We start from the raw sequence: 114,655 nt of genomic DNA on the forward strand, positions 1-114,655 counted from the left end.
TACGGCTAAAAAGGGTGGTCAGACAATTTCCGTTATTAGGTGTCATAGTTTTTTTTCTATTTTAAAAGGAAAGTTATCCATGCTGCTCTTTAAAAAAAAAGTATTTAACGACGTAAGAATTTCATTACAAAGGAGGGCACACAATATCCGACCGATTATTCAAAAATTCTAAAAAGTGCCGTCACATTTGCTTGCACTATGGCTTTTAATCATACAACCGCTACTATTTAATGCTCGCCAATAGCTCTCCTCTGCTCAGGTAAGACGTGCCTTGTTCTGGCACACGGCACTTGAGGAGAGACACAGGTCGGTTACTGCTTGGGATGATGCCGCGTCGGAAATGTGACACCAGCGATGGTCTGTCTGCAGCTGCCCCCTTGAATGTCAATTCGTGCAGCGGCACCACCTCCGGTATTTCTACCTTAGCATCTGACCCCCCCCCCCCCCCCCCCCTTTGCCTTTAAAGTTCTGGCATCTGACGTGACAACCCGCGTACACACACACACATGTACACCGCCCCCACACACACACAACAAAGATACCCGTCAAGCCTACATAGGCTATTGGGGCAAGTGGTCTAAGTGAGCACATATTAAGGGCTGGCACATGGTAGTGGTATAGCCAGCGCCACACCCATCCGTCTTCGTCTCCCCCGTCTTGGTGTTTACAAAACCGCACCAAGTACTCATTAAAGGCTGAGTTGACTTAGGGGAGGGCCAGGACGGGCTCTGGTATCACTTGCCATCGACGTTTTGTCATGCCTGGGAATTATATTCAGGCTTGCTGGGCCTGTTCGTATGAGCGCAGTTTGCTAATCACTGCCACAGACAAAGATCTCTCATATAGTCCAGACAGGCTGTTGGGGCAAGTGCTGCACGCGCGCACAGATCCCACTCAACAATGAAAGGGGTCTCCCATAGCATTGCGTTGTGAAGTTACCACAATTGGGCACTCATATAATAACAATAAACTCAGCAATGCTCGCCCCCCCCGTGCGCTTCGCAAGCACATTTTTTTTAAAAAGACAATTGACCTTGAACGAAGAAATCGCCAGTATAACGCAATGCAGCAACGCGTATTGGTGGTGTGCTGCCCACTTTAAAAAGCGACACGCTCTCTGGCTTTCAAAGAACAAAACCATCCTCCGTGCAGCAACAAAGGAGGAGCCCTCTCCCACCCCCCTTTAACTCCCCAACTCGAGCACGCCGCACATATGCAAGGGTATTGATGACCAAGGAGGGGCAATTGATCACTTCAAAACACAGTCGATATGCAACGGCGTAGATAACGCGCATATGTTAATTAGATTTTTTTTTCCTGTTTGTTAAACGCGACAACATTAAGAGGACTTTGAAACACCACTTCGGGCAGGCACGTGGCACGACCCCGATGCTAAATTTGAGCAAAATACCTGATATGAGGCCATATCCAGCCACCCACACTGCCCCCCCCCTCCCCACCGCCCCCCACTCACGCAACCACGCGCCCGCACCACAAGCATCCTGGACTCGCCCCCTACTGAGATCTATTATCTCCATACCCAGTGCTAATCCTTTGCTGATGAAGTCACATCCATTTGGATCATTATGATGGATAGCGGTTCCCTATATCAGCGCCTGGGCCTACACCCCAGACACCGATAAGTGCACAGACGGCTATATGTCTCTGTCTAGCTCTGTGCCACGTGGAACACACACACACACACTGTACACACGGACACGCGCACGCACGCGCGCACGCAGGCCCTTTATTTACGCTGCCCCGCTAGATGCTCCACTTTAAACGCTAAAATCACAAACAGTCTTGCACTTGCGCCGCACAATTCTGTTATAAGTTATGCGTGCTAAACAAAAAAAAAATGTGCATAGCCAAGCATTAAAACTGCCTCATATTTCAGAAAATGTTTGTTTATCCGAAGTAACTTTTCGTACTTTGAAGGCATGTTTCCGGTGAAAATTATAATAATTAGTGTGGCGTATTCTAAAGAAAAAAAAACGTTAAAAGCCAGCGGCAATTTCTCTTGAAAAAAATCACAACGCAACTACAGCCAATGTAAAGTAGTTCCCATTACTGTCATGGTGGTATTTGCCGTACCCTCCCTATGTACAGATGGCATAATTTTCTCACTGAAAACTCATATTTGACGTGCTTTCACAAAGACACACTAACCACCACACCTCTATCGAAAGTGACGACGCTGCAGCGCGGCCTAGGAGACGGATATCCAGGCCCATGTATGATTGTGGACCATTTTGAGTTTGCAATATGAATATGTGGATCGAGTCGGTGTGTCTAGGACACCACGTTACTGAGATGTTAACTACATCGCCATGTATACAGGAGGTCGTGGGTTCGATCCCGACCTGACGCCTGTATATTTGGAGCTGTCATGTTTCCCCCTGTGGGTTTTTTCTCCCACCCATTACTGTCGATCAGGTTCGCATTACAGGACACGGTGGTGAGACGTTGACTATCTCGCCAGGAGGTAGTGGGTTCGAGCCCGACCCTGACGCCTGGTGTATATTTGGAGTGTGGATGTTCTCCTTGTATATTTTTCTCCGGCTCCTCTGGGTTTCCCCTCCATATTTAGAAAGTATCTGGCTGCTATACATTTCCACATAATAAGCCACTTCGTCGAGCAATCACTTGTGGCGAGGTCGCTTCTGAAAAGAGCTTGAGCTGGTAAAATAAAAATAATAAATAGTATTAGTAGTGTCGATTTTATATTGCTATACAAATCACCTACCACGAGTATTAGTCATGTATGTAGTAGATACAGTCTGGTTTCCCAATATTCAGCTGTAAAATCGTTAACCTCAAAATTAATAACACAACTGTACATGTACAGAACTTTGTCAATCCACTGCTTGATGAAGACCCCCCCATGCCCATGCCATGTCAGTCATTATTAAACAAATTAGTTGACGATGCTGCCACTGCATCGGCAGTGGGGGCAGATGCACAAATAACAAAAAAAACTTACAATCGTCAATAAGACTGTGGCCTTTAATGAAAAAAAGCTATCATAGGCGACGTTTTGGGTAGTGGCCCACCTTTATAAAGTCAGGGTTCGTGTGGGTTGCTGAAGAGACGGTGTCGTTTGGTGAATAGTGAGCCAATATTAATCACCGCTGATGTTAACCATGGCCAGCAACAAAACTCAGGTCACCAAAATCTCGATTTGCATTTATTTTCTATGTTATACAACGTTCCATAAATTAGTTTGCTTCGTTTTTTTACGCGACTAATTGATTGTGATTAAATACCAATGTTCTGTGTTCATATTTTGTTTGTCGCGGTTGCACCCGACTTAAGAGCCGCATGGCTCACATGGCTATACCTAATAAATGAAACTTGAAAAACTTGAAACCAATTGTTAAATGTGTTTAAAAAAAAATCTCCAAGTGAGCAGCAGAATGCAATGCAGATAAATTCACTGTGGGGACTGTCGGTATATTCACCTCCTTCTGTGCACTGTGCCCTCTCCAAACCAGCAACCAGCACCGACCAGAGTATGGTCAAATACCCCCCTCCCCACACACACAACCCCTCTCATCCAGCAGGGGATTCACAAAGGAGCAGTGCAATGCGTCTACAATGCGGTGTAAAATCCACCGCGACGTGCATGGACGACACTGACTTCATTTTTGCTAAACGCAAGGCGCTGCAATTCAAATCTCAGTCATCTGGGATCCTCACCCCTCACCGTGGGCGTATATATTTGCAGTGCGTAAAACGCGCTGCGATGTAATGACGTTACAGCAGATTCCAGCCGTTTGACTTAAATAATGCATAGGACAACAAACAATAAAAGCACGGCAACAACAGCAACAGCAGCAGCAGCACACAAGCTACCATATTGCGTCCATTGGTTTTAGTTATAGGATTTGCGCGTGCCGTTACATTACGCGCCACCCGCTCTGCCAAGTGGCCAGCAGAGACTTCATAATCCTCCCAGTTTAATCTGCTCGGCCAAATAATACGGCCCGCAGGGATCTGATGTAGATGTCATTTACACGAGTCGCCAAAGGGGGGGTTACGAGGCGCCGGCAAAGTTCGGAAAGTTATAAAATAGAACCTTATAAAGAGCCCAATGCAATTCGGCGCGGAGCAAGAACGTGCATCCTCAAGATATTGGGGTTAGGGCGAGATCAGCCACAGCTGCTGCCTGTTTCATGCTTCATAATGTCACTCTTGCCGACCGGTATATTTTCACCCCTTCGGGGGAAAAGGCGTCCAGCCAAGAGATTGGGGGGGGGGGTTTGGTGGTTGAAGGGAGGTGGGAGGCGGCGATTTGCAGGCGGGAGAGGGGAGAGCGACAGACTGGGTTCATAGAGCAGGGTCACTGCGCGCTCATAATTATTAAACCCCAGAGACCTCCGCGGCCTTAACGCATTTCCATATTGTAAAGAGAAATTGATGTTAGCGGAATACAAAAGCGGCTGTAAAAAAGTGGTTACGCAATGGTTCACCAATTTACTGAATTGAGGCAACTTGAGCAACATACATTTATAGCGATATGCCCGCGATGCCTTGCACCGATGGGTCGTCGTCAACGGTTCCATGGAAATGTTTAGTGCCATGAATTTAAATAAACAATAACATTTGCGCTATACGTCGTGATGTAAATCACAGGCTTTAAAAAAATGATGTTCACGTACAATCTTATGCGCTTTTTTTATTTTATTGTTTTAGCAATACTGCAATAAAAATTGGAAATTTAATTTGAAAACCTAATCATGTGGAAGATTATTTTCGTGGTGAGTAGCAGCTATGCCACCTTCTTGAGTTTCAGTTATGTGTAAGAAGAATGGATGTCCATAATACAGTTTTTTTTTGGTCACATCGCATAGATATAAATGTGTCCTTAAACCTGCCACCACCCGATACGGCTAATTAGTAAGGTTTGTCACGTAAACAGAACATGGCAATTCATTACTAGTACAGCACACCGGTATGTTGGACAGGAAATCCACAACATTTACAATCTGAGTATGACGTTTCTCCAGTAATTACAACCAGCACCATCGGGCGGACAGCCAGATTTATATTTACGTGATCTAACCCAAAAAAAACATGTATTATGGATAGTGGTCGCGAAAGCCTATGTGTTAAAGAGTGGATGTGTTTGTTTTACAATACTCAAATTCTGTAACGTACCACGTGAATACGTGATATCATTTGGCTTCATATATTTACATTTTAAAAAGGTATTCATGGAGCCCATAGTTACGGCATGCCTATATGTGCACTTGAGCCATCAATATTATGGAGAATAAAATACAAATTTAACTGAAAGTAAAGTTTATATGCGGATGTAGTATTTGAACACTAAAGATATTTGTGCAAAATGTTAAACAGTGAGCGAATAAGACATCCAGCCATTGTTACATATGTCTAATTCTATGTAACAACGTTGCTGAATTTTTTGATTGGCGAGGCAAGTTGGAGGCTGTCCCTGGTGAGTGACTTTCCTTGAGTTGAATGGGGTTGACATGGTTTACACAGCAAGGAGCGAGTGCTTCCAAGTGGTCCAACTTACCCACTTAAACATTTACAGCCCATTGTCTCAATCCATTGCTGGGTGAGGGTCTCATCACGCCAAGTTGGTTGTGGGAGTTATTTGACCACGTCTGGTCTGTGCGGGTTAATGAAGGCGGGCAGAGGCATTGATGTTGGAACATAATACAGTGCAATGGATTTTTCTTGCACTGCCCTCTGCTGCCCCCCACGTAGATATGCAGCCCTATAACAACCTGTTTGGTTCTGCTTCTCATCCCACCCAAACAATGGTTGGGTTTAACACAGCTTACAGGCCAAAGATATGACAAAAAATTCGGTGCGTTCTGGGCATTTTTTTTTTTGCCAGAGGCCGGTGTCCTCCTCCTATACGTCACGAAGAACGCTCAGAGCTTTTCGCGGTGGCTTTCCAAGCAGCCTGGGTCAGCAGAGGGGCGGGCAAAGTGGGCACGGTCGGAATGGCCCGTGGCCTCTTTGCCGTCTCCTCCAAAACTCCCTTCTCCTCTGGTCGCAGTTTGTCACGCGGCTAATCATAGAGGAATCAGGCAAACGGCCGCCGAGGCACTAGCGCGGCCAGGACAGCATGGCTATTATCTGACGGGTGCGGGAACGGGATTAATATTTCATGAAATGACGCTTTTAAAGCAGGAGGAATGGAGGGGCGGGCGTAAAGGAGGGAAAGCACCACCGCTGGACCGCACCATGGCTCCCTGTTGAACACTTGAGGCTTTTTACGTTGGGCAGGCGTTCACAAATAAAACTCAGCCTGCCCGGGTTATCCTTTATTCTTAATTTGCAAATGAAGGTCCCGTAATCGGCGAGCTTGTGCGTCCAACGCATGCATTTTTGTTAGCAGCACATTACGCTGGAATCGTGCTTTAGCGTAATTACACACCAAGGGGCTTACAATGTTGCCCATTTCGCCTTGTTGATCACTGAAGAGGCGTGTGTGCGTGTGAATGGGATGAAAACTACTTGTCTGCTTGGCTACCTACATAGGGGAAGGCATTTTTTAAATATATATGAATTCAACTGGACCTCTCACTGAACGCAAATGGGTTAATAATGGGTAATGGGATAATATTTCTGCAAGAGCTGTTAGCGCCACATATAACACCGGGTGGGATGAAGGGTGGGGGGGTCTTTGGGACAGTTGGAAATGCAAAGAGCTCTTTAAAGGTGTAATTATCCCTATTATCACCCGCCGTCAATTTGGCAAAACAGTAGAGCCGGGCAATAAAAATGTGGTACGGAGCAATAAACTGCCTCTTTAAATTTATGTCCTTGGCATATTTACCGTCAATGCAAATTGCGGCCAGGACACATTTCTGAAAAGCCACGAATCTCCATGATAAATCTGACCATAAAGGGCCCGCTTATTAAAGGGCAAAACGGAGCCAGAAATGGCGCGAACTCTTTGAAGTTCGGAGGGGGTGAACGCAAGGCTGACCCCCATGATATACTGTTATTGCTTGCAATGCTGTCCTGCTCTAAATTCAAATAAAGGAGCACCTCTGTAGATGAAAGCAGAGACAGACAGGAAGGAATGAAAGGGAGCAATAAAAAGGAGCGTAATTTGTATCAGAAAGCTCATCGGCCGTAAAGTTCCACTGACCTGACCCCCCTCAAAGGGCGGCCAGTTATGATGTTGTATTTTTATATTATCATCATGCCAGAGCAGTGCATTTAAAAGGAGCCGCATGAGAGGTGGGAGCGTATATCCTTTGTGCCGTTATGGGTTTTTGTGTAACGTCTTATGCTTTGCTCACAATCAGTATACAGTACACTTCAGAAAGCCCGTAAAGTGTAAATCATAACACTACAGAATATTCCATTCATACAGTTTTGCTTTTCTCCCACTACAATCAGAAACCTTTATATATTCTAGACATTCAATACGTTTTCTCTATGTTTGTCAACACACATTTTAATTCAACAAGCAAGCCACATCTGCACTGCGTATTACAAAGGCAGTGTTGGATGGTAAGCAGTGCCATTATTCTGTGAATATAATGGGCTGGATGTGATCTAAACGGCCCAGGTGTGCCATGCATGCATCCAAATACGATGCAATTGAACGCAGCAGAAGCAGATTTACACCAAAAAAAATTATTACAATCGCACCGTTGGTTAGCTTGGTTTTACCAGCCCCGTTTAGATTTTTTTCCTTAAATGATTTTCTTACCGGTATAAAACAAATATAAAGCAACCCCACACGGCCTCCCAAGATACTAAAGTATGAAATGGGGGAACACTATTCAAAATTAACAACATTTGTTCCGATTGCAATGGGGACTGAAAAAATACACCCTGTAGACTGGTGTGTGTGTGTTTCTATACATAATTTAATAGCAAGCTTTCAGCACTTAATTGTATCAATTCATTTCCAACATAGCCTTTTATGCATTATTGCTAAATGTTAAACACCTCAAAGTGAGTTAAATTATCTATAGGATTGTTTTAAAAACTGATAAATAAGAATCAGGTGGGATTTTCACAAATGGTACAGAATGTCGAACACAAATTATTTATCAACCCAAAAAATTAAACACAGTCACGTTAACTTAGTTCAAGTAACAGCGGCAATCCTTTTGGGGCTGCGTAGGGAAATTAGACGCAGCTTCACGAAGGCTTCTTCCAATTTGTCCCTGTGTTTAGATTAAAACATGCTTGCAGCACCAGTAATGCAATAATCTCACTGGCTCTTCTGTGCTTCAGCGTGTCTGCTGGTAGCAGTCAAAAGCATATATGCATCCAGGGCAAATTCCTTGTTTTAATATAAAGAAATTTGCTTTCTTTCATTACATTTGAAGAAAAAGGGGGAAAAAAGTCTTACACTGCACCTTTCTGAGGCTGCAAATAAAAATGCGTCTCAAGGCAAAAAAAATGTGCCGCTCTCTCTCTGCTAAGAAAATGCTACACACATCAATCATCTTATCAGGAAGGAAAATTACTGAAATTTGCTCGCATTACACGTTGCTTAAAAAAGCCTTAAATAAGTTCCTTGAAAATATGTGGTGTTTAATTTTGTCTAGGATAGCGGCCATGCAAAAAATGTGATTAATTTTTGTACAACGATGTTATACTTCCCCATATGAAATGCCACACTGGGGATATGTAAAAGCAATTACGCCTTTAAAATTAAATTACCAATAATTTGCCTAAGCAGGGATGCTCATGTGATCTGTGTGCTCACAATTAGAGGAAACGGAATGAGTGCATAACTTATTTTTCTTTTTAATTAGGGATGATTTAGGTCGAGAGCCAGTGAGCTCGAGATTACGAGAAATTTGATTACTCTAATGAAATGTCATGTTTTACACCATGTCTTGCACATGTTTACATTCAAGGGTATAGGCAGGAGAGTTGGATTGGGAACAGGGGAGGGGGAGCTCAGCACTGTGAACTCCAGCCCCAGGTTCATAAGGTCCTTCACAACATCAGGCCCAGACCATCTGAACCCATGGGGCCCCCATCTATAACACATAGGCCCTCACGAGAAATCCCAATCTTGACAATGGCCCTACCTTGAATGTATTTGAACCCAGATTCACATAAAACAGTTCACGACATGGTCAAAAAACATTTGTGGATCATATATTTATTTATTCAATGCATAAATATTTGTTTAAAGTTCTTTGATTTTTACATTAAATAATACATTTACATCCCTTTACTAATCCACCGCTAAACGAAAGCCTTCCCAGTGTGTCTCAAACATGGGGGTTGTTTGCACATATTTTACCATGCTGGTCATATTGCATACAGTATATGCTTTTGTAAAATATAACAATATGAAATATAATTGTAGATATTTTACGATTAGCACGGTTGGCTACGTATGGTGCGGAAGACGTTCCAAATACAAACATACCAGGAAGCGGAGTGGTGTCAACTGCCTCAGCTATAAATTGCCAGCTAATATTAGCTGTGGTCGGGAATCTAACTGGTTAAGGGCTTGCCCCATAACGTGTCAGTCAAGGGTGCTGCTCAGTTCAAGTTGGCCAAACCTGGGAATTGAGCTCAGGTCACCAGGTTCTGAGTGCAGTGCGCAAACCACCGTGTCACCGCTTCACCAACAGTTTTTTGTTTTCCAATAAACTGGGGAAATTGTCTTGATGTGATATTCCTAATTAACTTATACATCGTTTTTTGGCTCTAGATTTTCAAAAATGCTTCAACAATATCCGCTACAAGCATCAGCCATTACTTTTTATGTACTCACATACCCACATCTACTTGCATGCATTCACCATAGCATTTGCGATGTGGCATTCTGGTAAAAAAAAATATTCAAAGCTACAAATTGAAACAATAAAACAAATCGGATGGAAATTTTAGATTTAATCAATACAATACAATACCGCACTTTGCATACTTCCCATAATTACAACAATCTTTCAATCGGAAAAGTCCAAGGGCATTAAAAACTTAAAGAAAAATTACTGCAAAGTAATGCGTTTTTCTTTCAGTCAAAAACCTAGGCACTGAAAAGCAAACGCAGCAATCACGTTATGGCCAGGTCATCCCATAATGGTTATACTCATAAAAACCGCTATAAAATGTATTAACAGCACATAACCGCTTTCCACCAAGAGAGGCCTGTATTAGCCTTGAAGTGAATAGTACGCTACAAAACGGGCTGATCAATTTATGGGCTGCTATTAGTGTGAGAGAGCACTCCTGAATATTTTATAAAATGGCTGTAACAATCAATAAAACTGTTTTCGCGGGTGCTTTGTGAGTTTAAGCGCTACAAGAGCACAGAGTCATAGAGCCGATGAAAAGCCATTGGGACAAGCTTCCTTGTCAATGCATGGTTTACATCTTGCTAACTCGCGGTAGCTGGGTATAAGCACTTCACAGACAACTTTAAGACGCGTGCACGTGACGTGAACATGCACATCGTGATATATTCGTTATCACGTCAGTTCATAGCAGTGTCTTTCATCGATTGAGATACATTTGAAACGAAAACCTAACACCGTTTCGACTTAATTTTTTAAATAACATTTCACGTAAACAGCATTTAAATTAGGGATTGTAAACTTAAAACAAGTATGATCTGTAGTATGAATGTGTACGCGTGCAAATTTATTTACAGGATAAATGCAAACGTTATGCACACGTGATGACAGTGATATGATCAGCATCATTTAGTAATTTTTACTTTTATTTATTAAAAAAAACCAATATTTTTTGTTCCAAAAGGTGCCACTTGGTGAAGAAAAAAACCTTTTCCTTCTCTTGTTTTCAAGGTTGCTGTAAACTCACAGCTGAATTTATCACAAGTGTTTAATTATAAGCTTCGACTCCAGGGCATAACGTTTTGATTTCAAGATTAATTTACGACATGTGTGAAATTATTCTTGAAATTGAACATTTGCACAGGCGCTGAAGTTAATGTCCAATCTACAAGTCTATAAGTTTATGGTAGGATTTTCTTTTTCAACTTCTCCAAGGTATGAATTAATATTAGCCTCTTTATGAGGTTACTTTAAAAGCAACTTTTTCAAAATCAGAAAATGCACTTATTTGGTGCCAAGTTTCTCTAAGGCAAATCCTGTGGTAGGTTGAATAAAAGGACTTCAGGCAACCTTTCTGTGAAGGGTAGCTTAATCACCTTTTTTTAATTCACTGCTTAATGAAGTCCTCACCGCATATTCGCTACGGTTCTGCAATGCCACAATCCCTATTGCTCCTGCACATGAACTGCTCTCATTGCTACATCTTTGCAGTGTTGCTCTATTTCCACCGTTGGCTGCTATTCTGTCACCAGTCTTGCCCATGTTATCATCTCTTCTTGCGATGTGTCCTGTCCAAGCTTGATTAAAGTACATCTTTTGCTCAATATTTTCCTATGCGTATCCAATACATGTCATAGCAAGTAAGATGCACGTAAATTATATTCTATAAAAAGCCAAATGAATATCAAGTATTGTATCATTATGCCTCGGGGTTGGAAGATTACAAAAATGCATTAATCCAGCGAAAATGTTTCAGGCATCAATCGGGATCTCGGGCAGAGCAGTGCAGCCTTGCATGTTGGAGAATGGCCCACAAAAGTGGATATCACAGAGTTACCTCCGAGATACCTTCAAATGACCTCTGGTCCACACAGTATAGGGCAACACTTTTTCATCTACTCTAACACAATCAGAATATGTATTTTAACTAGAGGAATCCGATGAGGTATTCAGATTTTTTTTTCCACAGATGTCCAGCAGTCAAATTAAGTGCAGCTTAAGAGGATGGGATTTTTTGTGTGCAGTCATTAGTGACCGGACTGAGACCATCATCGAACCACTGATGGACCCGGTTTTAATTAAATGCGGCTGAACCATATATTCGTAACCAGGCTATCAGCGGGACTATGACGAAGGTCCAAAAATGTGCCTTAAAGAGCCATTGCCCGAAACGTCGCCAATTTATGTACGATACATTTTAAGGCCACAGTGCCAAATACAATCGATTGCAGGAGAAGGAAGGGTGGGGAGAGGACGGCCACTGTTTCGTTGAACAAGTCTGCCTTGTTTAGCGTTATAAAGGAATGGTCATTGCCTAACGTTTGTTGATTTAGCTTCTGTGATTGGGGTACAGGCGTCGCCTACGAACACTTTGCACAGGGCCGCCGCGTGTGCGCGTTGCCATGGAGATGCGTCCGCGCGCGCCATGGCAACGGGCGGGCGGCAAGCGCGCGCACCGCGCATGCGCGGGAAGGTTCGCCCCCGCCCCCTCCCCTCACTCCAACCCCACCCCGCCCCCCCCCCCACGACCAACAAAGCACCGATTCGTTTTCCCACCGCGCATAAGCCGCGCCCGCAGCCTGATTGGTCGCGGGAGCTTCCTCGCGCCCGAATCACGTGCGCGCTTGGACCAATCGGGCGTGCCGAGCGCCGAGTACGCCCGCGCGTCCGGTCTAGGAAATCTAACCTCGAAGCCGCATTAAATCAAAACACAGCCGGTTTGGAGAGCGCTCATTTAAAGCGACGTTTATTTCTTAAATGTTATCGATCAGTTTCAATAACAACGATTAATTGTCGTGTATTTGTGTGTGTGCGTATTTAATAAACGCACGGAACAGCTGAGCGACAGCGATGCCGGTAAATGCTGCTTGCAATCGACATTGTTTAATGGTGACACTAGCGCGCAGTTTCGCGTAGGCCCTGTGCATTAACGCATTACAATACCTCGGTCGCGTGGTTTACTAACGTTCATGTCGTTACTGTTAATCATGCCTTCGTTGCGGTGCTGTGCGTTGCACGATTTAAGTCGGGCGCGCGCAGACGCGTGATTATTGGCACGTCATATGGATCGGTAGCGTGTTGGGGAGCGGTGGTGCAGCGGTTAGCGCGCTGCGTTACGAACCCGCCGCCCCGAGTTCGATTCCCGCCCACGGCTAACACCCAGTGACGACTTTGTAATCGGTCCTGGGCCTCCCCTTGATCGAATCGGCCTCAAATGAGTACCTGGTGCGGTGTGTAAACATCGTCACTGGGGGAGACAAAGGCGGCCGGGCGTGGTGCTGGTCACCCACCCCACCCCCCCTCCTCGTGTGCCGGCCTTCATAGGTGCTCGCTAACAGCACTTGCCCGAACAGTCTGTTAAGCTTACACGGGGGATCTTTGTCTTGTACTGAACAGTGTCGCGAGTGATTGTGATGTCCTTTATATATTGCGGTGTGTACGTACTGTAGGGCGTATACGATATGTGTTTTAGGATGTGTACTGTGCATAATCCATATTCATCGTAGTGTGCGCTTATATGTTATTCTTTGGTTCTTTCGGTAAAGTCACGTAGGTAAAAGATTAAATAAAAATAAGGAATTCTATTCCCGACCATTGCTAGCATCGGTGGCGAGTACAATTAAAACCCGTCTTGGGCCTCTAATAGGCGAACTCGTCCTTAAATTAGTCCCCGGTCGTGATTTAAACATCAGCACTGGCCTCGCCTCATGTGTCGCTTGGGCTCCAATAAATACGCGGTAACGCTCCAATAAGCCTGTTAAAAGACGTTCTGTACTTGTACATTGTAATGCGTTTTGTAATGTGTGCTTCATTTTCTGCACAGCTGTGTATGTGCTGTGCGCACCTTTTTTATTGTCTACTGTACTGTAGTCTCTACATATGCATTGTAGGGTGTAATGTCAGTGCTATGCATATTCAGTGTGGTATGCATTGTGCGCTGTACTGTTTACATTTAATTTGCATATCAATGTGTTCCGTATACATTGTGTATACTGTACACAATGATTACAGCCTTGTGTACCGCAGTGCTTTCTGCATAGGTATGTAGTAGTGGTAGTGTGTACTGCTAATATGGACCTGCCCTTCATGGGATTCAATTCAACAATTTATTCATGTTTGTTTGCCTCATTTGTATGCTCTGTAATCCCTTTCATTTCTACCATTAGGTTCAAGGGCAAAAACGCATAAACTTTGCATGAATTGAGAATAATGTACGCACGATTCCATGCATGTGTTGTGAATATTAGAGTTAATTAAACCCGTGGATACGCGTGCGGCACAGTGCTATATGATGTGATTTAAGCAGATGACAGCCCCTTACTGTTTTTTTTAATGTATAGTCATTTATTAGGATTTAATTGTACTTAATGGCAATAGTAGTCATCCTATGGAGATGTTTATATACTGACATCGGAATGTGGGCATTTCTGGCGCAGACTTAGGGCTGTCAGCCGATAGGAGCACTGACCCATGTTACCTTGAGCAGTGGATATACCGACCTGTCTATAGTACAACTAAAAGTGGTGGGTGCAAACCATTTATTATCAGGAGACGGACTCTTTGGTTGACTGGCAATTGGGGTCATAATGTCAGTTTTTGGGAAGAGGCATATCTTAATTTTCAACTTAAGTGCCACGCCTGCCTTATTTGAATCAATATTATCTCCGGGCTGTTATTTTTGTTGGCCCACGGACTCCAACATTTGGGCCAAGTCTCGGATGTTATACCCTTCAAGAACATAATTCGTGTTGACATACGTCACTTGGTTATGATTATCCGCATAAATTAGATTCATGTTTGCCATGTTGTAATGGTAAGCACATTGGAGTTGAGAGCTCACCTGTTCGATTCCACCTTCCTTTGAAACAAGCAATGGACCAGCTTATTAAACCCCCTTTGCTGTCAACCCAGCTCTATATTTGCTACACCACACGCAATCAGCAGGCCGCGTGTGGTGGGGCAAAGTGTGGGTGCTCCCACCTCTTCCAAGATGTTTCGCCAGCGTGGAAGAGTAGGCCAAATACTGTCTAGAAAGGCTTCTTTGAGCTCCATCTATTGGAGGCCTTTCCGCCAGCAATGGCGTGGGTAACCAATTGCAGAGCTGCACCTTTACTCTTTCCCTTTACATAGCACGTGTAATATAGTATATACCATATGTGTAAGTTGGGCATTGATTGTTGTCTGAGGGTTAATTCTTTGCCTCACAAAGGACTCTTTGCTCTGAGACCAAGATACATCAGAAAGGAAGCCTCCAACCCCCATTTCCTACAGTCTGTAAATTATTCACTTTTTAAAAATGGCATTCTTGTGTTTAACCAGTGCAGAGACCATGTTACATGCTCTTGTATACACCAAATGTAATGCAGTGGCCAAGGCTTGAGTCACCAAATGTAACGATGCATTGTTAACGCCGAGGAACTAGCCTGTGTTATCCATCTTTTATTGCACTCAACGTGCACAGCGAAAGGACCGTCAGTGTGGGCAAAATAATCCATAACAGTCCGAACATTAACAGAGTGCAATATGTTTGTCTAGCATGGCAAATTTTCAGTTTGGCATTCGGACAGACTTTAATTAGAACTTGTTTTATGTTTAATGTGAAATGCAAAACAGCTCTTTCTCCTTCTGCACTATTAAAATGCCATTTACAGTCCACGATAATTGCACTGCAACATCTAACAGAGCTAGCTTTTCCCTGTGTGCAAGGGTTCATTCACGCCATGTTTGGCCTACTGGCATTGTGGGTCAAGCACACGTACTATCAAAGGTATTTCATATGTGAAGGTGTCCTAATCAGAGGGGGGGGGGGTGAAACATCGCATGGCAAGACTACACCTTTACCACCAGAATATGGCAAATCAAAGCCAGTACTTTTTTTTATTTTTTGCATTTTGTTCTCGAAAATACATTTTAGAAAAACTATTATTTAAGTAATTGAATATGTAAATGTACAAACATAGTATATATCTTCGTTGGTGTTCTACCTTAGCAATAGGTCCTTGGCTGTCATCTTCTCCATCCTTTCAACTCCCAATCCTTGCTCTTCATTTCTTTCCTTACCATTCTGCCATAATATTCTTCATAAAACCATCTCCTCGTAATTATGTGTTCAATATCATACTTTCTCTTTCTAATGACGTCTGTCGTTCCTATTTGGTTAATGCCATTGAAGATTGCTTCACTGGTCGTCTTCTCCTATCCAGCTTACTTTCTGCATCCTCCGACCGTCTTGCTTCGTCCTTAGTGTCTACTTTCCTGCTCCATATAAAGCTACGCTCCACACAATTGTCTTCACTCTCTTTACCGTTTCACTCATTGTTCTTGTCGACAACTTTATTTTTTAATGCCGCTTTCACCACCAATTCTCGATCTAATTTTCCGCATCCCGCTACACACCGTCCATCTTTGGCGATCTGAGTGCCTAAGTACCTGGATGTCTTCACCTGTTCTACCAATTGACCATCATTCTGGATATTCAGCTATCCTCCACCTTCCCTTGATATTCCCATCACTTTAATCGTGTTTACATTTATCCTCATACCACTTATTTGGAATGTCGTGTAACCCATCCATGAGCCTTTGCAGTTCTTATTATCTGATTGCCCATCATCCCTTGATCAATAGAGAATTACAGTCCAACATTTTTTGTTGCATTGCCCTCAACTGACTACCACATAGTCCTGCAAGCACTATAGCAACCTGTGCGTGCAGCGTGGTCACCCATTCAAGCGCTGTCCAGGCGCAATTCCACTTAGCTGACGATATTTGATGAAAGATAGTGTATTCTGGGCGATTTGGTAATAGACTCTACAAGTAGTTAAAGGCCACAACAAACTACTCATGCTTGCCCACAGTCACTTTGCTCAACGGTGCTGCTTTTCCAACCTTTTTTCCCTTTGTAGTGCAACAGAAAGGATTGCACTTAACCTATCATAATTTTTATCCATGAAAAACAACAGATAAAAGTCCCACTACATCGACAATCGGTTTGCTTTTGCTTCCAGACATTTTTGCTTCGGAAGAGTCTTCATCTTTTTTTGCGGTGTGGCATGCACAGGCCAATAGGTCGGAAAAGTCGGACTCTGGAGGGGACAACGTGAAGGTGGTGGTGCGATGCCGCCCCATCAATGGCAAGGAGACTGGAGCGGGCCACCGCATGGCCGTCCTTGTGGACGAAATGCGAGGCCAGATCGCCGTGCAGAGACCCGACTGCAACGATGAGCCGCCCAAAACGTTCACCTTCGACACGGTGTTTGGGACCGAGAGCAAACAGGTGGACGTGTACAACCTCACGGCGAGGCCCATCGTCGACTCGGTGCTCGAGGGATACAATGGTGAGGGGATTGGAGTTTGGCAGGATGGTCCCAGGTGCTGAGCAATGAGCGGCAAATAAATATTTAAAATGGCGATCGCTCGTGCCTATTTCGGCTAAATTAAGACATTTCCTTCGCTTCGTGTTAAATTAAGTTGAAGATCTTTTATCCTGCCAAACAGCTAAATAGGGAAATGATTTGCAATCAGCGTTTATTGGCTTTCAAAGTGTATCCTGTTTGCGCTAAACTCTCTGGCTGGGTGTTGTTCATTACTTATGTTTACTTTTGTTTTATTTTTACTCACTAGCATTACATTTTGAATGCCGCTCTGCTTTTTTCACGTGGAGTTATTTTTTCCTGTATAAAATTACAACATTGACAGGTTTTTTTAAGACTTCCATTTTCCACCCCTGAGTAGTTTCCTTCAATGTCTACATTTTATTATCAACTATTCAATTTCAAGTTTTTTAATTTTGGTTGTGTACTTAAGCCAATCTAACCAGTTATTTTTTTACATTTCTCAAGGTACAATATTTGCCTACGGGCAGACGGGGACTGGTAAAACCTTCACCATGGAAGGCATTCGAGCTGTGCCAGAACTGAGAGGCATCATCCCAAACTCATTTGCACACATTTTCGGCCACATCGCCAAGGCGGAGGGGGATACCAGGTTTGTTTTCTGAGAGCTGTGTTCCAAAGCCTGCTGTGCAACAAACAAACAAAAAACGTGTGCTCGAGTTAACACGACACAATTTCAACGCCAATGAGTATGCAGTTTATATTTTCTGAAATGTTATCTCGTGAGTGTGTCATTCTGAATAATACCCTTATGCGGTGAATAATGAATCGGTTGAGATTTTCCATATTTTTAGAATGCTGCATATCTATCGTGGTGTCCTCAAAATAATGCATGGCCGTGACTGAAATGCTTGTTGACACATGAGACAATAGCCAGGCAAGATGATTTGCATTAACACTCTGTTGCTTGTAAGATGTTCCAAAAAGTGTGAATCTAGTTTAAGTGAGAAGCTGTAACAATTGAGAGCAAGTGCAAAGCTCCACACTATATTCGAAGTTTCAAGCAACTTGGAACATTTTTGGCTGTTAAGATGTTTATATTTTAGAGCATGTGGGTAACATATTGCTGGCATTGCTTGCTTAACAAAAGCATAAAGGCCCATTTTTGGGAAGGAGAGGGCACCGTGACATCATTTGACTCGATATCCCTTGCCAGGTAAAGTGTTAAAATAAGAAAAGCGCTACGGTTGCCAGGCTGCGTGAAAGCGAATCGCGGCATGGTTCCAGCACTGGGCCGAGGCAGCGGAGCAGCTCCCGTTGCGCAAAAAGGAAGGCGTGTGCTGCATGTGGCATAGAGCCAGAGCAATGCTTACCCTTCCCTAGGACAGATGCTAATGGCCAGAGCAATGCATCGCTGCATAAATGCGAGTGCGAATCTCAGAGGAGCTGATTATCACGTGAAAATGGAATAATTATAGGCCTGGCAGTCCTAGCGAGGGCTCTGTAGGCGCGCGCTCTTCCCTTTCAAGCTCGCGAGCGGTGCTGCGATTTTTCCCAGAGCCCGCCCGCCTGTCTGATTCGAGCCGGGAGATGTGCCTTTCATTGCTGAGTGATGATGTCAGGCGGCTTGACAGCGGCACAGGCCACCGTGTGGTTTGCTGTAATTGAGGAGCTTGTCTGCCCCTCTCTCGCAGGGGCCCCATGCACATGCTTTGAGTTCTAATGAGGCTTTTGACTGCCAGGCTCTGTCCGTGTTGTCACAAGATATGCTCAACTCGAGCCTCGTTCCTGGTGCACTAATTAATTTTGCACGTCACTTTTTGCAAGCAGAAGAGCAGCTTGTTCTCTTCAAAGTAGTTTTTCAAACAAACATTTCTGTAAACTTTGGCATTTTAGACAGTGTAAACCATGGACATTTTATGTTAAGATAACAGTTTAAGTCGGGGTCAGTTACATTTCAAGAGCTTTATATTTGCACCTTATCATCGCACGTAAGAAATGGAAGTGGTGTTGGGAGTGATAGCTATGATTAATTTTATCATGTAAATAATGTTAATTGGACAGATTACTCTAAACTTCTGTAAAGAATCGTTTTTACATTCAAAAACTTTACATCATGCTTAACGTTTCACCACATTGTGTAGCAAGTTGTGTTGCAGCACACGGGATTCATTTTAGCATTCACAACATTAAATTTGGTTCTTCTAGACTCACAGCATTATTTAACATAGACTGGCCTGCCTCAATTAGCCTGGAGAGGGAAACATTCGGTAGGCATGCATGCGGCAAGCCCGCTTCTGTGGATTGTTAGTGCTGTGCACCGCACATCAGATAGCCGCTGCATACACACACACACATCATCTGCATTGTCCTCGGTATGCAGCTTCACGGGCTAGTTTGCATGTCAGCACGCATGTGCATTGACAGAGACTTGACAGCTCGTAAGAGGGAGAGGGAGGCATAAGGGCCGCTCCCCTGACTATTGCATTTGTTTCATCTCGCCTGTCGACAGGTTTCTGGTGAGAGTCTCCTACCTGGAGATCTATAATGAGGAGGTGAAGGATCTACTGGGGAAAGACCAGACGCAAAGGCTGGAGGTGGGGCAGGGGGTGTTTTTTTGTGGTTTGGTGGGGGGGTGGGTTGTTTGGCTGCATGCTAACCCTTCCCATTCATTGCCTCACTCCCATTAGCAATAATACAACTAACCATGAGTGTTTTTTGAGGACAAGGAGGCGTCACAGTCTTATTGTACAGAACACTGTCCACTCTGTGCGTTACACTGTAATTGGTCATTGAGCTGGCATGAATTGGAAATAGCAGGTGTTTTCATCCGAGAAAATTTACACTGCGATTGCCTTCTCATTCATGCGCATTGCCACTGCTAAGCCCCCTTACACTTTCATTATAACAGTCGCCACGGTAATGCTGTACGCACATACAACCCTGTGACAGTCTTTTGGTAATGCATGCCTACAGATGTGTAACACTTGTAAGCGGAGGGGATTATTACATGAAGAAAAAACAGTAAATGTGCTTGAATGGATTTCCTCGCTTACAATATAACTGTTGCATAAAGGCCTGCAGACATTTATTGTTCTCCCTGTGGTTCGCGCTTTACGACTGATGAGCGGGTATAACACTTGCATTTCTGTTTCCACGGCAGATACACAATAGTATTCCTTTACAGTACAGTTATTTTACAAAGATTAAATGGGTTGTATTATGTATTTTACCTGCTATGGGAATGTAAAATAAATTACTTGATCAAAACCAAGGTGCGAAATAAAGGCATTTACATTATAAACAGCACTCACGATAAAAAATTGTGTAATCTTAAAAAAACGTACACATTTGGGGAACTCATAAAATAAACTAATTCGATAAATTTGTTGCTCAAGAATATTAAGTGAGGGGAATTTTTTTTAAATAATTCTAAAGGCAGTATACTCGACAATATTGCACACCATGGACATGTTTCTATGATACGGATTGTTTTTTATGGAAATTAAAATTATTGGTGAAGCCTACATAACAAGTGGTGAATTTTCCCATCACATAGTGGTCTGCATAGGAAGTGCCGATCTTTATTACTTGTATGGAACGAAGATGAAATGTTTCTTGTCTCCAGTTTAGAGGGCATATTACTAAGTGATGCACTAACAGTGAGGGTTTTTATTTAATTTAACAAGTTAATCTTGGCATTGTTGAACAAATTCAAATTTGACATCAAAAATATAATTTTACATACCTGTCATATGACACGTGCAGGAATTGAATTATGTAAAGTGTATATCATTGTATATTGATTGTTTTAAATGAATAAACATCAGTCATGATCTATTTACTTCTGGATGAAGGCCTTCCAATGTCATCTCCATCCCTCATGGTCTTGCAATGTAAATCTCTCTCGCTTCTGCGCACGTGCTGATATCATCGCTCCATGGCGGTCATCCTCTCGGGCATGTTTCCGGCTCTGGTTGCCACTGTCCCTAGTCAACCCATCGGCAATCATCACTTCCATAAATGTTTCTTGCCCAAAGCCCCACGTACTCGCGTTAGCAGTTGATATAACGTACGTAATTTGTGTATGCATTCTAAGCCATATGTTCCTCTTTCACCTCTCCGTGCTTTTTTATACTTTTCAGCTTTTGATCCATGTACTTTTCCAGTCTTGTTTCTGAATTCACGGCATGGAGGAAAAAATACAAAAGCACGCAAAAATGCTCTGGCGTCACCTCTTTCATAATTTGGATCCCAGTGGACTTTTGATAATTACCTTTTAATTTAAGATACCTTAAATGTATAGCTAATTAAAATTCCTTCATGGGCTACAGCTTATGAATTGAGAAATGTTTTAGCTTTGGCACCTTAAAGCAGGTCAGAATTGGAAAGGTGGATAACTGTATAAAGTATATACATCCTTGTCTGGTTATTGAAAATATATGATAGGTCTCAAGGTTACAATTCAACATGTTCGTAAGATTTTTCGATTTAAAGCTTTCGTGACTGCAGGGATTCATCTTCTTGGTTTTTTCGGTAAAGTCACGTAGAAGGGAAGTAATAAAATAATAAAAATAAAACATAATAAAATGAAACAATTCTCACGACGTTTCGGCCACAACGCAAGCAGCCGTCCTCAGGTGAAGAATGAGACACTTCAAGCTAGGAATTTACATATAAGCTGGGTTGGGGGTGGTAGAAGAGCGCCTTAACAAAAAAGAATGTGCATATCAAGATGAGTTTAGCATATACATGGGAAATGCCCCCCCGCCCCCTGCGCATTTCCCATGTATATGCTAAACTCATCTTGATATGCACATTCTTTTTGTTAAGGCGCTCTTCTACCACCCTCAACCCAGCTTATATGTAAGTTCCTAGCTTGAAGTGTCTCATTCTTCACCTGAGGACGGCTGCTTGCGTTGTGGCCGAAACGTCGTGAGAATTGTTTCATTTTATTATGTTTTATTTTTATTATTTTATTACTTCCCTTCTACGTGACTTTACCGAAAAAACCAAGAAGATGTTCGTAAGAATTAGAGAGACAGCATTGCAGTAGATATTCAATGTATTTGTTTAGTTTCTTACAATCAGAGTGAATTCTGGCTTAAGCTTTTCCACCGTTGGGATTCTTGTGGCAGGTGAAGGAACGTCCCGATGTGGGTGTATACGTTAAAGACCTGTCTGCGTTTGTGGTGAACAATGCCGATGACATGGACCGGATTATGACCTTGGGGCACAAAAACCGTAAGTGGAAGGGCATTTGCGCGGTCTGCTCATTAGAGGTTATTTCACAGTGATGGCTTTGGGCATTGCTTTTCTGAACGTCAGCCTGGTATATGAAGTGCTGTCTGCCTCAAACTTTATGTTAAGATGATGATCTATCCAGATGTGCCCTGCTACATGGAAGTAGCCTCATATTGCTGCAAGTCACTTTTTTTGACAGTAAAAGATTCATGAATTGTGTCCAGGCTAGTTTAAACTTTTTCTTTGTTTGAATGTTGTTTCTTGTACACACTCGATCAATAACATGTCAAGAATTTTTTTTGGTTATCGGGCTCGTGCCAAGCTGCCTAAGCTCGCAGAGGTGTGAGATTGTTTCAGCGTTGCCACAGTCGAGGCTGATCCCCGTACTGTCTTGCCACAGGTTCGGTGGGTTCCACCAACATGAACGAGCACAGCTCGCGTTCCCATGCCATCTTCACCATCACCATTGAGTGCAGCGAGAAGGGCGTCGATGGCAACATGCATGTTCGCATGGGAAAGCTTCACCTTGTTGACCTCGCGGTGAGTATAAGCCCCATGTACAAGTACCATTCTAAATTTAAGGCACATATAAATGTGTTTTTTATGTTGACACTTGCCAGTGAAAAATGTTTCAAATGGATACTCCTGTGTTTGCCATTATATTGCGGTCAATTTCAGTGTTTAAAATAATGTGAAGGAAGTGTAACTGCTTGCCTCGTCGGTGGTGTCCAGTCCAGATTAACCCTGGCCAAAGAACTTTGTTCATCTCACTTTTGGATTAAAGCCTCCCCACACCACATTGGATATGGGGGTTGTACATTGCGTATCAGGGCCCCTGACTTAGTTATCGCTCGTCACTGGCATTAGCCGTAGCCGGGAATTGAACTCTGGTGACTGGGTTTATAGTACAGTATTCAAAGTGCTGTACTGCTCTTATCCAACCAATATTTAGAATCGGTGTAAAATATTTCTGTGGGTAGACGGCAAGGTGGACAAGAGTGTTGCCTCATTTGAATCGGTGATATATGACTGTCAATAGACGGTCCATGATAATGTTCTCTGATAACCATAATTCACAGTACAGTAACATTCACCTTCATGCCCACGCCAGGGGTCTGAGCGTCAAACAAAGACTGGGGCCACCGGACAGCGTCTCAAGGAAGCCACCAAGATCAATCTGTCACTGTCTACCCTCGGGAACGTCATCTCCGCACTGGTCGATGGGAAGAGCACCCACGTACCCTACCGCAACTCCAAGCTCACTCGCCTTCTGCAGGACTCCCTGGGGGGCAACTCTAAGACAATGATGGTAATTGTTGTGACTTCACTAAGAACGGTTTGCATCCGGGATGCCACTAAAACCATTCACTCCGTCAGGATCATTGATCATTAATCCATACCCTATATTGCACATTGCTGTGGAACAGCTTGCGTACCACTTTGTGGGAAGTCGGCTGAGGTTATCGTATGAATATATTTGCCCCAGCCATAGAAATGTGGAACTTCTGCCAATTACTCAGTTCTATAAGAAGGAGAGTAGCACTGCACCATGTTCTTTACAGTGTCAAACCGCTGACCTTTTTACATGGCGGGATAGTTAAGTCAATTCTATCACATCGCAGCCAACTCGCTTCAATATCTGCCCCGTGTGAACATGTGTCATGCTGCACTTAAGACAACATGCACATCCATCTCTGGAAGGTGGACTATGTTTACTGCAATGGTTTTAAATGACTCTCCAAGTGGACTCAAAGGGGCCAAACTACTTCCCACTGCTCATAGTGCCACAATACATGAATACTCTATTACTTATTACTATTAAATAAACTTTTTTTTATGTTTTATAATTCTTAATACAATCTGTCATTTAACAATGTGATTTATAAGTTTTGAAATTGACCGAAAGAACCAAAGAGTATGGATTCCTGCAGTCACGAAAGCTTCAAATCAAGATTGTTGTTGTTGTTGTTTTTATTATTAATAGCTGTGTTTACATTATTCATAGTTTTAAAAAGTTGCGTTACGATGGAGACTGGATAATGGTAATATGGTTCAAGTGCATGATGCTCATGGCTTTGTTAGGATTTCATGTTGCAATTATCGCCTGGTGATGTGATCACAGGAGGTACGAGCAGTACACATAGGTCAGGGCTTCTCCTTTCATGCTAAATTCGATTTCCTCATGTGAATCTGAGATTGCAACCAAATAGTGAATTTGCTTGCCATGTAGAAGGCCATGAAAGATAGCCAGTAGAAAATGCAAGAATTGAAAATAATGCAACTTATTCACTTCTCCTGATGTATACAATTGGTGGTTTCTCTTTTTAAAACATATCTTTGAAGTTCGAAATTTGACTTCCGTGTTAAAAGGTGAACATTTAGCTGCGACTACATCCCTGCTTTTACGCAACATGGTCCATTTTTGGTATATTTTCATTTTTAATTATATTTTTTCAAAATAAATTTCAGTAACATGTATTGTCCAATCAAGTAACATGTGAAGAGCAAATAATTGCAAGCATTTACTAATCTGCTAAACTGATGACTCGCATTCAATTTTTAGTTTGATTTTCTTGTACTTTAAATAAATACTAAGTCCCTGCAGCATGTCCTGGCCATAGCTTCTGTGTCAGCCATATGCCTTGATCATTATACACTCAAACATTTTATAAAGTCTACTTAATTTTATGTTGATTTGGAATTAATGAATAGCTGAAATGAGGACCCTGGTTACAAAAAGATAAAAAAGATGCTAAGTGGGTATCCGCGGGTCTGTATTTTTATATATATATATAACGCTGTGGATTCTGGCTGACAAAAATAAATCACATGAGGGTTGGGTAACATCAAGCATACACACTTCGGGCAGCACCGACTGTGGTGCTCTCTGACCTCGTTTCTCAAGATTTCACACCTCAAAAAAATCCCGCCTTGACTCTGCCTCCCCCATTTTCCAGTGTAATTAGTTCTGTGGGGATTTCAGCCAGCAAATAAGCTTCATTATCACGCTGGCGGTGGGGGAGTGTGTATCGGGGGGTTGGGGGATGGAACGGAGGCGATGTGCAAAAAAAAACTTATTCAGGGGAAGGAAAAAAAGTACCTGGGTGGTGGAAAAAGCGTGCCTTTTCTCGTCAGTGCATTAAACATGACGATTTAAAATTTATCAGGATGCAGAGGCATGTCTCCCAGGTCCACTCTGCAACCCAGAGCCAAGTTCTGAACCTGTGATGTTCTGGCCTGTGATAGGCATCCGCAATGAATCTCTGGTCTGCCATCCCGGCTATACTGTTAACAAAAGTTGGTTCGAAACTTGCCATGCAAAAAGCTGTGTACTTAATCCCACATCATTTCACACCTGCTGTCTGTTTTCCCATTTAATTTCGTGTGCGCTATTGCCCTCCACACTTGCTCCTTTTAATTATAATGACTGACATTTGGACTTTAAAAAATAAACTACGTAATAAAAAAAAAATGTACAAAGCACAAACTTTATTAAATTACATGTTCATTTAGTTGCATCTTTAATTGCCTGACAACATAATTTCACAGTGAAATGCCATTTTGGACATCTGTATATTTTTTCGCTAAAATTGGCAGCTTGTTCTTTAGAATTTTGTAAATATGCAATATAACAAATGTAATAATGTTCATTAGGTTTGCAAATAACGCTTGTCAGTTAGTCTCGGTGGCCTTTAAGCAAATGCACCCTACGCTGGCCGAGCGCAAATAAAATAGAACACTTTGCCACGGCAAAACGATATAAGCCGCGCCGCATCTTCACGCTTAAAGCAACATCCGTGCCAATGCAAATTATTTTTGTGGGAAATTTAACGCGTCGTGCTCACACCAAACTCGGGGGGCATTCCCGCAGAAATACCAAAAGTGTTTTTGAATCTCATTTTGTCCACAGTGTGCAAACATTGGACCGGCAGACTACAACTACGACGAGACAATAAGCACACTGCGCTACGCCAACCGTGCCAAGAACATCAAGAACAAGGCACGCATCAATGAGGACCCCAAGGACGCACTGCTGCGCCAGTTCCAGAAGGAGATTGAGGATCTGAAGAAGAAGTTGGCGGAGGGTCAGTGCTGCCGAACCACGAGCACAATTCTAGTTTCCACCGCTGCCGCCTCTCTCGCGTTCTGACGACGATGTAGCTGTAGTCAAAGTGGTAAACGTGGTATCGCTGTTTAATTGTGTTATTAAATATATATCTTCATGGCTTTTAGGTGATTACTAATATTTTGTTACTGTACGAAGGGATACATGCTGGCATTTATCGTAAAAACTGAATTCGATTTTTGTGTATCTCTACCTGCAGTAAGGGAGATACTTACACAGCAGGAATGAAGGAATTATTTCAAAATATAATTCATCCTTGCCGGCTTTATTTTTACTTTAAGGTGCTATTTTTTAGTATGTTAGAACAACCGTAATTGTTTAAAAATGCCCAGCTACCCAATGTGTTGTGAATTTGTTGGTGGTACCGGATATATCCTTTTTAAGTATACTTTGTGGATACAAGCAGAACACTATGATGACAACATGACTTTAATGCATATATTACAGGGGAAAATCAACACAATGAGTGCATTGTGGGATTATTCTCACGTGTTGTGAAGTTCAGCTTTAATTAACTGCTCACTTTAACAATGCTAGTGGTCTTGTGTAACGAAATAAGAATGAAAATGTGTTCCATTTGTCTGAAATGTGGTTTATGCTCAAAATAGTTCATTGAAACTTTACAGCCCTTTGTCAATCTCGGATGGTTTGAGGTCTCCCCCTGCCTTTTGATCACGTGGGGTTTGTTTGACCGCACGTGACCACGCACAGCAGTGTGGGTTCATAAAGACGGGGGTCTGGACCGGTTGTGATATCACTCACCGCTGACGTAGGCATGATGGGAAATTGAACTCAAGTTGTCTGATTAAGTGAAGTGTGATAACAATGGTAGCACTCAAACTTCTGAGGGTAGAAATAATTTGAACCAATACTAAATGTAGGACTTGCTTTAACTCTAGATACAGTCACAGTAACGATAACATCAAAGTGCACAATTTATTGTAAATCGCACATGCAAGTGTATCTTTCATGTAACTACATGGTTAAAGCCTGCAGTGTGCTATTTTAAAATTCAAAACCTATCCTATAAAATCACATTTCTCACGAGCCCAGCAATATTTGAAAGCCAGCACAAAATAAAGTTTGATGACATTTAACTTTGAACTTTATTACGAAGTCTGCCTGACAATATTTTCCATAAGGGATCAACAGAGTAGATTATTTTTGAACAACATCTATTTTGCTAAAGGAAGTGCCTTACCGAGTTAATTAGTTGAAGGTTTCATTGGGCCAGTAACCGTGTCAAGTTACATAGTGTAATCGCAGTGATTAAACTACCAGTGTGAATATGATAAAAGGCAGGGCCTTTAGGAAAACGATAATTTGAATGATGCGCCCCTTGCCTCTGGCCAGGCTGTTTAAATTTACATGTAAATTGATTTTCTTGCAGCTGCTCGTAAGAGTTTGTATTTCTGACATAATTGCCCGCAAGGTGTTCTAACTTCCGAAAGTTCTTTTGAGAATAAGCCGCTAGTCTTCCACACACGTGCCCTTAATCTGCTTATCGTAAGTGGTCTTAATGAGCACTTTTTTACCCGATGTCTGTACATTTTTCACTCGAAGGATGTGTGTATTTAAGACATTTTAACAACAAAAATCTATTTTTCAAGATCAAATGCTTAAAATAGAGCATTGTCCCAATAGTTTGATTAGTAATCTTAAAGAACTGAAAAAAAACATGTATACGTCAATTGTCCTTTTATATAGATTATGTGATATCTAAAAAAAAACCTCTTTATTAAATTGCATTCAAATGCATTCAGATGCCAAACGATAGTTTTAGAAATGTAGCTCACGTGTTATTCATATAGAGTATCATTGCAATTCTTTTGTTTTCAAAATACACGACTGGCATGTATACAAGACATTTTATAAAACTTAGGCAGGGCTCATTGTCCAAAGCATACAGCTGTCTTCAGAGATGGTGCTTGCTTCATTTCCATATAAAAAGAATGTGTAATTACTTTTCTGCGGCAATTACGTTTCATAGGAAAGCGCAGCATGCAACACAAATAAGATATGAAGCTGCCTGCAAACCACACGTATTGTATTAAGCCGACCACCTTTTTCACTACCATGCTAATGTTAATATATTGCGCTTATATTATGATCGGCAATATTTTAGGGTAAAAGAGGTTTCAAACGTGTATATGCATTTCTAGATATTTGCCTTTTCATACTAATGGTATAATGTTCAGCCTTTTGTCAAACCCTGCCTGAATAAAGGCCTCCCCCACACTCTGTAAGTTAACAGGATCGTTTGGCCATTCTTCACCACACTTGTCAGTGCCTGTTGGTAAATGGATAGCTAAGACCAGTTTAGATGTTAGCCATGGCTGGGAATCGAACCACTGGGTTCACAGCGTGATGCGCAAACCGCTGTGCGAACACTGCCCAATATTTGCCTTTAGCTATTTTTACAAGCAGATTTATGAAAATATTGGCGTTAAGTCATTGAGTTAGGACTTAGAAAAACAATTGAAGATGCCTTCATACACAAGACCCATAGCACATGAGTTTTAACAAAAAAATCAATACCAAAAAACAAAGCAGAGATAAATACTAATGGGTGCCAATTAGTAAATGTAAATATATAGGCATCAACTGTACCAGATTTACAGCGGTGGTTATACATTTTTAGCCCTTTTGTCAATTTCTTACACTGTAATTTTTTTTTTTTATCCACAATTCACCATCCTGGTCATTGTGGGATTGTCGGGGTGGGGGTTCGTGGGGGGCACGGGGTTTGCGCGCCCAGGAGCAGTTCATATATCATGCACCACTAATTTTAGGGATGGCCGGTAACCAAACTCAAAATCGTCAGGTTCACGGCACGCCAACCACTTTTCCTCCACTTCAAGATACATTTGAGAGTAAAACTTTCATTTGTTGTACAGCTGCTTTTTTCCCGAGTAAAGAGGCTGCATCTCACTCCCTCTATTACCCCTGCTTTTCCATTGTCTTCTAAAGCTGAAAAGGCCTCTTCTTTCTGCTGCAGGAGAGGAGGTGTCGGGGTCAGAGTTCAGCGGATCAGATGACGATGAGAAAGAAGGAACGGAAGGGGGCGACGGCAACGAAAAGCGAAGGAAGAGACGAGGTAAAGCGTGACCCCTCCAACGATTCTGACTTTAGTCATGCCTTGGGACAACGGCAGCCATATCGGGGTGCTGTTTTAACAGCAGGGTTCTGGCGTGTTTTGTGTGTGTATATATTTGTAAGCTGCATTCCGAGTGGCAATCTTATCACAATATTGAGCAGCCTAGAAGTTCAGTCAACCAAGCCAGCAGGGACAAATTTCATTTTTTTACAGCGCAAGCATCTGCTGCGATGAATTCAGTATGTATCGTTTGCTAGTACTCTTGATGCAGAATGACACCCAGTATTGCTTGCCAGTATGTAAATGTTAGTTTAATTAGCCAACGTAAGAATCTCTATTAAGATCTCTTAATATTATGAGCCACACATTCATTACAAGACATGTACATACATGATTTTACATTACCTATATGCGGGCAAACACAACTTTGCTAAGTATACATATATAAGTACCTACGTGCATTTACATTAAAACTTATATTGTCATTTTATATAACAATCGTCCATTAAAAATTACCACTCAGAAAATCTAGATTGATAAAAAAATCACAGGTTCGGCGACTCAAAAAAAAACCCGGGTAATGTGATCAGATTAAATATTACGTTAAACTTTGGATCCTTTCCTTTCAGGGGTCTAATTCACCGTGTGCACCAAAGCAAATCTTTGGAGCACTCATTATTGAAATCCTCCTCTGGTGTAAATTGACGCCTGGCAGATACTCGATTGGATCAATCCCCTCGTTACGGCAGAGTCACTCGCAGCCTGTGGCTGTTATTGGGCTGGACTAAATTTGGTCCACTGATTAAATCTTGCCCCAGGCAAAGCTAGGAGGATGCTTGGGGCCAAGAAATCCTAATGTATTCTTGGCCACAAACCAATTTAGTCAAAGTTGAACCCAATGTGTAGAAGAGGGAATTTTTTCTCCCTCTACGCTTATCCACAAGCTTTATAAGTTTCGATTCAAAGCTAATGAAGCTTAAGAGAGTACTTACGGGCATATTTATCTGAAGATATCACCTACAAGTTAATAGCAATCTGTTGCGTGACTGGTATAATTGCAGTCTTTGAAGTGTATAAAAAATAAAAAATAAACTACATCAATTAGCTTATTACTGGATTTAGAAAGCATTTACCCTAATGTTCCTAAACCAAAGGTAGGTATTCCCTATTCCTTTTCTAACACTAATTAGTGTTCCAAAAATGTCACCGTTGGCACAATTCTGTTCAAATTTGCCCTCCTCTGTAGTGCTCTTTGTTTTTCGTCATGTTTACGCAAATCCGAGAAAGGGCTCGACAAGTAATTTTGTGGTTGCACATCAAAGCGCACGTCACCCGCTGCCCAAATGAGCACCAACTTTTAAGCAGGCGTCGCGGCGTGCCGTGCAAGCGCGCCGTCACCGCCGCATCATTAGCGTCCCTTTACGTGGCGGCAGTAACTACTTACTGTGCCTCCACCTGCCCTCGTGTGAACCCCCCTGGCGCATCTGAACCCCCCTCCTCTCTTCGCAGGCAGCACCAGCAGCAGTAGTAGTGACAGTTCCACCTGCTCTGTCAAAGAGAAACCCATGGACAAACCACACTCATGTGGCTGTGAGTGTGTCCCAATGTTGATTTCCCATGCCCTGCTCTCTCGCCGCCGCCTCTTGCTGTCCCTCCCATTTGCGCTGGTGACAAATTCTTAACAGTCTATCCTCAGGCCCTCTGTTCTCGGAATTGCGCTGTGACCATGGGCAGGTGCTTCAAAAATGCTCGGCTCTTCTGTCAAGCGGGAAGCACGCCTGCTTATCATTTGCATAGTATAGCATTGTTCACAAACAGAGTGGGAGAAATTACGAAGATTTTGACAGTCAGATGTCAAGACTGAATAATCACATAAAAGTTTCTTGAAGAATTATTTAAACAGATCATTAGGGCCAGTCTTCACATCTATAAAGTATTTTACCAGCTTGAAGCCATCTCATTTTTAATTCTTTCTTGTTAATTTTATGGTGCAATTGCAAATTCAGCAGCACTTTTCAGACACTGCAGTTTACGATAAGCCACATTCTCAAGTTGCAGCCATAATGCAATAACCGTCATCATTTATCTCACATCACAGCCAAGATTATTGCCAAGTTGTTTCTCATGCACAGTTAATCCTGATCAAGAGTAATGCCACTTTCTATTTGCGATTCTGGGGTCTTTATCAAAGCAAAGGCTGCATTTTAGCATGGGCTTCTATGGCAAGCTGTTGTATTTGCCTGAAGTTGAGATGCGCCTTATTTCCATATCAACCAAACTGCCGATGGCTAAAATATTTCATTTGCTGGCTGTCATCTTTCTGGCTGAAAAGGTGGGAGAATGTGGTGGGGGGGGGGGACTCTCCACGAACCTGTGTAATGTTATAGAAATGTGTTTAAATTTGTCATGTAAATATAAATAAGTACTCCTGCATCTGTAAATTTAAAAGATTGAACAAAACGTTTGCTTAGTTTCGCAACTGTGAAACTTTTACGTATTTTTTTTGACATTGAACACACTCTGTGCTGCTGATGCATCACATTGAGAAATAAATAAAAATAACGACAACAACACGTGCACTCAAAAACAGAAAAATCTCATTAAAAGTCTGTCATGGGATTGCTTTGTTTTAAAGCAGTGACTGCCCCGTGCAGCAAAGCCCCCTCACCCCCTCTGCCCATCATGCTCGCCCCCACGCACGCACGCGCACGCACACACGCGCTGGCGCATGCACGCGCGCACACGCTCACAGCCCCCACACGCGCACGGCTGTCTGCGGCTGACTGTGACGAGATGTGACTGGAGAGCGTAGGAGCTGCGCAGTGCTTTGTTCTTTCCACGCTTTTAAGAGAGGCACGGGGGAAGCAGCCTGCTTCCCGGTGGGAGCACCTCACGGCCAGAGGAGCTGCCCCCAAACCATCCTTCGCTTTCTTTTCCCTCCCCCCAGGTCCCCTTTCCTGTGTGCCTGGAAGGGATTTGTCCACTTAAGCTGTGCTTGCCATGCGCTAAAAAACAACCTCCCTCTAGCAGAAATGCACTTTTCGTTTATTTCCGGGCCCTCTCCACCCCGCCCAAAGTTTTAGCACTTTGACGCTTTAGCAAGTGGCCTGCTCTATATAAGTTAGTGTTGTCCTGAGCCACTTTTCGCTGGTTGCAATTCCCCTGGGATGATAGACCACAGTCAAATAGAATGCGCTTACAACGAATAATATTAACGCAATTCAGCATATTACTTTGTCGGGGGGAAAAAAGTACGAAACTGACATGTTGCATTATAAAACGCACTGAATATTTAATAAAGTAATAATTCAAATGTATATAACTTTATGGTTAATGCTCAGTAAAAATAAAAGCATAAGCACAAATATATAAAAGTGCGGGTCAAACTTAGTTTAATTCCAGCTCTTTTTATGGTCCTGGCATTGGAAACTCCGTAGCGTAATAATCATCATTGGTTGAACACATATTCCCAATGTCACCAAATTCACACAGGCAATAAAAATTTTCCAAGCACTATACCACCATAATGACGAGCTGGAACAGGATTAAAAATGAACATGTATTTACTTACCAAAAATATATGTGCTTAGTTTAAATAAAATGACAATTAAATGAGATTTCACTTTCAAAGAAATCGTGCTGTTTGAGAACATTGTAGGCCTGTAATTATTAACCATTGAAGTAACGTTTTAGCATAGTGGGTGAGGATAGGGGCGGTGTTACGTATGGTGCGAAAGATGTTCAACATACATACTGGACATCGATAAAAAAAGAGCTTCATAGCTCATCGGATTCCTGCAGGATAAATAGAGATTCTGATGATAGTTGAGCTTACGAAGGATATCCCATTTTAATGTTGGTTGTAAGGTAATACAAGAAAATGGGTGGAAATAAGCGAAAGTGCTTTCTTACAAGCAACTTAAAGTGCAGTGTGCTTCGAGAGCAGGTCACTACCATGCTGTTGCAAGCTCGTGTCCATCTCTTGCTGCGACTGACGAGAAACCCCCGATACTTCTCCAGCTGTTTTCTTTGCAGGCTGTTACATTCTTCAGATGCGTTTCCACAGGTGAACACGTTCATGCTAGCTGGGGGCCTTCAGCTGGCTTGAAACGATTTTTATTGGGGCAAAGCAGTGAAATGGTGGAAGGTAAAACTTTTGCTGTTTATTGTCTGCCTCCGATCTCTTTCACTGCATGGCCATGCCGTTGTCAGAACAAGCTAATGTACTCGTGCTGTCATTTTAGAGTAATGTTAGGCACTTAAAAAAAATAAAAACAAATGTAATCACTTTCTTTCCTTGCTCTTTTCACGCTGCCTTCCGGCTATAAAATTCTGTACAAGACCAAACAGGTTTGTGTTTCAACTTTCTCAGCGCCCAGCATATTAAATGGCTTTGTATATGCATCCTATCATGTCCATGTAAATGTAGAGCAGCTTTTTTCTAAACAATATAGTCAAAATCTAGTCATTAGCGCACATTTATCGCTTAAAACTTTTAATTGGCGAGTGTCTAAAGAGTTTGTACTTCTGAAGAACCGCTCCTATAACGATATATCTTTAGGATAAAAGAGCCATTCCAATTTGCCTCATTCCTTCCCACATCTCGATTTCTGAATGCATAAACTGTTTAAATCTTAACAATTTTTTTTTACCTTCAATGTTTTTTTTTAGTTTTTTGCACTGATACTGTTAGAACTAACAATTAGTCACATGATTTGAAGACAATAGTGAAGAGTTGGAAAAATGCATATCACTGAACTAGGTTCTGGTTGTATATGCTTACAATGAATTGAGATTTAAAAAAATGTAGAGTTTTGTGTTTTCAATGGATTTTCAAATTGTTTAGGAGCTAATTGATCACTTGTCTGCCTTCACTAGACAGTTAAGAAAAAACCATGTCAGCTATAATTGTTTCAGGTTGGACATTTTATCATTACATATTATTTTAAAGTGTGATATTCAGAAGTGTGGCACAAAACCCCACATGACTCTTATGTAATGAAAATAAATGTTAAACAGCCCAGTAGTATTATTACAAATGCTTAGCCAGTAGTTCCACAGTGCAGCAAATGACAAATCTACTCAATGAAAAAAGTAAGTCCATGAAAATTTCAGAGTGAAATACATTACTATAAAAATATAAATTTGTAGGCCTGTGGGCATTCTGGCCAAGTGCTACAATTAATGATTTTTTTTGGCAGTGTTTTATAACCACGTATAGAAAAAGGCACACTGGCAAATTGAATTGTCATTTGATAGTTGAGGACAGGCACTTACTGGCTCCTAGTGGCTTTTCCTAAGCACTGCTGTTGGAGTGCAAAATTACAAATCTTGAAACAGCCTGGGCACAATGCCCATCATCATAAGCCTTTATAAGTATTGCACTAATGTAGGTTGGTGAACAAAAAAAAAAATCTAAAATATTGACGAGCACTTTATGAAGTTTAGGACATTTTTCCTCAAGTAAAATCTTTGCCCAGTATGATTTTACTAAAAGCTGTTGTACATTTTTATTTAACACAAGGTATGCATAAATCAGGGAAATTCATTTGTACTTTCATTACTGTCAATCTTGGCACACACGCACACGCATGATTATGCTCAAATATACATATTTACCCTTTACAGGAATATATTGCTAGGTTGATATTTTCAAATTAGCACTGAATGGTATTCTTAGTTAAATGTTCTTTAAATGAACTGATTTATTAATTCTATGCCTTTACACTGCAAATAGCCTTCATGACATTAAGAAGAAATTATTTCCAGCCTACTCTCTAGGGCACACAATACCCATTGGGAGCAATTATTGCAGTTGGAATAAGGTATGCACCGAGGTTCTGCTGGGAAGCATTCTTTTATTAATTTAATTTTCATAACGTAAAAAAAGCGCAATTTGCCTTATTCTTCATCCTGCTTCAGCAATGCGATGTTGGCAGCAATAAGCCTTCCACCCACTTTTTGTCCATGGACAGCATGCAAAAATATTTTAAAAATTGTTTACACACATTATTATGTCCTCTGTGCATGTGCACGTGTGTGTGCATGTACTGACTAGGCAAAAAGAAGATTCCGGTTGAGAAGCTAGCAGAGATGCAAGCGAAGATTGAGGAGGAGAGGAAGGCTCTGGAGGCACAGCTGGACATGGAGGAAGAGGAGAGAGACAAGGCTCGAGCTGAGCTGGAGCGACGAGAGAACGACCTACTCAAGGCGCAGTAAGTCCTTCCGTTTCCACAATCATCGTGAATAATATTGATGCCGGGCAGAGCTACAGAACATATTCTTTTGCAGTGAAGGTGAATCGAAATGGTACTCTGGGAATTATCTTTGCAGAGAGAGAAAGCCGGCCTGACAATAGCTCATATAAATATGTCAACCACAAGGTGGCATCGTCTTCCAGTGCAAGCAATGGCGAGAACCAATACAGAATTGACCCATCTCACACAAATGCTAAAATAGTCTTCAGATATACTTTCAATTCAGTATTTTCGTGAAGCTTTGTTTAAAAAATTCTAAACACTAACGGGCACAATATGAATTTTTAAGAATTTTTTGCTGGCCCTCTTCGTGAATCAAGTTGTATGAAGAAAAAAAATCAATTTTAGAAAATACCCTGGAGCAGAAATGAGGCATCATCAAATTCCATCAAAAGTTCATCGCCTCCTGCTCACACAAAACAATACCATAATTTTTTTCTTTTTTCTTTTAAACCAAAAACAAAATTGGCACTGAACCCCTTAAGGAATCAACAGCGTACGAGACTCGACATAAAACTTTCTCAGAATAATAACAAGTCCACTATTCCTGCTGGGTGAATATAGCTGTGCTTGCTCACAAAGATTGTACGATTCTTCTTGGGATCTCTGGAGGGAACTTTAGGGCTTTCACACAGAAACACACGTCGAGAATCAAGGCATTTCCCATGGCAGAGTGCACGTACATTTTCTCACAGGAACATTCCCTTAAGAAAAGAGAGATGTCTTGTTTTATAAGCACAAAGGCAAGATTGTGGAAGTGTAAAGATCCATTCACAAGGTGCCACCATCGCAGGAGATTAGACATTTTCCCCATTTTTTCTTCTCATTTTAAACCTGTACATTTTTTTTCGCGTGATATCATGGAATTTATTGTTTTGTTTTTCTGTATGACCTGCATATCTATGGCCATAAGCCACACCCAAGTAATTTCCTATACGTTCGTGAATTCCGTTCGGTATATACACAGCTGGGGTTTCCCAAAGTATTACCATACCTCATTGTTTATTTATACATTAATGAATGCGTTAGGTTAAAAGATTGGCATACCTGATACAAACCTCTTGTTTGGTTTCCTGCCTTTCAAAACAGCTGAACAAATTGCATAAGAGTTTTTCATTTTGTTTACTTGCCTATTAAGTTGAAACATTTCATCCTACCTTTCCATTCCCATCTAGCACGTCTTCCAAACATATCAACCCCTGTTTATCATGAGGCCAACATTACTGTGACTTTTATTTTGGCATCATAAGAGTGTTTACATTGTCTTGAAGATCCAACAGTGGTGAGATCATTACTGATGATGACACTGTATAAACATAGGTTAAGCCAAAACTAGAACCATTGGGCCCTTTTTACTTATTGCTGTAATACCCTGACATCTACTTTGAGTTTTCGGGTTCATATATATACATATATATGAGGCTTATAATGCCTTTAGTGATGTCTCATTTTTGTACTCAAACAATAAACTGCTTTTACTTGAATTCTGCAAAATGCTCCATCTGAGACTCAAAGGAGCACATTTACAGCGTTCATTACATGTTTACGCTTTGAAAAGGTAACTCAAGTGTGCTTATGTACTGCATGATATGTTGACACATACATTGCTTAAGTTTAGGGGGAAAAACAAAAAAACACGCACACACCAGGTCTGTTACTGCATAAGGGTCGCAATGAGGGAAGGGAGATGTATTAATTTTACTAATCATGGTAGTGACACATTGGTCAAACATGGGGCTGCTGCTTTCCATCTGCCAGGGAATGCAAGGCATTTTATTTCCTGCAGAGAGGAGCCTTTTACTTGAGGCTGAGTAAGCACACAGAGGATGGCACACATGGGGGCCCTTTTTCCTGGCTCCATGGTGTGCATTAAATTTTTGGCGTAAACAGCTCGGGGTGTGAATACTAGGTTCCCATTTACGAGGGGAAACAAATATCATAACTTAATCAAATAAAATGCACACTTCATTAGGGATGACATATATAATTTTGGCACTGCATTTTCTCACATTTGTGTGAAAACTTTTCACCACACCAAGTGACAACTTGGAAATCATCAATCAGAATTAATGAAAATATATATGTGAAGATGAAAGGCCACATCAGTCCCTTTGAACAATCCTTTTGTGCAACCAATGCTCTACTCGGCATGTGGTAACTTTGATATTATCCCAGTAGAAATAAAAGCTTGTATACACAAAGCAGTCCAGAGACAAATCTCTGCAGCATTAAGAGTACCTCATCAAATCGAACGATACAGTATATCACATCAAGGTGTAAACAGGCTTGCGACCTTACTTTGAAAATATTACATTAAACATTTACTCCTTTAGTGAAAGTATTCACCCTCAATTGGTGTTCCTTTTGTGGACCTGCAATGTTTTAAGTTGTTCGACACCTAAAAGAGTTAGAAGATAATAAAACCAATGTTGCCTATTTTTCTTAACGTATAAGCAGTTATATTTTTTGGGTCTTTCGGTAATGTCACGTAGATAGGTTGAAAGAAAATAACAAAAAACTACGACGTTTCGATCACAACACAAGCGATCGTCATTCTCCGTTTCGATCACAACGTCGTAGTTTTTTGTTATTTTCTTTGAACCTATCTACGTGACTTTACCGAAAGACCCAAAGAATATAAATTCCTGCAGTCACGAAAGCTTTAAGTCAAGGTATAAGCAGTTGTCCAAAAACTATTAGACGAAAGCATCCCCACACTTTCCATCTGACGGTCCTGCAACATTACCATTCATCTCCTGCGCACGAGCTGAACTCACCCCCCTCTCTCTCTCTGCGGTAGTCATGTTATCGGGATTGTTCTCTCCATTGTCTGCCATCTGTACTCGACTATGCCGTTGGCTGTCATCCATTCTAGCAATACATCTTTGCTAAATACACTTTCTTATGTGATATGTTGATTACCTGCTCCTTTTGAAAGATAATTTTCTTCATTGTTCCAATCACAACATGTATGTTTATTTTTTGCATTGGGATTTGAATGACTTCCACAGTAATAAAATATCACTGTACTGGATTTTTGTTCAACATACATTTCCACCTGTGACATGTATTTGTTATGTTTAAGCCATTATCCCTACCTGCAAAAAACCTACCTGAACGTTTGTAGAGTTTAGTGATTCCTCAAAAAAACAATCAATTTCAATGAAGCAGGAATTCACATTCATGGTTCGTTGAAATTGAACCAGGAATTTTAAATAAATTCAATAGAAAATAATCTATTGCTCATGGTGTACAGTGCAGTCTCCAACCATTATTCACCCTATCTCTCTAGCCTCTGTTTATGTGCCATAAAGAAGGGCCCTTGCCCAAATGTCACCTATAATATATTTTTCCTTTTAAGGCCACTGTTATTGACGAATGTGTTGAGTTTTTTGTAATTCGCATAATGAGCTGCACTGAAACAGGAGTGGAATGCATCACCAAACCACAACTGCGACCCAACAGCTGTGCCAGCCTCTATATATCTCCAATGCACAAACAGTGAAGAGCTATACTTGGCTGTTCCAGGTGGCCACATGTCTAAATGGTGTAGGTCTTCAAACTGAAGTTGTGTGCACATACCCCAGCACCTCTGTTCTAATATGTCCACGCTTAAATATTCTCACTTGGACTATTTTCTTTAATCTTTCACGACAATTAATAGTTATAACTCAAGTGCTCACAATTATATAAAAACAAAAACACCAATTCAATGCAATATATATACGTAGAACAGGTTACATGTTGCATGCTTTGTTAAATGTAGCTAGCAATTAATGTATGATAAAATAAACAACATTTATATTTTTTAAAAATCTCCATAATACACATGAACCATTTGGGTTATACATATACAAATATTTCCTCCGTGCATATTGCAGGTTTTAATTAAAACATGTTATAAGCTGGTACGGTGCTGGGCAAGGGGAGGGATTGCAGTGAGGGGGGGGGGCAGAAGGCTGGAGGTCGTGAGCCATGAGATTAGGCTTCCATTAAGCCATCACGACGAACTGCCAATGTGGAAAGGCTGCAGAGTACACTCACGATGCTGTGTGTTTAGGCAGGAGCACCAGGCCCTGCAGGAGAAGCTGGCAGCCCTGGAGAAGAAGGTCATCGTGGGTGGAGTGGACCTGCTCGCCAAGGCAGAGGAGCAGGAGAGGCTCCTGGAGGAGTCCAACATGGAGCTGGAGGAACGGCGCAAGCGCGCAGAGAAACTTCGGCGAGAGCTCGAAGAAAAAGAGGCAAGGAGAACCCATTTGTGGGCAATTCCACGCATTCCTTGGGCCACTCTAAATTAAAGTCTTTTCATACTCTTAGTTTTTTCGGTAAAGTCACTTAGGTAAAAAATGAAATTTAAATTAATCAAAAATAAAATAATAAAAATCACGACGTTTCGGAGACAACACAAGTCTCCATCATTAGGTGGGACCGTCACAGCCAGATTTGCCGTATCAAATAAAATAATAAAAATCACGACGTTTCGGAGGCAACACAAGTCTCCGTCATCAGGTGGGACCGTCACAGCCAGATTTTCTATATCAAGTGAGCAAATCTGGCTGTGACGGTCCCACCTGATGACGGAGACTTGTGTTGCCTCCGAAACGTCGTGATTTTTATTATTTTATTTTTATTCATTTAAATTTAAATTTTTTACCCACGTGACTTTACCGAAAAAACTAAGAGTATGAATCCTTGCAGTCACGAAAGCTTCAAATCTAGAATTAAAGTATTTTCATTTTACCAGCGAAGGCCCACTGAGATATATAGCTCTTTTTCAGAAGCGACCTGGCCACATATGACAGCTCAACGAAGTGGCTTATCATGTGGACATTTATAGGAGCCAAATACTCTAAACGCATGTTGATTCTAAATGTGGAGGGAAAAACCGGTGGACCTGGGGAAAAATCCACGCCGCCACGGGGAGAACATGCAAACTTCAAATATACAGCTGTCGGATTCGGGATTGAACCCACGACCTCCTGTATACCAGGCAAGGGAGATAACATCTCACCACTGCAGCGCCCACTCCACTGCAAGGAGGCCATGTCTAATCTATATTGCCAGTATTTGGGCTTGTGCATTATCTGCCCTTGATGTACCAGGCTCATTAGTGGTTTGGGTGCCCCGGATTATACTTTTTCTTAACGAGACCCCATTATTTACATGAAAACCCATTTTTCCTATTTACAGCTTATAATGTTATTTATTATTCTTTCTACATGCTATTAAAGGTAATAAAACACACCACTGGAGCCACAGAAAATCACAAGCCAATTCGGGAATGCACAATGCACTTCTACAACTACTTACTCTACAGCACTAAACTGGGAACGGCATGGAGACCTAGTACAGAGTGAAGATGTAGCAAAATAACGCCGGTATATCCAGCCACACATTATTCCGAGGACACAGTGTGTGCTCTTGGCCAAGCAGTTGGTAGGGCTCAGGGTTTGTTTTGCCGAGCTTCAGAAGAAACTGGGACAAGGGCAGAGAGTGAACCATAACAGGCTGCGGACATCAGGTGTAGCCTATTACGTTAAGGTGAACGCAACAGTGTGCATTCATTGCTGAAGCGCTGCAGCTGGAGTTATTATTTTACTGCAGGAACCTATGTAAGTTACGGCACCTTTCCCTTGCGTGTCATGCTGGCCATTGCCTGCAGGGAAACTGAAGTTTAAATCTCAGCAGTGGCCAGATGTGCGCGCACTTAAGGGTGGATTTTGTGAAAGACTTTGCTTGCAGGCCTGGCTGTAATTTAGATGTTGTCTTTGCGTGCATATTCAGGGTTTACACCGACCTCCAATTCTGATTAAACTAATGGACCAGTTTAGTTTTCCATTCCCAGGCGAGGCCAATGCAATGATTGAGAATAAGACACCAATGCTTTAACCTTTCATTTAACGGTGCAGGACACACTTTTCATGCTGGAAAAAGCAGGCTAATTTGTCCTATGCAGAGTTTGGCATGAACCCCAATTGGTAGACAATCAAAACCTATCATGGAATGGTGAAGCAACATGAATGTGTATTTTTTTGTACACATTCAGTCGAATAAGGTCCTGTTATTTCGAAACTTGTGGAACAAAAACTGTCCGGAAAAAAAGAGACCTGAAAATCACAGCGGGGCGATGGCATTAATCTCAGTTCCTTAGATTAAAGTACAAACTATAAGCAATTTTTCTTATGAATCTTTAAACAAGTGCATTACGTATTTTTCCCCATTCATGGGATTGTTTAGCAATGACCGGTTCTGGATTATAACAAACCTCCCCAATTCCAGACCTCTGTAATATTAACACAATTTCACATTTACCTTGCAGCCACAAAAGGGGGTGGGGGTGGGAGGTGGTACGATTATGGGGGTGGGGGAGAAGAAGAGAAGTATTGGAATAAAACACTTGTCAAGAAATGATGACAACCAACTCTCCCTTTAATCCCCTGCCATTATCCAGGGCAGCCAAGTTAGCAGCGCATGCAGGAGAGTAGAGGTGGGGGGTTTTTTCCCCCTCTGGCTAATTAGTGTGCCGTCTGCTCCCACTTTGCAGCAAGAACGCCTCGATATAGAGGAAAAGTACAACAGCCTTCAAGAGGAAGCCGCTGGAAAGACCAAGAAGCTGAAGCGAGTGTGGACCATGCTGATGGCTGCCAAGTCTGAGGTATTGCAGAGATTTTCCAGATGCAGTCTTCTACACAGCACCGTATTCTTAGTGCTACCGTAGCATTGAGCTTTTGCAAAACACATAAGCTAATACGTTAAGCACAAACCCTGCTTTGGCCCCTGCAGTCCACACTACTTATAACATCAAACAGTTTTGATGAAATGCTAAATGCATTTCAGATACGTAGACAGATTAAAAATAATGTGTTCTAATTTTACGCACGCACTTGCACATACACAAAATAATGTAGCCCCAGCACAGAGATGCATATGCTGTCAGAGAAGTTAAGCATACCAGTACAGATGAACATAAAACATCATTGGATGTTTTTTATATATATATACATACACATAAATACGCCAGAGATCCCCAGTGTAGTAGCATACACAGGCTGTTTGAGTAATTTCTGTTAGCGAGCACCTATAAGGCTGGCATGCTGCCATGAGAGGCTGTTGTGGCCAAGACCACAACAGCCACCTTTGTTTCCCCAGTGCTGTTGTTTACACACCAGGTACTTATTTAATAGCCAGTTGACCTCGGGGAGGCCCAGTGTTGATTCAGATATTCGTCAACGATGTTGGCAATGAGTAGGAATCACTAGTGTGCTGGGTTTATAGCACAGTGCACTAACCACAATGCCACCAATACATATATACACACACACATTTTACACAACATTTCCTTATCCAGTTTAAAGCATAAAATGCTTGCAGGCTTGTCCGAAATATGATGCTGAAATCAACTGCAGTTCAGGGGACCCAATGCTCCAAGAGATAATTATGACTGAAAATAATTTTCCCTTGGACACGTGAACTAATCCCTGATTACCCTGCACACTAACAGCAGCCCCGCACAGATACACAAGTGGTACACTAAGGTAAACAACTTTAGTGCCTAGAACACTGTGCCAAAAAGCCAACTCCATGTTATGAACGTGGACTCAAAACATTTCCGAAAAGAGAACATCCTAAAATTGAGAACATCCTAATATTAGAAATGGTAGCAAGGGACGTTGTTAGGTCTTGTCAAAATAACGATTTATAATGTTTCCAGTTGACCGTGCAAAAAATCCGCATGTCTTCACGGTTCATGATGCAGTGGTCGTCTTATTTTTGTGTGTCCATGGCTCTGAACTTCATGACCTGCTTTGAGTTTGGCTTTTGTCCTGAAAAAAAAAGGCATCTTGAAGGTGATTTTCCTCGTTCAAGTTCATTTGTTTGACCAAGTGAGAACTCATTGGTGTGAGGAGTTCAAAATAAGTGCAGCATATTGGTGTTGACAGTAGGACACGAGAGCACGCTACCTTGATTCAAATAGGTTCCCGTGATATGGAATGTATTACAGGTAGGAACAACAGTTCCACACTGCCCACCAGGGATTATTTGTCTGTCGTGCATAGTCTCTCCCAAACATGTACGCTCCCGGATTGGTTGAAGTGCATCACGTGACCGCGAGCTTTCTGTCGTGCACGAATGCGCTGTCCAACCAAGTTCCTACCTGCCCACTCCGAAGGAACGTGTTTTCTAAGTGGACGTTGTCCCGAGCCGACCTTGGCGCAGTTATTCCTTACTCCCTCTCCCACACATGGTCTGGCATTCCTGCGGTCAAGAAATCATTGGTAGAAACGGGAGGGAGGAGTATAAGGGATGTTCATGGGCTTATTTTGTCCAGTGGGAAATTGAGGTCCACCCACGCCTGCCCTGTCAGAAGACATTTCTACACAGAGATAGGGTCAATGATTGAAGAGCCAACCAATGTTCGGGTCAAGGGTTGCATATACACACACCACTGCCAAAGTAGATAGGAGGCTTTAAAGCCAGCAAAAGATTAGTCGCATGTGCCATTACATTATCTTAGTTTTCCATGCGTCTGAGGACTCTTGTGACAGTTTGCCAGAGCACACCTCACCTTTGATAAGATAAGCTTTATTTAAACCAAGCTGTATACAAAGATGATCTGTTTATAAACAGTGAGTGCGCAGTGAATGATAAGTTATAATATAAAGAAAGCTGTTGTTTAAAAATGCAACAATATTATTAATTGATACAACCTAGGGGGCCGTTAAATAGTACTTAATATGGATAGTTAAATCAACACTGTTGTAGGCTAATAATGGGTGTTTATGTGGAGAAATGAAACTCGTTAATGCCCAGTTGATGAGTGGGATGTGGGGAGCATCCAGGACTGCTTTGGATATCACTTGCCACTGAGTTTGGCCAGGTCAGTGGGTAAGTCGCGCCAATGTGCACGGACGATGCATGGTCAGACAAACCCCACAACAGACACGGATTGTGGAGGCCTTCCACCGGCAGTTGATTGATAGAGGTTTGAGAAATAACAGCTAAGCTACCTTTAAAACTAACATGTATCAAAATTCGCATCATTAATCGGTTACAAAACTGCAATTACTTATTTGCCATCAGCATTTCTGGCAGTGTCGTTCAGATGTTGCATTGCCAAAGGGGTAGTAGTGCCAACTGAAACCACTCTTATAAAATAAAGGAACATGAACAAGCTAAGAATCAGAAGCATTTCAATGGTACTCGGCCAGTTTCGGCATTCTCCATGCAAAAATAATAACAGTACACTTGATTGGATTCCAGTGCATTTCAACCTTCCCCCCCCCCCCCCCCTTAATATTGTTGTAAGTATAACGTAGTAAAAAATGATTGTATAAATTCCCATAACACAAGTAAATATCACCCCCCACCCCCCCCCCCCAAAACATTCGGTTTAACTTAAAATCATCAACGAATAATAATTTTGGTCAATTTGGAAAAGTTAAACCAAACTTTAATGTGAATGTTATCATCCTTTAACTTTAGATAAATCATAATACATTAGCCCTAATTAGTTTTATATACCAATTTACCACACTGATCAAATTATGAATGCTTATAAAACCAAAATAAGCTTGCTTTGATTTGCAAAACATTGAAATATAGAATTGATTGTCTTCAGATAATTACCTGAAACTAGAAAGTTCAAAACACATTTATCACTGGTAAGGTGCAATGCACGGATTGTATCATTGTTCCGAGGAGTTTAAATTTACAAGCAGGACATGCATTCCACATTGACTTTATTCATGCCAATTGTGTGAAAACATTTTAAAAGGTTTGCTAATTATCTATTTGGCTTGCACTCTTAAAATACTATAGAATGAAAATGGTAAAATAAGACAAATTTCCATTTATCATGTGACTTTACTGGGATTTTTATTGCATAGCACATCAATGCAAACCTTTTGCAAACCTCGTCATAAACATCTAGGCCATTAAAAAGCTTTAAAACTGCTGCCAAGTAGCTATACTTTTGCATTTATTTGCCAAAGTTGTAAAATTGCCCTCAGTGCTGTAAAATAATTGGCAGTTGCCTACTTGATGAACGGCTCTCACATCCTTTGGTTGCGGAACACTGAACGGGAATTGAGACCAATGACGGAGGAACTGCCCACTGCTTGCTTCTCTAATCACTACAGGACATGTACATACTTCCCACCTTACACGCAGCATTATCTGTGGCCTGCGGCTTACACAGCACTCAACTAACCGGCATATGTACGAGGGGTGGGTGGGTGGTGCGGGGGGAGGAGTTTTTGTTGTTGTTTTGAACACTGTCCAAAAGATGCTTGGGCAAATGCATGAGCACGACCCGTTCTCCCAGAGTTCCTGAGAACATTACAGAAAACAGATGGGCGCCGGTAGTTCCTCGGTCTCACGGCCCCTTAGCTCCCTGCGGCTATAACCCCCCCCCCCGGTCCGGCCTCATGTTATTCTTTTTTGCAAACGTACACAAGTGAATTGCTTAGAAACCCTGGCCATGCACGTATTCCGCTTCCTTGCCATTGTTGTTCTTCCCCCCCGCACCTCCGATTAGCACGGTTGGCTACGTATGGTGCGAAAGAAGTTCAACATACATACATGCATGCTCCAATAATAAGCGCAGCTTGCATTTGAGCAACACGCGGAAGAACGCTGTTGTAGACATTTTCATCCGCAGAATGCTCGGAAACTCTGTGTTATTATTTGGGTGGGGTGTCGAGGTTGGAGAGGTTATCCAAATAGGTTTCTAAATGCCATTACTCTCAGAAAACTAATAGCAATAAATCACGACTTAAAAATGTTCAGTTATTAATTATGGTTTTCTCTGTTGTTATGCACACTGCCATAGTGTACTTTTTACACAAAGTAGTTTTTAGTCATGGATTTCAGGGCGAGTATGTTTTCCATTAGTTCTTACCACACTAAAGAGTGGGATGTGTCCTTTGGTATAGCGCTGAGGACACTCAGGATGTCTCCAGTCTGAAGGGGGTAAATGCACTCTGTTTTGTCAACTCATCAAATAAGGCTTTTTCTATCCAATTATTCTGCTAACAGGGCACCAGCTTGCTTCACAAGGGTTTGTGTTTTTTCGATTGCTGTTAGCTTTGGGTCTTGTACACTTGAGTCCCGAATCGCTTATCATCCCCCAGGAGGGTTTATCAGTTAACTTACGATGGAAATGTTTACAGTTCATTCCTCATCGTGCCGGACAAAAATTCCGCTTCCTTGCCCGTTCGTGCAAGCAGTTGAATTCCAAGGGGCTCGATTAATCTTGCACAAGTATCTCAGTTGTTAACAAATGTTTCGCTTATACTGTATACCCCTTTGCAAAATTGAAAAAAATGAAAAATGTGCATATTTTATGGCATTAACTGATTGAACCAATTTCTCAATTAAAATGAATTATATGGTTTCTTATTATTTTATCATAATGAGGGTCATGTAACGTAAATCATATAAATGTACACAAAGTCCTTGTACACCTCTTGATTCAGTTTCCACAATACTGTAACTGCACGCTGTTAATTGCTCAATTGGGACTAAACAGCAATCATCGCCCCCTACCGGCAGACTAATGCCGCAGGTCACTCTTGCAAATTAGACTATCGTGTTCTCTCGAATTCTCACCTGGCAAAACAAAATAAACCTAATTAGAGACAGTTGTGGGGGGGGCAGGGTGGGGGGAAGAAAATAAGCAATACAACTATCCCCAAAGCTTTGTTTTACAATTTCAAAGAGTTGTAGAATTTAGGGTTTTTTATTCTCTTTCATAGCCTAAAAAGTAAACATTGTTACGGAAATGTTTCACTGTAAAAAAAGAAACCATTGTGCCACACACGAGACGTTTTAGTTTTCAACTGCCAACAGATCTTGAAACATGGTAAGGACGTGGTTGTTTGAGAACGGGCTTCCCACTTTATTAGCCAACAACTGCAGGCATTTTCGGTCTACATAATAAGCAAACCATTTTCAGTATGCCTTGGAAAAACAAATTTACTTTATTACTGGCAAAATAACTTGGCAGTCTTTGGGCCCATTTGATTCATTACTGGAAAGGCCCCTTGGACAAAAAGTTCATTTTCGTTTTTACTATTTATTCACGTTGTGGAATAACGAGACGTGCTGTGCACTGTCAAACGGCTCTTTGAGATAATGAATACCCTCCCAGCACTTAACAACTGAGCAGCACACATCCAGATGAGAATATAACTGGGGAATAGCTATAAATTAGGGCCACTTTACCATCGACAAAGCAGCAAATTTCCAACCTTGAGAAATGTGATTCCTGAAAATGTTTGAAATATGGCCGATTTTTTCCTTCAATGGCACTTTTATGACCCCGGCAATAAAGACCAACATGACGGTGGAAAATAAATCCATAATTAAACATTAAGCATTGCTGTAGCTTTACACTTTCTGTCAAGAGAAAATAGGACAATAAAATTCATATGTGTGTATTGTAATTTATTCTTCAATATAAAATGCAGCAATATTAAAAAAAGGAGCAGTTTCTTTCACTTTCCTGTAATGCACACTACTTGGTTTTAATGTAATATACGATGCCAGTCACATGGGATCCATTTCACAGTTTGCAGGTTATTTACATTGGAACTAATCGCTTGTAGATATAACCACACAAATATTTACACCAGGTTTGTTAAGGTTTTGAAGATGTAACAATCGTATTAAAAAACATTGAAGGGCGTTTGAATTTCACGAACACTTTTTCAGGAGGATTAATTCATTCTATTTGATATATGGCCATGATTCACAGAGACATTTCTGACCGAATCAGGCAATCGCTATGTCTGGAAGACAAAGAGGCACGATGGTGATAAATGCAGCAATGATGCCTACAGCCCACAGAACATTTTCTCCCCTCCAGCTTAGCCTCCCTTGTCTAACCGAAAATGGACTTTGTAGTAATGCGTGCCAGAGAGAAATGTCCCCGTCACCACTTGAAGCCTCATTTTTACAAAAAGCGGGACTCTCTCCCTCGACGGTCTGTGGTTTGAGAGTGGTTCTACTTTAGTGTCCAAGTGAACTTGTTTACTCATCAGTCTCCCTGTCTCCGAGAAGCGAGTCACAAGTGTTTTGGGGGCGGTCTGGGGTCAAGAGGTTAGAGATTATCCATGCCGCAAACGCAGCAGAGACACACTCGTGCAGGCGCCACGTCCCGTTTGTTCTCTCCCGCACCGGGAGCCATTGCGCCAGATTTCAGATGAGCACACGCAGCAAGGCATGTGCTTGGCAGCACATGCCGCACATACACGAAGCCACTCTCCTTTTATGTGCTTATGGAGCTGTTTGGTTACAGCTTTTGTTGATCAATGAACATAATGTAATTTGATATTTTGTATCGAAGGATTAACAGTAAAAGAAGTGGCACAGGAAAATAACGTTTCATATCAGTACTGCACATTCTTTGTTGTTGCAAAAAGACGTTGAGGTTATTTGTTTTTTTGGGGAGGGTTTGCTTTTTGTACGTCGTAATCAAAAAGCTTTTGCCTGTCTTCATAATTGAAAATGACAAATTAGAAATAAAATATGAAATGCTGTAAAGATAAAACGAAACGAGCAAAGTCTACATGGACCCATTTTGGAGGACACCCAAAATTATTGATATTCTAATGCAGTCAAGAAGATTATCCGCACTCCCGGGAGAAACCTCATGTGAAATGCAGTCTGCTTGAAAGCTTTCATCCTCGTGGTCTCCAACCCCCCCCTTCCCCTTTTCCTCTCCCGGCCTCTCTGTAATTTCGCACGAGGGGCCGAATGGATCACGCGTTTGGCAATTGTGCCCCTGCAGACCACGATCTGATTCTTTCATGACTCTCCAGGGGGGAGGGAATGCTAACAAAATAAACTGTCAAAGAAATGTTTGCTGTTCTAGTTGCTGGTATCAGTAAGAACTATAGAAAATATTTTTTCATACGAGTCAGCCTTTGCATTTAGGGCACACCAATGTACACATGCGGGAAGGTAGACATCTTTTGCATTGGAGAAAAAGAAACGTTCCAAACATTTAAGGTAAATTGCGACCTTCCTTTATTTTATGTTGCCAGGTTAGCATTTTTTCCTACACTACAAAACATTTATTGTAGAGTCTATACCATTTCTCTCTGCAATATTGTTTTATTTTGCAGGATATTGATTTTTGTCATTAAAAAAAAAATCAAGAGACAGGCTTTTTTGGTCAGCCCAGCTCAGCAGTGCATACAGTGCCAGTAAAATACTTATTACAAGTTAAAAATATCAGTCCTTGGGAAACAGCAACCCCGCTGATGATGATCACACATGTTGCTTCATAAGGATAAATTCCCACACACTCTTGCGAGACACCATGAGTGGATAGCATTACTGCAGTTTCTTGGAGAAAATCCTTCGGGCTGAACAGGGTCCTTGGAGAGCTTCCCTTCCCATTCCCAGAAAAGAAAAAAAACCGAAATGGAAGAGATGTTATTTAAGTCTTTTTGAACAGCATGAGTAGTAACCTTTACGTCCATAATTCAACGAGGACTCGGGCGACACGCTGTTCAGTGCTCGGTTTTACACAGCAGCACTTAAAACGGCCCAGTGATGAAAACTGCACATGTGATATTTGTGTCAGATTTCATTACACAATCGTGGACATGGCACACTTCATTTAAAAGTACAAGTATGAAGTATATGTGTTACACGGCAGCATCTTGCTTCCAAAGAGAAGAATGCAAAGGAAATGGCATTTTGGTCTAAAAAGTATTTTATTACCTAACTTAACCAACATATGCCATTTAACACTCAGGCAAATTCATTACAGAAGGGGAAATGTTTTTTGTTTGTACATTTCTTAAATAGCCAGCCAATGATTTTCCAGAGTAATGTGGAAAAGGTGTGGCGCAGTAGTAATCATTTGTCTGTTTGTCCGTCAACTAATAAATTATAAGAGCCTTTCCGAAGGCCTGAAACAAAACGTTATAGAAAGTGAACCCCCCCCCCCCAGATTTGGGGGTAAAAAGTTGATCCAACAGGTTTACAAAAATTGTCGACCCCCTCCTCCCCCAGAAAAAATGTTCACTCCCTCCCCACCGAACTTTTTATATGCCGACATCTAAAAGGATATACATCCTTGTATACACGATGTATATGCCTACACATCCTATATATAATAGTCAATAGTATCTGCACACATTAGGGGGAAGAAGAGGACATCATTGGGGGCGCACGGAGAGGCACGAAGCGCCGAGAAGCCCTCTGTAGGAGCCAGCATTTTGGTGGACATCGAAATTCTGGTAAAACAAAAAGGTGGACAATGCAAGACATGACAATTAGGCGCTAAAAAAACATTATTAGAGCTTAAGTATGTGAAATATGGGTGTGTGGACTCATAATGTGTTGTCTGATTTTATTGCTGCTTAAACCAATCGGTTTACTCGTGGCCATGTTTGTGGTCATGTCGGCACCGAGTCACAGACCCTTAATAATAATAATAATAACACTTTTATTTTATATAACATCAGCCATGCTAATAGCATCCCACAATGCTGTGCATTAATTATATATGAGGACCAAATCCTATAGTACAGCCACTGCCAAGCAAATGAGAACCCTACTACCAAGCAAAATGAAAAATGAGTAAACAAATGAAATATCACCAAAACAAAAAGCACAAACAACAAAAAAGTAAATTCTAGATTTGAAGTTTTCGTGACTGCAAGGATTCATACTCTTTGGGTTTTTTCGGTAAAGTCACGTAGGTAAAAAATTAAATTAAATAAATTAAGACGTCTGAAGATGGAGGCTTTTGTTGCTTCTGAAACGTCGTTATTTAATTTAGTTGTTTTAATTAATTTTATTTAATTTTTTACCTACGTGACTTTACCAAAAAAAACAAAGAGTAACAAAAAAAGTTATCACAACAGAGCAATGTATCCATTAGGCAATGAGCAATAATTATGGAACTCGTGCAGAAGCTTTCCAATGCAATGTTTTGTATACATAAAAACTACCTAAATACAGCTCGTACGTAAATTAATGTGTGCGTAGTTGCATTCAGTGTGCTTATATGTACTAGCAATTATAAATAAATAAGTAAATGTACCTGTCAAATTGAATTCGGTGAACCTTTTCGATTTTTACATTGTCCCTTGAGCCCTGTTGGTGTTAATTTTTTCACATTTAACATCAACCAGAAAAATAAATAAAATGAATCCTTCAAACCTGTCAGAATATCTGTGCAGCCTTCCGCATCCACTGAACCTTAGCCTTCCACCAATGCTTCATGGTGATTCAAACACAAGTGATTCTTTAGTGTTATTAAAATTGCAAATATAACATTTTAAAGATTTAGTTAATCCTCATTACATTTTTATTCGATGTATTAGCTTGTAATTACATAAAGAGTATCAAATGTTTCTGTGATATTATGAATAATTTGCCAAACATTCCCATAACTGGAAAGGCTCTCTCTGGTTTTGAGAGGTTTTACCGTATTCACCATGAACGTGCTTTGTCTGCAGCACAGATTATATTTATCCGCCCACTGTTAGATCAAGGGTTCACTATATACACGACTACGATTGTTATTTTACCAGGTAAGGCCTACTGAGCTATCTGTCTTTTTAAAAAGCCACCTGGCCCATAAATGATATCTCAACAAAGTGGCTTATCATGTGCAAATGTATATAAGCCAAATGCTCTAAATGCATGTTTCTAAATGTGGAGGGAAAAACTAGAGGACCACCAGAAAAATCCACGCGACCACGGGGAGAACATGTGTCAGGATCGAACCCACGTTACCCTGTATACCAGGCGAGGTCGTTAACATCTCGCCACCCTGTCCTATAATGTGCAACTTTTCGACAGTAATAGGGGGGTGACCTTTTCCCGCAGATGGCAGACCTTCAGCAGGAGCACCAGCGCGAAACCGAGGGGCTCCTGGAGAACATCAGACAGCTGAGCCGTGAGCTGCGCCTGCACATGCTGATTATAGACAACTTCATCCCCCAAGAGTACCAGGTGATCCAGGCACCCATGCCGTGCACCGTTGACCCCCCTTTCATTCCCACAGTGCACGCATCTCTGCGAATGCTTCTCGGGTGGGGCCTTTGGGGCCATCATCGTGGCGTAGAGCAAACACCCAGTTGAATTAATACGGTAGTGCTCAGGTGACCTGGTGGATCAGAGGCCAGAACACTGAGCTGGCCCTGCTGAGATGCTGGGTTAGAATCTTGAGCAACTGCCTGTGATTAAAAATTATTCTCAAGTACAGTGAGGTGATGTTCGCAGCCTTACCATCAATGATTGCACAAAATCATCGCAGATTTGGTTTCTGCACACAGTTTGGCTAAATTCCAGCTCTGTGATTTGTAAAAAAAAAGTATATTGGCTATTTCTAGATTTGAAGCTTTCGTGACTGCAAGGAATCATATTCTTAGGTTTTTTCGGTAAAGTCACGTAGGTAAAACATCAAAATTAATGAAAATAAAATAAAACAAAAATCACGACGTTTCGGAGGCAACACAAGTCTCCGTCATCAGGTGGGACCGTCACAGTCGAATTAGCTGCATCAAGTGAGGCAATAATTCTTGAATCATTGCCTCCGAAACGTCGTGATTTTTGTTTTATTTTATTTTATTTTCATTAATTTTGATGTTTTACCTACGTGACTTTACCGAAAAAACCTAAGAATATGAATATATTGGCTATACTGTCTTGCGACGAATATCACTCTTGGAGGTAAAGATAAAAACAATGTTTATGTAAGGTTTGAGTGATGAAGGCGATTGCGGATTGTATATATATGAGAATCGTGACGTGGTTCCTGGATATGGCTTGACACAATCTGTTGATGGTGTCCTGGTGTCACCCAAAAAAAACCCTGTTGAAGAGGCAATCGGAAAGCCACATCCATTGTCTTGCCCGAGCTCTGGCTCAACCTTAGTGCGGAGTGGTTCGGTGAATATTTTGGAGCAGACGTGCATCAGATGAACCTGAGCTTAGGACCCGGATTTGGGTAGAGACCATTTTAAGAAGAGTTCAATTTACCTCCTGGATTTCACTGATGGACCGGCATTGCTTAAGCAGTAAGGTATTGATATTTCTTATTACAAGGGTATTTACAATACGGACAGTGTGGGCAGTGCCTGGTATTAGGGTAATATAGGTTATTGATCAATAAAAGGTAACATCCATCATCTCTGTCAGACATTAAACAATATAATGTGACCATAGGCACTGCCATGTTTTGTATTCAATTAATTTAACTGCCACGCTTCAGATTCTGGAATCAGCACCGGCAGGTATCACCGTTCCTGGTCTCATTAGTGTGGAATATCACATTTGCAGGTATCAGCAGTACTATTAAAGAGTCCATTGAATCTGCCTGGTACATGTCTTGCAGCAGAGCAATGCTGTTTGAAGGAAAGCAATGCCATTGTGATAAACGCAATGTTACATCAACAGATGATTAAATGGTTTACAGTGTATGTGCTATCTAAAATGTACGTTTGTTGCACCAATTATATTTAATGCCACGTTTTCTTGAAAATATGCAGTTAATTTCCAGTAACAGTTTAGCCCGTCATTATTGGTAGTTAGTGTTAAATTGTGCATGCATTTCTAAGAATTTGATTAATATGTTGAGCTGCAAAGTAAACCTTGATAACTAAATTATTATTCGCAATCAGAAATGCTTTGTTATTCTTATTGTAATACCCCCATACATCTTAAGCCACTCGGGCACCATACATAGTTGCGAATGTTTGGTTAAACAAGACTCCCGTTTTAACAGGAAATGATCGAAAACTACGTGCAGTGGAATGAAGATATCGGGGAATGGCAGCTGGTAAGGAAATTCCAAACAACCTGTGGGCATTTATCAGAACCGGAAATGTACAATTACATTCGTAACAATCTAAATTCTGTCCACATGGCAAAACATTTTTTCAATCAAGGTCAAATTCGAAACGTACTGACGTTTTACAAAATCAATACCGAAGCAATACTAATCTGTTCATCACATTTTACGCAAATGATTGCCGTTGATTATCTCACGGCACGCTGTGAAACGTTCCCATTTCTGTTTGCGTTACCTACTTTTCCCGAGATTAACCTTTTTGTTTTTCATTTTGGCAGAAATGTGTGGCTTACACCGGAAACAACATGCGTAAGCAAACGCCCGTCCCAGACAAGAAGGAGAAAAACGTAAGTCATAACCAACACTGCAGAGACTCGTAGAATTAGCACAAACAAGCTCCAAAATACAGCAAGGTCTATTCGGGCACACCTCATGACCTGCAGCTGTGCAGCTTGTTAGACTGACGATCCAATGGCTTTGTGTCAACAAGTTCCCAATTATACATTTCCCAAATTCTCCAGGACAAGGAGGTGTTACGCAAAGGGATGAAGGTCAAAAACGTGTGATCTTTCCACAGTCTGTAAACATTGAATGAGTAAGTCCATCTGAATTTGTGCCTTCTGAGTGTGGAAGGACAGTAGGGGGTCACACTGGCCCTTATATGGGAGCTTGTTGATGGTTCGGGGAGGCTGTCTCCCGATAAGCATTCCAGAGTCGAGGCCATTATCCTTGTATATATACGGACACCATGATATGGCAGCAGTAGAGTTACGGGCTGCCTTCACACATGGATGTGCATTTTAAACAGATACAATAACTTAAGCTGCTACTAAGACTAGAAACGAAACTATATTTATTTTATCAGGTCAGGCCAACTGAGCTATATTGCTCTTTTTCAGATGCGATCTGGCCAAAACCGGAGTACCCGCATAAAAATCCGCACGAACACGGGGAGAACATTCAAACTCCAAATATATAGGCAGCAGGATCAGGATCAGGATCGAACCCACGCCCTCCTGTATACCAGGCGAGGTGGCTAACATCTCGCCACCGTAGTTTCAGTCCTTCATTCTCTGCCCCATTTCTATCCATGGAACACGTCTCAAGCGTCCTTGGTGTTTCCTCCCTCTAATTATCCCACGCATATGACTCAAGAATAAAGAGTGACTCTTAATTTTTGGCATAGATCTGCAAAATATTAATTACTTATTTTGTCCCCCTCTAGCATCACGACTCTGTCCCACGCAGCTGTGCGAGAGTTTTTTTTCCACGTTCACAGACTTGCTCGCACAACAACAAAATGGGCAGACAATAAACATAATGCTGGCCTTGGTTTTCAAGTCTCTGGCAAGCTTTATAAACTAAAAATAATTAAAATAGGTCCCTGAAGAGTTTGTGCCCATTTGTGTAAAGTTAAAGGGCAGTTTAATACAAATGTTGGCAAAGCCTTTAAGCAAGCCGTTCCACTAAACATTGTTCATTCGATGCTTTTAAATTAGCCAACAATGGACCACATCTTGACAATGGACGAATCCTTTATTAAATGGCTTGTTCACTGTTAAGTTCCCCTTCTAAAATGAAGAGCAATCACAATTACTTATAATTAGAAAGATTGTTGCAGAACGTATTGCGAATGCTATCTGTGACTTTTAGGTGCCCAAGTCCGCTCTGCTGTTCTTGGCCTTGTAGCGTCCAAATGCAGACCAAAAATATGGTTTGATTAAATGATCTAAGTGAACGTTACACACACTCCCTGTATAGCCATTAAGCTCGGTTATATACCACATTGTAAAAGGCTTAACCCCCCCCCCCCCCAACATACAATGCTGTATTATAAATTTGTTTAAATGTACATTGACTGCATTCTCAACTCGTAATACCTCCAGCATGTGCAAATGGAATAATAACCTGGCATGCATTGTTGCCTTGTTAACCCCCTTCCTTCCCTTGCTTCGTTGGCAAGCCCTTTGAGGTGGACCTTTCGCACGTGTACTACGCCTACACCGAGGAGAGCCTCCATCGCTCGCTCATGAAGCTGGAGAGACCCAGGACCTCGCGCAGCGGCCCCAAATCACGGCCTAAAAGCGGCCGAAAGTAAGTGTGGTATCGGCCGCAGGGGATATGGTCGCTCCCGTTTCGTGGCTAAGACATATTTGTCCCCGTGCATGCTTCAGTGCAGATGGTCACTCCCCACCCCAAATTGGGAGCTGCCAATTCAAGTGGCTGGCTAAACTTGTTTTTTGCATCTTTAAAAAACACGATTGGCTCATCCGTGGTTTCAATAAAGACGGCAAGAGGTGGTGAGTTACGGCAATGATACGATTTTGTTTTAAATAAGGTTCCTCACTGATGGCTCATTCACCAACAAAAAGCCACCTCTTTGCGCAGTGATATTATTGTTTAGTCTGCCATTAAATACCTCTCAAAGGTAATAAAAGAATATGGAACACGTTCAACACTCCCACGAATTTAAACACAACCCGTGTGTGTGTATTAAACTTGTGTAAATATACAGTCTATTGAAGTTCTACATCAAACGTGCTTTGTACTGAACAATAAAGTGGGAGATGAGAAGCAGCCATGTATGAAGTACAGGCCATTTTTTTGTTTATTTTTTCAAAAATATACATATATATGTAAAGTCCACAAGGGCCAACATTAAACGCCGCATAGTCCAAGTAATCCGCAATTGTGAAATGAAACCTTATCTAGACGGTAGCGTGTTTCATTCTACCCCGACATGCAGAAGGATCTGGGGCGCTGCACACAGCGGTGCATTGTGCTCGGCGTTGTTTTAAGTCCCGTTCACGTTAACGCTTTGCGACTTCAGAAGCAATGGGCACGGCACCAGCAACAGGGTCCTCACTGTCTAGAATGAGGCACTGGCAAGGGACCCGTGTGCATTGCACACGGTGCGTGTGTGGACCGATTTATAGTAAAGCTCCAGGGGCAGCGAAAAAAACACTTGGAAATTATTAAAGTTGGACCTGAACAATGAGCCATTTCATGCGGCGTAACTTACCTTGCCCTTACCACTGCAGTCTGTTTGGAAGAAATTGCTTCATCGTGTTTTCAGCGAGTGATGGACAAAGCTGTAATTGATAGGAAAAAAACGTAACGTCAAAACACGGCTAGTTCACCTTCGTTCAGCACACCGTATATATATGTGTGGAAGCCACTTTTTATATTAGAGAAGTTGTTTATTTTGGAAACTTTGCTTTGATGGTGGATGTTTATGTAATGAGTATGAAATTGTAGGAGACTGACCTGCGGGTCACTTCCCAACATCTCCAATGATTAAGCATTAAACTTGATATTTCGATTTCAAGGTTGTTTGAATTGTTATTGAATTTTTTTTTTCAAGGCTAAAGCTCGTTAATGTAATTACGTATAAACTCAGAAACGTGATACGTTGTTTTCCAGGTAACCGTGTAAGAAGAACTGCAGTTGTTTTTGACAGGTCTACATAACCTGCTTTCCAACATTTCCATTGTTTTTACTCAGATTTTATAGTGGAGTGGAGCACTGGTGCACCGTGCTATGAACTCGGCAAACAGAATTAAATTCCCGGCCATGGATAATGTCAGTGCCGAGTAGCAACTGAACCATTCCTGGGCCTTCCCACTCTACTTTACAAACCCACTTAAGTATGGTGAAGTGTGATAAAAAAAAATCCCCATGGCAGACACGAGCATTGAGAGGTCTTCATCCAGTAGAGGATTGACAATGGGTGAAAATTACATTTTTAGATGCCTCATAGCAATTACCTTTGCAGTAACAGACTCCAAAATGCAGGATATTACATGATGTAATTAAGCTTGAGTCATTAAAAACGGTGGTTCTTAACTTGGGGTGCACGCACCCCCGGCGGGTGCGAGATGCCCTTTCTTGAAGTGCGAGACACATGGCCAGTTTTATTTAGAAGGTAAAATCATCAAAACACAAATTAAGAATGGGCACGTAAGTACAACAACTTCTTTGTTTCATCAAACCGATGTATTTATTAACATTATATTTTTTTACGATTGAGAACCAGGGGTGCAAGGCTGCAGTAAAGGTTAAGAACCACTGATCTAAAACTGCTAGAAATCCAGCACCTCAATGTTTAGCAAGTTTTAACAATTTGTGCGTTGTGGAGTTTAAAAAATAAATATAATTTGGTTTGCCAAAATAGATAATTAAACTATGTTGATATGACAACATCATCTTCCGCCATCATTAAGAGATTGCATTCATCGTTCATAAAAAAAACCTTTTCGCTTCCAGATGCCGTGAGATATGCCACCAATGCAGGGCATGTCAGTTGTGCGAACACGACACAGTGCAGTACGCCACGTTGGTCACTTGCTCGATGATTGTATTATTTCACACACGAGTTCACTTCTAGCCCAGTATTGCATAATATATGATTGCAATGTATTGAGAGACAAAGTAATAATGGCACTTCCTCACTTCATAAAACTATTATTTACATCACCATGTTCCAAGGCCACTCAAGTTTAAGGAACACTAAATTTTGATTTAAGGAATACGTTTTTTTTTCGTCTGGACCCTAGACAGCATCAAACTATTAACTCCAGGGATTCAAATGTGTTCTAAGCTGCACAGGCAAGGGTCTACGCTCTCTGACCACAATGCTCCAGTCTGGAAATTCTAAGAAGGGCCCATGGGAATTCCGATTGATGGTTAGCCGTGTCCTGCATTGAAGACTTACAGGATGCAATGCGTGCACACGTGTTTCAAACGAAACTTGTTGGAGCATCGGTAAACGATTATGGACCGGGCTTAAGCTTTGACTCCAATTTCTTTTGTTCGAGTCCGCGATGAATCAGCATCATAAACTTTGGCAGCGCTGAATTCACGTCTGTGTACAGTGTGCACCGCCCCGCCGAGGGAGCTAAAGCGAATTAAAGTGGTACGCGATGTAGCAATTCATGTCACATTTAACTGTCGGCTTCTTAATCCCAACAGCTGTTATCCCTCCCGCATGCGACCTATAGCCCAGGCAGCCCCTAACGGTGCCCAGGGATGCTGGCGCTGGAGCAGATTGGCAAAAATATATATATATACCGGTCACTGTCAGGACCGCAGCTGATTCCATCATCGTGCCAACAACATGCCACCTCCCGAAATACAATGTGTTTACATGACATCAGCAACAGTTGCCAACATCTGTCTTATTGGACATGTGCTGTTCGACAAGGCAGAAGGGGAGAGGTCATGAATCAGACATTAACTTGGTAAATGTTGCAGCCACCGACAATTGGACATCTCCTGATTTTATGTAGTCCCCGTGCTCGATTGTTAACTCGGCATGATGGAAGAGGTTTCTAGTAAAACTCGTGCAAGCTGCGTAATGGTGGCGCCATTGCACTAGGTGCATGATAGAGCATTAAGTGTATGCAAGACATACATCGTGAATGTTACAGGGTGGTGCAGTGGTTATTGCACTGTGCGACAAGCTCTGACTCGAGTTCAATCCCCAACCATGGCTGGCATCAGTGGTGAGTAATATCTGAACTGGTCTTGAACACTTTTTACATTTCACCAAACAGCACTGACCTGCTAGGTGAAGTTTGGTCAAATGCATCTCCATGGTGTGGGGAGGGGGGCCGTAATATAGCTGTAGTTTAACAAATTGCAGGAGGACTACTTTTATAACAAATTCATGTATCAGTCACATGCACATAAACAGCAGTTATCACAGCATTTAATGAATACATAACCAGCCTCGACTGGCGAACTAACTCCAGGGCTTGCCTATATCCCTGCATCTCACAACCTGCAGGGCTTCTTTGTACGAGACCAATGCTGCGTGAAATCTCCCTTCCCGTCTCCGAATTATTCATTCATTTCCTGCCGTCTCTTGGCTTTGGTCACAGTCTGTACACCGATCTCACCGCGACGTTAATCTCCACCCTTCCTCCTGTCCATTGAAACTCTGCAGAGTTCTGGTCAGACAAATAGAAAGCACCTATAATCACAGCCCCGGAACGGTAGCCCACGTGGGATGGCTCAACGCACACGTTGAATTGTGGTGACGGAAGGAATCCACGCATGCCCTGTTGTATGTGTGCATGTTGAACTTCTTTTGCACCGTATGTAGCCAACCGTGCTAATCGGAGGGGCAGGGGAAGGACAACTATACACAAAAAGCAGTTCTAAAGAAATGCGTTTTCAATCTAGATTTAAAAGTGCATAGCTCCAGTGGCTTCCTAATCCTGGAAGAGCGTTCCAGACGGCTGCAGATGCGCATCTGAAAGTGTGCGGTGCAGTGGTCGTCTTTGTTCGATGGCTAGGCCAAAAGCTGCTGTGAGGATGACTGAAGTTCGCGTGATGGTTCATGCTCCTTGACGCGAGACCAGTGAGGTATTGTAGTTCATTTGTGGCATCTTGTCATGTGTTGTGTGCGCGGTAGAAAAGCATGCCCGCGAAGATGACCACCAGTGCCGGTGCGATGATATCGGTTCATGTGCAGGAGTAAGGCATTCCAGGCCTCTAAAGGATGGTGATGAGAGTGGAGCGGCCTTCATCCAGCAGTGGATGGAAAATTATTAATGTGCATATTGTCCAGGTACACCGGACATGTTTCATATAGGAGATGAGCAAAGTGATCATCTCGTGTCGGAGGGAAATGGAATGCGACCTCGCAGGACTCAAGAATGGCGTCAGCGTGGGAATGTCCTCAGTGGATGGTGCAAAGGATGATGAATGTGCATACCACATATGTATATCGGTGGCAATTTGAATCGGTAAGATGGAGCGAAGAGGTCATCTTGCGTAAAGGAGAGGTGGCTTGTGGCATCACAGGACCACGATGGGAGGCCTTCGTCCAGCAGTGAATGCACAATGGATCACGACGGCTGATAAATGATTGAGATGACGAGATGATTGACGCGGTGTTTATTGTTAAAGTGCGGACGGATGAGGTCAACCATTATTTCAAAATGTAGAACAGAGGGCTCGTCCTTTGAGGTTCACCCATTGCGTGGGTAGAGTCAGTGTTAAAACAACAACAAAAAGTCTGCAAGGATGCACAATGTGCCCTGTAGGTGGGCGTTGTGCCTGATTTACGATAGGACGCAACACGCGATAAGCGAGTATTGTTCGCGTTCGACTTGGCGTCCACACCCGCGGCACACGTGCAGGGTGATGTGCACGTATGCCGGTGCGTGCGTGTGCAACAAATATTCCATGCAAGCGCCCTTATCTCATCTTCTTGGTTCTTTCGGTAAAGTCACGTAGAAGGGAAATAATAAAATAATAAAAATAAAACATAATAAAATAATTCTCACGACGTTTCGGCCACAACGCAAGCAGCCGTCCTCAGGTGAAGACCAGGTCTGTCGGGGAGACAGACAACGCAAGCAGCCGTCCTCAGGTGAAGACCAGGTCTGTCGGGGAGACAGACAGACCTGGCATTCACCTGAGGATGGCTGCTTGCGTTGTGGCCGAAACGTCGTGAGAATTATTTTATTATGTTTTATTTTTATTATTTTATTATTTCCCTTCTACGTGACTTTACCGAAAGAACCAAGAAGATGAATCCCTGCAGTCACGAAAGCTTTAAATCGAAATTTAACCGCCCTTATCTCGTGCGCTCGGCTCGTTTTGAAGGGGGGGGGGGGAGGAATCGTGGGGCTGAGTGGTGAAGGAGAGAGGCGTTTCCCACGCTCGCGGCCCAGACCCTTAAGTGCGTCAGCCACGCGTGGTCGCACTCCGACGGACAATGGGGGTCCCAGCGTGTACTCTGTGGGGGAGGACGTGGGACACAGGGGGGGACGTGGCGAGATGCACCGCGCCCTTGCATCACCGGCTCGTACGAAAAGCAGCTGCGCGCTACGCACTAGCAGTAGCGACCAACAATGACAGCGGATTTGCACCTCTGCCGCTCCCACGCAACCCTCGCAACATCCTCCACCCAATAATAGAGCTTTTTGGGTTAGATCGCGTAAATATATAAATGTGTCGTTAAAACCCGCCACCACCCGACACGGCCAACTAGTGAGGGTTGTCATGTAAACAGAACGTGGCCAATTCGTCACTAGTCCAGCACTAGTGTGTAGTTTATAGTGTATAGTGTCGTGTATAGTGTAGTGTATAGTAGTGTATAGTGTAGTGTATAGTATAGTATACTAGTACAGCAACACCGGTGTGTTGGAGAGCCAAGCCACAACATTTACAAACTGAGTACGACGTTTACACGATCTAACCCAAAAACCTCTTATGGATGATATTGGTCGCGAAAGCCGACGTGTTAATACTCCATCCCGCTACCCCCCCCCCCCCCCCGTGTCTTTTGTCTCATCTGCGACGCTGCGACCGATCTGCCTGCAGATTCCCTCTGACAACTTTGTCGAGTCTAAACAGTACGGGCGTCTTCCCACCGCGCGCCCTCATCGCCCTCACCGCCCGCTTCCATCGGCGCTGGCCGAATTTCAGCTTTTTTTGCCTCTCATCTGGGTACTTCTGAAGCCGTCCGCCGGCTCAACGATCTTCGCCCCCCTCCCGCCAAAAAAAAGAATTGCTGGCGTGTTCTTTGGACGATTGTGTCATCACTTATTCCACAGGTCTGCGCCGAGGCCGTCTGAAATCGGAAAAAAATAGCATCGCACGTTAATGAGTAGCCCGGCTACACGTTTTATAAAGACCTTCAGTTGGTTTGTATAGTAACTGTGTACACACCCTTTTATATTTTTAAACACGACTTATCAGCAATACTATTAAGCCCCTTCGATTGGAGCCGTCGTAAAGTTAGCCTCTCTTTTTTTTGTTAGCGGAGCAAATATTATGAGAGCTTGGGCCGTCCGGTCCAGTGAAGCCACCCCCGGCGATGTGAATTCAGGACTCGGGGAAATTATCCACGAGACCCCCGTGGATGGGGAGAGGAAGGGGGGGGAAGGTGTCTTGACGAATGAGAAACAAAACACAAAGTGGCTTTCACAGCTGCCAGAATGCTGCCTGTGTGTGTTTTTTTTTTGTTGCAGGAAGCGAAGCCCCGGTGCAGATTCGATGCTGGACTCCCTCCTGCAGTGACTGCATGAAACTTCGGCTCTTGACGACCACGCATTGAGTCCCCATCGTTCCACGGCGGTCAAAGAACGAGCGATCAACCAATACCCCTCTGCAACCGATACCTCCACCGCAACCGGCCAACACGTATACACACACACACACGCATGAAACACGACGCGTCCACACACTCGCACACAGCACGTGTTTTTTAGTTCCGCACGAAGAGATGGCAAACCAGCAGTCTACTTTCACAGAGGTGGTTGGCTACGTACGGTGCGAAAGAAGGTCAACATAGTATCACATTTTTTCAGGACCTGGAGAATTATCCACACGATAGGAGTCTATGGTTGCCCGTGCGAGGCAATACACGGTGTTAACCCTGTGCAATGCTTTTTTTTGCCGATCGAGTTTTTGGTGGCTGTAGTACTTGTACGCTGCAAAGCACTACCAGTACACACACGTGTGTGTGTGTGCGCAACACATCCGATTTGCGTTTTGCCGAGTGAATGAAAATTATTTACACGCACTTTCAAGGTGCGTCAGTCGTTCTTGCGACGTGTGATTATTGTTATATATGCACTCCAGACAAAAGCACGGTGTTTGCAATTGTTAATTCCTTTTTGTCTGGTCGGGGTTTTTTGTTGTTGTTGTTTTCAAACGGTAGCAATTTTGCTCACTGCTCCTGAGAACTTGACGTTTTACGGGCGACCGCGGTTTTCTGTTGGGGAGTGGAGCGGGCGATTTGGGCCGTGCACTATAACGTAGGGGCCTCGTATGCCTGTCAGATCTCATCACAGATTTGAAAGTAACGGACAAGGTCGGCGTTGTAGCTATTTGATTCCCCGCCCTTTGCTCTCTCGTTCGTGGCGGACACAGCGAGCCGCGTGTACGGTATAAGTCGTTCAGACGTGGCATATTTAGTCCGCATAACCCCCCCCCCCCCCTCTTGACTCTCCCCCGGTCCCTGCAATCCTCCACAAAAGGCTCTCTTGTCTCTTGTGTTTGGTGGGGAAGGGCAAAGAGAGAGGCCACAATTTAGGATGGTAATTGTTTCCTGTCTACTGCAGTTTGTTTGGAGACCTCGGTCTCGGTAATTAAGGAGATGAAGAAAAAAACGAGAGAGAGAGAGAACGATATGATGACCCCCGGGGGCTTAGAAAATTGCTGCACTTTGTGCCTGGGGGTCTGTTGTGAAGGGTGTTTCCATATCGGCTTTCAAGCACACATCACTCACTGTAATCAAGGTGTGTGTGGTGGTGGTGGTGGTGGTCGGGAGGGAGGAAGGAAAGCGTTGCTTTTGATTGGTACAATCTACTTTAACGCAGAGTTATGTAAAACTTCATTTCACGTGTAACTTATAAGATAATACTCAAGTGTTAACATTCGCCACGTTTTAAGCGCGCCCGCGTGTGTGTGTGTGAGCAGTCGTGTATGATTTACATCTCTTTGTCAAACCCCCTTGTTGGACAAAGGCCTGCTTTCATGTGATGAAACACAACTTATGGTGTATACAATATATAATAAATGTGACGCCTTGTATGCATTAAACACGCGCTTTTCGTGTTGGAAGTGGTCTCTAAACAGTAACCGTTTGTATGTGTGTGTGAAGTATATATATTGATTGCTAAATATTCACCTATTGAGAGCCATTTCACGCTAATTCCACGTGTTCTCGTGCCAGCTCTGCGTGTTCCGCGCAAATAAATTATGACAAATTGACGTCGTTTTGGAAGCACTTTTATGGACACCAATGTATACGCACGGTACAACCACGACCCTTGTGTTGCCCCACTGAGTCGCTCGAAGTTACGCCCGCCAAGGTGGGCTAGCTGGTCCAAGCATTTTAAATCACGTTTATAGGTTTTTCCTCCGAAGCTACCCGCTCCCAATTTTCCCGATAAGGCCAACTGTGTTAAAAAAATTTCCAATGATTTACACAGGAAAGTCTTGCCGAATGCCAAAACAATTTTTTCAAAAGGGTTCTGCATTGGGGCTGGGGGGCATATGGCAGTTACATTCATCATCGTCATAATCAAATCAGCCATGGTCAATCCACTGCTGGACGAAGGCTTCCCCAAGCTGCCACAAATTCCTCGCGATCCTACGGTGTGACAATAGGCCGCGAGCACACGCTGAGCAAAGTGCTTATCGCGGACATAAAACAAGAGGTGGTGGACGTTTTCTGGGACGCGTTCCATTCCTTGGCCATCGCCCATCGTCATCCTGTCGAGCGGCGTGTCCTGCCCAAGAACACTTGCCATGAATGCGCAATAATAAATCATATTCTCGTTCCGCATCCCTACACGGCAATAACACTGTGTCGTCAAGGGGTCGGCAACCAAAATAACAAGAAGATACTTTTTTTTGTTTTTTATTCGGTTAAAAAAAACCTCCCAAGATTTCAAGAGACGCAATGCCACCAATACGAGACGGCGAGTTCTAGATTTGAAGCTTTCGTGACTGCAAGGATTCATATTCTTAGGTTTTTTCGGTAAAGTTACGTAGGTAAGAAATGTAAATTAATAAAAGTAAAATAAAACAAAATAAAAATCACGACGTTTCGGAAGCGAGTCCTTCATAAACACATCACGAAACAGACCTTGAAGAGCCGCATGCTGCTCCAGAGCCACAGGTTGCCGGCTCCAGCCCATGGTAAACTTGGCTCCCATGGTAAACTTGGCTCCCATGGTAAACTGGACTCCCATGGTAAACTTGGCTCCCATGGTAAACTGGACTCCCATGGTAAACTTGGCTCCCATGGTAAACTTGGCTCCCATGGTAAACTTGGCTCGCATGGTAAACTGGACTCCCATGGTAAACTGGACTCCCATGGTAAACTTGGCTCCCATGGTAAACTGGACTCCCATGGTAAACTTGGCTCCCATGGTAAACATGGCTCCCATGGTAAACTTGGCTCCCATGGTAAACTTGGCTCCCATGGTAAATTGGACTCCCATGGTAAACTGGACTCCCATGGTAAACTTGGCTCCCATGGTAAACTGGACTTCTATGGTAAACGTAGCTCCCATGGTAAACTGAACTCCGGAATCGATGGAGTTTAACTCATTTACCAAAAACGCATCACTTAAGCTCTCAGCGAGGTGCTTTCCAATGTGTTAGTGCTTTGGACAGATGTGAAAAAGAGCTTAATAGCTCAACGGATTTGTCGAGTATCAATACATATTCAAGCAATCAATCAAAGTGTTCATAATAAAGGTTGTTGGTTTAGATCGCATTAGTATAAATGTAAGTATTAATGGTCGCAAAAGCCTACGTCTTAAACCAATCAAAGTGGTATTGGTTGTATACACAGTGAAGCTGGCGTTACAGCGGGTGCAGATACATGCTCGAGTTGTCAGCTCAACAAAATTGCAATAGAATGTCTAACAAATAATCAACAGCTAAAAATAACTTAAAGCTTTCGTGACTGCATGAATTAATATTCTGTGGGTCTTTCGGTAAAGTCACTAGACGATTGCTTGTGTTGCGATCGAAAGAGCTCATCTTTTTAAATCCTTTATATTAAGTTCGCTTGCTTGCTTGCTTGCGTGCTTGCGTGCTTGCTTGCTTGCGTGCTTGCTTGCTTGCTTAGGACCGTGCAAATCTTTCGCTCGTTTTTTAACCCACTTCCCGTGATCCAATCGAGCTGACATTTTCCACACAGACTCGTTGTGACAGACAATTAATGTTCGTGAAAAAACATTCCCCAAATTGTACACTTTTTAGGCAAAAAAAAATATTTTACATATATTCAAATAGAACTCATTCATCGCTTTGGCTGAACGTCACAGTATAAGAGCCCAGAGCGTAACCCCTCCACAGGCCGTGGCGGAGTAGCGCAGTTGGTAGCGCCCTCGCTTCCCATGCCAAAGGTCGCGGGATCGATCCCCGCGTCCTCGACAGGCGAATATATTTTTAAATCCTTTATATTAAGTCCGCTGCCACGCATATAAAGGATTTATAGTGAAAAACTTTGTTTTTACGGGTTATACTTATTTCTCCTGATGACGATTGCTTGTGTTGCGATCGAAACGTCGTAGTTTTTTGTAAGTTATTTTGTTCTACGTGACTTTACCAACAGACCCAAATAAAACATTTTTTTTTTAATCACGAAATATCTGAACGAATCCTGATTAAAAACCAAATTACACTATAAGAATAATCCAAATAACAATCTGTGCGTATGTGCATGGGATGAATGAACACAAATATATTCACAAATATGTGTACAATAATATATATTAGTTATGTAAATACGCAGTGTGTCTAAACAATATATGATCAAATTGGAAGTGCCCAGTGTTCAATGTCTTTACATACATAGGACAGCAGCGTTGACTGTGTATGTGTCTGTATGTGTGTGTGTTTGTGAGTGAGGGTGTATGTGAGTGTAAGAGTATGTTTGAGTGCGAAAGACTGCTTGTGTGCGTGGTGTGTGTGTGTCTTTTGTGTGTGAGTGTGTGTAGGTGCATGTGCATATTTTTTACGTATACAATGTGGGAAGCGGTAGTGTAGCGGTTAACGTGTTGTGCAACAAGCCCGGGGACCCGAGTTCGATTCCCGCTCACGGTCAACACCGATGATGATTATCTGAATCGGTCCTGGGCCTCCCCTAGGTCGACTTGGCCTCAAATGAGCACGCGTTGTATAAACATCGCCACTGGGGAGACAAAGGCGGCCGGGCGTGGTACTGGCCACCCACCCTCTCGTGCGCTGTGCCGGCCTTTATAGTTCCTCGCGAACAGCACTTGCCCCAACAGTCTGTTAAGGCTGTACGGGAGATCTTTTTTTTACGTGTGTATAAATGTCTCTAAGGTACAGGTCAGAGAGTACATGGCAGATAGACAGCTATAGTGATGGCCGTTCAACAGTCTGATGTTCTAAAGTTAGAAGCCGATTCTAATGAGTGTCTTGAGTGTTTCGGGGAAACTGGAGTCATCGGGAGGGGGCCCACCACGCGTACGAGGGGATAACACTGAAGATGCACAAAGACGGGCTCGCTCTACTGCCATCTCCTGGCTTCCTCGCAGCCCAGCGGGTTATGGAGTTTCAGAAATCTCCGTGCGATCCACGATCCCTAGCCTCCACAGAGCTGCGTCGCATGCGAGCGACGCCACAACTTTCACATCCACCAGCCGACGTCATCCGATATTAATTCCCTAACGTCCGCTCATCTGGCCACCTCGACTTCGGGAATATGAAAGCGCGTCCTGCGTGGGCTCAGAGATTGGTACTGTATCGAAAACAAAAGTGCAAATATGCTTGGAGAGACGCACGCTTCGCATTACGGTCCAGAGGCAGACAGAGGAACGTGTGGATTCGGCAATAATGGCAAAAGGTCAAAGGTATAATTCTGACGGAGGAGAATAGTAAGTAGGCTTGCGCAGGACGCGTCGCTGGAAAGGGGTGACGGCCGGCGGTCGAGACTCGCGACGGAGTGACAGCCGAAGGAGGGAAACGCGCCCGACAGGAGGGCCCCCCATGGAGAATGAACGATGGCATCAGCTCATGTGAACCGTGCAAGAGCAAGATGGAATGTTGCATCGCAAGACAATGAGAGGATGGCGAAGGTGCGGTTCTGGCCTTCATACAGCAGCGAAATAGATCATGGCTGATGATGATATTATGATATCTGGAAGTTGGGTTCAGGTTTTAGCATCAAGAGTTGCATTTATGGAGATAAAACAGTCGATTCGACGGATCGCTTCCAACGTCACCCTAAAACTTAACCCTTAATTCTCGCTCACGTCCCTATCCATCCTCCCCCGTCCCACAGCCGCCCCGTGACCCACACCCACCCAGGTCACCCGAAGCCACTCTCACTTGACCACCTCCCACGTCTTCAGGGATTGCTCACCACGGGGCAGTAGCAATTACTCCGGTTAACAAACGGAAGCCACGTTAACTGACGTCTTTGGTTGGTTTTTTTTTTTTGGGGGGGGGGGGGTTAAGACAAAACCACAGAAGTCATCCTCTCTTTCTTGCGGTGGAAAGCGTCGCGACATCTCGAGGCGTGTTGGCCAGGAGGGTCCTACACTCATACGCTTCGGACAGTTCCCCTGTGGAGTGGTTGCCCTGCGCATGTTTTGTGTTAATTATTGAAAAATCCGGTGGTAATCGCGGATTCCCGAGGAAAAGCCCACGCATACCAACGAGGACGAGGATTGCACTCAATAATTCGAACAGATAGTTCACAAACCTAACTCCTGCATTTGCCGTCTATTGGCCAACTTGGAGCCCCTAGGGGTTTTGAAGTCGAACGCGCGTGATGATGGTGGCGATGGCGGTGGTTCAAGATGAATGTTTCTGCTTCTGCCGATATCGGCAACGGTGCTGACGGTGTTGACAAGAGCGGCGATGAACGTGTTGGTGGCGGCTCTTTTTAAAAGACTGCTGATGATTCTGGTACTCATGATGCTGATGACGAAGACAATGATGGATCCGATCATGGTGATGCCACTCATGCTGTGGCTTTTCCTGATGATGCCCACGCTGCTGCTGCTGATGACGATGCATGTTGCTGCTACTGATTGCCCTTCATGGTGCCGCATACGCTGCTCGCTAGCAATGCTGCATCTGCTACCAATGATCATGCTCACCATCAGAATCATCAATACGATGATCACCATTCATCATCGTGAGTCATGACCCCACTTCTTTGTCTAACTCATTCAACTCTCCCCCACTTCTCCCCCACTCTCAATCCTCCTCCAAATTTTCGCGCCGAGCTCTGCCCCCCAGCAGTGAGAGTCTGACGTGCGAGCGAGAGAGAGAGTTGAGAGAGAGACATAGAAAACAGGGGGAACATAAACATAGAGTAGGGAGAGAGGGGGTAAAGAAAGAGGGGGGGGTAGAGAGAGGGGGTAGAGAGAGAGAGGGAAGGGGTAAGAAGGAGGAGAGCAGAGCGTGAAATCTTTTGTGAAATCTTTCATTTAAAAAGGGGGGGGGGGGCACATAAAGCAAAGCATTGGCAAAAAAAACGAAATAATGGACGAAGCAAAGTGCCGACTACACCGAGCATCTTCTTGTTTCCTCTGATCGTATATAAAAAAGAGAGTCCCACGTGCGAGGGAGCGAGAGAGTTGAGAGTTGAGAGAGAGAGAGTTGAGAGAGAGAGAGTGAGCGCGCTGGCTCGGAGCGAGAGCAGTGCGCGGAGCATTTGTGGGTCGGCGGTGGAGCTGACGTCAGCGGCACGGGAGGGAAAGGGGGAGAAGAGGGAGGGAGGGAGGCACCGGGCCGGGCATCACACGGAGCCCCGCGCCGACTCGGAGCGACACGCGGAGCAAGCGGCCACAGCATCAGCGGCAGCAGCGGCAGCGTGAGTCGCTAACAGCACCACCCCCACCAACACATCCCACAGCGCCGCTTGCTTATATAGACCGCGGCGAGTGATCTACGGCGAATAAACGCCAGCGGTTGCAGGTAAATATTTAGGGGGGGTTTCAAAATAGTTTGTTTGACGGCGAAACACACACACAACAAGCGAGGAATAGTTTCCAAACGTAGAACCAAAAATCCATTTTGATGTTATTTCCTGTTTTAATACATCCGTTGTAATGTGTTTGTAAACAAAACAAGCCAACCAATTACATTCGTGATTTTTTCATGTTTCGAGATGACAGATACTTGGTTTACGGCTAGGATTGATTTTACCCTAGATGGGTTTTTTTATTGTTCATGCGCAAAGCTCCCCACCAAAGTAAACTTTGCCATCATCGCCGCGCTCAAATTTCGCGACGGGAGGAGCACGCGGACACGAGTTTATATTTAGCGCCGTGTGGTTACACACGGAGAGCGGTCGAGCGCCTGGGCGGTTAGACGACGACACATCTCGCAGTCGTGCCGCTCATGTCCGTGGTGGTCGTTGATGGTGGCTGCTGGTGGAATCTTTTTTTATTCTTCTTCTCTAATCCTAAGTCTATTCTTAGGTCGCGGACTCGAATCCGAGCGCACCCGCCGGGACATCTTGCGCTGCGCCCTCGAATCGCCTCCTCCACCTCCTCCACCGCCGCGGCCACGATGTCCACCCCTAGGAGGTTCACGTCGACCTTCTGGCTCGCCCTGGCCATCGCCTTCGTCGTCGGCTTGGCCTCGGTGCACGGCCAAGGAAACCGACCGTTCTTTGAACCCTTAGACCAGTCCGAATCGGCAGACAACCAGACCATCGCGGTGATCAGTCCTGTGATGGCATCGCCGCCGCTCGGATCTCCTCGACTCGTGTCCCCCGCGAGCAATTCGTCTTCTCCTTCTTCGTCGTCTTCCTCCTCCTCCTCCTTGGCATCCTCATCGGGGCTCAGACCTCCCGGGAGACCACCTCCGTGCCCCATCCAGAGCGGCATGAGCCACGTGTTCAAGTACATCAACACCATCCTGTCGTGCGCGATCTTCGTTGTGGGTATCATCGGCAACACCACGCTGCTCCGCATCATCTACAAGAACAAGTGCATGCGCAACGGGCCCAACGTCCTCATCGCCAGCCTCGCTCTCGGAGACCTCTTCTACATCGTCATAGACATCCCCATCAACGTGTACAAGGTACGAACGAGGAGGAGGAGGGCGCGTGAACGGTGCGGTGTTCAAAACTCGATTTCTTAGCCACGTTGTGGCTCTTTAAAAAAGTTGTTGTTTTTTGTTCTATATTTAAAATGCTGGCCAGAGGGTAATGGATTCAGTCGTGTTATGTGAGAGATATGTGCGTGAATAAGATTGTTGTACATGCACATACCTGGGAGACTAAGCAAAAACGAATAATCACGCTTCACGATTTCGCGAAAAGATATTGAAAACAGGAGCTGCGTATAAAGCACGTGGCAGTGAAGAAAGTAACTAAGCTGTACAAACTGGAAAATCCCTGTAAGTCCACCCAGCAGCAATACTTTTCAGTGAGCTGTAACGTAGCGACGTCGTCTTCTTCGCGCTCTGACTTGCTGTCCCTTGCTTGCCGTCGTCCAAAACTCGCAGACGAACTTTGCAAAGCCTTTTGCTACCAGACCGCCACACGCGAGCGCTCGGTGTCATCTCACGCGGCGCCCCATGCCATCTGTCCCGCTTATCTTTGACACCTATAAATAAAGCCCTTCTGAGAAGTGTCACTCTTGTCGGTGAGTGGCAGCACGCGGTCGGTGTGCCCGCGGACCGGCGCCTGATGAGTGTGCGCCTCTTTCATCGAACGCTTTTGCCTTGAGAAGTTCTCGCGAGTTCGATTCATCCGGTGGAGCCGATTAAGCTAGCGGGCTCTGCCAACGTTCGGAGAGAAATACTTTTCGCGATTTTTTTTTACATTTAGTTCAGAGGTCATTCGCCCGGTGAGATGACACGAGGGGGCTGGGGTGGCGGTGGCGTAACACATCAACGTCCGTCCGCACGGGAGGATATTTGTTTCCAATGTGTGCGGCGGAGACATCGAGCGGCCACGTTTTTGCCAAAAATAACAAGACGAGAATGACACGTTGGTCGAGAAACAAAATAGCCGTATAGTTTGGTATTTTTTTTTACAGTGCCGCTTCATAAAATATTTCATTGCCACGTTTCTTAAATCCACTTTCTCCAGCCCACATTGATTGAGCGTAGTGAAGTATGGTCAAATAACCCCCCCCCCCCACCCCCGTGACCCGCACGGTGTGTGGGGAGGCCCTCATCCAGCGCTGGATCGCACGTGTACACGTGCAGGGTGTTCATAGAGGTTTCCATTATTATTAAATACAATGCGTCTCGTGGTGGTCATGGCGAAGCACGTGGCCTGTTAACCAGAACTGTGCGGAGGCAGCATTCAGGGTTAGTGGATCACGCGAATGTTGTCAAACTTCCTTCCCGTGGGCATCAAGGAGGTACCATAACTCTGGCATTCCAGGAGAAGGCGGTACAGCAATCGTGGACTCCACCCGTTCCATCTGTATGGGATAGAGTATTGCCCCCTCGCATGCGTACATTTTTTTCTCCAGGTTGTTCCAGTTTCCTCCAACATGTAAACACTCATTAATTGAATTTCGATTTAAAGCTTTAGTGACTGCAGGGATTCGTCTTCTTGGTTCTTTCGGTAAAGTCACGTAGAAGGGAAGTAATAAAATAATAAAAATGAAACATAATAAAATAATTCTCACGACGTTTCGGCCACAACGCAAGCAGCCGTCCTCAGGTGAAAACCAGGTCTGTCGAGGCGACAGACCTGGTTTTCACCTGAGGACGGCTGTCGCCTCGACAGACCTGGTTTTCACCTGAGGACGGCTGCTTGCGTTGTGGCCGAAACGTCGTGAGAATTGTTTTATTATGTTTTATTTTTATTATTTTATTACTTCCCTTCTACGCGACTTTACCGAAAGAACCAAGAAGACTCATTAATTGTCCGATAACCCCTTCATATGTAGATGACTGCAGAGCTTGGAGGGAGGAGGGGTGGGGGAGGGAGAATGTCTGTGCTTCATCGCGCATCCGAGTCATTTTTCCGAGTGAACGTTGCGTGACCGACGCGTCGAAAGTTATTCGTTCTAATTATTGGGCGGCAGTTTGATGTGGATCGAGGCAATTGCGGCCGCGCTCGCTCGCACGCACGCACTTGGTCACGTAAAGATCTCACAGCGCGAGTCTCATCTCTCTAAACCAGTGGTTCTTAACCTGGGTTCGATCGAACCCCAGGGGCTCGGCGGAGGTTATGATTGTGCACCAGTAAAACATATACTGTACCTATGTTTTGAATTTGAAATTTTTTCTATTTCTTTTTCCAATTAAGAAGGGTTCGGTGAATGCGCATATGAAACTGGTGGGGGTTCGGTACCTCCAAAAAGGTTAAGAACCACTGCTCTAAACCCTCCTCCCGCGTGTCCACCGTGGGCGTTGTGGGGTGACTCACACCGCATTGCAGGTTCGAGAGAGAGATAGAGTCTGCCGCGTTCACCAGCGTCCCAGCTGCGATTGTTTCCAACGCTTCTTCTGGTTATCCTTTCTTTCTGTTGAAGATAACGCAAGCTTGCCGGTTGAACTTCGTGTGTTTGTGCAGGGGAAACACGACCAACATTGCAACCCACGCCGCTCACACCGCTGTCTAACTATAATTCTTGAAAGCAAAAAAACAAAGTATGGTGGTAACTTTATGGACCACCTGGAGAGTTTTTTTTTCTCTCCCTCCGGTCGTGTGTTGACAGAGTTGATTACAGACCTGAACGCGGTACAAGTTGCCGAGGAATTCTTCAAGGAACACGAGCCCACAGTCTGCTAACCGCAAAGAGTTGAGCATAACTTGGGCGTTTGGCACGAAAAAACTAAAAAACATGTAGCTACATCCATTCACATTAAGCCATGGCCGTAGAGTCCAACATTTCACATTCTTAAAACTGTGAGTCGTTATTTTTTGAGTGAAACTGTCGACTGCAATATTGCAACCGGCAGTGGATTTGTGTTCGGGACACAAACTTTCTGAAACACAACTTTCTCAAAACACAATTACGCATTTAGAAAGACCCAAAGAATATGAAGGTTTACAACTTACACATCGCAAACCATAACTGCTCGTCTACCTTTAATTTTCAATGCGTGTAATCTACAGTGAAGCCCGTTGTCAATCCACTGCTGGATGGGTGCTGTTTGACCATACTTCACCATGCTGGCTAGTGGGGACTGGAGAAAGGGGATGGTCCCATCACACAGTTCAAATGTCACTTGCGACAGATTCATAATTATTTGTTGGGTGAGATCGCGTTAATAAATTGTGTGCCGTATACCCTCCTCCACCCGACGCAGTAAATGTATCCAGTTGTCACGTGGTGACACGTGGTGACAATTGGATACAGCAGCACCACCACCACCGGTGTGTGTTGGAGAGCGATTTCACAACATTGGAACGCTCTTCTGCGGCCGTCTGGAACGCTCTCCCTTCCAATAGTAGGAAGCCACTGGAGCTAAGCACTTTTAAGTCTATATAGAAAACTAATTTCTTTAGATTTGATTTTTGTGTTTGGTTTGTTGTCCTTCCACCGCACCTCCAATTAGCACGGTTGGCTACGTACGGTGCGAAAGAAGTTCAGCACACATATACACAATTGGGTCCGAAGTTTCGCTGTTAGTTACAACCAGCATCATGGGGCGATTATTTGGCTGTATCGGGTGTTGGAGGGTGTACGACACACATTAGACTCACGCGATCTGACCAGAAAATTAATTATGAATCATAATATTGGTCGTGAAAATCCTACTACGTGTTAAACTTTCCACAAAATGTTTGACCGTGGCCAGGAATCTAACTCAAGGTGCTGGGTTCAAAGCGCAGTGCGCTAACTGCTGTTCCACCACTGTGTGTAATTCTCTTTAACACATAATCCATGAGCGTCAAACATTTACAAGACTCATCTCCAGAGTTGAACATTTTAAAAGATGGTCCTTTTATTTAGCTGTGGCGTCGAACGAAGAAAGTCTGTTGGATGGACGGAGCGAAAGTAAAGTGGAAGTTCTATGGCAGGTACAGGAGGGGAGAAGTCTCATTCGAAAAATCTAGAATTGTGAAAAAGCGATGTGGATTGGGCACATTCTAAGAGGTGAACGCTCGATGAAGGATGCTCTAGAATGAGCGACGCTGGGAAAGAGGCCAAGCAGGAGAGAAAGAGAGAGAGATGTGGCGGCATGACAACTTGGAAGGCTTACAGTGAAATGAAGCAGAAAGCTCAAGATCAGGCAGGATGGAGAGAGAGTTTGAGCCAAGAGAGAGATTATTCTGGGTGACTGCACCCACCAGTCCAAATGATCTATTCATTCATTTTTAGTCGTGCTCATCGGAGCACGAAGCCCCCCAAGGCGATGCAGACTCGGGAACCTGTACTGCGACTTGCAGGTCGCATACTAATTTACGAGCCAAAATTACAATTAGTCTGTGAATACAGTTCGTCAACAACGAAAATAAATGTCACTCTGCCAGCTACAAAGTGATGATTATGCAATTCGTAACAATCTTGTCGGGTGGGAGGGGGGGTGACGGCGGTTTGCCTTACCCCAAAAAACAATAATGTGGATCATTATTTTAATTAATATGAGTGCAACTATCATTTCCAGTCCGCTGTTAGTCCACTGTGAGAAGGGGGCCTGGATAAGGGCCCTCCCCATACCGTGTCAGTCATGCGGGCTGCTTGACCATGCCTCACCGTGCTGGTCAGGGACAGGTTGGGGCAGGACCAGTTCAGATGTCACTTGTGACTGATGTTGACCATCGCTGGAAATTGAACTCAAGTTGCCGGGTCAATATTACGGTTGCGGTAAACACTGCCGCCACTACCACTCCACCACACGCATTGTGTGACTTGATAAATAGCAAGCTTTAAAGCTTTGAATTATAGACTGCTTCAAAATTGCGTTTGCTTCCATATGACTGATAAACAGATGGACAGAAAATATACAAAAATGCCCTCTAGCGTATCCAGAAAAGCCTCAATGGAGTTTCAAGACTCTGTAAAACGAGCGTCCTGCTTGAGGATGTTTGGCCAATATTTAGGTTCTGCACGTGATGGATTCTAGAGACCATTTTGTGTACTGCCAATCTCCAGGCCACCTCGCAGCCCCAGTGGGTTTGGGAGTTTGACAAAGCTCTGCGTGATCCACTAACCCTTGCCTCCAAAGCACTAAATCACAGGCGTGCACCAGCGTGTCCCCCAGCTACAGCATGCTACGGATGTACAACCATAATAGAGGTTGGGTTTTTTTTTATATTTGTGCGATTTAACCCAAAAAAAACCTCGGATAATATTGGGCGCGAAAGTCTACGTGAATATAAAACGCTTGCGTGTCTGCAGCCGATTAGCACGGTCGGCTATGTATGGCGTGAAAGAAGTTTAACATACGTACATACACTTGGATACTATATACACGTTTAACTATATATACTGTCATGTTTTTTTTTACTGTTTGTTGTTCTAACGTTCTGACCCCGTGCCCCTACTGGACATCTGTGAAAAAGAGATTTATAGCTCATCGGATTCCTCCAGCATAAATAAATATTCAAATTTTGATATACGAAGAGAATGTTCGCAAAAAGTTAACGGGCAAATATCCAGTTGTTATTCACTAACTTAGGAAAACTGTGGCCAAAGTAAAGTGTCAAAACTGTTGTTATAAAACAAATAGAAATGCGCAGATGAAACGACGATGCCTCAATTGAAACATGCAAAGTATTAAAAATGTTTTACCCCAAGATTGTGAAGTCAACAGCGGTGTTGCGATGAGCAGGCTCGCCACTGTCATGGGAATGTGGAATTTCCACGACCGGTCGTGGCTGTAAGCAGGAAACGAGAGTTTCCATGTGCTCGTTACTAGGATGCGAATTAATTAACTAATTGGCGCGTTGTTTACGTGACAAACCTTACTGGCTGTGTCGGGTGGTGGAGTGTTACGACACAACATTTCTGCTTTCGCGATCTAACCCAAAAAAACCTTTGTTATGATCATTAACTCGATTGACTTTTACCCCCCCCACTCCCCCCCAAAAAAGGCCTCAAAAAGTTCTGAAGACTTTTGTTGTTGTTGTTGATGTTTGGGAGGGCCCCAACTCATTTCCTCAGGAAAACCAAAAGTTCCCCACACCCTTCTGGGGTGCGTGCGGTGCGTTTTTATCTCTTCAGCTTCACGCCGAGAACTGGCCATTCGGTGCCACCATGTGCAAGATGGTGCCCTTCCTGCAAAAGGGCTCTCTGGGCATCACCGTGCTGAGCCTGTGCGTGCTCAGCGTGGACAGGTGAGGAGACCCGGCCGCTCGCGTTAAGCCCCTTGCGAGACGCTAAAACCCGCCTTTGGCCGTTCGGAGACTTACGCATATCGTGGGGCGGCTGGGCTATTTCCGTTCACCGCTCAAATCTCGGAAGCGCTCAAAGCGTGAATTTTGTCTAGAGAGGCGTAGTAGCGCCGTTGTTTTTGAAGACATTGCTCTCACCGCAGAGAGCCGTAACGACACGACCGCGCTCTACAATCGCCGGCACCGAGCTGTGCCACACTCCCTCCCGCATGGCCTTGTGGGAGCCTCGGTACCGATAAAGTAATTTTATTTTAGTTGTTCTTCCGATTTCGTTCCGATGACGTACGTGCGCATGACATACGTGCACATCATCGTAACGGAATCAGAAGAAAAATGGAAATGGGTGTACTACCTCGCCTGGTATACAGGAAGTCGTGGGTTCGATCTCGACCCTGACGGTTGCTGTATATTTCGAGTTTGCATATTGTCCCCGTGGTCGTGTGGATTTTTCTCCAAGTCCTCTGGTTTTTCCCTCCACATTAAGAAAAAAAAACATGCGTTTGATTATAAATGCTTACAGTATTTGGCTGCTATAAATGTCCACATGATCAGCTACTTCGTTGAGCTGTCGTTTGTGGCCAGGTCGTATACAGCTCAGTGGGCCTTGCCTGGTAAAATAAAAAAAGAATAGAAACAGTCGTAGTACATCTCCAGAGTTTAAATTCCTCCTCTTCCCTCCCTCTTCCCTTCTGCTCCTTCTTTTATAAGCAGCAGGCTACAACAGTATTTTACTTATTTTTAAAGCAATTCCACAGCCCTCGGGATAGCCAAGCTTTAATTAGAGATAATTAAGTGACGGTGTCATTCCTTGGGTGTCACCCAGAACCTCATTTCTCACTGAATATTGTCCGACTTCCTGGTAGACTGTTGTAGATGGCACCAGCGCCGTCTAGCAGCCACAGCCATAGCGAGCTGTAATACTGGATGTGGTGAGCCGGTGTGCGTAAATATTTTTTCAGGATGCCAAACCGGACAGACGCGGCTGAAACTAAACCCCACTTCCCAAACATCCAGTACGTGTCAACGTATTGATCCAGCTCACTCTTACAAGTGAGACTCATCCTGGTCACTCTCGAGTTCTCGCCTCGATAAACCAATGAACACCAACTTAGCCTCCTCTTCTTCAGGACCCTAAGCGATCGCCCGTTGCCTTTGCGTGTGCGTGGTGGTGGCGGTGCAGCGATTAGCGCTACGCTGCGCTACGAACCCGGCGACCCGAGTTCGATTCCCGCTCACGGCCAACACCGGTGACGATCATTTGAACCGGTCCTGGGCCTTCCCTAGGTAGACTCAGCCTCAAATGACGACGTGGTGCGGTGTGTAAACATCGCGACCGGCGAGACAAAGACGGCCGGGCGCGGTGTTGGCCACACATCCTCTCGTGCGCCGTGCCAGCCTTCATAGGCGCTCGCTAACAGCACTTGCCCCAGCAGTCTGTTACAGGCTACACAGTGGTGGTGGTAGTGGGGGGGGTCCTTGTCTTTATCTTTGGTGACGGTGGCTGCGCAGGTACCGTGCGGTCGCGTCCTGGAACCGCATCCAGGGCATGGGCATCCCCCTGCTGACGGCGCTCGAGGTCCTGGCCATCTGGACGCTGTCGCTGGTGCTGGCGGTGCCCGAGCTCGTGTCCTTCGACATGCTGTCTTGGGACTACCGCAACCGGACGCTCAACACGTGCATCGTGATCCCGCAGACGAGCTTCGTGGAGGTGAGCAGCGCGTCGCCCGCGTCAAGAACGTGGGGGGGTGGGGGGGGGGGCGGTTTCGCAAACTCCGGTCGGCACAAACGGGGATATGAATCGTCACTGAATGTTTTTTTGTCCGGGTTGCCGTTAAGACTGCGAGTGGGCACGTGACGGGTAAGCGGTGGCGCCACCACCGTGGCGATGAGATGTTGACTACCTCGCCTGGTACGCAGGAGGGTCGTGGGTTAGATCACGACCCTGACGCCTGCTGCTGTGTATTTGGAGTTTTCGTGTCTTTCTCTCTCTCTCTCTCTCTCCCCGTGGTCGCGTGGAATTTTCTCCGGGTTTTCCTTCCACATTTAGAATCAATGCGCGTTTCGAGTGTTTGACGCCTATAAAATGACCACGTGTTAAGCCACTCCGTTGCGCTATCATTTGTGACCAGGTCGCAACTGAAAGAGAGCTACGTAGCTCAGTGGGCTTTAACTGGTGAAAATCAAAATTAGTTGAGAAATAGTTTAGTTTTAATTAGTCACTCGTAGCCATCGTGGTAAGTATACTGGATGTGGTGTGCTGAGTGCGGACATATGTTCCCATGTGGTCGACTGGGACAGACACGGTTGATAAGTAAGCTCTGCATGGTCACGTCTGTCCAAGTTTTACCGATTTACCTCCACTCGAATAGATATTAAGGGGTTACAAGCTGCGTTTGCTGGACGATTGGGTCATGCGATTGATGTGGTGGTGCACGTTGCGCTGAAATTGAATGAATATTCATAGCTTGTTTCGGCTTGTGTCACCTCCGACGTGGAGAGGGCTCATCTGATTTGGGATTTGTGCCTGTGTACAGGTGTGTTGGTACATGTACGGATGTGCGGGGAGCGGCGGTGTAGTGGTTAGCGCACTGCGCTGCGAACCCTGAAATCCAAGTTCAATTCACACTCGTGGCCAACACCGGTGATGAATATCTGAACCGGTACTGGACCTCCCCTAGGTCGACTTAGCCTTAAATGAGGACCTGGTGTCGTGTGTGATCATCAGCATTGGGGAGACAAAGGCGGCCGGGCGTGGTGTTGCTCACCCACCTTCGCGTGTGCTGCGCTGGCCTACGTATAGATAACCGCTAACTAGCACTTGCCTCAACAGACAGTTACAGGGGGAGCTTTGTCTTTGTGCACACGTGTCACGAGTGACGTGCGGAGAGGATACTCGTCCGAATGACGTGTGCGTAACAGGCGGGGTGCAGAGCGTTGTGTCTTCACGAGCGCTGCTTCTGTTGATCAGTAATGAGGCACGTGCAGCTTTCAGCAACTTGACTTGCAACTCGAATGCAGAAGGCCGGTTGAATGTGCAACGGCAGGCCGCTTTGGGTCGCGAGGACTGCAGTGTGAGAAACACCGATCCAGAGCCTTCGAAGGAGAGAGGGGTGGTTGGTGGTTGATGGTTTTTGGTTTTTGTAGCAGAGAAAGATGGCTAGGATGCTACAGGCCAGAGAGAGAGAGAGTTGTATGTATGTATGTTGAACTTTTTTCGCACCGTGCCTAGCCAACTGTGCGTGGGGAAGGGCGAGAGACAATGAGCGTCTCTATGATGACATTATTATGGCTGTCCAGGGGAGGTTTTGGGAGTGGTCGGGAAGGGGACTAAAGGGGACATTTCCTCTGAACCGCACACATAGGAGGGCCCCACAGTGAGCCTGCTTTGTTGGTATCCTGCCCTGGGCTTCCAGCCCTGACCCTCCAGGAACCTCTGGACGTCCGCAGACGTTATTAGCCCCTTCCCATTGCGTCTCCCGAAGTAAGTCGCGTACGTCATCAGGACGGAATCGGAAGCAAAAGGCCATGCGGGAGGGCGCGCGGCGCAGTTTGTCGCCGGCGTCGTAGAGTGTCGCTACGGTTCTCCGCGATGAGCACAATGTCTTTAAAAACGACGGCGCCACGCCTCGCTCAATAAAAATCAACGCTGAGCCGCTTACGCGTTCCGAGATCCAGCGGTGAACGGGTCACCCCATCCTGCAACTTGCAGACGTCTCGGAACGGGAAAGGGTTAATGGACGAGCAGATGTAGAGGGAGACACGGTCACTCGTAAGTAGACGCAAGAAAAGCCTTGAGTCCGAACTTGAATAGGATTGGTTGTCTCGGCCGTGCGAAACAGACAGGGGGAGGGAATTCCAGACAGCAGGGGCAGCAGCAGAAGAGGGGCATGTGTGACCGCAGATAAACAACCCCTGGGCAGTTGAGGATGTGGTGGTGGTATGGGCCATGGTGGTGGGGAGGGTGAGCATCAGGGGAACCTAGTTTGGGGGTTTGCAGACGTAGAACAAATGTCTCGTAAGAAAAAGAAAATGACGCAACGGATCCCACCGCGTTTCCCGAAGCAGACGATGCCACGATAAACCAAACCAGGGGCGTTTTAGGGGAAATCAACTCTGCTAAGGGCAACTCTGGCAGCGGAGTGACGGAGCTCTGCCATTAAAAAAAAGCAAAATAGAAAATTGCGCGGCGACTACCGCCGGGCAAAGATTCGAGGTCGGCGGTCGCTTTGACCGAACGTCCCTCCGCCCCCGTGACCTTCGGCGGGCCGATCTGACGCTGTCCGGCGGCGTCGGGGCAGACGGCGTTTGCGGCTCGTTCCACGCCCGTCCCACCGAGGCAAGGCGACAGCGAAAGGCCGCAGCTGCGGCACGAGCTGCATTTGTTTGTTCGGTCTAAATGCGCCGGCGTCTCGCGGCGTCTTCGCAAGGAGGGGGGAGGCATGCCCATCCAGAGCAGGGAAGTTTCTCAACTCCAGTCTTTGCGGCTCCCCCACCCCCCACCGACCACCCTGGCCCCCACCCACCCCCACACACAGGGCCGGATTAAGATTTTGGAGGTCCCTGGGCTGCAGATACTGTGAGGCGCCCAGTAATATTTTGAAAAGGAAAACAAAGTAGAAGAAAAAATGTTATGTTTTGTAACAATGCTGATCATCAAACAAAATTCAGCATTCACAAATGAAACAACTTTTCACTTAACCTCATGCCTTGATCCCCCCCCCACCACACAGCCCAATACAAGTAGTAGATGCGTTCCAAAAAAAGAAGGGGCACACAAAGCGAAACCGCACGAGGAGACAGCTGCATTCCCACTCGCACACACAGTACACACACAGTACACACACACAGTACACACACACGGTACGCACACATGGTGCACACACAGTACACACACACAGTACACACACACAGTACACACACATGGTACACACACAGGACACACACAGTACACACACATGGTACACACACAGGACACACACAGTACACACACATGGTACACACACAGTACACACACACACAGTACACACACACACAGTACACACACATGGTACACACACAGTACACACACACAGTACACACACATGGTACACACACAGTACACACACAGGACACACACATGGTATACACACAGTACACACACATGGTACACACACAGTACACACACATGGTACACACACAGTACACACACAGTACACACACAGTACACACACAGGACACACACACATAGTACACACACACGGTACACACACACACAGTACACACACAATACACACACACACAGTACACACACATGGTACACACACAGGACACACACACAGTACACACACACAGTACACACACAGGACACACACACAGTACACACACATGGTACACACACACAGTACACACACACACAGTACACACACATGGTACACACACAGTACACACACACACAGTACACACACAGGACACACACATGGTACACACACAGTACACACACACACAGTACACACACACACAGTACACACACATGGTACACACACAGTACACACACAGTACACACACACGGTACACACACATGGTACACACACACAGTACACACACACAGTACACACACACACAGTACACACACACAGTACACACACATGGTACACACACACACAGTACACACACATGGTACACACACACAGTACACACACAGGACACACACATGGTACACACACAGTACACACACATGGTACACACACAGTACACACACACACAGTACACACACATGGTACACACACAGTACACACACAGTACACACACACACAGTACACACACATGGTACACACACAGTACACACACAGTACACACACATGGTACACACACAGGACACACACAGTACACACACATGGTACACACACACACAGTACACACACACAGTACACACACAGTACACACACACAGTACACACGCACAGTACACACGCACAGTGCACACACATGGTACACACACACAGTATACACGCATGGTACACGCATGATACACACACAGTACACACACACAGTACACACGCATGGTACACACACACAGTACACACGCATGGTACACACACACAGTACACACACATGGTACACACACACAGTACACACACACAGTACACACACACACAGTACACACACACAGTACACACACATGGTACACACACACACAGTACACACACATGGTACACACACACAGTACACACACAGGACACACACATGGTACACACACAGTACACACACATGGTACACACACAGTACACACACACACAGTACACACACATGGTACACACACAGTACACACACAGTACACACACACACAGTACACACACATGGTACACACACAGTACACACACAGTACACACACATGGTACACACACAGGACACACACAGTACACACACATGGTACACACACACACAGTACACACACACAGTACACACACAGTACACACACACAGTACACACGCACAGTACACACGCACAGTGCACACACATGGTACACACACACAGTATACACGCATGGTACACGCATGATACACACACAGTACACACACACAGTACACACGCATGGTACACACACACAGCACACACACATGGTACACAAGGTACACACACAACGTTGTCCCGCTTCTGACCGCGTAGTCACATATGAGTGAATTCAATACGCAGAGTTTAGCAAATTTTGGTTAGCCGCATACACAGAACGCGAAATCTCACAATCGGAGCCCGCACAGAGCGAGGGAAACCTGTGCAAATTACGGCAATGCACACTGCATGCGCCTGATAGTTGATACTCATGTAAATCTGTACCTGAGCTGATCTCGAGAGTGGGAATAGAGGAGATTTTGTTTTTTTATAGAGCAGGGTACACCGACTAGAATGTTTGCAGGCCAGACATGGATGTGAAGCCGACGTGATGGTAGAAGCGTGTATGAAGACGACACACGGTCCGTCTCTCAGTCACTCACAGAGACAGGCAGCTGATTAGTTACTCTTTGGTTTAAAATAATAATTTATTATTTTATCTTCATACGTGACTTTTCTTTCTTTCGGTAAAGTCACATATAAAGATAAAATAATCAATTATTATAATAATTTATTATTTTATCTTTATACATGACTTTACCGAAAGAACCAAAGAGTAATTCCTACAGTCACGAAAGCTCCAAATTAACATTAATTAGATACTCTACCAACCCTGTGCTCGACTGTCTAATCCGAGCACCTCCGCAGGTGTCACCACGAATTCCCACGTGGAGATTCGTCGCCCCCGCCTGTATCTGACTAAACCCTTTTGTCTGGGCCCTCGCAGTTTTACACCCAAGCCAAGGACTGGTGGCTCTTCGGCTTCTACTTCTGCATGCCGCTGGCCTGCACGGCGGTCTTCTACACGCTCATGACCAGCGAGATGCTCGGGATGAAGAACGGGAACCTTGGCGCAGCCATCAACGAGCACCTCAAGCAGGTATCGAACCTAGGGACCTCGCTCCGGTACCTCCGGCCCCATCGGTTGGAGGCACGGACCAGACTGTGGCCGATGGGGAGGGGGGGGGTGTGGGGTGCTGGGAACGGCTCCCCGTGGTTGTGCGGTTATGTTACCGATTTGCGGTGGCGGACACGAGGGGGGGGGGGGGGGGGTCTGTGACGTTCGCCCCCCGACTTTGTCACCGAACGATGCGTAAAACTGCGAGATGTTGATTCGACCGATGTGACAGTTACATTCATCATCGTCGTCATAATCAAATCGCCCGTGGTCAATCCACTACTGGACGAAGGCCTTCCCAAGCCGCCACAAATTCCTCGCGATCCCGCGCTGTGATGATAGCACCTCCAGATTAGCGCGGTGGGCTACGTACGGCGCGAAAGAAGTTCACCGCACGCACGCACGTGATGGCCGGGTGTCTCGGCGGTAGAGAGGGCGGCGAGCAATCGAAAAGTGCCGCCGCCAGGTCGTGGTTAGGGGCTGACTCGGCCCATCATCCCACTGGGGTGGATAAAAGGGGGTACCACATTGTGAGAAGTCAACCGTGGAGAAACTCGACTGGCACAGGGCTGTAAACAGGAAATCGCTTTGACTGTTTTCTTTTTAATGTACAAGTTAACCGACGCTGCAACTTAATACATCTAAGCGGTGCGCGTACACGTGTGTGTGTGTTTTGTATGTGTGTACACGTGTGTGTGTGTTTTGTATGTGTGTACACGTGTGTGTGTGTACACGTGTGTGTGTGTTTTGTGCACAAGGTGCACATGGCCTGGCACAAGCGTCGTGGTGACGTCACCGCCACTTAGTGGCGAATGGCGGTTGTTGTTGTTGTGTGTTTTGTATGTGTGTACACGTGTGTGTGTGTACACGTGTGTGTGAAGCGGTTAGCACGCCGCGCTACGAACCCGTCAACCCGAGTTCGATTCCCGCTCACGGCCAACAGCGGTAACAATCATCTGAACCGGTCCTGGCACTCCCCGAGGTCGACTCAGCCTCAAATGAGCACCTGGTGCGGTGTGTAGTAAACGTCACCACCGGGGAGACAAAGACGGCCGGGCGTGATGTTGGCCACCCCATCGCCTGCCGTGCCGGCCTTCATAGGTGCTCGCTAACAGCACTTGCCCCGAAACTTCTGTTAAGGCTATACGGGGGCTCTTTGTCTTTGCGCGTGCATGTGTGTTGCGTGTGTATTGTGTGCGTGTCTGTGCGTGTGTGCGTGTGTGTCTGTGTGTCTGTGCGCGTGTGTGCGCGTATGTGCGTGTATGTGCGTGTAGGTGCTCGCTAACAGCACTTGCCCCGACAGTCTGTTAAGGCTCTATGGGGGGATCTTTGTCTTCGTGTGTACGCGCAGCGACGTGAAGTAGCCAAGACGGTGTTCTGCCTGGTGGTGGTGTTTGCGCTCTGCTGGCTGCCGCTGCATCTCAGCCGCATCCTCAAGAGGACCGTCTACAACGAGATGGACCCCAATCGCTGCGAGCTGCTCAGGTGGGTGGGGGGGCCACCCCCGAACCGCCCACGTCCCCCCCCCCCTCTCCCTCTCTGCTCATGCCCCCCCTCTCTCTCTCCCTCTCTACTCGTGCCCCCTCTCTCTCTCCCTCTCTGCTCGTTCCCTCCTTGTCCCATAGGGAAATGAAGTGACAATCGTATTGTCACGTGACTATAGCAGCAGCAGCAATAATAACAAGGGTAAACGATGACGTTGCGTGTGCACGTCGAACTTCTTTGGCACCGTACGTAGCCGACCGTGCTCATCGGAGGTGCGGGGGGAAGGACAACAAACTAAAGGCGAGAAGCAGTTTTTAAAAGAATTTGTTTTCAAATTAGATTTAAAACGATGCGCTTTACAAAGAATGTTTTTCTTTTCAGGAGCGTCCTGCTTTGGCATGTTTGGCCAATGCCAATGCCAAATAGATAAAAAAAAACCAAAGGAACGGCGTGACACTCGAAGCTCCGCACGGTTAGGATTCGAAAATCCATTTGCTGCGTTGCCATCTCCTGTGTCACCTGACACCCCCAGCCTGTTCGCAGGCAGTCGCAGCCGCCCCGGTCCTCGCCAGGCCAAAACCCCATGAGCTTCCCAACTCTGATGAGATCAGGGCACGTTGAGGGTGATTTGATTGTAGATTTTTCATCTTCAAAACATAGCAGCATTGAGCTTCATGGAAATGGCCTCGGAAACACAACAACAACGTCAACAACAACCGCCATGCGCCGCTAAGTGGCGGTGACATCACCACGGCGTTCGTGCCAGGTTAGGTGCACTTTGAGGCCACGTGAAGTGTCGAACGCCCGCTGGCAGGAGGTCACGGGACAGACCCCGTGTGCCACGGGTCGACTGACTTGATTTCGCGTCGAGTGGCGAGCGAACGTGTCCGCGTTGCCACAATGTTCTGGGTAAAGTGAGCGTCCGCCGGCGCACAGAACCAAGCGAGGAACTGCTTCGGTGCCCTTGGCAATGAAAAGGGGGTGATGCCAGGAAACATCGCGTAGCTACGTAAGCGAGCGAGCGAGAGAGAGAGTGAGTTCGTGATTGACATGAGTACGGGGAGCGGAGTAAATACCCAAAACGCGTTAAGGTACATAAAAAATAAACCGCTTGAAACGCGGCGGAGTTTTCAGGATATAGAACGAGCTTCGAGTGAAATTTCCCCTAACAAAACACATCCTCATGTTGGCCTCTGGAATGTCTGGTGGCATTGTTAATTTAGCGTCACGTCAATTAGTAACACATGTTTGGCTCGCGTGTAACAAGGGTAGTGGAGAGGGGGGGGGCGGACCCCAGTGGGGCCCTCCCTTCCGCGCGATCCGGAATGAAACGGCGCGACGGGCGCTCCTCGTTGTCGCGGCACCTTCAAGAGGAGGGGGGGGGGGGCCCTGCATACCCCCCCCCCCACTCCCGCCGCCCCCCCCCCCCCACTCCATCCAGCCCCGCGTTTCCTCCAGGGCGTTGTTGTGAGCGTCCGACGCACCCGCTTCAAAACCCCCCCGGTGGTTTGCTTCTCCCCCGGCCCCGTTAACGCGAACGGCATGTGGCCGGCAAACGAGCCGGACCACTGGATCGTGTCATGGATCGTGTCATGGATCGTGTCATGGATTGTGTCATGTGAGCGGCGTGGCAAGGAAGTGGGGGGGGGGATGGGACCCACAAAATATCGCAGCTCAACAGCGGGGGGGGGGGGGGTCCCTTACCTATATCCATCGCTCCTTTATCTGCTGACCGAATCCTCCGCTCAGAATCGTCACAAAAGCAACGCGGAGACGCAGCGGAGAGCTGAACGGCGCAACCGACACGAACCTGCGGTCGTCGTGAATCCAAATCGCGATGCATCTTGCCGAACCGACACTTTGCACTCCTATCGCGTTTTCTACTGTTGGCTGTTGCGACGTTCTGTCCCGCCCCTACGGGACATCTGTAAAAAAGAGCTTCATAGCTCATCGGATTCTTCAAGTCTAAATCAATATTTAGATTCTGATCCGATTCTGATCAATGCTTCACTGGTGTGTTGTTATAATGCTACTTGGAGCGTGACTGTGTTCTTCACGGTTGGGCTACGAGTGGATTTTGTGCGTGGCCCCAATGAAATGTTAAGGTCTCCTGGCTCCTAATTCACAACGGATGTGTCCTCCGCCATCACCCCCACCCCCTGCAGCTTCCTGCTCATGCTGGATTACATCGGCATAAACCTCGCGACCCTCAACTCGTGCATCAACCCCATCGCTCTCTACTTCGTCAGCAAAAAGTTCAAGAACTGCTTCAAGGTGCGTTTGGTGGCGTCGGCCACGTTTCTGTCGTCACGGTTTAGATCACGGGGTGGCTTCTCAATCGACAGTGCTCGAGAACAACAACAACAAAAATAACAACAACAACAACAACCGCACAGGTCTGACGATCGCGTTGCACGTTCGAGTGACGAATTCAAACTAATTTGGGTCTCGTATTATGAGTTGCGTATGTACGTATGTTTGTATGCAAGTATGTATGTTTGCATGTGTGTACGTGAGTGGGTGTGTGTTTTAGCGGTCCTGGGCCTCCCCTAGGTTGACTCAGCCTAAAATGAGTACCTGGTCTGGTGTGTAAACATCGCTACTAGGGAGACAAAGGCGGCCAGGCGTGGTGTTGGCCACCCACTCCCTCGTGTGTCGTGCCGGCCTCCATAGGTGCTCGCTAACAGCACTTGCCCCAACAGTCTGTTAAGGCTATACGGGAAGATCTTTGTCTTTGTGTGCGCAGAGTGTAATGAGTTAGTTTGTAAGTGAACGGCGATTAACTGGTGAAGTTGGTAAGACATAGCACGGTGGTTCGTGAGAAGTGGAATTTGGGAAATCCTGCCGCGTATGTTCTCATCGGCCGGAACGGATAATTTAAAGCGCTCTTGCCGTGCTGCTGATAGGTCGAAGGTCAAGCATTTCCCGAGAGCTCTCCGCTGCCGTGGGTAATGGCCAAACCAAACATGCCCTATTGTTGTAATGGTTTTCACATTTGTAAGCATTAAGCATCCCGCACCTCCGATTGGCAGGGCTGGCTACGGACGGTGCGAAAGAAGTTTGATGTGCGTACATCCACTTCAGTGATTCACGCGAACGCGCACGTGACGCCAGATTGTGACTAAGTGGACCGCCCCCCCCCCCCCCCCATGTCCAGGTTCGTCAAAAAGAGTTGCGCAGAGTAAAGGGCGAGTTTTACGTGAATTCGCCCGAATGCGCGCGCACCGGCCAAGCCAGTAATTGCACGGGAAATGACGGTGGAGGTTTTGTTGATGTCGTGGATGTTTACGTCTCGTCAACAATGACGTTCGCGAGGGCGACCACACATGTGACAACCATCACCGCTCCCCTCCCCTCCCCTCCGCTACCCCACCTTGCAATTTAATGAATCGTCGCTGTGCGCAGTCATGATTCTACGCGAGGATCTATTTTTTTTTTACCGTTGAATTTGAATTGTTAATTTTTTCCCCGTCTTGCCCCGTGCAAGTTTAGCCCGCTCCCGTTATCCTCAAAGCTACATTCGCGCAAAATCGGCACTCTCCACAAATAATGATCTATTGCCCCGCGCACAAATTGACACAGACGCCACGATCATTAAATTCAATGCTAACCGTTACGACGACGCACTCCATCGCCCTTGGGACGCGCGACCGTTCGTACATACGTTGAACTTCTTTCGCACCGTACATAACCAACAGTGCTAACCGGAGGTGCAGGGTAAGGACAACAAACTAAACACAAAAAGCAGTTCTAAAGAAATTCGTTTTCAATGTTGATGATTTAAAAGTGCTTAGCTCCAGTGGCTTCCTGATATCGGAAGGAAGAGCGAATCGAGACGGCCGTAGAAGCGGGTCTGAAAGCGCGCGATGCGGTGACCGTCTTTGTTCGATGGCGAGCAGTCAGAAGCCGCTGCTGCTGCTGCTGTGAGGATGATGAGCGGGGTTCGCGTGATGGCTTCACGCTCACTTGACGAGATCGGCAAAGGTGTCGCGGTTCATTTGTGGCGAGCTCTTTGTGTGCAACGAGAGCGAATTCGATGTCGCTCGTCGCGGTGCCAACCCTCCTCGCTCTCTCTCCTTCTCCTCCTTCTCGTGCACAGTCCTGCCTGTGCTGCTGGTGCCAGCACAAGACGCTGCTCAACGTCACCCCGCTGGACGAGAAGCAGACGGCGCTCAAGTGGAAGGCCATGGCGGCGCCGGGCAGCCCGCTCGACCGCAGCAACTCGCGCTCCAGCAACAAGTCCATCCTCACCTGAGCTCAGCCGGCCGGGGGGGGGGGGGGGGTGTGGGGGGAGGGGTGGTGGGAGAAGAGTTGGGGGGGGGGCAACGGGGGCCGAAGTAAAAAAAGACAGCGGTGGCGACGTCGGTCAAGTGACCAGGCGACCAGCTTGTCTGGCTGCGTCGGAGGACGGTGAACGCAAGCAAACGAAACAAACGGCTTGGCGAGGCAATCACGAGGCATTGCGAAGGACGGCGCGTGGCGCAGGGCGACCGGAGGGTCGACGGCCGGCGCCGACCGACCGGAGGCGACGCTGTCGCGGTGCCTCGCCCAAGATGGAACGTGCCAAACGCTCGTCGGACTGAGCCGGAGCTGTCCGAGGTTGACTCGAGCGTAGTAACAAGAACAACGACGACGACGACGATGATGATGATGATGATGATGATAGGCCATTTGCATTTCAACAGGTTTACGGAAGGAAACAAATACAGACTACACAAGGACCAGTGGCATGGCGTGGTCGGCATGAGCCTGGTGCGAGGGATTTAGTGGGCCCCGTTTGTCTAAATCCTCACCACCATCACGACCATCTCTGTAGCACAGCGCCTGGACCTCTATGGCCCATGGACTCCGGTGCAGTTGCAGCGCCTGCACACTTGATAGCTACGCCACTGGCCACAACTCGTACATTGATTGAAGCTGTAATATTCAGGGGGTAATGCCACCACTAACACTGCATGCTGTGAGACTCGACTTTTAGACTCGGTTCCAACCCAACGTTGGATATTATTTTGCAGCAGAACTAGCATGACTGTTGCACCCAGGGGGAACGGCGTTGGCAATGTTTGTGCGTCAGCGCCGAGGCCAAGCAAGCAGAGATCCAGACAATCCAGTAACGGGACGCCGATCAGGGTCCCACCGTAGAGTACCGTGAAGACATCGTCACGGTACTCACGCCATCTGCAGTTGCTGTGCGTACACACGCATGGACCGCTCTGATCTCAATCCGCTTCTGGGCGAGGGCCTTCCCATTTGACTATAATTCACCACGCTGGACGGTGTGGGTTGGTGAAGGCGTGCACTCTGCTGCCCACGATCTCGCAACAACCTACAACACCTGGTTTGTGCCTGGTCGTTGCCCATCCAAGCATTATCCAGGCTTAGCTTTCGACGCAAATTTTACGGGGAAAAATCTGAACACGTTCGTCAAAAACACTGCCTTGAACATAATAAGTACAGAATAGGGCGACGTTTCGGGCAACGGCGCCCATTCGCAGCGCATGGAGAGGCCAGAGAGGGCGAGAGTGATATTTCACGGGCTCTGACGCATTCTGAGTCATTCAAATTCAAGGAAAAGTTGCTGTGATTAACCTCCAGATGGTTTTCACTCAAACCGGCTTAACAACACCCATAACGGTGGTAAAGCGCGGTGTGTGTGTGTGTTGAGCACAATACAAAACACGTGATGGGTTCAGTCAAGGAGTCCTCCATTTAACCAGAACACTGCCATCAATGATAAGGCAAAGGGCTCAACTGCCAGCAGGAGCGACTGTCATATGGCAAAAAATAAACCCACACAGCCACCATCGCAGATAAGGCCGGAACACAGCCATCCATTCCTTCTCCTGCTGCTGTCACCATCCTTGAGGCCTGGTCACCAGAGGAGGACATTGGGACAGCGCAACAAGCGTGAGGTCAGATCCCACAGAGCCATCGCCACCAGATCGTCAAATGTGATCAGAAATCAGAATGTTTATTTATCTCGGAGGAATTCGACGAGCAACGAAGCTCCTTCTCACAGACTACCAGTACGGGGGCCGGTCAGCAAGTTACAATAACAAACGATGCACAAAAAATATAGCAAAAAATTAGCAAATCTTTAAATGAATGCCCTCTCCCGCGGAAGACAAGCCCAGGCTTGTTAACCTTCGTGCCTCGAAGGTATATATTTTTTAAAGTAATGATTATCTACAGCACACACTACAAGTTGTGGATTTTTAAATACGACATAGTATTCAAGAGCTAACTACCTTTTTATATATATGAATATTTTAATGTAATATATTGCAATAGTCTTTAGAATTCACTGTACTATAACCATGTGTGATATCGTACTGTCCTGTAATTGTATCGGCCTCCAGTTCCGTTTGTTACGAGTAATTTTTTTTTCAAAGGAGGCTCGTTTGTGTAATAAAAAACCAAAAATGTACACATTAAACCGTTATATGCCAACATGGAGCTCGCAATGGCGTTGTGTTTTTTTATTTTTCGTTGAGAGTATTTGGCTGTGATAAGCCACTTCGCTCAGCTGTTAAGAGCTACATAGCTCAGTGGGCCTCACCTAGCAAAATAAAAAATATGTATAATTTTTTGTTTGGATAGTTGATTGTGATTAAAATGGGTGGGCCGCAGCTATGTCATATCAAACGTCCCACACACGATCGTTAAACGCTCATTACCAGAAGAACGCCCCCCCCCCCCCCCCCGAACTTAGAGCATGTCCCGTACGCCTCTGGACAGACGACGGGCAGAATGGGACATCACATCGAAAATAAAAAGAGTTGATGATTGTTCCGCGCGCGATTCTATGCACGCATCGCGAGCTTCCAAAATCGACGCATCGTTGCGCACCTCCCCGCAAGCGCGCATTGTCCGCGTGCTTGCTGAACCTCTCGCACCGTACGAAAGAAGTTCAACATTTTGGGGGCGCGGAGGGGGGGGGGAAGCATTGCCGTGCTTTATTTCCCCCCCCCCCATTCCAAAATCAACACCGCTTGATCCGAACTTAGTATGGCGACCCGAGTCACGGGTCACCGACCCTTAGCCGTTGTCTCAGACCTCCATTCGCCAAGGGTCAGTGCGATGCCATCATTCGCTTGACGGTCACCGATCAGCAGCGAACGATCGCGGCGACCTGCCGGGGATGGGTTTTTTTTCTTCTTCCCTCCAGGAGTTGAATTGAGCGGCTCAAAACGTCGTTTCCAAACTCGGTTCCTCGAGAAGCCCCCCGGCATGCAGAGCCGAACGTCGCAAGAGTCCCTGTCGAGCAAGAAGCACGTGGTTAGCAACTCCCCAAACCACGAAACACAAAACAAAGTCAGTTGTAGAAGCTCACGTAGCGGAGCAAACCACTTCGCAGCGCTTACGAAGGACTCGGAATATGTTCGATAACACTGTTCAACAAAAAAAAACATTTTTTTCTGGCCTGGACTTTTGCAGCTGTTTTAGACTCATTTCAGGGTGCCGATTCCAAATCTGATCTCAGATTTGTTCTATCACATCTCATTTTTTATGCTGTCGGCATACCCCATTTTCATGTATTTTACCCGAAATTAACTCTGTCACTTATGATTGCAAGTTGTTGCGAGTCAGTGACTGCTTTAGTGTTAAAATATGGTGCTGTATTTTTAGGATAGTGTGTTTACAATATCATTTTATGTAGATATCCACATTTGTTTAAGAATTTTCTTCCGCAGTTTTTTTGAAAATGCAATATTTGATATCTCAAAAACCTGACGTGATAGACAAAAACTGATGCCAGATTTGGAATCAGCATCCCAAAATTACCTTTTGGTAAAAGTGTGTTGACCAGTGTAATAGTGTCCGACGTGGGAAGCTTGCTTTCGAGCGGTCCCCGCGGAATAGAAAGCTTGGGAAAACACGTTCGACAGTCACTGCTGTTGTTCTTCCAGGCCTCGCCGTGCTCCCCCTCTATCCGTCGTTACAAATATATTTTTATTTATATGCAATGCAATGAACCGAGGGAGTTTGCAGCTGTAAATGCTCGGCAGAGCCGGTGCTCCCAACGGGTCGAGAATAAACTCGGAGCTGTCTTCGTGCTCGCAAATCAACGCGGCCGCAACGCGCTTTTTGGCTGCCCGTCAACCCCCCCGCTGTTTATTTTGCCACGAAATATCACCAACGTCAAGCAGAAATCTCTCACTGGCAGCCGAATCACCTGATTACTCACCCCCTCCCCCCCTCACCATCATCATCATCATCATCCCTCCCCCGCGCCGCTCCCCCACAACCACCCTGGGGATGAGAAAGAAGGGAGAGATGGGAGAGCAGAGGGCGTTGAGGAGGCCGTGTGCTCGGTGGCAGATGACGGGGAGCTCTGCATGCTGATATGAGCTACCCGTCGGAGGCCGTCGGACTGCGAGAAGGGCTGCGTGCAGAACGAGAGAGAGCGAGAGAGAGAGAGAGCGAGAGAGTGAGCGAGAGAGTGAGCGAGAGGTGGGGGTTTTACATCAAGCAAAGTTTAAAAATGTAAAAAAAATTACGAAATAATGAACGAAGCAAAGTGCCGAATACACCGAGCATCTTCTTGTTTCCACTGATCGTAAAAAAAAGAGATGGGAGAGAAGGGAGAGAAGGGAGAGATGGAAGAAGTGTGTGGGGTGTGCGGGGTGTGCGGGAGGGGAGGCTTGGGGCGAACTGGGTCACGGAAGACACCTAATATGGCGACAAGTGAAAACGTTTGACGCTGAGAATACTCCCCTAAGTCGGCCTCACACGCTGCTGCGGTTCAATGCTGTTGGTGAGCACTTTTTATAATATCCGGATGGCACACGAAGCTATGGTGGGACCAGCATCATTGTCTCTCCAGTAGTGCCCGTGCTGACGTGCACGGGCCACAAGCAAGTCACTGCTCGTGTTTTTACCAAAGGGAACCTATTCCCAGAGCTAGTTGTTATTGATTCATGTTTGACTTTTTTTTTAAATCAATGTTATTGAAACTCTGCCATCAGCGTCACGCAATGGAACAAAATGTTTTTTCAAAACTATTAGCGAGCAATGCATCACCCCGCGTATCAGCGAATGGCCTGCAGAAGGAGATATCACGAACTACTTCCGATATCCCTTTAATTGACAAACTTTTAATTCACAAACTAGAGGCACACATTCACACATACGGAGATTAATGTTTCTCGCGTGGCAGTAAAAGTGCTTTTTTTTTGTTCATTCCCAGACGTGGAATTGAACCAAAGAAAGTAAAAACACAACGTACTGTTACGGCACTCTTATTTGTTTGTGAAGCCATTGGTAACCAGGCTTAGACAAACTCGCTGCACTTGAGAACCCAGTGTGGTCACCAGGTGGCTTTGCAAAGCTGAACCCAGGATCCCAGTGGTCCCAAGCAGAGAGCTCTGACCCCTGGGCAGGAGCGTAACGAGCGTAGGGACAGGGGATGTGCCAGAGGTCGCAACCGGGTACCCGATACCCGTACCCTACCCGATACCTGGCTACCCGTACCCGGCCGGGTACGGGTACCCGTTTGCGACCCTGGTGCGGCCGGGTACGGATACGGGTAGGCCGTGAGTCACTGGTGAGTCACCGTTTGCCACTCATTTCCCAACGTCTTTTCTCTTCTCACAATTCAAGTTCCTAGAATCAACCTACCCGCGCCTGCAACATGGCTTCATCCCAGAGGTCGCAATCGGGTACCCATACCCTACCCGATACCCGGCCGGGTACGGGTGGTAGCCGGTTATCGGGTAGGGTACGGTTACCCGTTTTCGACCCTGGTGCGGCCGGGTACGGGTAAGGAATCAAAACCCGTTTGCGACCTCTGGGATGTGCCTTGGGCCCACATGCTCGCGGTCTCGAACACTTAATGCTGTCGGGGCGCTCCGTCTTTGGTTGTCAAGGGGGCCCCCAACTCGTAGCTTTGGGCCACCATGATGGGCCGAGGCACCCCGCCTGCCTACCACGGTAGCTACGCGACTGGGACGAACCGACGGACAGACGCCGTGGCCTGGCCCACGTGGCGATCCGTGATGTGTGTACGTGTGTTGAACTTCTTTCACACCGTGTGTAGCCAACCGTGCTAAAATTGCGTGGTTTGTGTGCTGTGCGAATAATGTGAAGACGCGCGCGCGCGCATGCGTACAATGTTTACAAAGACATACGTCAAAAAATTGCTCGATTCGATTGTGGCCATGAATTGATATGAATTGATTCTTCGGGGGGAGTGTGAATAGTTTAAAAATGTCGGCGAGGACGACCCCGAGGCGTAACCAGTTTTTTGTTGTTGTTCTTCTTGCGCCCCGTTGATGATTCTCGAGACGTAGCGCCGCTTGGGGTAATGACACCGTGAGTATTATTGATGGCTCATCCGGCTCACTTAAGGAGTTCACTTCATCAGCGTTGGTTTCAACAATGACAACTGCCTGGCGTGGAAAATAAATGAGGTTCCCGTACTCTCGATTGGTATCGGTCAAAATGATGCGCACGCTACATTTTGGCTATCACTCACTGTTGTTTTTGTATTACTTAGCGAGCGCTAACAGATACTAAAAGCAGAGGATATTGGTTTGAGAGCTTGTTCACGTTAAACTCGCCCAGGTCCACTTTTTTCAGCCGAAGAGAATCTGCATGGATAATTAACAGGATACTATGAAGCATTGCGTCGCGCTTAGAACATCTTTTAAAAAATTAAAAAATAAACGAGCTTGTTCGCTTGTGTTTAAATGTACACATTTAACTATACACACCTAACCAAAACCTTTATTATTAATCTAACTACGCGTTTATTCCCAGAAATCCTATGCCGAGGCTGAACCACAGGAGCTCTGATCTACGACGTTGTTGTTGTTGTTGACGTTGTTGTTGTTGTCGTCGTTGTTGTCGTTGTTGTTGTTGCTTGGACAAGTCTCGGTGTGGGGAGCGGTGGTGTAGCGGTTAGCGCTACGCTGCGCTACGAACCCAGCGACCCGAGTTCGATTCCCGCTCACGGCCAACACCGGTGACGATTGTCTGAACCGGGCATAGGCCTCCCCTAGGTCGATTCAGCCTCAAATGAGTACCTCGTGTGGCGTGTGAACATCACCACTGGGGAGACAAAGGCGGCCCGGTGTGGTGTTGGCCACCCACCCCCTCGTGTGCCTTGCCGGCCTTCGTCGGTGCTCGCTAACAGCACTTGCCCCAACAGTCTATTCCAGGCTACACGGGGGACCTTTGTCTTTGGCGTGGGGCAACTCCCCGCAAGAACGACCGAAGCCGATGGATCCAGAATCCGTGGCGCGGGAGAGAATCCGTCTCGCGGCTGTCCCTCAGATCGAGCTCGGTTAGAAACCGAACGAATGCACGAAACGAAATGAAACACATCTTCATCTTGAGTCGAGTGAGAGTGGTGCGTGGTGGTTCCCGCGCCACGCTGTGAACCTGGAACACCTGTGCTTGATTTCCAGCCGTGGCTCACATCTTTGGTGAGTGACATCTCAACTGGGTCTGGGCCTCCTTCCAGTAAATCGCACTGGCCAGTCAAGCGCGGTGAATCATAGACGAACCTCCCCCCTAAAATAAAAAAAACCTGGCACCGCATGGAAGAGGCCTTCATCCTGCAGTTGATGACCAAGAGACTAAAACATGTATTCGTATTATAATCATTAATGTTGAAAAATAAAACAGTCACAATCTGCGGACAAACTTTAAATCAATCAATCAATCAATAAGAGGAGCCTGTGTGTCTTTCTGGTCAAAGCTCGTGAAATTAAGTGAAATAGTTCCGCTCCGGGCAGCCAAATAAATTCCGCGTGCCCCGGGGAGCCGTGAACAATCACTCGTCTGAGCAAGACGTGCTGAGGAATGTGCCCGTTCGACCGTGTGGCCACGGGGACGCGGGTTCACGACTTCTCGTAACGGCGATTAAAACACAGCAACAAATAACATCGCCGGCACACACCAAACGCCACCAACACCAACAACGCAACCACTTTCCCCCGTGCCTCCACCTCACTCATTCCCATCCCCGGTATCGTGTGTCATACATTTCTTGTAAGCCCGTCGCCGCGATTGGGGTAGTGGTGTGTTTATTTATCTATCGACTTAATCGGAGTGTGGAGAGAGAGAGAGAGAGGTGCACGTGTGGATTTATACCGAGAGACAGGAAAGGGAGGAACACATCGATCAGAGAACGTGCGCAGGTTACGGACATAATATTGATCGTCAGGGAAAAGTTCAGTAATATTTTTGGCAGGACGCATCGTGAGAAAGGGATGATGGCCGGTGGTCAAGGCCATTGGCGGTGACGGCCAAACGAAGAGAAGACGCATGAGTGGGTGTCAATGCAGAGACTCAGCGTTGAGATCATCTCGCTTGCAGCAGCTTCACGCATTGTTGCCACGATGGATGGTGGCGTCTTTGCGGCGAGGCTTCATCCAGCGGTGGATAGATCATGGCTGCCGCTGCTGATCATGATGACGATTCAAACAAGCCCGGCTGAATTTTGATTTGAAGCTTTCGTGACTGCAGGAATCCAAACTCTTTGGGTTTTTTTGGTAAGCTCACTTAGGTAGAAAAATAATACTGGTAGGAACCTCCTGGTTACACCAGCCCACAGGGGATTATTGTGTCTGTCCGTCCGTCCGTCGTGCATCCGAAAATGGGAGGGGTGGAGAGGGGAGGGTGGGGAGGGGCTGGGTGGGGAGGGGAGGGTCTGGGTGGGGAGGGGCTGGGTGGGGAGGGCAGGGTGAGGAGGGGCTGGGTTGGGAGGGGTGGGGCTGGGTGGGGAGGGGCTGGTCACCCCGTGGTGCCCTGATAAAACTCAACGTTTAACCTACTCACGCTGGCTTGTGCCCGCCCTCACAGTCGAGCATATTTGCGGAATACACCATGCCGCCGTTGACCCTGGCCATTGACCGAGCAACCCAACGTTCCTACCAGCTCCCTCGGCGGGAATGTGTTAGATCACGACGTTTCGATCGCAACACAAGCAATCGTCATCAGGTGGGACAACCACAGCAAGAACAAACAGCAAGAACAAACTGCTGAAGAAGGCGTGGTTGTCCCACCTGATAACGATTGCTTGTGTTGCGATCGAAACGTCGTGATCTATAATTTTTCTACCTACGTGACTTTACCGAAAGAACCAAAGAGTAAGCCCAGCTGACTCTGCTGATGAGCAAATGTATGCCGAAACTCGTGAAGAATTTACTTGCATTGAGTCAATTCTGCTGACATGATGCAATCCCAGAAAGGCGTGGGGCGGCTTGCTTGTGTGCGAACAAAACACATACTTTCGTTGAGTTGTCTTTAGCTTCTAGGGACACATCTATGAAGGGGACGCATCGATCGGTGCTGTCGCTCGCGCGCTGACAGATCTCGCCGCGCGCTCGGGCGTCGAGCAAGCGACGAGCGGCGCGCCGCTGTTGCTGCTGCAGCAGCTGGAGACTCGTGTGGGGGCCGGGGGTGGGGACACACGCGGACCTGCGGGGTGTACATGACGCACACGTGCACATCGTGTCACACGTGCAGAGCGCAACGCACGCGTACACGGCGTGTCGCACACGTGCAGAGCGCAACGCACGCGTACACATCGTGTCACACGTGCAGAGCGCAACGCACGCGTACACGGCGTGTCGCACACGTGCAGAGCGCAACGCACACGTGCAACAACCGCCATTCGCCACTAAGTGGCGGTGACGTCACCACGACGCTTGTGCCAGGCCATGTGCACCTTGAGGCCACGTGAAGTGTCGAACGCCCGCTGGCAGGAGGTCACGGGGCAGACCCAGGTGCTATGGGTCGACTGACCGAGATGACCGATGCACCACCTGTGCCCCCTACTGTACCAACTTGCTGTGCTTTAGCAACCCGGCGCTCCGCTCGTTGTTGTGAGCTGAGTGGACTTGCCGATGACTGGTGCCAGCGGTGTCAAGATCGGCCTCTGTGGAGTAGGCTCGTGAAGGACGCTACTGGGCAGTTGGAGGCAGTCGCCCTCATACAACAACGGAGGGCGGAGGAGCGACGCTCACAACGCTCACAACGCCCACGTACGCGGCGTGTCACACGCGTACACAGCGCAACGCACACGTACACGGCGTGTCCCACACGTACACAGCGCAACGCACACGTACGCGGCGTGTCACACACGTACAGAGCGTAACACAAAAAGTAAACCTGCGTTCGTCAACGGCGGCTCGCCCACGAGTGCGTCATCTCTCCGTGCGCGTGTCATCCCGGTCAGCGTGACACAGAGCAGCGCTCCGGCAAGGTATATACACAGCCCCAAAAGGAATGACGTTACCCAGTTTCATTTATTAGGTATAACCCTGTGAGCCGTGCGGCTCTTGACTCGGGTGCAGACGCAACAAACAAAAACATGAACAACGTATCTGCGTTGGGCAAAGCATTGGCACCGCGCAAAAGCGACCGACGCCTATTTAACATCCACGAGAACACACGCGCACACACACACACAACATATAAAGGTCTCTTTCCGTCTGCGAAGGGCGGGAAATGCGCTGATGAAAACACGGTTTGTTTTATGGCCGAAAGGTGGGGTGACACACACGCACACACACGTACGTTGTACCGCTTAGCCGGACAAAAGATCCCTTGCAAAGATTAACATTGTTTTCAGAGCAATTTGAAGGCGCTCCAGGGCAGATGTTTGCACTACCAAAAGAATTAATTGCTTCCAGACATGATCCTATTTTCTTTGGGGGTCTCGGCCCCTTTCCTGGCACGAGTATTTTGTCAAGGGTGGAGATGGAAAACGATATTAATCTTGATTTGAAACTTTCGTGACTGCAGGAATCCATACTCTTTGGTTCTTTCGGTAAAGTCACGTAGGTAGAAAAATAATACATCACGACGTTTCGATCGCAACACAAGCTACCGTCTTCAGGTGAAACAACCACTACAGCAAGAAAAAACTGCTGTAGTTTGTTTCTTGATGTGGTTGTCCCACCTGATGACGATTGCTTGTGTTGCGATCGAAACGTCGTGATCTATTATTTTTCTACCTACGTGACTTTACCGAAAGAATCAAAGAGTATATTTAAAAAAACAACTACATCGATGAAAAGTATCTCCTACCTGTGCAGCAGCAGACCGGGCTTTGTTTTGTTGGCGAGGAGTGGAGAGAGGGGCCCTGCTGGGTGAAGAGACGACTGTCTGGATTTGGGATCCGTGCAGCTGAACTCGGAGCGAACGAAAGCCGCGGTGACGGACCCACACGACCAGAGAAATTACTATACTCATTGGTTCTTTCGGTAAAGTCACGTATGTAGAAATAAAATAAAAATAAAAGTTTATTTTATTTTAAAATAAATTATTTTATTTTATTTCTACATACGTGACTTTACTATACTATACTCATTGGATCTTTCGGTAAAGTCACGTATGTAGAAATAAAATAAAATAAATATTTTTTTCAATAAAATGCAAATTTTATTTATTTTATTTTACGTGACTTTACCGAAAGAACTAAAATAAAAATTACTAAAAATACAATTTTATTTTATTTCTACATACGTGACTTTACCGAAATAACCAATGATTATAGTAATTCGTGCAGTCACGAAAGCTTCAATCCTAGGTTGAGAGGAATGTTGTTGCCAGTGAGAAGCGGGGACTTGTGAAAAGCTGCTGTTTCTTTTTTTGGAAAATTCATCTTTTTGTTGTTGCTGTTGTTGCTGTGGCCTCTCTATCAGAAATGGGGCCGAGTGGCGCTGCACGGTCCACTCCCACTCAACTTGGGCGGGCGGCACACGGCAACAACTCACGGCAACTCACAGAAACTCACGGCAACTCACGGCAACTCAAAGCAACTCACGGCAACTCACGGAAACAACTCACGGCAACTCACGGAAACTCAAAACAACTCACGGCAACTCAAAGCAACTCACGGCAACTCACGGCAACTCGCGGAAACTCAAAGCAACTCACGGCAACTCAAAGCAACTCACGGCAACTTGCGGCAACTCAAGGCAACTCACGGCAACAACTCACGGCAACTCAAGGCAACTCACGGCAACTCACCGCAACTCAAGGCAACTCACGGCAACTCAAAGCAACTCACGGCAACTCACTGAAACTCAAGGCAACTCACGGCAACAACTCACAGCAACTCACGGAAACTCACAGCAACTCACGGAAACTCACGGCAACTCACGCTCGCACGGGCGGCAGTGCCGTGGCGCAACGTGAATGCCGCTGTGGTTCACGGAGTTCTTTTTGACTTTTGTACTTTTCCTAATTTAGTTTTGATCTCCGAGTGTGTGTGGGTGTTGTGTGGGTGTTGTGGGGGGTCAGATCACGTGCGTCACGCCGCGTGGTAGAACATGGCCCGTAGAAGGAGGCATCACAGAAGTACTTCCGATACACTTGACAGCAACTCATTTTACCCCTCGCACTGCGAGAGAGAAATGTTTGTCATAGTCGAGTCAAACTGAGATATGTGTAATTGTTGGAGCTGGTGTGAGCCGGATTGACTCAGAAAACAATCTACTTCAATATAATGGTTATTTGTGCTGGCCAGGCTAACACAAGCGACTCGCTACACTTAAGAAACGTGTTTATTCATCACGGGAGGCTGAAATTGGGGCGCCACGGTGGCGAGATGTTAGCGACCTCGCCTGGTATACAGGAGGTCGTGGGTTCGATATCGACCCGGCGTTTGTACGTGCGGAGTTTGCGCGTCTTTCTCCCCGTGGTGGCGTGGATTTTTCCCAGGGTTCTCCGGTTTTCCCCTCCACATTTCGAATCGACGCGCGCTCAGAGCACTTTGGCCGCTGCAAACCTTCACGTGATGAGCCACTTCGTTGAGCTGTCATTTGTGACAAAGAACTACGTAGCTCAGTGGGCCTTAGCTGGTAAAAATACAATTGATAGTTTAATTCGTTTAATTGTTCAGTTGAAATGTTGAAACCCGGATTCAAACCCATGATGTCAGTGGTGTTTGGCTCAGTGCTCTGAGTTCTGAGCCTCTTGGCCCATCACTGAAGCTGTTCTCAAAGACTGCGATGTGTTCCCAACAACACACGTTTTTTAACAAAATGCACATTTATTAAAATACGTATAAATCTCCTTCATGTAAACGTATTTTAAAATATTGTTTATACTTTTACAGACCCCCCCCCACCCCTCCCCCCAACATGAAGCCTAAATAATGCATTTCATATTTTTGTGATTCGTGTGTTTGTGTGTTCCGTTTGCCAAAACTAACACTGGCGTAGGAAAACAGCATACCACCAGGAACATAAATAAAGAAATAAGTCATGCGTCCTGACATAATTTAAATCAATATGACCATGCAAGACTGTGCCGTGCTGGAAACTCTCTTCTCCTCCTTTAGCACGGGGTCACACCACAATGTAAGGCAGCACACAAAGCCGAGAGCAAAGATTCCTCCCCTGCAGAGCAGCACTGATCGTTGGCGCAGAGTGCTTTCAGCGAACAGCACCTATAGAGACTGGCACGGTGCGCAACAATGTGGAGTGGTCAGGACCTCGCCCGGCCGCCTTTGTCTCCCCATCGCGAGATATGTACACAGCTGCACCAAGTACTCATTCAAGGCTTGAGTCAAACCCCGGAACATTTCGGATATTCGTCACTGATGTTGCCCTCAAGAGGGAATAGAACTAAGTTCGCTGGACTCGTTGTCCAGTATCGCTAACTCCCATGAGGCAGAGAAAGACAAAGATCCCCCATATAGCCTTGAAAAGACTGTTAGTGCAAGTCCTGTGAGCGAGCAATTCTGAAGGTCGGCACAGCACACAAAGGAGTGGCTGGCCCACACCACACTCCCAGGGTTGTTGTTTATACACAGCACCAGGTACTCGTTTAGGGCTGAGTTGACCTAGGGGAGGCCCAGGACTGGTTCTGAAATTCACCACTGTTGTTGGTCGTAAGTTTGAATCAAACCCAGGTCACCGGGTTTATCGAGCAGTGCCATAACCATTACACCACCATTGCCATAAGGAAGTAGACACACATGTAACATTCACACAATCTAGCACAAACACATTACTAAGGGGCCGTCCATAAATGACGTCACGCGATTTTGGACGATTTTTGATCCCCCCCCCCCCCTCGTCACACAGCGTCAGAAAAAGTCAGACCCCCCCTCAAATATGACGTCACAAAGCTCTAACCCCCCCCCCCCCCCCCCAAAAAAAAACATGCTTCAAATCGCTTTAAACTATTGTCATTGTAGTGCGTATTTAATGTGGCGCTGCACTCTGATGTTGTAGGAGAAAACATTTATTAAAAAGTCTATTTTATTAAGTAGAACGTGTTGTCTATATTTATTTAAAGTTGCGCATTTTTATGTGACGTCACATTTCTCAACCCCCCCCCCCCCGTCACACATCGTCACAAATGTCTGACCCCCCCCCCCCAGGTGCGTGACGTCATTTATGGACAGCCCCCAACCAGACTCCCAGTTCGATTCAGTGAATGTAAAACGAATCATTGGGCAGATCGCTCCATCACCAGTTGCCTCTGGGGCGTCTCTCTCCAGTGTGTGGATAATGGTTCACTGTCATCATCGTTCCGATGGTTGCTGTTAAATTGTGGGTTATATCCCACCTCTTAAAAATACATCCTTTAACCTGGACTGGGGGGAAAAAAAACATATTAACGATTTCAATATACGGCTTGAATTTGCTTTAACTGCGGTGTTTTTGAACATTAAAAAAACGATCCTCTAAATTTTGACTTTAAACTTTTGTGACTGCAGGATTTCATATTCTTTGGTTCTTTCGGTAAAGTCACGTAGATAGAAAAAGAAAAAAAGAACCAAAAACTCACAACGTTTCGATCGCAACACAAGCGGTCGTCATCATGCAACGTCGTGAGTTTTTGGTTTTCATTAAAAAAAATGTGTTATATTATTTTTCTTATATATTATTTATTATTTTCTATCTACGGGACTTTACCGAAAGAACCAAAAAAAATTAGAACGTTCCTTGTTAAATGGATGTATTTATGTGTATTTATTACTTACAACGTGATACGTCACATTGAGATATTTTAAAGAAAATAAATATCCTTTTTTTTGCTTTGTTTTATGGGACAACCGTGTGAACCCAAAGGGCGACTCCTCGGCTCATTACAAGTCCTTGTAAAAAAAAATTCTTCACAACTGTCAAAATAATTTTTTATGTATTAGTTGGCAAGCCAACGCAATAAATTTGGCGTACTCGCACGGAGCACAGCACTTTCCCTCCCGTCGCTTGGGGGGGTGGGGGTGGTGGGGGATGTGGTGGGGGAGGTGGTGGGGGTGGTGGTGGGGGTGGTGGTGAGGGTGGTGGTGAGGGTGGTGGGGGAGGTGGTGGGGGTGGTGGGGGATGTGGTGGTGGGGGTGGTGGTGAGGGTGGTGGGGGAGGTGGTGGGGGTGGTGGTGGGGGTGGTGGTGGGGGTGGTGGTGGGGGTGGTGGTGAGGGTGGTGGGGGAGGTGGTGGGGGTGGTGGGGGATGTGGTGGTGGGGGTGGTGAGGGTGGTGGGGGAGGTGGTAGGGGTGGTGGTGGGGGTGGTGGTGGGGGAGGTGGTGGGGGTGGTGGGGGAGGTGGTAGGGGTGGTGGTGGTGGTGGTGGTGGCGGAGGTGGTGGGGGTGGTGGGGGAGGTGGTAGGGGTGGTGGTGGGGGTGGTGGTGGGGGAGGTGGTGGGGGATTTGGTGCGGGAGGTGGTGCGGGTGGTGGGGGTGGAAGTGGTGGTGGGGGTGGTAGGGGTGGTGGTGGAGGTGGTGGGGGTGGAAGTGGTGGTGGGGGTGGTGGGGGAGGTGGTGGTGGGGGTGTTGGTGGGGGAGGTGGTGGGGGTGGTGGGGGAGGTGGTGGTAGGGGAGGTGGTGGGGGTGGTGGTGGGGGGGAGGTGGTGGGGGAGGTGGTGGTAGGGGAGGTGGTGGGGGTGGTGGTGGGGGTGGTGGGGGAGGTGGTGGGGGTGGTGATGGGGGTGGTGGGGGAGGTGGGGGTGGTGGTTGGGGGAGATGGTGGGGGAGGTGGTGGTAGGGGAGGGAACGTGCATTGCCTCCTTTGCCGTTGCTCTAAATCTCAGCAATGAGACGCAGCCTAAACAGGAAGCGGCCAACGCTGCATGCAAAACGATACTCTCTGGCTGACCTCCGCGTGCCGCTACGAGGGGATTGCACTTCACAATCGTGCGCCCGAACAAAGCCACGTGGCGCTTCTGTTTCGCGGGGCAAGCCGCACGGAGTTGTCCCACAAGACAATCATTATGCGTGTACGGTGTTGTCATTCGATGTACGATAAAAATAAAAAATCTCCTGTTTGTATCGTGAGCTAAAGAATTCGATGCGTCGTTACGTGCCTACTTGCGCCTTGCTTCACCTGTCGCCGATTGCAAATGCTGCATGCGAAAATTGTGCCCCAATGTGGCCTGGGGTCGCTCAGAGGTCAGAGCACGGAGTATTGTCTTTGACGCTGATTGGCCGACACCAGAGACAGCCTTCTTTATGGTCTCGTCTCACCAGTGGCACACCAGAGAATGCCAAAATGCGAACAGTACAACGACAATGCACGCATCAGGGCATGCATCGCTCGCGATAAGCAGCGATATCCCATGGCATAGCAATGCATACTTGATCAGAGTTTGTTTGCATGCTCACCGCGATCACGTGTGGTTAATGCAGACTTGTCTCCCTGAAAAAAGGTTTCTATTTGCTGTTTGAACATCGTAACACGTTCTGTTTTATTGCTTAGAAAGGGTACTTCACGGTCCGTGTCAAGAGCGGAGAGAGAACACCGCGTGCAGATGGAGGTCGTACCACCGTTAGTTCGTTTGTTTAAACCAGGTGAGAACTCAAGGTGCCAGGGTGAGTCTGAGTCCCAAAGAGTTGCCTGACTTGTGGGTCCCCCTGAAAAGACTCCCAACGCAAGTGCAAGTGGGTAACATTTGCACACGCGCGAATAGCATTCGCATGAAGAGGTTACCGAAACAGCTGCCCACAAGTAGATATTTACTATTTCAATTTAAAGCTTTCGTGACTGCAGGGATTCATCTTCTTGGTTCTTTCGGTAAAGTCACGATGAATGGAAATAAAAAAAATAATAAAAATAAAACATAATAGAATAATTCTCACGACGTTTCGTGACTGTCTATATATAAGACAGAGTCTTCTCGACAAACCTGTTCTCCACCTGAGGACGGCTGCTTGCGTTGTGGCCGAAATTTCGTGAGAATTATTTTATTATTTGTCATTTTTATTATTTTATTATTTCCATTTTACGTGACTTTACCGAAAGAACCAAGAAGATAGATATTTACTACTTAATAAGTATGCGCGAACGGAAAAGTGTTCACATGTCTATTCAAACCCCACGGTTTATTTACGCCTCTGTGAGAAGCAAAATGTTACGCTGAAATAGAGTCGAGTGCGTGTATTCTGTTGTAAGGCAGTGTACATGGCTTGCGTGTTCAGTTAGTTTAATTTGTGCTCATGCATCACTGCTAATTGCAGTTGATTCGCGTTTTTACTTAAAACGGGTTCACCGTGCTATAGGGACACAGTCAAATCCAAACAACTTACAGACTGAGAATCGTTATCGGAATCTGAATTTTTATTTTTGCTGGATAAATCCGATAGGCTAATGAAGCTCTTTTCCACACGTGTCCAGTAGAATTACAAATTTGATTTATTTTTGATGGTTGGATTCCTGCCTGGCTGGCTGTCGGGCCCGCAAGTCCGTGCGGTGGTGACGTCACCGCGCACACCTGCGTGATGACGTCACCTGCATCTCACCCTCCACCCCGGGCCGTGTATCCCGCGCAGATGCGATGGAGGAGATAGACAACGGACTGGGGAGGGAGGGAGATACAGCGGGGAGGAAGAGACGGAGAAAACGGACAGGAACGAGAGAGAGAGAGAGAGCAGAACGGACAGGGGAGGAGAGGGAGGGAAATCGCCAAGCAGTGGAATAGGGGAGGATTAGGGGAGAGGCAAGAGAGATCGTGACGGGAAAGGGAGAGGTGGGAATAAGGAGAGCGAGGGTGAGAGAGAGAGAGAGAAACAGGGGAGAGAGTTGGGGTGGGAGGGCAGTGGGTGAGATAGAGTGGAGGGAGGAAAGGAATATAAATGGAAGAGGGGACAGAGGAATGGAGAGATATAAACAGAGACAAAGCAAGACATCTAGACGAATTCCGATATACAGTACAGAGAAGGCAAGAGAAGGTGGAGAGACATGGCACCAAAGGGCGTGCGGATTGCTTATAAAAATAAAAATCCACCGCGTGCAGTGTTCGGCCAAAGATATTTTCACAGCCTTGCAAACATGACAAGTCTCTTAACAAGTCCTTCAGTTCGTTTGTACACAACCGAGGCAATAAGCCACGAGCAACGTCGACGGAGAACGGTCACAAATAGTTGCACACTCCGGTCTCGTAAAGTTTTGGAGAGAAAAAAAATTCAGCAATTAAATCACATCCTGCTATCCGCTGCACCGCCATCACGACGAGCCGCAGGATGTAATTTAAAACATTAAATTATTCATAATTATCGTACTCTGCGCTATGGACACGCCGGGCTGTTCATTGACATCATGTTTCTGCCAGCCATCAGGGCCTCGCACGGCAATAGAGGGACACACCTGGGAGCGACACTGTAGAGCCACCTGCTTGTGTACACAGTACCAACAAAACTCAAACATCTCAACACATTCTGCAAGGTACACTGCCTTAAAAGTAAAAAAAACGATTTTAATAGGCAAAAACAATGTTCCCTTCATCTTCCCTCCACACTCGTGATAATCTGAGGTTATAAAAAAAAAGATGCGCGTTTCTAAATGTACTTACTCACTTTGTCTTTAAATAGCAACGCACGCGCATATGCAAGAGCGATAATGAACTTCTTTCGTGAATGCGCGCGTGCGTGTGGAGGTTGGTGAGCGAGGCAGTGGGGGGCGGCTTGAGTAGCCTCATCGGAAATGGGTCGGCTCTTTCAGGGACTGCTTCGTTACCGTTATCCATTAAGGACCCCGCCGTCTCGTATTCAGATGCGCTTCTGCGGCCGTCTGGAACGCTCTTCGGGCGCCATTTGCAGCTATGCCGTTTTAAATCTAGATTGAAAACGGATGTCTTTAGAGTTGCTTTTTGTGTTTGGTTTGTTGTCCTTTTGCCGCACCTCCGATAAGCACGGTTCGCTACGTACGGTGCGAGAGAAGTTCAATAACACATACATACGACTGCTTCGTGGCGTAATTTATCGAGGACCGTCTCCTATTCCACATGCATTGTGGCTCTTGAAATATTGAGTTTATTTTTATTTTTTTTTGCTTTGCTAACCCTTGCCGATGGGGAACATTTGCAACGTTACCAGCCAGTGGTTCGAAGCGGGACCAGTGCCGTATGTACCGTGCGGTCTACGGTTTGGAATTGGTGGTCACGGTGGCACTGCGTGAGCTATTCTTGATTTCCCCATCGGTTTTAGGAGACGGTCGCATTTCTCGTGTGACTTTCAGATACGCCATCTGTTCGGTACGTTCCCTGCCGGGCTAGCTGAGCGCGGGAACTCCTATTGAACCATGAGAAACACCACGACTGATCACTCACTTTTCCTTATTGTGCAAGTCATTGGCAACCGGGCCCGTCATCAGACTCTTACATGGAAATTGGGTTATCTTGTGTGATCGCCATCGACTGCGTACAGCGATCACAGTGGTGCTGACGAAGTGCTCAAGAGTGGGCACGAGCCCTCACGTGCCACTCAGCCATCCCTTGAGTTCACGCACGCTCATATCTGATTACTCTTAGCCAAAGCTATTGAAGATGACATCATGGTCATCATCATCGTGATCATCCAAAATCTGGGGATTAGCAGAATTTGAGCTCAATATTTTCCTGTCCCTTTTCGTAACGAATCGCACGTCGTGTCTGCCCTTTTGAACCAAATCACGTCAACGCGTTGTTCACTCTCCCCTTTGTCTCCCTTTTCATCTCTATCTAAAAATCTCACCAGTAATGCACAAGTTTTGCCAATCCTTCTTGTCTCATCGCATGTCCCAGAGATGTTGCATTCCTTTTTGATATGGCCTTTATAAGTTGCAGATATTGCCATGCTCTTTGTCACTCGTCCCAGTTGTCGTTCTTTCCTAGCGAAGTTGATTTGCGGCATCGTCCGCAAGAATCCACATTTTTGTTCAATCCAGAATTTTTTTTATTTTTCTTTGAGAAAGACTCAATTCTCGGTGGGACTGAGCGCTCGGTGGGACAGAGTGATCGGAGGGACGGAGTGCTCGTGGAGGCAGTGATGGATGAGAGCCGAGAGCATGCGGTAACCATCACGATGTGACCAGTCAGCCAATTAGAAACCGGCAAGGATGGAGGTTAATTGCTCTCGTCCTAACAAGGCCACTTTGTGTACCCGCGAACATGTGCGCGTGCCGTGCGTGTACGCGGTCGTAAAACAAGAAAAACAACCCTGTGTGTGCGCGTATAAACATGACTAAAACACAGCCTGTTTGCCGTAATGAAAGAAAACACCCCAAGCTTACATTGTGAACACATTTTACTTGGGTCAGTCATAAATGGCCTCGCCACTTTTACTTGCAATTGAGAGGGCACAATAGGTCATGATGATGAATGCAATTCTACTTGAGGCTCATAACAAATGGCAGACCAAAACATAATGTTTGAACGGTTTCCAAAGCCAGTTGATGGCGCACTGCTTATAACATTGTAGTGGTCTAATTATTCATTTCTAAAAGGCCCATACAAAATATAAACATTTTCGCTCTTTGTCAATCCACTGCTGGATGAAGGCTTCTCTACTCTTTCTAGATTTGAAGCTTTCGTGACTGCAAGGATTCATACTCTTAGGTTTTTTTGGGTAAAGTCACGTAGGTAAAATAATAATAATAAAAACAATAATAAATGAAAAATAACTCAATTAAATCACGACGTTTAGGAGGCAACACAAGTCTCCGTCTTCAGGTGGGACCGTCACAGCTAAATTTACTGTATCAAGTGTTGTTTGACCACACTTCACCGCGCTGGTCAATGCGGATTGTTCTAGAGCAGTGGTTCTTCTTCTTAACCTGGGGTGCACGCACCTCATCGGGATGCGAGAAGCCTTTTATTGGAGTGCTAGACATGGCCAGATTTTTATTTTAAAGGTAAATAATCCAAAGCACAATTTAAGCACGGGCACGTAAATACAACTACTTTGGAATTTTCAAACTGAAATTCTAACTTAGCAATCTTTGAAATACGTAATCGACCAGGCTATGCGTTGTGTGTTGACCTACTCTCTGTGTTGTATTACATAACATTTCGATATTTTGCTAGGTTATTTAAATTAGTGTGTTCTTTCTCCCTCTCTCCTAATGTTCAGCTTGCGTACTTTACTACCACGCGTCGCCGTACTCATTGACATGTTATTTTTTTTCTCTAACCCCTCCCTCTCTCCGCACCCGCCCCCCTCTGTCTATTTAAGGCCTCGCCACAGAGGCGATCTCCCTCTCTGTGCCTGTGTTACTCTCTCTCTATGTATCTTGGTAATATCTGTCTGCTTATATGTCTGTCTATAGTTTTCTGGTTAGATTTTTTGTTGCTATTTCATTTATACCTGATGATGATTGCTTGTGTTGCAATCTAAACGTCGTATGCTATTATTTAATTTATTATTTTATCTTTATACGTCACTTTACCGAAAGAACCAAAGAGTAATTCCTGCAGTCACGAAAGCTCCAAAATTAAGATACAACTACTTTGTTTCATCAAACCTATGTATTTATTAACATTATATATATACACATTTTAAGATTGAGAACCAAAATGGTGCAAGCTGCTGTAAGGGTTAAGAACCACTGGTTTAGAGGGTGTCTAGAACTACCTGGGATATCACTCGCCACTGATGCTAGCCGTTGCCAGTATTCAAACTCACGTGTCTGGGTACATTACGCAATGTGTTAAAGCCACTGCATCACCACTGCTGTACACGGATATTCTTTAGACTAATAGTCAAAGAGCCAAAGTTATTTATTATTCAAATGAGCATTGAGGCAGTGCTAATCTCTTGTTTTCAGCCCTGAGCTTGGTGGCAGAGATTCCACATTCCAATGGTTGGGGCAAATCAATCCAAAAGACAACCACTACTGACTTTCGCACAAAATGGTACTCGTTTTATCGACCCCAAAATATGATTGGCTGAGTCAATCCAATTGCAAGCCACTCGCTCCAACGCTGAGACACTTGGCCGGCAATACTCGATCCCACTCACAATTCGTATAAACATTCCCAATTGAATTGCACAGTCCCGTTAAGGCAAGTGTCCTAAGTAGGCAGACGCCTATTAAAGTCAGCACGGCACACAGGAGAGATTGCTTGGCCAGGTTCAGACATTATTTCCACTGGTGGTGTGTGCAGCCAAGAATCAACCCCGTACAGCGTGCAAACGAATGCAGATTTCTAGACGCACGAAGACACTCAGAGGTAAGGTAAGCTTGGCATGCACTCGTAGCCCATGATGTTGCCATTGGCCACACGCTCCCTAAATCCCATCCAAATGTAAGCCTAGAGACCTATAGATCACAAAAAGAGTGCAATATGGGAAAATTTAAAACACGTGTGACCAAGGCTGGGTTGCTCTCCCGCATTCACCGGGATTGATGCTGTGTGTTTCTTCTCCTTGAGACGAAAACGTTAGCATCAGTATTTGCTATTTTCACTGGCCACAAGCGCTCAGGAAAGCATATTCACGTGAGAACAGCGGATTGCTTATATGTGCAAGCATATTTGCATTGAAGAAACATAACAAAAGTCTCCTTTTATTATATAAACATTTAAACCAAAAAGAACTGAGCATAAAATGTCGTAAGAAAATGTTGCCATTCGTAACGTTTCATGGTAGCCTTGGGTTTATGAGTAAAAAATGTTTTCACAAATACAAGCATGTCCCAAGCATGAGCACAGATGTGCGCGGGTTTCAGTCGTTAAATATTATCCGTGTACGGCATCCTAACAGGACACAAATTACGAACCCTACTCATCTCTTGAGTGTGCCCCTCGTAATAAAAACAATACAAATATTAACAGAAGGGATAAACGTAATTTGCAAGAAACAAAATTACAACCAATTATTATTATTTTCATTTAAAAAAACGTAAATATTCATGACCTTTCAACAACTCTTGATAAACAGCCAACGGAATAAAAGCGAAGCAAGTGATTATTATCATAGTCGTGCAAAAAAAAGAGTATTTCCGCGAGTTGAAGCCAGCTTTGCAAAGAAAAACATAATCGTCTGATATTAATCAAGCCAAGTGCTGTAAGGGAAAGAGCAGGAAATGAGCATTACTTGTGGGC

General features: G+C 45.4%; 2 protein-coding genes across 3 annotated transcripts; both read left to right on the top strand.

Moving 5' to 3' along the window:
* Positions 1-12,453: 12,453 nt before the first annotated feature.
* KIF3A (kinesin family member 3A) lies at positions 12,454-65,372 on the top strand. 2 transcript variants are annotated; one of them, XM_078863168.1, is made up of 18 exons: positions 12,454-12,623; positions 16,825-17,101; positions 17,606-17,750; positions 19,611-19,695; positions 22,237-22,342; positions 22,743-22,882; positions 23,454-23,651; positions 26,253-26,427; positions 29,467-29,565; positions 31,075-31,155; positions 35,624-35,780; positions 39,883-40,063; positions 42,367-42,477; positions 52,677-52,802; positions 54,577-54,630; positions 54,921-54,989; positions 56,606-56,736; positions 63,630-65,372. In XM_078863168.1, exons 1-18 carry the CDS (start codon positions 12,618-12,620, stop codon positions 63,676-63,678), a joined length of 2,190 nt encoding a protein of 729 aa, XP_078719294.1. In that variant the 5' UTR covers positions 12,454-12,617; the 3' UTR covers positions 63,679-65,372. The 2 variants fall into 2 exon arrangements, with proteins under 2 accessions (XP_078719294.1, XP_078719295.1); XM_078863169.1 differs by lacking the exon at positions 31,075-31,155 and having other exon boundaries at positions 12,455-12,623.
* Positions 65,373-69,218: 3,846 nt separating this feature from the next.
* Positions 69,219-91,655, top strand: LOC144936309 (endothelin receptor type B-like). Its single transcript, XM_078863407.1, has 9 exons — positions 69,219-69,227; positions 70,713-70,975; positions 71,586-72,192; positions 78,252-78,364; positions 79,931-80,129; positions 85,736-85,888; positions 87,258-87,391; positions 89,557-89,665; positions 91,491-91,655. Exons 1-9 carry the CDS (start codon positions 69,219-69,221, stop codon positions 91,644-91,646), a joined length of 1,743 nt encoding a protein of 580 aa, XP_078719533.1. The 3' UTR covers positions 91,647-91,655.
* Positions 91,656-114,655: the final 23,000 nt, after the last annotated feature.

The sequence above is a fragment of the Lampetra fluviatilis genome, chromosome 15, assembly GCF_964198595.1.
Source record: "Lampetra fluviatilis chromosome 15, kcLamFluv1.1, whole genome shotgun sequence".
In the NCBI taxonomy this organism is placed as follows: Eukaryota; Metazoa; Chordata; class Hyperoartia; order Petromyzontiformes; family Petromyzontidae; genus Lampetra; species Lampetra fluviatilis.

Excerpts from the sequence above, each read along its gene's own strand:
- LOC144936309 (XM_078863407.1), top strand. Across the intron at positions 80,130-85,735 it reads CGCAGACGAGCTTCGTGGAG|TTTTACACCCAAGCCAAGGA; the intron begins GTGAGCAGCGCG and ends GGGCCCTCGCAG. Across the intron at positions 87,392-89,556 it reads AATCGCTGCGAGCTGCTCAG|CTTCCTGCTCATGCTGGATT; the intron begins GTGGGTGGGGGG and ends CACCCCCTGCAG.
- KIF3A (XM_078863168.1), top strand. Across the intron at positions 17,102-17,605 it reads GGTGCTCGAGGGATACAATG|GTACAATATTTGCCTACGGG; the intron begins GTGAGGGGATTG and ends ACATTTCTCAAG. Across the intron at positions 29,566-31,074 it reads AAAGCGAAGGAAGAGACGAG|GCAGCACCAGCAGCAGTAGT; the intron begins GTAAAGCGTGAC and ends CTCTCTTCGCAG.